Raw genomic sequence first — 144,179 nt, 5'->3', positions numbered from 1 at the left:
GACTGAGTGAGTAAGAAGGGGCATTGTAAAAAACTCAGGCACACGGGCTGAGCTGGGAATGAAGCCCTTGGCAATCACAAGGTAATGCTGAAGCTCAGGAGATCCTAAACTGCAGAGGAATACCTCATGCACTGCCCTTGGAAGAAACATCAAAGCTGACTGCTTTGTGTGGGGATTGCAGCACCACTGGGCTGAGCTGCCTTTGGGTGTCTGAAAAAGCACAGAAGGCAGCTTTGAAAAATACTTCGTTCTCCTCTTGGTGCTTCCCAGAGTAGGAGCTGGAGTGGGAGTAAGAGAACAGCAAAAGGAGAGAAAGGGCTATGCTTAAATCAGTCCTTGCATGCTACCTGAGGCTCAATCTACATGCAAATGCAGAGCAGAAGCTGTGATGTTCCCAGTGGGGATGCAGCACACTGTTCCCATCAGGACAGGAATAAAATCACTATACCTTCTCACAGCTCTTTCCTACCCCTGCTTTTCCTTTCCTTACAATGAAATTATGTTGAAAAGGAGCTCTGATTTAATCCTGTGCTTGCACTGGTTTGCCCAGAGACTCCTGCTGTAGATGACTCTGAGGACACCATGCACCAGGCACAAGTGTTTATCATTGTATTCACCCAGCAGAACATTTGCTGTTAATACAAATCACCCTAACTAAAATATCTATATTCATAAAAAGCCCCAAACCTTCAAGTAGGCAGTTTGATAGCTTATCTGCTTGAAAAGTAGCTCACCTGGGACAGGTATTTTGCAAATGCCATTAGCCCAGCAGGGTTCAGGAGTTTTCTGATTTTGCCAATGTACTTTTTATTTGGTAATGTGGTGTGGAAGAGGAATAAATCCCCTCAGCCTGTCACTCTGTAGATACACATTGCACCAAGTTCAATTGTTCTAGCTTTCTGCCAAGTGGCAGGCTTGCCAGCTAGAGACAACAATGTTTAATTTATGAAGGGCTGAGTTTTAATCAGTTTTTTATTGTTTGTTCCAGCAATAGATCAGTTTAATGGCAGTCTAAAAAATGCACCATAAGCAAATCTCACACACGCCATTCTTCTCCCCGTTAGATATCTCACATCAAAAGTTTGACATCAGTGCATGCTGGGAAATAGGCAACCTGTGAAACTCAGTGTTTAAAATAAGTGACCAAGCTGCAGTTCTTACGGCATTTGTGGGTTGGTGGATACTGCTGCAATAAGGGCAGATTTAGAGATAAATCTCTATTCAGAGCCTTTTCGCACTGAATCATGAGATTCCTTTTTATAATCGAGAAAGCAGACACTATTACTGTGCACCTCCCTCAAGCTTGGTCACAGAGCTGGTAGTGGAACCTTGTCTTCTAGCATCAACTCAGCCAAGCTTTACTGAACAGGACCTTTGCTGACATCCCTGGCCAGTCCTTGTCTTTTTTTCATACATGGGACTCCAGCTACAAGAAACACATCAATCTCTCTCCAAACACACCAAATTCCCACCAGAAACCTGGCACAGCCACCCCATGTCATGAGCCATCATGGTGATAAAGTTCTGTTGCTTGGGCAGAATTGTAGAAAGAGTGATGAGCCCTGGCTAAGGTCATTTATTTTACAGTCAAAGGAAGATACATGAAACGCATTTACTGCTCCATTTGTCAGGCCTATTTTCAGCCGATTAAAGATGTAAAAGGTTTGGACCTGGATCCAGCCTGAAAGTGGAGGGTTTGATCTAGCCTACATCTGTTTTTTGAGAGGCACTCTCTGCAAATGAGGAATTAGTTGAATCAAATCTTGTGTGACACCAAAGCAAATCTGGAAAGAGTGATTATTACCACTGCCACGCACAGGCAACGGGAACTGAAAGTCCTCATTACTTTGCAGAGCTGTATGAGTTGCCTTGGTTACTTTTCTTCTCTTCCATGGTTATAGATGTATTCATGTCTATCCTTGGCTTTCAGGGTGATGCTAGAATAATCGTTTCATGGTAGGAAAATGGTGGTCAGCTGCCCAACCAGTGCCAAGATAAATGCAGCAATGACTATGAAGAGATTCTGCAAATAAAAGAAGATTAAATATATTTTACAGTGGAGCAAACATTTCCCAATAGTTTTCTTTTGTGGAGAATAAACAGCCTTCTTAGACAGTTGGGTTATGCTGGTTGTAGCTCTGATGAAAGTCAACACCTTTCACCACAGCAGGGTTTGACCCCATGTCAGGGAGCTGGGTAACAGGCTGGACTCATCCAAATCATGATCGTACTGGAGACTGCACGCAAGGGGATGGCATGATGAGACTGAAGTGCCTAGAGCGGCAAATGTGTAGGGACAGTGCAGCCGCTAAAGAGGTGCAGGATTTCTTAGTCTGCGAGTCCCTATTTGCTTAAAGTTTAATTACTGCCTTACTCTTACCTAAAATGGCATCAGAGGTTTAGCTGCTCAGAGAGGAGGCTGGTGAAAACAAGGCAGAGCTCTAAAGTACCTAGGTACTTCAGGGCCATCCGTCTTGTTTTCAGAAGGGACTTAATATCCAGTTCTTAAAGGTACTAAGATCTCAAGAGTTGCAGCTGGTGCATGAACACTTTTGAAAAAGATGCACCTACCTGCATGAAAGACCCAAAACAGGGCTGGAACACGTCTGAAGAGATCACCTTTTCCACCTCCCTGACCTGAGGAAAGCTCTGTGGCCTTCAGGAAAGATGTCTGTAGAGATGATCCTGTTCCTAGAAGCCTCCAGCAATGGAAACTCCACAACAAACCCAGGAAAAATGTATAGCAGTGTTTAACTATCCTTACATTAGAAAGACTTTTCTTAATAACTAATCTGAATTTCCCTAACTGTGATTTAATTACCCCATCTCCTAAGCAGAATGAACATGCAGAACAAATTATTCTCCTCCTCTTCACAGAAATCTTTTATGTAACTGCAGACTATTATGTTTCCCCTAAGTCTTCTCTTGACTAAATACCTCCAATTATTTCAGCCTTTCTTTGTGGGTTACCTCTAATAATTCTCATTCTCGCTGCTCAACTTTTTCATTCATCCTTCTTGAACTGCAACACTCCATACCAGATCCCGTATGCCCCCTGAGGCTTTCCTGGTAACATACCCAGAACAGTATTCACCTCTTTTTGCATTAGCATGCTCAGCTCGTGACACCCAAGTCCTTTTCCTCAGTACCGTGTGTAGCCAGTCATTCCTTATTCTGTCTTGGTGCAGTTGTACATCTAAATGCAGACTCCTCATTCGCCTTTCTTGAATTGCATGCTGTATTTTCCAGATCATCTCTCTGATTTCTCAAGATCCTCCAGAATTCCAGCCCTGGCCTCCAAAATGCTGTTGGTCCTTCCTCACATGACACACGAGCAGAGCTTATACACCCTAAAGTGTGTTGGCAGTCTCTGGCAGTACGCCAGTCCACTGCAAGACAGCCAAGGAGAAACTGTCTCACAATGAGGACAGACAAGCATGGGAGCTGGTTGCCCAGAGAGGCTGTGCAGTCTCCATCCTTGGAGGTTTTCAAGACCAGGCTGGATAAAGCTCTGAGAAACCTGGTCTGACCTCAGAGCTGATCTTGCTTTGAGCAGGTGGATGAAGTAGATGACTTCCAGTGACTCCCTTCTAACCTGAATTATCCTGTGAGCCTTCATCTTCCCTTTATTCCACTCCCTCCCCGCCAAAATTAAAAAAATCCTTGGTTAGAAAGATGCTCATGCTACATGCACCTGTACCCAGACGGAGGCCATGAGACAGAGGCTGATTAGCGGAGAAATCCCAGAGTGTCCTGGATCACCCTGCCTTGGTCGCTGTGATCATTTCCAGTACTTGGAACCACATGGGAGCAAGGTCTCTGCTACCAGGAGCATACCTGCTAACAGGAAGAAAACTTGCAAATCCTGGAGTAGTTTGGAAAGTGAGAAGTGAGGAGATTGGGTAGGACCAACAGACCCTACTCCTGTGGGAAGACACACTAGACCAAAATAGTCTCCAGAACCAGCCATGGGAAGTCCTCAGCTCCATGCAGAACAGCAGTGGGATTGTCCTGTGGTAGAGATATCATACTGTAGGGTCTGCAGACACTGGGCAGGCTCACTACTTAGATGCAAAGGGGCTGAGGTTTCCATAGTTCCAAGTTTCGCAAGGCACTTGCAAGGCAGATTATCCCAGAATTAGGGACCCAGGAAACACTTGCACTTAGTCAATAAAACAGACTCTGGTGGAATTTCATGATACACAACTCAGGATCCTGGAGCACAGCAATCTCATGGAGCAGGTGACCTGAAAACCTCAGGCTATGAGCTCTCACTGGCATGCAGCTTTTTGTTGCACAGCTGGAATCTGTGCTTTGAGAATCCCTGCTACTGAGGCAGGTTTCAGAAACTTGCAGACTGGGGTGGGCTCCTGGGATTCCCAGTGCTGAGACACCGACCTGCTGGGGCTACCACAAATCTGGAGAAGCATTGCTGTGCTTAGCAAGAAAGATACATGTACTGAGCCGGAACTGAGGGTATATCTTATTTTGGAAGGGATTTTTTCTTTTAATCTTTGTAAAATGTTTTCACAATACTTCTGACTCATGGGAACTTAAAAACAAACAAACAAACAAACAAACAAACAAACAATGTTGCTTAAGTCCACTTTGGAAAGAGAAATATTAAGCAAACATTTCTGGCAAATCGGAAACCCTGTTTGCCAAAGATTGCAGGGGTAAGTATGTTTTTTCAGAAGTCATATAAACTGCTCAAAACACCTCAAATTTTTGCTGCAATAATGAATTCCAAGAACAGAATAATTGGGACAGAAACCCAAGTATTCTTCAGTTTTTGACATTTTAGGAAAGAGCTGAAGAAGACTTTTTTATATTCACCACATCCTTTGTCGTGATGGAAAGAGAAGCTTTAATTCCAGAATAGCAGCAGGAAAGGGCAGGGAAAGGGAAGATCTTGGGGATCTCATTTCTAAATGCAGCAATGGTTTAGTGATGACAAAAAAGGATTCTGACTTACTAATTAGTTTTGCATAATGATGACTAAACTTGATTACAGCATGAACCAGTCAAATGTCTTTGTAGCTCATAGGCTTACTGTGTGCTCCAATTAAAAGGGTTAGGTTTGTATATGGCTCACAAGGTGTTTCCTGGAGACTAAATAACGTACAAAAGGGTGCTCCGAGCTTTGTTGTTTCAATTGGCTGCCGCAGCAAATTAACTTCTGAGGAGGAATTTGATAGCATCTATTTTATCATACATCCAAAAGCACGTCACCGATTCTCTACAAGCTCTTGCTCATTTTTTTTCCTCCTAAACAGCTAAACAAATGGAGAATAAAGCCTTCATTATCTGTTCATCAGTTGCCATCTCTGCCAGCAACTGCAGAAGCTCTCTACCCGCTATTTTTCTCTATTAAGAAGAGCTGAGAGAAAATCTGGCCATAAAACATCCCTGACTCTGTGCGTGTGTGTATGTGTGTGTGTAGGGGGGAACACTTGGAGTGAGTGACACATCGAACACTTTCCTGAAACGCCACTCGCTGTCCCCTCAAGTGAAGGACACGGGGGTTCTTGCAGTGTCTCACCATCCCTGTGGTCCCTCTGGATTCCCATGGACAGAAATCCCAGTCCCCGTGGCCCCATGCCAAACTTGCACCCATGCAGAGCCCCAGTCAGTCCGCCAGACTGGGATGCAGCCTGGATGCCAGCAGAGCTCCAGCAGCGAGTGCTGGGGTTGCTGTGCCCCACTTTAACTTAAGCACACAGATACAGAGGGCACCAAGACCCCCACAAACACAGTCAAATCCAGATTTGGACCACCCCATGATTGCTGGAGGTCCGTGTGTCGTCTTGTAACTCTTGGTGTTGGCAGGGCTGTGGCTGGCCCTGGGAACCAGTGCGGGGTTGGGAACCGGTGGGGTGAGATCCAATGATTCACCCAAGCCTGAGTCCTTCTTGAGGGCTGTGCCAACTCCACATTTCTTCCTGTAACTTGAAAACAACACAGAGGAAGAGAGAAAACTTTCCTTCCCTGCGTAATTCCCTTCAATGAGAGACTCGCTGAATACAGATAAGCTCCCCTCCAGTGGCTGGTGAACTCTATTACAGGGCTTGCCCCTGCCGCTGACTGACAGCATCTCTGCCTGTCTGCAGGAGTGGAATATTTTTCAGGGACGCCTCACCTTTAGCAGCGCAGCATATTGTCTTGCTGCCAGAGCAAGTGGCTTGACAAAGTCAGCGAGGCAAGCGCCAGCTTATCAGACCTCCTTCGCTGTGCTGCAGCTGAGATCCTGCCGGGTGGTCCCTGCGGTCCAGCGCCCAAGCAGGGAGGTTCAGCTGGGGTGGCATTTCGGTTATGAAACGGCTGGCGGGCGGTGGGGATTGAATTAAAGCTGGGAAGCAACAGTTCGTTTAGCACAAAGTCAGCCGAGCTATCGATCCTGATAGCAGATGCTGTTTGCTTCACACCGCCCTCCCGTTTCCAAAATGCCGGAGATTTCAGCATTGCCGACGCAGTTTCAACCTGCAACGTGAATGGGAAAGGCCAGTAGACTGGGAGGCTTTACAGCTACTTTAGCTTTTCCTCAGCCTCCCAGGGGCTTCCAGTCTAGCACAGCACTCCTGTGGGGTCCTGGGCCATCTCTCCAGTAGCGGTGGAAAAGTCCCTGACCCCCAGTTCTCCCTATTGCCAAATGTGGGGTCGTGCAACAAAATGGGCTCAGGCTACAAAAGTGTGTTACAACAATTCTGGCTTTCGTACATCATGAAACAGAAGTGGACGGTATACAGGGGAGTTTCCCATAACCTACAGGTCTCATCAGAGAGATGTGGCAAGAGGAAGAGCTGGGGAATTACAGACCAGTCAGCTTGACTTTTATATTCTAAAAAATGCTGGAGCAAATTATTTAACAATCACTTTATAAGCACTTAGAGGATAAAAGGCAGTAAGAAACAGCCAACATGGACTTGTCAAGAACAAATCATGTCAAACTAATCTAATCTCTTTCTTTAATGGGGTCATTGGCCTATGGACAGAAGAAAGTGATAGATATGATATACCTTGACTTTCATAAGGCTTTTGACACAATCTGACATGAGAGTCTCCTAAAAATAGGGAAATAGGATTGAAAGAAAATCATACAGCATGGGGACAATTTAAAAAACACTAGACTTTGAATTTAATATCAGGAATCTGTTCTGAGGCAGGGAAAGTGATTTAAGTCTCTCAGGCATCTGTCCTGGGCCCAGTTCATTGACAAATTTTTGAACTTATAATTCAAGCAGACCAACAAAGTCAGATCAATACCCACACTGAGAACATACAAGAATTTTGTGGAATTGATGTTAATACTGTTTTACAAATAGAAAATATGCAAAAACCCATATAAAGAAAGAATCATGTGTTCTCTGTCTCGTTCAAATATATATATATACATGATACAATTTTAGTTTTAATGAATAATAAAATTACTCATTGATATTGCAAGAATGGGGACACAAGTTTATTATCCAGTAAATGTCTGTTGTCATTGTCGGTGAAGAACAGATTTCCTGATACTACTCAATCTTTTACTTCTTTTCTAGCTATCTGACCTCACAGAGAATTATTCCAGCTGTACAATTTACCACATTTTATAGTGCCACATTTTCACAGGGATTGAAAAGACAGCTATTTGTTTCAATCTTTTTATTAACAGCTTAGGTGATGGAACTGATCAGACACAGCTAAATGCCTAAATCTGGACATCTGTTCAATTTTAGATACCCCGGAATATCCCATCTGGCCTGCAGCTGCCAGTTTGGCAGGGTGCTGCTCTCCTGTGAGCCCCACATCATGATTGTCAGATTCACCAGGTTCTCTTGAGTACCCAACACATCTGAAGTAGCACCACACAACTGCGTTGAAGCAACTGAATAAATCTCCTATATCAGCTTTGTGGATAACCTTGGGGGTGAGGGGCGATGATGCCAACACGAGATTCAGTTAGAAAGGTCTTGCAAAATCAACAAGATGAAATGCAATAAAGGCAAGTGAGAAGTCAACACAAGGAGAAATCAAATGCACAAACGGAAGTATGGTTAAACAAGTGGCAGAGACTGATTTGGGCATTTGAGTGGGTCCTACAATGTGGATGGGCAAGCTTTGCCACTGACCCCACTTAGCAGCAGGAGCTGTGGATCCTCAGGGCTTGTCAAGGAGATGATCCCCACTTGGGGCACTGCACTGTAAGAATGATAGAGACAAAATAGAGCTGAAATGAAAAGAGGAGAATGAACAGAGGCTGGAAATAGGTTACATGAGAAAAGATTGAAGAAATTCAGCCAGTCTGTTTTCCCTAGAGAAGAGTAAAGCTGCCTGAATAAGGATGTGAGAATGGTGTGAAATATGTGCTAGGTTGTTCTGAAGCAAGGGGTGAATAATTGCTCTCCATCTCCTCTTAGGGTAATTGACGTGCTTTGCAGCAGAGGAGATTTAGGTTAGAAATTAGAAAAGTACCCAGCTACCAGGATAATTTTGCACAGGAATAGGCTACCCAAGGAGGCAGGGGAATCCCTTTTTCCATGATCTCAAGGAGCAGATCAGTGACTCTGTGGCCTCTTCTTGTTTTGCCAGGACCTGGATCCAGCACTTTGGCCTTTTGAGTCTCCTGCTTTAAGACTGCGGAGTGAAAGGAAACATCTGTGCAGCTGGCTGCCCATGAATTCACCTCATGCCTGAATATGGCCGGTTGTTCATAGTTACAGCCATTGCAGCCTTACACTTGGGCTATTAATTCCTAAACAGGAGGATCTCTACAAACAACAGAAGGGGTACACTGGACAACAGCACAACAATGGTAGGGAGAGGCATCTGTATGACAGGAGATTAAACAGACCTGGATCTTTGGGTTGGAGAAGTGGTTGGTGAGGTATATAAGAGCCTGAATTGCCTTAAGAAGATGCATAGGGAAGGATTGTTCAGTCTCATTTCATATGATAGCGTGTATGCTCACTATGTTCTTATGTCCTGTTCACGGCAGTGGTGCAAAGGCTGTCTCAAAGGGGTTTCTTGCTCTCTGTAGGTGGCAGGACAAATAGACCGAGGCAATGGAGGTGTTGGTGGAGAATGAACTGCAGTTCCGTGGAGCAAGAACTGCCTTTCCATGCATCTACCTGAGACAGGCTAGAAAGATAAGGTGGTCCTCATCTTCTGGAGCAAATGGCAACAGGTGAGCCATCTTCTGCGGTAGGTGAGCATGATGGAGGACATCCAGTTTCACTGAGGACAGTACAAGAGGTGTGTAATACTGGTGATGCCTGGTCAAGAATGACCTCTGGGGAACTGAGGGCACCTGCCTGCGGACACTGGGTCTGTGCAGGATAAGCCTCACAAGGATACCCTCTTCAAGACTGTTGCATGAATCTGGTCCTTGGAAAAAAGCTTCCAGGTCTTGAAGTGCTCTGTTGGATCAGGGAGAGCTTGGAAGAGACTCTTCTGCGGGATGTAATAATATCAGTTATGGAGAGTTATGTGGAAACAGAGGAGAGAATGGAGAAAGGCAAGTGCCAGTGTGCTCTATACTGGATTACCAGTACTTCATAGCCTGTAGATGGAAAGTGAAATGGAAATGTAAAGGAAGATAAAGCCCTGCCTCTCTTGCTGCAGGAGGCACAGGACACATGCAGAGACCCAATGCAACCTCAGCCAGAAACCTTCCCTCTGAAATATGGCCAAAGTCCCTGGAGAATGACCACATGTCAAGAGATCATCCCAGGGTATGCTGGACCTGAGGACCATCCCCTGACGGGAAAGTCACTGAAGCAGTCCTGCCAACATCTGCAACTGCTTGAATAGGACAGCTTCTGGTTTGGACTGTGGGTGGCAGGGAGACTGTGGCTGGGGTATGGAGCCAGTGGACAGTTAGAGCATGCCCTAGGGCAGTGGTTGGCATATGCTGCACTGAAGTGGTGAGAGGGACAGCTGTGGCCCATGCTGTCCTTTGCTCCTCTGCATTCTCATGGGTGGAAAGTGCAGTGATTGGTTGTGTTTGCTGCTGCTCTGGTGAAGAAGATGTTGACCATAATAAAGGGGGAAGTGATTTGGGAAGTGGTGGCAGCAACAACCCCACTGTTGTCGATCTCCTCCATATAGAAACAGCTCCAGCAGTCAGTCCAGCCCTCTGCTCCTGTCCACAAAGCAAAAGACAAGCCTGGTCCTTCACTTTTTACTGATCACCATCACAGGCCTGGCTTGGGGGAGGATGCACCCACCTCTGCTGTAAAGTAGCTTCATATTCTCCATTGGGAAGAAGGCAAGCAGCAGTGAGTCATGAAGCTTTGAAGATGACAGGATCAGCACTATGAGCAGCAGTAGGTGGAGCTGGCTGAAAATCTTCCAACAAAAAGCTAAATTTTATTATTATGAGAAATGTGGCTTTATTGAGATTAAAAAATATTGTGGAAGAAAGTATTGATCCAGAGAAAATATTTCAATCTGAGGAAATGGCAGTTTAAATTAGTCCAAATGTTAATTTTTGAACTCTTATCTCAGTGCAATTCCTAATGCTGGCAGTGCTGAGATCCCCCATGCATTGAGAACCCACCCCAAAACTCCTGTTTCTATAAATGCTCTTTTTTGGCATTTTATGGAGTGATGACTTGCAATTTTGAGCAGTGTCTAATAAATTGCTCATCAGGACTTGAACTGAAAATTAATGGCTTCTTCCCCATCTCACTTGATTTGGGCAAAGAAACTCTGCAAGGACATGGCAAACTTTCTACCTTTGCCATGGGCATGGGCTGTGCAGTCTGGAGTCCTAAGAAAGAAGAAGTCATCTTCTGTCATATTCCTCTTCCCCAGTCCAGACAGGCAGGACCCCTGTGACCCACCGCCTCCTCAACACTTTGCATGCTATGTCTTCCCTTGATGCGACCCATCATCTCCCACACTCTTTTGCAGCCCAGACTTCATTGCATTGACTTCTTCCTCGGTTTTTGATTTTAGACTAATGTGGACAAATTATCATTCCCCTTGCAGAGACGCTGACAGTCAGCTGGGTAATTACTGTCATTTGTACTGATAAACTGGGATGCTAAGACACCCTCATTGTTACTGGTAGATATTTCTCTGAAACAGCCCCAGCCATTTCTTAATGGCAGGAAGGAACTACAAGAGCTTGCAGTCAACATTGAGGATGGCAGAGGCTCATAGTTTAGCACATACTGTAATTAATTATGTCATAGTAATAACAGTACTTAAATAAGGTCCTACACGGTTCCAGGCGGAGTCAGTGTGAATGCTTACAGGAGTTGATGTGAACCTGGTGTGGCCTGCATGTTTACAACACACTCTTATCATGCACATTTTGTATTAAGTGGTCTTCACATATGAAAAAAAACCCCCAGAAATAAATGCAAGAACAGAGACTAAACCACAGGCATGCCCCTCCTGGTTGAGCTCCTGCACAGCAAGCTACAATGCCCATCTCTTCCTGCCTGCTTTCCTCTTGGCTTCATGAATCTTTCATACATACATGGCTCTAGAGGTATAGGATCTGCAGTATGCATAACGTGTAGAGAGAAGGGTTAAATTCCCTCCTGTGGTGATCCCACAGTGATTAGGGATGCTATATTGGGTGTAGATTTCTGTGCCCTTCAACTGAATGCATTAAAAGTTGGCCTTCAGGTACTGAGTCATTAATTCTCCCATCTGCTGGGACCCTCGATGAGACACCACCATTAGGTCCCTGGGCTGGTCCCCAGCACCTGGAGGTTGTCTTGTCATATAGCAGGGTCTGCTGCTCTGCAGATACTCCAGGGCTCCAGTGCCCTTCTGGAGCACTGGCTCCACAGCTGATAGCACAGGGAGACCTTTGCTATCTCCAGAGCTTGACCGACTGGGGTCACCTCAGCAAAGGGCTGGGCTTGAGCAACCAGCCCTGTAGAGAAGGTCCAGAGGCGTGCTTAGGGACCAAGTAAGTATCTCTCAAGCACTGACTCACAGATTCACCACCTCAGCCTTGGCAGTACCCCATGAGCAGCATCTCCTGCTAAGTCGCTTCACTCAAATTGACTCTTCAGTTAAAGGTGGGCACCTGAATGTCCTGAAGGACCTCGGCTTTGGCCCTGCAGTGCTCAGTAGAGGAAAGTTTCTAGAACTTACGCAGGCGTGACTGCCTCCAGGAGGTGGAGACCAAATTGAAAATACTACCCAGCCCCTGCACATTAAATGCTGCTGATTTTTTTTTACACTTCCTCTTTAAAAAACTGGCTCTGTAAGGCATATAAACTGCCACCCACTTCAAGCATATTGAATCCTGCCTCTGATGTTCCTAGGACTACCCATTCAGCTTAAAACTAATTGATGCTTGCTCAAAAGGCTTGGTGCTTTGCATCCTCAAACGCCATTTCTTATGCTTGCTAAGAAAAGTTTGCTGGTGATAGACAGGCTCCTGTCTCTGGGAGAGTTTGAGAGCTCTTCACACAGTTATGCATACGAGCAAACCATTCAATATTTAATTGCTCTTTCTTGACTGTATGGACATTTTCTTAATGTATTAGTTCAGCAGAGTAATAGGAATCTCCCAGCTTGGCGCCTGCATCCCAGCTGTTTGCACAGCGTTACTCACTAAGCACTGTGTGCTCAGCTCCTCTCCTGCAGCAGTGCGGGGGCCCACGTGCAGCCTCTCTCTGCTGCAGAGCACCACGACATGATGTCCACACAGACACTGGGGACACCTAACCTGGAGCACCAGTGACCACAGGATGGCCTTCTCCATAGCATATGACTGTGACTGAGGGCAGCAAGCTTCTGAACTTGGACGTTTAGAGGCCTTTTGGAGTTTGGACAGGACTTTATCTGCACTGTAATCCTCTTTGCTCCAGATGCATCCTTCCCACTGTACCTCAGTTCTCTTCTCGCCTCTCCCACCTCTTCTTTGAATGCCTGTCCTTTGAAGAAAAAGCCTTCCCATGCTTCAGAAAAAGCAGTCTTTCTCAGGGAACATTTTGATTTGCAATAAAAACTCTACAAAACATGTAGAATTTTTTTTCCCCTTTGTAACAGAAAAAAAGTTTGGTTTTTTTTTGCCAGTGCCAGGGTTGCCAGTCATGGTGCTTGCTCTCCTTTTGCTTTTTGAACAGAAGAATGCTCTGGCAACATTCAGTCAACTTTGTTATGCCTTCTTACCACCTGCAAACACTTCCTAAGAGCTGCTTTCTGCATGAGTTGAACACCCAGTATTACCTGCCTACATCCAGGTCCTGGTGGTGGTTTTCATGGGTGTCCCAGCCTCTTGAATGCCTCTAAAGTACTCAGAGCTCCTGAAGCAGGTTTGTCATGGCCTGGGAGATGGGGTGATTACTATCTGTCAAAAAATTTGAAACCACTCTTCATATCAGAGACTATTAAGGAAATAGATAGTTGATTCCAGTACAACGTGCAGCCAGGAAGCAAATTTCTAGATTTGGAGAGAGGTATAAGGCAATAAGCACAATAATACACCTCAGTCACTACTTGACAAAGATATTCTATTTTAATTCATGTATTTTCTGTTTCATCCAGGAGCACGGTTAATTTTCACAGCTTGAGAGATGTTGGGGCCTGACTCTTCAGACAAACCATTTTCCCTGGGAATTGTCTCCCCCATTAGGCACTTTTACCTGGGGCAAAGCTCAGCATGCTATAGCTGTACTCTCAGGTATCCCACAGAGTATATATATATATCCCTTGAGATTTCTCACAAATTTCCATCTCAGTAGTTAATGAAGATGATCTAGCAGCCTTAGTAAAGAAGCCTTGGTTTCCAAAGATGCTCTAGAAATATAGTCTCCTGCTGGACAGACCCAGATAGGTTAGCACCTTCTTTATCAGCTGAGGAGCCCTTCACTACAGTGCAAGTGTCACTTTCCGTGAAGAATAGGCTTTCAAGGGAGATTTTAAGCACCTCTCAGCTTATAAATATTTCATCTTTCTTTAACAGGTACCTCCGGAAACATTCATTGTACAAATATGTTAATAGCTGGAGAGATTATGTCTAACTGCTACTTCTACATATGCAACAAGAGAAACTGGAGGACATGACACCCCACCCCAGGAGGAAGGCTCAGAGATGGCAAAACCAGTGGTTATTTTCAACGTTTGCAGGAGCTGAGGTGGAAGCCTCTGCCTTTAAATGAATCCAGACAGGCACAGTCACTCTGAGATTTGAACGTGTACCTACGCAAATTTGCAGCTACCATGTGGGTAGTGGTGCCCAGTGGCCAAGACCAGCTAGAAGCAGTGATGGGAAGCCAGAATTGGGCCTCCTGGGACAGGGGATTTTAATGAACAAGACAGCCCTCAGCAGGCTTCAGAAAGTAGGCAGAACAATACCCCAAGGCCCAGCATTGAGTCCAAAACCCAATCAATCAACGTTGATCTAACAGGCAAGTCTAGGGTCCACCAAAGACAATAGTATCAGGGAGCCCCATCAACAGGGCCAGGTCAAAGAGCAGGATGCGAGAAGTGTGGGTCAGGACCTCGAAAGCCAAATTAATGATTGCACAGCAGGAGGAAGTGTTAGAAACCTTTTAAATGCTTGCTGGTGGGTCACTGCACTGGTCAGGCTCCCAGAAAGACTTCTGGAAGACGGATGGTGGGCAGGAGGCTGCTGCAAGTAGCTTGCCTGGGTGGGGATGAACAGAGTGTAGACAGGGATTGTTCTGGTTGATCTGGACAGAGTCTGATGTAATCATGTACCATGACATAGTCCTGTACTAGAGTAATGTGGGCGCCTGAAGAGCAGGCAGGGCAGTGGGCAGCTCCTCGGAGTTGCAAGGGAAGAAGAGAGGCAGAATCATCAGCGGAGCACTTTTCCAGGCTTTGCAGTCACTATGTTGGGGGTGAGCTGCAGGAGTGTCACAGCTTTTGGAGGCCACAGCATCCAACGGGGCAGCGGCTCCCTTCTCTGTCCTGGAAGGGACTGAGTTTTCATCCTACCTGGATCCAGGCAGCCTGGGCTGGGAGACAGAGTAGAAAGGCTTAATACCCATCTGACATCCCTGTGCTGAACCCCATGCCTCTACTGTAAGTCTGCAGTCATTTGTGCATGTCATGTTTACCTTGGTGTGAATGAAACCATAATCTGGCCACTTGCAGTGAACCAGGTCAGCAGTTCATCTTCAGTGCCTGCACCTCTTGGCCCTACTTCCATCCCTCAGATGCCTGAACCAAGCTTTCAGCATGAAAGTATGTTTGTTAGCTACCCGCATCTTTGCAATAAGGGAATAACACTCCAAGATGAAGCACAGCAAGTGAAGGACTGATAAAAGTAAGGAGAAGAGAGAGGTTAACTTGAGAGAAGGAGTAGTTAATCTGTGCTTCTCCATGAATATTCAGAACCAGTTCCTCAACTTGCATTATGGAGTATTGCCAGAGGAAAAATAGGAACTTTTAGGGGGCTTACTTATTGATTTCTATTAAATAGCCTTGCCTAGATCTCACAAATGCTCATAACCTGTGTGATATTGTGTTTGCAGCTGGAGTTCTGTGGTCCTCCACAGATGAGCTCTTTCTGAAAACAATGAAATCTGCCTGCTGATCTAAACATAGAGCATCCCCCACCCTGGTCCCCAGTGCAGGAAAAAACTATTCTAGAAATAGAATAAAATATATAAATATAATTCTAGCAATAGAAAACTTGAAGAAGGACTTTAATCTAGAAAACCTGAAAGGAAAACTGATCATAGGCTGTAAGTCCCTACAGAGGGAAAAGATTTCTGATAGCTGAGGGCTTTCAGTCTAGCTAACAAAGACAGTGTAAGATTCAGTCATTAAATGTTGGAAGCAGACAAAATCAGACCAGAAATAAGGTGCTACCTGGGAACTCTGAGGGAGATGAGGTTATGAAGTTAGAAATCATTCCTTGCTTGCTTGGAGCCTTTGAAGGAAGATTCAGAGTCTTTGTGAAAATTGTGCGCTCTACCCTAACCACACGCTGGGTGAAATTCTGGAGCCGTGGGGTGGATTTGGTGACTGAACCAAATTCACCCTCCATGATCACCATGGTCCCTTAAAACTTCTGCATCCAGGACGTCTCCTGCAGGTTGTTCATGGATTTCTCTGGGAATCACTGGGCAGGGGGAGCTCATCTCTGCCTTGAAATCTCAGAAAGTATTCCTTTCCTGCTCATTCCCCAGATGTGTCAGTCTTTGCATAGGCCCTGGTGACTAATAAACCAGTTTAACCTGAGCCTCCCCAGAGCACTGTTTTGGAAGCTGGATCATCCAGATCAGGTAGTGCAGATATGTGTACACTGGACTGCTCTAGTTTGTCCCCAGGGAACAGCCCAGCCTGGATTTAATATTTATCACCTCTTTTCCCTGCATTTTCTTCCTTGCAAATCTGGTGACTGAGAATGGTGGCAGAGCTCCAGAAATGTTTCCTGCTGCTATACAACTAGTGCTGGTCTGCTGCAGACTGGTGGGAGAGCTCTCTGCCTCGAAGAGCTCGTAGACCTAGCCTGAGCTTGAATTATAGCCACCTATGAACTCTTAAATTTCCCTTCTAAATAACAGAATGTGTTGGGATTGGCTAGATGAAGATAAATAACTCCAGACTGATAGATTTCCTCCTGAACAATTGGACATGGAAGAAGGAGGAGCACTTGTGCTGGAAACAGGCCAGCTGATGCCTTATCAGCGATGGAAGGGGCTCTGCCTGCAGGCTGTCACCCTGTGCTAGGCACCGGGCAAGCTCTGCCTGCTCTGTGGAGCTCTGCTAGGCACCTGAGGTGGTTTCTGCCCTGGCTGCATGGAGACGTGCCCATCCAGGCAGCTCTGGTCAGTGTGTGCAGACTGTTTTTGCAAACCCCTGTGCACACAGGTGGGCTGAAGAGCTCAGAGCAGCAAATACGAGTGGATCCTCCCCAGTCCATCACCCTGGGGCTTGGCCCCTGGCAAAGCTAATAGGAAACAGGGTGATTTGGTAGTTTCTTCCTCTGCTCTCCCGAGGTGCCAGCAGCCATGCAGGCTGTGCAAAACGGGGACATATTAGGAAACAAAGTCTCTGCAACTGCTGCACAACTGAGTTGAAATTTACATTCCGGTCATCTTTATTCATTCCCTGTAGTTTGAGGCAGTTTTAAAGGTTCAGGTGAAGGCTGAGCCTGCAAGTTCTGGAAAAACACGTTGCTATTACTCAGAAATAATACCTATCACAACAGACCAAACAAATGTGACCTTCGTTGTCTCCAGCCCTCAGCTAAGCCAGCTGCCCTATCTCGTCTTTGCCCTATCTTCTCCCTCTCAGCTGAATCATTTAACATCATTGTGCAGAACTCATCCATCCTGCTGCATCAGTCCGTATTCTCTTGGCAAATGCAAGGTCTCAGTCAGCCAGCCAGTGACCAACACCACATGTTGTAGGCAATAGCAGGGTTCCCTGAATGGTCCCCAAAGATGGGGACAACTTGTAGGAAAAAATTACATGCCAAAGGTTACAAATGGTGCAGTGGTTGATGGGGAGGTCAGAGCCATGACTTCTTCCCCTTCATCCTGGTGTTGTTCTGCCCTTTGACCTTGGAGAAATCATCTACTTTTTTGGTGTTTGTTTTTTTGGTTGGAATAATAATCATGTGCAGCATGGGACAAGGAGGGAGGAGGGAGGGAGATGCTCTGAACTTCCCACTGGTTCTGGGAACATTAATTCTGGGGCTGTGCCACTGTGTGTGACCTGAATGTGGGTTTGGGCTCAGATCTCAGTCTCAGACAGTCTCAGAAATTTGGGGCACTGAAGGCTAGAGGAAGAAAAGGAGATCTATGGTCAGGAAGGCTCTCAAAGGAGAATAGAGTGTTCAGGAGGGAGCTTCACTTGACCATCTTAAAGAAGAAAAAAGTGAGTTCCCTCACTGAGTTCCTCAGGGAACATGCAAGGACACACAATACCTGGGGATAGTCCTGTGACCTAACAGGGGTTGTTAGACCGAGAAGACATAACAGAGGAAGGGTGATGCTCTTGCCGATTTTATATGGTGACTTTTCCAGGGTTGAGCTTCCCTCTGAGTCTTTCTTACTGACTTTTTTCTCCCCATTAATCTGGAAGAAGTTAGGGAGCTTTAGAATCCCTCTTATCTTTATATCATGGAATAAAACCTTCCCTTCATTACACTTAGACACATACAACCCCTTGAACCTCAATTCCCCCTCTCTCTGCTGGTCCAGCAGTGTCCCAGTTTCTCCTCAGAGATCTGTGCATGAGATTTAAACTTTGTTAGCCAGCCCCCGCTCCTGTTCCACATGGCTTGTTTTTCCAGCAGTATAATTCACAGTTTCAGACACATTAAGTACCAGCTGGGCAGCTCATCTTGTTAGTAGGATTATAGCTGTAATAACACTAGAACCCATAGTTATGATAAATTTACTATCTAAATTAATAACAGAAAATTAGCACTTGTCATGAACCTGATTTTTCCAGGGCTAGTTCCTGAACTGAGAGGTTTGACCCTGCATTTTGTCACTGGGATGAATTCTTCTCGGAGACAGATGTGAAGAGCTGAGGTAAGCATCTCCTGGTGAAGGGGACAAAGTCCAGCTTGCCAAAGTCCTAGTGTGGTCAGCAGTGGATGCTCAGGATTTGCACAGGGGAGCCCTGATCTACCCTTCCAGCTTCGTGCAAGCAGAATTGGCAAAAAGTACCAGTGGCATTTCAGAGGAGAACAAGGCAGCACTAGCTTTTGGGCAGCCACTGGAATACAGTGAGGATGAAAGATACATGACCCGGAGGAGGAGGAGGAGGATAAAATGGGTTCCTTCAGGTCCAAATTCAGCTGAAAGCCTACCTCTGTGAACAGAACAGAGCTGTTCTGCACAGACAGCTCCTGTTGCTTGGAGCCTGAGCTTGTGCTTTACTGTGGCAGAGATGGATGGAAGCATCAGGACCAGCTGTGCCGTGCAGTGTATGGGGCAGCTCTTCCTCCTGAACTCAGTAGTCCACATGAGATTTCGGAGATATCCGTGCAAAGATGCCCCTTTGGACGGTGCTTCTGAAGGTGAGGATGAGGATAACTGACAGGGTAACTCATATGTACAAACTAGCCTGGATAAAATCCTCTGCTCTAGTATTTTTATACAAACCCTTGCTTCAGCTTGTAATAGCCAAACCTTTCCTGAGGTTCAGGAATTCGATGCAAACCCCTCTCCTGTCAGTAGTCTCCCTTCCAAGCTGCCTGATGCGCTCATGGCATGGATCACATACTTTAGTGGGCAATTACCAGCTGCAGCGTACGGGATCACATGCCTTGCACAGAAATTACCATGTGACACATCCTGGGCTTGATTAGGAACAAATCAATATTCATTGGGCTAGCTGGGTTGTTATTTTTCCACTGCTCCACTAATATAACAATCTGACTGGCCTGTGTGTCTCTCTTTCTGATGCAGGCAGGCACCACAGTCAGTTAAAATATGCATATTGGAGAAGTATCCTTCACCTTACGTCTTGCAAGATTACTAGAATGAATTTAGCCAGAGTGCCCCCATCTGCACAATCCTGTCTATGCAGGGAGGGATGGCGATGGAGTCTGCTTTTCAAAATCCCTGCATCTCTGCAAGAGCAGCAAGAATCGATCCATCATCTCACCTAAATCCCATTTCTTATTTAATATTTGCTTAAGTTGAGCAGAAGCTAAAGGGAATATAGAAATTGCTAACTCATACCCATGAAAAATACCTTTAGGAGAGTGAAACACCAGCTGAGAACGGAGGTAATATCTATGTCTCCTTTTCCTTTTAGCCAAGGCACTTCTTTGCTGACATTAGTGTTGATTTACACGAATGGAGGGCAAATGGCTTTTCCTGTCCTTCAAGAAAGGGTCTGTTGCAATGTAGCTGGAAGCAAGGCCATCTCACACTTCACTTTTGAAGCTGCCCAGTGTTGGCCCTGGGTTGCTGATGAGAGACAGAGACCTTCTGCAGAACTGCTGACGCACAGGTCTCCAAAACATATTAATTGTGACTCCGGATGGTAGGAAATTCTACGTGACACAAGTTGAGCCAGCACATAATTGTGCCTGCTCACTTCTTACACCCAGGAGAAAGGAATAAGCAAGCTGTTGCTGAGATTTTCAGAAACAAGGTGGCTGATACCTGTGGAAGCGGAATAAAGCTATGTTTGCTTTCACTGTTGGCATTATCATAAGTAATGTTCTGAGCCTGAATCCATTACTGAGTTGGAGAGGGACTCCTAGACCTTCAGAGGCAATCAGGATCAGCTGCAAAGGACAATGTGTTCTTTTTTTGACATGTACCTGTACAGGATTGTTACTGTGTCTGGAAAGAGATGCTTGGGAACTGCTTCTTCTTTCCATGAAAACTTCTGATAGAAACAACAAAAGCTTTTAGATTTACTAAATATTTTTCCAAAGCCTCTGGGACTGTCTTGAAAAAAAAAATTAAATCCCTAAAACCCCCAAACGGAACATCCTGGGATTTAAAAAGAAATCGTGAGAAAAAGGTCACTGAAATTGGAGGCTTTGGTGGGAGAAATTTCTCTTTCTGTGAAAATCTTAGTTGAATATCTGTCTTGAAAGAAAATTTCTGTCTAAGCTGCTAAGTTTGTTCTCAGGGGGTGGATCTGCAGGAGCTTCCATCAGATCAGAGACCACAGAGATTTCCATTTCAGAAGGAGCTGGTTGCTCCTGCTGCTGCTGACCCTGAGCCCTCCCTGCAAGTGTTGTGTCCTCCATAAAGTCAGTTGGCCTTGCAGGAGGACCTGGAGGGCTTTCGTGCTGGTGGGAAGGACTGGCAAAAGCAGTTGGCGTGAAACTCCAATTTTTCATAGTTTTCTCAGACACTCTATCTCATATTTGTTGTTCTCTGCTGTTATAACCAAGATACATCATGGTGCATAAGCACCAGCTTGGACTGCTTGTTGATCTCACTGTTCAGCTCATTTAGGATGCTCCCAGTTGACTCTACCTGTTGGTCTCCAGGAGCTGCTGCCTGCGCCCTCTGCCTACACCAGGAAGGCTGCAGGGGGGATTTTTTTCACACCTTTGTGCAATCTTGCCTGCAGCTTAGCCCCCCAGACCAGAGCTAATTATGTAAAAATGGTAATTGGGACAGAGCTACAGCTGCTTTCTTAAGCTCTCAGAGAAGGAGATTTACTCAATTTGAGCTTTTTTCACTAACTACTGCTTCTCCCCTGATTATAGAAATGGAGTGGGCGGCAAGAGACACCATCCACAGGCAGGAGAGTTGAGAAATCTGAGGAAAGATGGAAAAATAATAATCCAACAACTAGCCTGACAAGCTCCAAACATGGCATCTGCCTGTCCCCCTGTAAGCACACTGCGGATGCAGGGCCAGAGCCAGGCTTGTCCACACATAACAAGAGAGAGATGGGGGAGAAATCGGTAGCCTCACTGCAGTACAAAGGGACTTGAACATGAAATTCGGTGGGATTAGAATTGTAACCAGAGTCTAAAAGATGTCTCAGCAGTATACCGTGCAGTGCTGCTGAATTAACATATGGCATACTCACTAGGCATGTCTTCACTGCAAAGGTCAGGTCTCATCAGGAGAAATGTGGTAGATTTTGCTGATGGAGCTTTTTGAGGAAAGAGTCTCTGGTTTCACAGCTGGGGACGAGAAGTGAGAATAATTCACAAACACTATTTTGGGGAGATAACTCCTGGTTTTGATCACTTTTATTTGATATTGTTGTTTACGGTTTTGCTGCAGTATTCAAGCACGGTTCCACAGGGGGAAATTCCCATGGACATCTGCAGGTTTTGACCTGACAATGTTTAATGTCTTTATTGATGTCCAGGAAGAAAATAGTGAATTACTGCAGGTGAAGCTTGCATAAGGCACAGAAGCTCCAAGGAGCAGTAAGTAGCAGAGAGGATGTAGAAATGCTGCACATCCCATTGAATTGCTAGGAAGGCTAGTCATAACCTACTACAACTAAATGCAAGCTGTTAAGTTTCTGCATAGACTGAAGTTCACTAAAATGTAGGGAGAGTAAAGACATGGGAGGAATAAACACAATGTAATGGGAGCCTTTTATTATGTCCACGTGGAGATGTTAGACGTTACAATGAGATGAGGTATAGAAACTAATTTTTAGACACTCCAAATGAGAACTTCTTGGAGCAAATGCTCAGAGATCCCATCCGAAAAGAAGAAATTCTTTATTTAATCCTGAGTATTAAAACAATATAGTTCCAGATGCAGTCATCAAAGAGTGACTCTGTAATGATGATCGTTATATACTTGTACTTGTACAGCTTTGTGGGAGCGAGAAAGCCACAGGTGAAAATCCCCTCTAATAAAGTCTTACTTTAAAAGAACATGAGGAAGTAATGACATAAAAATGAGAAATCTTGCTAAGAGAAAGTAAAAGGAGCAGCAGAAAGGGTAAAGTATTTTTGGGTGACATAAACCTATTTAGAGATATAGTATCAGAAGTATGTAGTAAGCGCATATCATCCGCTGAAAAAGACATAAACAGTCCTAAAATAGGGAGTACCAGTTAAACAACTAGCTAAAGGGAACTATTAGAGTTAAATAGGAATTATTTTAAAAGCGTAAGGCATTTCAAAAAAGATGAAAATAGAGAAGAGCTCTTGTGACTTAAATATGAAACCACAATTGTAAGTCAAACAAGCTTCTGAGAAACTACCTGCGAAGAACTAAAGCTTGAAATAAAATATTTTTTTCAAATACATTATAAGGAGGCGTACCAGAAAATTGCTAAATGATGGAGGCTTAAAAGGAGATATCCAGGAAGATAAGGGTCCCAGAAGAGAGGAAAGGTTATTTCTTTGCTTAGGTGCTTGCTATGGAGAGCTTAGGGAAGTCTTTTTTTACAGGGGGTGAGTCTGACCAATCGTCAGAACTTAAGGAGGAGGCTTTTAAAGAAATGATAAAGTGAATGGTAGGAAATGAGCAGGAACAGATGGCATTCACCCAAGAGGTTTAAAGGAATTCAGATATGAAATTGCTGGACTACTTGTGTTGTGCAAAGTATCACTTAAATCAATCCCAATATTATAGCAATGAAAGACAACAAATGAGGAACCAGCTTTTAAAGGAAACTCGGAAGCATCTGGAGAAATATAGACTTGATCACAGACTGGTAAAACTGGTCAAAAACAATATTTAAATAGAAATAAAGTGAAGTCTTGCTTCAAAAATGTGAGAGATCTTTGAGGGAGTTAATAAGTGCATAGGTGATAAATCCAGCTATTGTATTTCTCCTTCCAAAAATCTTTAGTATGGTCCCTTCACTACCAACTCTTAAGGAAACTAAGTTGTCCTGAGGGAGGTGAGATGCCTCGTGTGAACTAGTGAGTGGCTGAGAGAGATGATGAGCTTCATGAGGAAGGGAAAATGCCAGTAGAGTTTCCCAAGATTCTGACCTCGACACTGTGCCTCTTTACTTTTTCACAAGGGAGTTTTTGACGTTTTCGTAAGGACTGGTTATCAAATTCCCCAAATTTGCTGTGGATCAATGACAACAACTAAGCCTCTAGGACAGTCAAATCTAAAGCTGCTTGTGAAAAGCTGAGGGAAGATCTCACAATTCTGAATGATTAGGTGATAAAATGCCAGAATAAGTTCATGGTCAATAAAGGCTGAGTCATAACTGTAGACGAAAACAGCCCTGACTATACACACATAATCACAGTGTGTGAATGAAATAGATCTGCGTAGTGGGGAAGGTGCCATGAAAACGCCTGCTCAGCGCTCAGTAGTGCCAACGCCAGCAGAGATGCTCTCAGATTTATTAGGAAAGGGACAGCCAACGCAACAGAGAACTGCATAGTGCCACTGTATAACTCCATGGCACGTCCAAAGCAACGTGTTGTGTGGCTGTACTCCCCCTGCCTCAAAGAAGATGCAGCAGAAGTGGGAGAGGCTCAGAGAGGGGCGAGAGGTGTGACACAGCCTCTGCGTGGGAGAGCACAAGCACGGAGCAAGGGCTAGCTTGCATCATCGTCTCTGCTTTTGGGTTGAAAAGGCAGATAGACAAGTTCCTGCTGGAGATTTTTTTGCTGGGAGTTAGCTAGGAAGATGTATATGTAACTTTGGTTCAAGAAATCTCTAGCCTGGGGTTGCCTAGACCAAAGCAGATCAGACAAGATGATCATAACAACCTCTCCTGGTCATCTGTGTACACATTTATGATCCCATGTACTCATGACTTATGAAGCTCTGTCTGTCAACACTGTCACTAAATTGGTATCATTGGAAATAAGAGTGATGTTGATTCTTTTTCCTTTTACATGAGGTCACATTAGTGTTTTTGACCCTTTTAGGCTTTCTGGAAGCAAGGCTCACTGTCATGAAAGCAGGATAACCTGTTGGGACTTATTTACCTTCATTTTCACCCCCAAAAATGTGTTCTGCAGTCAGTCCTTTCTGCACCCCATGTGCTGGAGTCTTATTGAATACTCTTGTGGTTGAAGTTGGTGCTGTTTCTATGGAAGTTTTTCTGCAAGGAAGTCATTTTAGGGCACAGCCAGACATGAAAGAAGTCATCCAAACACCATTTCTTTTATGAAGGAAAATAACTAGAAGCTGGATAAACAATTCATATTGTTCCTCATTAGTTCACACTAATCAGTAGAGTGTCTCAAATAAGCATTTAATTAAGAATTAATGTGGCGGCTGTTATAAAATGAAATATTAATTGGAAAAGGAAAGTTTCAGGTTTGTTTAGGTGAAAGAAATCTGCCCGCCTCACGCTTAACTTGATTACACAAGTGCTTTCCAATTCCTGAATCGTTTAATGTATACAAGTCATAAGGACCTGACATTTAACAAGGGAACACTGGCAAATTAATTCTATTCAGTGCTAAAAATGCATCTTGACATTTGGTAGTTGGTATGTTAACCAGTGCCTCCTCATCAGAATTGCATGTTTTGCTATGTGCTAATTAACTGCCCTGTTATCCCATTTCAAAAGAAGTAAGAAACAATTGGGATTTAATGTATTACTAATAAGTGGACTGATGTCAGCTGCAAGGTGTGGGCTTGGTTCTAAGCAGAGGGCAGGACCGTCTGTCCTCCTCACTGGGCAGAGAGAGCCACTGCTGCCTGGGGACTTGGTGTAAGGTATCTCTGCTGTCAGTGGAGGCACTTACACCTCTGTCTGACTTCTCCCCCTGGTTATGACCCGAAGACTTACAGGCACTTTGGCATAAGGAGCGGAATGGGGTTTACCAAGTAGGAGCAGAGGTAGATGGTTCAGTAGATGGATGTCCCTCTGACGCTCCAGGCACCATGAGCATCGAAGCTGCCGAAGCTGAGCCATGCTCTGTGGTGAACACAATTATCTACAAGCTGGAAGTTTCAGGGACTAAAACTTTTATACATTGATGCCGACTGAGTTTGCCAAATGCTTTCAGCCAAGGAGGTAGTAAAAGAATTTTTTGAACATGTCAAAACACCTCATTTTCACATTTTCTAGAAGGAAATGTTTTGGTTTGGAAATGAGAAAATGCTTCATTTTGATATTCCCCATGTGACAGTGTTCAGACTTCTTTCTTTCTAAATGACAGGTTCTTTGTTGTTTAAAATTGACCAAAATTTTCCCTGTTAGTGAACCCTTTTATTTTAAAGACCCTGAATAGAAAAGACAAAAGATTCTCTTTTTGTTTGAATGAAGGAGTTTGGGTGAGCCCAGAACAATATTTCAGTGTTTTTCCTTTGCCAGTAGCCCCTGAATTCTCCTGTTTTGCATCATCAGAAACAGTTTCCCTCCCCTGCCCCTCCTCTCGATTAGCACTTGCCCAATGTCATCTCAGCATCAGGAGGCAGGGGGAACAATCCTCATGCCCCGAGATCTGCAGGGAAAGTGGTTCCTTAGGACCATTTATAGTAAGTGGTTTTGGAGGAGAGGGGCACCAGGGATATCAGACTCTCCAGCCGTTGAGCTGGTGAGCTAATGGCTCTGTGCAAGAGCAAATTGCAATGCCTTTGCTGTGGGCTATGTATGTTGTACTGAGGAGTAGCTGCAGGCAGCCAGGGGGAGAGAGTGTTAATCACTGGCAAAAAAATAGAGCTGTAAAGCCCTCTAACAGCCTTTCAATTCTTATCCCTTTTCTCCTCAAATGTAAGTCCTCGCCCCTTGCAGTTCCATCTCCCCTGGCTCTATCCTGACCTTCCAGATGTCACTTTCTCTGTTTTTTTCTTGTTTGTCTCTGGGGTTCTTGGTTTTACAGAAGTAATAGTCCAACCTGTCCCTTTTAAGGGTGAATGCACAGGTACACTTTGTTCTGCTCCCAGCCAAGCTGAAAGAACCAGCATTTTCCCTTTGGCTCATCAGCAGGGTTGTCTCAGCCCCTTATGGCACCACCTGACCATTCCTATGCTGGCTTGATCCCGCAATTGAACAGAGCTGGTGTTGGATGCATGAAGGACTAAGACACGCTCTTACAACAGTAGCCTGTGACAGAGAATCACTTAACTCCAGGTAGGCAGTGCTTTGGGTAGTGTTGCATATGCCCTCCAAAACACTTTTCTCCATAGGTTCTCAGCCAAGATCTACAGACCTGCAATGCCTCTACAGACCAGATAAACAACCAAACACCTCAAGAAAAAGGGCCAAATCTCAGAACATTTGGGGCACAATGCAGTAAACCCAGAACTGGAAGCTGTACAGTCGTGTCAGTACCCTGCTGAGCCAAAACTGGAGCATCCCACTCAACTTGTGCTGATATCTCACAGATCGGCTCACTTGGAAGGCTCTTAGTTGGAGCTGGCTTGATCATCTCCATCTGACCAAGACTTCTGGTGCTTATTTCCTCCACTGCCCACATTATTTGTGAGTATGTCACCACCAGATGCCACAAGCTGAAGTATGAGTTCACAGCATGTCAGCACCTACCAACTCTTCCGGCTGGATGTGTAAGCCAAGGGCGTGTTACGTGTCCAAAATTCAGTAGATTGCCACCCAAAGTAGAAGAATGGTAGGTGAGTGCTAAAAATGGTAGTTTATCACCCAAAGGGAAGAGTTGGCAGGAAGACTCCAACTACTGTATCCACCCACACAAACTTAGCTTGTCAAAAATGTATTGCTTTCATTGAAAGAGCATCACATTATCCATGGGTTTTTGCAGGGCAGCTTTGCACATTGGGGTTGAAACCACAGTGCTGCTAAAGCTTTGCAAGTTCATAACCTACCTCACCTAAACTAAATTGCCCTTGTGCTCATATTCTCAGATTTACCGTGTTTTAGCTCCTGGTTTTGTATCTTTTCCAGCTCTCCTGCCCAACCATCACTTTTTCCTCAAGATTTGACTGACATGCAAGTCCTAAGCTGTCCCTGTGCTTATGCATGAATCCAACTCAGCTGTGAATGCCTTTTATACTTCAGCCAGAATACCTGCTCTCCCATTCTTCCTGATATACCAGAGCTGTCCCCACTGCTCACTGCTTCCTGGCTATGACATGGCTGAATGAAAGGGAAAAGTTTCTAATGTCCTCCAGTCAATTGCTTTTAAGAGCTGAAAGTTGGTGGAAGTGCTGCCTGTGAAGTTGTGAACTCAGTGGTTATGTGCTGCACATCCCAGCTTGCACGCGCTCAGGGAATTATGGCACGCTCTCTCCATTCATCAGAAAGCACAAGGAGGTCCGTGGGCCAAAGATTAAGTGCATTCCACTGCTCATAATTTGATTTCTTCTTGGCTTTCTCCTTCAGTGAGACAGCACCTTGCTTCTGTACAGAGTCCAGCTGCAGTCTAATGTGGCTTGGCTGACTGGGGAGGCTTTGCAGGGCTGAGCAGCCAGGTGACTGTTACCCAGGGACAACCTCCCGCTGTGGTGCTCTCCACCCTATGCTCTAATATCATAGCCCCCTGCACATACCCTGCCTGAAAGTCCCTGTGCTTCTGCTGAGGCTGGAGGTAGGGCTCAGCCGCTGGTTTCCAGCTGAATTTGGCAGCTGATGTCTCTGCCTCCTGTGGGAAGGGCTCTTCATCCAGCCCGTGCAGCTCCAGGCACAGCGGCATCTCACCGAGGTGGTGCGTATGGGAGCAGAGCAGGAGGTCTGCACACAACCTGGCTCACAAAGCCATGACGTTCAACATTAAGGCTGCAGGACAGCGTGCCCTCTAGCCTTTCATGGGGGACAGCCCCAAGTGACCTGCTCAGCATGCAATAGGGCTTGGGACCGCTCTTGGGACCCAATACCACTTGGACCACTTGGGACCCAAGCAGCCTCAAGCAACAGCAAACAAGGAAGGGCTTGAGGAAGAGGGTTGGAAGGGAGTGAGTGGGGTGATGCCACTCACCCATCACCTCTCTCAGCTCAGTGCACATGGAAGAAGCCTGGTGCAGTAGCTCCAACAGAGCTGGAGAGCAGTGGTACAGCAAGAACTGGAACTGCACCCAAAGCGAGGTGCTGGGAACCTGCTAGCTTAGGTCAGTCCCTGTGACATTTTGTGTGACATTGCTGTGCCAAAAGATTACATAGGAAAATGTCCTAGAACGATGTCTCTTGGAGAGGGCTGGTCCACAGGAAAGATGTCAGACAACAAGAAATGGCCCAAGTCTTCCTGTTTCCCACTCAGGAGGAAGCTCAAAGCGTAAGGGAGCCACACCACCTCCTCCACGTGTCCCCTGGCATGGCAGGGGGCTGCAGTGCCTGCCTTCGGCACCCTGGCAGAGCACAGGGAGCAGCTTCCAAAAGAGACCCCAGGAAAGTACAGGTGCTGAAAAAGCTGTCTTTCCTAGAGGAGAGGTAATCCAAGTGGGACCTCACCTCCAGTGGGAGTTAATTTTGAAACAGAGGTATTCACTCAAATGACTGGTAAAAATCCACGTGCTGTGGTATAACCACAGCAAAAAAACCCCTTTTCTCTCTCTCACTTGCCTCCACGATGGACCTGGAACTTCAAGAACAAATTGCTCATCCTCTCTTTTTGCCTCAGCCTGCCAACAGCACGAGGGAAGTCAGGCAATCACCTTGTCACCTCCCACATCCCCAGTCAATCTTTTGTATGAGAGAAGAGCCAATCACTAGCTCCCATCTTCAATTTTGTGATGCTCCCTGTAAGCATAGATCCTGGCTTGATGGATTTTTTTATCTCATGTTCATGAAAACACCTTCTCCAGAGAAAAGGCTGTACCTGTAAGTAAAGACTCTTCAGGGGCAAAAGTTCTGCCTACAATCTCATTTGCAACAGGAAGAAATGCACAAAATATTAGCCACTGTCACACAAGTCCTTGTGAGGGACATGTCGGCATAGTCAGCCATGACAAACATGCACAGTTGCAGTCAAGAATGTGTAAGAAAATACTCTTTCAAATAAAGAAAAAGTTAGAGAAGTTGCAATCACCTTTCAGTCTTTGTAACTTTTAACATGGCTGTACCAGTTAGCATCATGGTCATGCTGAAGCCATCCCTGTACGTCATAGAACATTACTTATAAACGCCATTAACAATTCTCACCAAAATACTTATAAAACTTCAGTGGCAAACATTAAGAAGCAGATGATTACCCTCATAATCTCTTATTTCAGATATAAAAGTGGTTACATTGAGTCTTAACAAGGCAAAGAATATTCAAGCTCCTGTGCAAATAAGTGTACCACTTCTCTACAGCTTTTTCATAGTTACTAATTGGAGTTGGCCAAATTATTTGTCGGGAATAACCTGTTGGCTTCGTTCAGCCCTTCCCCCTGTTTGTGAATAACTTTCAAGCAGACAGCAGGGAAGTCTGGGGTTTTTACAGCAATCTTCACCCACCTGAGAAAGCATGTCTGTACTTGTCTGAAGACGAAACCAGAGGATATTGAAGGCTGGCAGAGTGGAGATGGGAGTACTGTAATTGCATGTTGGCTATGCCATGCTTGGAGTCGTGGGAAACACGGCGAGAGCGAGACACTATCATAGACAGGGCAGATGAAGACTGGGAGAAAGCAGCATCCATGAGCGGTTTGGTTTCCCTATTTGCTATTTTTTTACCATAGCATGCAGTGGATTCCCAGATCATTTGGTATCATTCTTGCTCCGGGTGACTTTCACCCAGAACAAATTGCTGCTTGACATGACAGTCATTTAACAAAAGAGGTTTCCTTTCATTCACAGTGATAGAGCTAAATAATTGTTCAGCGTTAAAGTGACTCATTTCTTCTCACTCATGTCTTGCTCCTGCTCACCGAAGGGGCTCACACTGCCCATCTTCTGTCCGTGCTTATTCTCTTTCAATCTCATTGATATCCCTGTTGGAGTTGATATCCCTGCTGTTTTCCCAGCAAGGCACCAACTTCTTACTCTCCACCAAGGATGTTATTACTTTCTCTGATGCTTCCTCTTATGTCTATTAGACCCCTTTTGACCAAAAAACATTTGTATGGAAAAGTTACATCTTAAATTGCAGTGCTGGTAATCAAAGGAGTATCAAATCTCAGCCTACCAGTGTTGTGCAGGGCAATCTGAAAATAGCCCAAGAAGCTTCCCTGAGCCCTAGAGGACCTGTGATTTCTAATGGTGTACATTAAATAACCTTTTCAATGCCAGAGGCTTCAGAAGTTACAATTTCTACATAACAGCCAGCTTAGAGCACAGTATTTTCCCTGAAATTTGTGGAAATAACTTTGTGTTGTATTTGACTGCAGCTATTATTTACACATAGCTTTATGATAAGATGGGAGGCATTCAAGGAGCTAGAGAAGTACCCTGGAAACCGCTTCACCTCCTGGGAGCTTTCCCCCAAGCATCTCACCTTGTTATTTGCGTTGTCTTACTGATATTTCTGCACCGTCTTAAAATAGCTCATACCATGTCTCCTCCCAAGTGAGTATGAGCAGATGACCAGGGTCAAAGATTCCTTTCTCATAAAATTATGTCCAGTTGGGAAGTTTAGCAGCAGCATATAGAGGTAATAATGGTTCTGCTCCTAACCCACACATATGCACACAGCTCCGCGTGCGAACATCCAAGCCCATTTGTTTGCAGTAAGTCTCAGAGAAACATTATTGTTCCTAAAGTGGTTCAACTCACCCCTTTCTGAAAAAGCACTTTTGAAAACGACATTTCATACTTGCAATCCTGATCCGTTTACACACTTAATAGATTATAGTGTATTTTCTGAGCCAAGGGTTATCAGCATCTGTGCTTGTAGCTGGTGATGAGTGCAAAATGATAAAGCTTAGGTAAAGCTCTTAAACTCAGGGCTAAACTAAGCTGAGTAGCCGCACACATGTTGTGGACTCGAAGTGCATGTGCCAATGGTTCCTCTGGTTCAGCTGATACGGGGTAAATTCCATGAAGCTGTGCAGCCAGTTAGGTGACTTGGACATTTTTGCTCTGAAGATCCTATTAGACCATGGGAAGATTTCCTTAGGAAATATCCCTAGGAACTGCAGGCAAGACAGGTTGAGTGGATCCTTGCTCCATGTCATGTTGCATCCCCTGTCAGTGCAATGATTTGTGGTGGGAACAAAACCCTTTCCAGATTGCTTGATGTGGAAACTCGTTCCTGTGTGAGGGGCTGGCACAAATCCCCGTGGCCACCTTGGGGTAATTTAAAGCCCCTGCCCTTCTGCTGATCCTCTCCCTGGGACGAGAGTCACCTCTACTGATTCAGGTCAGTATAGCCAATTTCCACACTCTGGACACTGGGATCAAGTGAGCCGTTAAGGAGAGTAGCCCTTCAGCAGATGCCCTTCCTGGTGGAAGGACTCCATCTCTGTGTTCTAATGACTGAACTTGGCTTGGGACTAACAACCTGTCTGGACCAGAATGTTTTGTCTGGAGAAACGAGCCACCACTTTTAATGGTTCCTCTCCTGGCTGTGGATCTATTTGAAGCACTTTGTCTATCACACGTGAGGATGCCATTACCTAGTGCATCTCCCACCTCTGCTGACCTGACTGTCCACACAGGCTCTTCCACTTGTGCCCATCACCCTCCTCCCAGAGCATCCACTGCCGAGACTTCAGTCCCTGCTCCTGAGCTCTGACGTGCCACCCTCGACCCTGGCACCTAGACTTTGCGGCTTTCCAGGAGATTTTCCCCATTCTGCATCCCCTGCCATAACAGTCTGCCAGGTGGCAATAGCAGGGGACAGGGAAGGTGGAGGTCTCACCCTTCCAGGCAGAAGCTGCTTTTCACGAACTGGCAGTTTCTTCAGTGCTGAAAGCTGCGTGGCAGAGGATGTGCCTTGGCTAAACTTCTGGGAAATCAGGTTCTGAAATATTTGCAGGAAAATGGATACATTAATAAATTTTATTTGAGCTTTCCATTTCCTGAGAAGGAAAGCTATGATTTTGATCATGAATATTAATAAACTGAGGGCAGGGGATTAAGAGAAAGTCTGAGGCTGCCTGCAGGGGCCCAAAGTCTGTATCCTGGTGCAGGCAGGGAGAACAATGCCGGTGCAGCAGTCTTGGATTTCCCCATCCTCTACCCCATTGCCAGCAAAGAGGGGCAGAGTTTGATCCTGGGTGCCTACGCAGCTCCTTCAAGCTGTGCAATCTAAAATAGCATGAGTTAATGTTGCTGTCAGCTGAACTAGGGGGGTCTTATTTTATTACTTCGTTACTGGTGAGCATGTAAAAACAGTCCCATTATTTTGCTTGCAACCAGGGCCATGTCATCCCCCATCCTCCCCAAGCCATCCTATCCAGCTTTCACCAATACTGCTGGAGAAGTCCATCTCCTGGAGCATCCCCAGTATGCCAAGAGTTCATTAAAATTAACATCAGCTCATTAAAATTAACATCAGCTGTGTGAAGGCTGCCTTAGTCAGGTCTTGTAAGCTCATGGTGCAGGTGACCTGGGCCTCCAGGATTAAATGTATTACCTTTATCTGCTGCTGTTTAACATCATCCTTAGCTGCCATGGGACAAAGCAGCTCAGACTCTATGCAACGTGGCAGCCTCTTCCATCATCTCTCCAAACACAGCACTCATTTAATACTTTTGCTTGTTTTACTCCATCATTGCTGATTTCATCACTGCTGTCTGCTGAAGGATTTGGTTGATTGCCAGACCTACTTTTGGTCCTGACAATTTTTTGATCTTTCTTGGATTTTTTTGTATAGCCTGGTAGCTATTGCTATCTGATACCCATCTTTAGCCTTCCTTAGCTATAGCCAAACTCTCAATATTTATTCATCATTGTTAACCTCTGCTCCCTTCTTCCTATTTGATAGTAAAGTATTAGTAATAATAGTAATATCATTTATGATTATTAGTGTTACATATTGCTTTTTATCCCCCAGCCTTAGTGAAAGGGTTTTGCAGTGTTCCGGCTAGTATGCAGCGGTTTATCCTGTGACTCACAGTGCAGATTTAAACAAAAGGTAGTGGCTGAAGTGTTCAAATTTTCTGACTTTCAAATGTCAGAGAATATTTTGAAATAACATCAAACCTTACTTCTGCTGTTCTGACTGACTGAGGGCTCCCTGAGGACTTAATTCTGCCTTAACTGATGTTTTACTTGGGAACATCATTTTCCTGTGTTGGTTTTTTGTTTTGTTTTGTTTTGTTTTTTTCCCTAAGAAACCTAAAATTTACAAAATTATTCTTTTCTTTGCTCCTGGTAGCATTTTACAATGTTAAATTTCTTGGAGAAGTGCAAACAAACAAACAAAACCTTGTCTAAGTAATGAAGGAAAACCTTATTAACCTACATAGAGAGCAACCAGCCAACTCATGGATAAAACAACTGTCCTAGTTTAGGTGTAAACATTGGGGAAAAAAAATTAAACCTGCTAGAAACCAAACAGGTTTTTACATATGCATAGGCGGTGGTAAGCAGGACAGAGGCAGAGCTAGGGCATAAAACAAGGGCCAGTTCATGGGTGGACGCTGGGGGCAAAGAGTGCTTCAGCCCCTGGATCTGGGGCTGCGATGCTTGGGGAGAGCCGTTGTCCCCAGCTTGCCCTGGTGCTGCATGCCCCATCGAGCCCATTCCTCTTGCCCGTGCAGGACCACATACCTCAAGGAGCCAGAGGCAGCTGGCCTGGGTAAGTGCTGGGGCACAGATTTGGGAAGAATTTGCCATTTTCTTGGAAACGGATCAGCTTTACCAAATTTCTGTGTGTTTACTCTGAAAGGCGTTATTACCAGCGGGATCCTCAGTGAAGTGCAGAGGACACACAATATTTCCCAGCTACCTGGGCCAATGCAACTATCATGATGATCTCAGAAATTAACACATCAGTCTTCTGAAAACCCTTCAGAGAGCCCAAATCTCAGTGAAGATGGCCTTAGAAAGGAAGTCCCAGCCCTATTATCCATATGCAGAACACTTTTCAGGGTCTGGGCCAGAGCTTGTGGTTTCCATAGCCAGATTAGTTGAATCACAGCATTCTCAGGGAAGGATGAAATTGCTACAAACAGCAGCTGCATGCCCCCAAATGTCACACGTACTGTGCCTGTTTACCATCAAACTTCTCTGAGAAGGATATCACACGATCCCTCTCAAATGGATATACTCAGCCGAGGAAGCTAAAGTACATGCTCATAATCATTTTTCTGGCATTTTTTTTCCTTCCCGTGGCTAGTTTGTCAAACAACCTCACAAACACAATTTTATGACGGAACTCTACCATGAAGACTCTTTGATACATATTCATAGCAGATTCTTGGCTTATCTCTGAGCAACATTCACACATGCTGCTTACTCGAGCTGTTGTTTTTTTTAAATGCTTAACATATAAAAGTTTAATCACAAAGTTGCTTAATGTTTGTTTCTTATGAAAAGCATTATTATTGCTCAAGAAAATTCTCTAGAGGTTTTTCAAATATACGTTGCTGCTTGAGATGTGTTGAATTTAGATCAAGTGTACTGAGATGCAGCACTGCTAGGGTCCCATTCACCAGTGCTTCCCAAGGTCAAATATAAGGTGAAAAGCTATTGATGGGACAACAACATGGCATGAGCCAGAGGAACTGTGTGCATCTTCTGGCAGCATATTGGGAGATATTTCCTTCTTAACAATAATGACTAGGATGTGGGGCTAAATAAAGCTTTTCTGTAGCCAGAGTAAGCATTAAGTCCTCTTCTGGAGCTCAAAGAACAGATCAACCAAGAAATAAGCCCTTGAGTAGCTGGGAAGGGGTAGATAACGGCAGAAGAAGTCTGTCTGCTGGGAGGCAATTTCTGCTTAGGTTCTGCCTAGAGTCGGTGCAGGCTCAGGCAGCGAAGCACTGCTCAGCGCACTGGGCAGAGGGGAATATTTGCCTTCACAAATAATCACTGGCGCCCTGCCTCCGAGAAACCAAGCAGGCTGTTACATATGCAGACCTTTTCTTGTATTTCCAGGGAAATACAGCAGCCTGGTGGCTGCTGCTAGAACTGCTGTGGTGGCCTGAGGGCAGGTGTAAGCAGCAGGAGGAGGCTGCGAGGAGCAGGCGGAGAGGGGTGCCTGTAGCACCAGGGAAGTCACAGCAAGGGATGCTGCAGCCACTGGGATCTGAGAAACACAGGAAAGACACATATCCTGGGCATGTTTAATGTGGATAGGGGATTTATCGCTACAATACAGGAAAGCCAGATTATAGAGGGTGTCTAGCAACCCTCTGAAGGGCTCCCAGTGCTGCTGGGTGCAGCTAGCTCTATGTGGCTGCCTCCTCTGTAGATGCCTAAAATAACCTTGCACCTTCAGAGGGAGGGATGGTTGCTGCGAATTGCTGACATGAGCAACCAGGCTTTCACCTTGTCTTAGCCAGCAGGGATGTGATTAGATGGAGGAAAAACTCAGCCAGGCCTATCGTGATACTCCACAGAGGAAACAAAGGTAGGAGAGGATTACTCATGCTGCAGTGGTTGGGATGCTGTGTGCTCCAGGATGAAAGCACCCAATTGTGGGTCAAAGAAAAAGAGAGTCCAGAGAAGGGAAAAACTGTTGCAACAGCACTAACACGTCCCCATGCCTCTGCCTGAAGCAATGCTGAGATAGAGAGACATCGAAGTACTCTGGGGCTTGCTACAAAGAGCTCCATTAGTGTTTCATAGGTGGTTATAGTGCCCTTGGAGGGGTCTAGCTAAACTTTTCAATTTACCTATAGAAGTGCTGCCCCCATAGACAGGGAGAAGGACATATGACCTATGAGGAGAGACTGAGGTAGCTGAGATGGTTTGGTCTGGCAAAAAGCAGGAGGCTAAGCGGGAGGTCGGACAGCAACCTTTGCTTGAAAAGGAGTTATAAAGATGATGCAGCCAATTTCTTTGATGACAGAGCAAGGGATAGTGGCCACATATTGAAACTTAGGAGGTTCAGGTCGGACATTAGGAAAAAATTGTTCCCTCTTGGAGTCCTGGGTGGTGAAGTCCTGGGACAGGTCACCAGAGAGGTGGGGGAACTGTCCTTTGACAGCTGAATTGTCCTAAGCTTAACTAGATGCAGAAGCAGTGACCAGATCCAGTGTTGGTCATAGACCTGCTATGACCTCCAGGGGTCCCTTCCAGCACAGACTTCCAGGGCAAAGTGATCCCAGCGTCATTCCTAAGGGAACCTGAGGAAGGTTGGTGATGGCACAGGGAAGTGTTCTTAGCAGCACTTCCTTTGCATGATATCCTGGAAGAGAATAAGGACAACCAACCTGCAGAGCAATCTCTTTTTTGGTGCTCCGCCAACCCAATATGCTCCCACATGCCTAAACACAGTCCACAGGGTGCCCTGCTATGCCAGAAACATGGTCTGATGGGTGCTCACATTCTGGTTTCTTCTCCCACTTTCTTCCCACTGTGCACACACTGCAAGTGTCTCTCATTTCTACCAGGGTCTGGGCAGTTGCCACTCTCCAGGGGCCCCATCTATCCCATGCTTGCAGCAGCCAGCCCATGGCACCCAGCCTCTTCTTGCTGGTCACCCAGCCACTGCCTTCAAAAGGAACATGACATGCAGACATAAAAAAAGGCTGAGTAAAACTGTCATCTTGCAAACATGCTCTGAGACCTTAAGAAAGAGGGTGGAAGACCAAGTTTTAATAATAAAGCAAAAGATATAAATAATTAAGCAGCAATCTAGCTGTTTCTTGACATCTTGTTGGGTGGTGCTTCATTGCTGTCTGCTGCAGAAGTCCGGAGTGGGACTTTACAGTGTGTTCAGCTGCCTGATCCCAGCATCTCAGCCACAGAACAGCTCTAATGAAAATGCCCTTTCAAAGTGAATGTGCAAATTGAACCAAGTTTCTGAGAGGAGCCGGGTCAAAGGCACTGCTCCACAGCATGAGATGCGTTGCATAATTCCTGTCAAGTCATTGCCCTCCTCCTCCCCATCTGCTTCCCCACTTCCTCTGCCTCTGTCCTCTGCACACCCTGTCCTCTCACAGCAGCAGAGTCCCCAGCACACCCCAGCCTTCCTCCCCCAGGGCTCCTATATGCAATGCTCATTTGATTACTATGTATGTGACCTCTCATGTCCTTAAGCTATTCATGTGCTTTGGCTGAAGGGTAGGCTCAGGAGGGAGTTTCTGCCAGGCATCTGTGACCTTTCTTGTGGCCAGAGCTTTAAGACATTAAAAAGCAAAGCGTCCTTTGCTAATGAGCTGGTCCTGGGCTGGAAGGACAAGTCATCTCTACTCCTCTTGCCTCCCCCTCCCTCAGCCCCCAAGCAACAGCAGCTGGAGCTGTGCTGAGTTGCTGGGCGTTAGCATGGTGCCACAAGCAAGGGCTGCTGCAGATCCCAGACCAGGTTGCCCTGCAGAGCCATGATACAGGGCACAGGGTTGGTAAAGGGCTAGAAGCCTCATCAGCAGACCACTCGGAAAGTCTTTTTTTTTTCTTTCTGATGATAGCTAATGACTCTCAGCCCTTCCAAAACAGAATGGCTGGGATGTCAAGGCACCTCCATGTTACTGTGAGGCTCAGGAGGCAAGAGAACGGGGCTGGCCACAGAGGTTCACCGTGTGGAAGAACTCAAATGCCTCATCTTCCTTGTGACTCTTCTTGAGGATTTTACCCTGATGTAAACAACCTCAGCCCTTCCAGAAGTGAAGACAAGCAATAGGGACCTTTGAGGATGCTGAAAGTCATTTATGAAGCAGGATGGGTCGCTTTGTGTTTTGTGGCTTCCCAAACTTATTGTATTGTAGCGCCATATGTCCAAGTAAATCTCCCAGCCCGGCACTGTGGGCATATTTGCTGATGTCCTTTTCAGAGCTGAAGTAAACAATAGCCATCCAGCCACCAAATCCCAAAAGTCTTCCCAAATTGAGAAATCAAGATACTCACTCCCAAAATGTAGCAACTGTCAGGCAAGAGCCCTGTAATGACTGCACCATGATGCTCCCTCAGTGTCAAGGAGAGCAAGAACTACACAAACTGTGATGGCGAAGGGATCTGAATGTAATGCACAACATGGGTCTTCATTGACACACACAGCTCCACCATATATCCCTGTTTGCTAGGACGTTGTTTTTCAGCCTCCTTTAAAAATGTGTGGCATCTCCAGAGGCCAGGGTGTGGTATGGACCAGAAGGGCAATCGTTCTTGTGTGACCCACATAACCTGTCCAGTCCAAGGAGTTAGGAGGAACAGATGGGACCCATGCCCCATCTGTAGTGAGAGTGGTCTCAAGAGGAGAGGACACTGTGTCATCAGTCCCCAGAAGGAGCAGCTACATCCCAGAGAGGTGTGAGCCTCTGTGGCCCTTCTGGAAACTGCACCTCAGCCCATCACCCTGAGAAACACTCTGGCTGCTCATGGTAGACCCCCTACACTCTTCATGCAGATCCTAAGCAAAGCTGTGACCAGAATACTCAGTGAAAGGGAACCTGCAGCACTTCTCCTTGCAGAGGCGGAAGGAGACCATATTCAGATATCTTTTCCAGATGCTGGGAGCCAAGTATACCTCCTTCCTCCTCCTTGCTGTCAACACCTAGGAAATGCCTTGATTTCAGGCATTACTAGAATGCCTTTTTTATCTTTGACTTGTTCTTCCAAGTTGATCCCTCTTAAATGATTGAGTTTTCTTGGGTTCTCCAGTCTTGAAGACAAAACTCGGCTCCTGGAAACTAGTGGACACTGTTGACCAAGCTGCCATGAGGGTTCCTCTATGGTACAAGGGTTCCACAGTGCACTGGTAGATGGGACATTCTTCCTGCAAAGGCAGAGACGTTCAGAAAATAGCACATACTGTGGTACTGCTGAGTCCCCAACTACGGTGATCTGTGCTGGTGAATGTGTCGTTAAGGTGCCTGATCCTCTGCCCCAGCTGTAGTATCTGGTATCTTTGCTTCTTCAGCCATGCTCTAGTTTTTCTGTAGGAGACATCTGCCCACATGATGGAGAACTTTCATAGATGGCTGCAAACTTGCTCCCCAGAGATCATCTGCTAAGTGAACGGAGCTCTGGGGACTTGATCTTGAAGATCTGAGGAAGGCTGAATCTAAATTCTTCGTGTCAAGCCCTTCTCAGCACTCAATACACATCTGCAACATAAGCTCTTTGCTCCTGTGCAAGAAACCAACAATCTGGCCTTGAAATTCTTGTTGCTGAACAATCCTGAGCCAAGACCTTGGAGGCAGCGTAGGAAAAAGCCTTCGGTTGCCTGCAAATACCCCTTCTGCCTCCTCCCAGCCTTTTTTTGCACTTTGGTTTGCTTCTGCTGCTGGGTGAATCCATTTTATTAACAGCTCTTCATAAAGCCTGGCAGCATTTGAAAGACTGCAATGTTTGCCTCTGAATATCAATAAGCAGCCGCCTTTCCAGCATAGGGAAGATTTGAAGGAAGAAAGAGTGAAGCTCTGAGGATCAGTGATCAATGCCAGCCCCACAGGGAGCCCGAGTTTAGGAGATTTGTTATTGAAATATTAACTGAATTCCCGTCCAGTGTGGGCTGAGCAGGAGCTCTGAGCTGCTACACGAAGCCGCCCGGCAGCTGGGAGGATTGCAAAGTGCCAGGTCTCCAGTCACGACGTGCACTTCAGCGCCGGCAGCATCCCTGGGGCATCTCCTCCCACCCACCCCCTGATGCCAGCACCCACGGCCGTGGCCAGCTGGGCATGCAATGCATAGAAACAAGTGTCTTCTTCTCACTCAGCATTTTTTTCCAGGTGAAATGTTGGCAGAATTAGAGGTGAAATGGCCCTTCCTTCTGCAATGGAAAGGAAGAGAGGATCAGGGGCATGAATCTAGGCAATGGCCAGCTTGGTTTCAGGCTCCTGTTGCTTGGGCTTAGCTCCAAGAGCCTAGCAGGACTCAGGAGGGCAATGGAGGCATGGCAGAAGTGGGGTGGACAGGAGTTGTGTACTGAATGGTTTTGAATGGTTTTTTGATGCAGTGTGTGTTCGTTTTGTAGAAAAGACCATTTCAGCTTCCCCGCCCCCAGGAACACACTGGTTTCAATGAAATATTCATGGGAAAACAGTTTCTCTGGTCCAGGAGCAAACTTTCAATGAGTGAGTGACAGAACCACAACAACGTGTTGCCCGGTGCTTGGGCATTGAGATAGGACTCGAGAGACCTAAATTCTGATTCTCCAGAAGGGACTAGAGCACAGAGCTCTCACTACATGGCAAATCCCCTGCACAAGGTACTTGCTTTTTAGTTTGGCTCCCCAGTACATTGTTTTTGACCTGAGATCCCATCCCAGACCTTGGCAGTCTTCCCAGTTCAGGTTTAATGGAGACTTTCCAGCAAGACATTTCAGTTTTGACAAAAATGAACAAACAAACAAGGCTGGCAAAAAAATATTTTATTTATCAAATTCCCTGATCAGCCTGTTGGCTGCTTCTATCCCATCCAAAATCTGCTTCTGTTCCTGCAAATAAAGCCTGCAGGCACCCTCCTTTGGCTGGTTACAGAGCTGCTTGTGCCCGTACTTCCAAATGGATAGAGCTGTAGCAATTAGGCATCTGGTTCTTCTGAGTTGCTGGTACCCCTGCCCTTCTGGGTGTAGGGATGCCCTGCTAAGCTTCTCTGCAGAGGAATGATTTGAGCTTAGTCCTGAACTGCAGAGTCTGCTTGGCCAAGAAGGAACAACAGCCTGGAGATGATGGAGAAGGTCCCCTCAGGAGCAACCCCTTGCCTGGGGGACATCCCAGGGAGCAGCAAACAGACTGTCCTTGCTCACCTCTCTCTGAACACTTGCTGACTTGCAGGTGCTGCTCTCCTGGTTTGAAGGGCTCTGGCAAGAGAGGAAGGAGGCACTGATGACACAAGCAGCACTGCTACAGTAGGATGAGTCCTTAGGGAGCCAGAGACTACGAGCTACAGGTACCAGGCTATCCCTAGTGTCACAAACGCATCTGCAGGGCTGCTTCAGGTCATGTCAGCTCAAACCAGTACCTGCTCCCCCCTGTGCCAGGGAGGGAGACTCATAGAGCAAGTGCTTGTGCCAGCTGTCTTTGTGTCACCTGGAATGATCCCAGTGTCCCACTTAGAGCAGCTCCAAGGCCACATGTCTCTGCTGGAACAGGACATCGGTATGGCACCACAGGGATGTGGTGCTTCTTGCTTTGCCTGTGTTACTAACACCACACTGCAGAAGTGCTATGAAAGCCTGATGCCTCCTCCTTTCCAGCTATTTACCATCTTTTTGCATTTTCCTCATGTCAGACAATGAAAATCAATGCAGTCAGGTTTGTTCTTGCTGGGAGCTGCTTCCTCTTTCAGTCCCTTCAAGCTCCAGATTGTGGTTTCATATGCAGCTGGAAAGATTTACTCCTTTATGGGCAGCTCCCTACACTGGAATTTTACCTGAACGTTGTGGAGCCCTTTCCTGACATCCAAGGAGGAGAAATAAAGATAGCAAGAGCGATTCAGTGACACCTAAATGCGCTGAGTTGGAAAGGGTGAAGTGCCAAAGCACTGTAATTTAAAATTGCAAAAGGCCTCAGGGAGGATCAAGAAATGGAGGAGAAGGTAGACATGGAAGTACCTAGAGAGCTACATGGAGAACATAGAATAGAAGAGCAAGTAGTAAATACAGAGAGAAGAATACCTCAAACACTGTTATCAGGGGCTGGAACATGAGCAGGACTGTGGCCACACTTGGTTTTGCAATGCTCAGTGATGGGCATAACCCCTGTGTGCTTCCTGCTGCCCTCAGCACCTGGTGGAAGAGCTTCAACACCTCTTTCTGCCACCTTCTGCTGCTGCTGCTGGGTCACCCAAGGTGACAGTACAGGTGATGGAAACATTTGGAGGGTCACTGTTTTGAGGAACTGGACCAGCCTTTCCTCAAACAGGCTCATGCTAATCTGTCTCCCCACCTTTCAAAAAAAAAAAAAGGAATCTATTTAGACTAACTCTATTTGGATAAGGACAGGCAGTGGCAGTAGCCTGCTTCCTCTTCCCTCTCCAGGTCGGTCCTGCTCCTCATCCAGAGCATGCACAGCTCCGAAATGCCACCTGCTCCAGCTGAGTCTGCTCCGCCATCAACAAAGGAGCCAGATCAATGCCTCGCACAGTCTGATGAGGTACCTCCCTGCACAACATGATTTCCCCCAGTTTTTGGAATGGCTGAAGCATCCCCGGCTGCCGAGTTGCTGTGCTCTCCCTGTTTCTAAGAACAGCCAGCGTGAAGAAACATCAAAGGGGACTTTCCAGTCTACACTTCCTAAAACACAGCACTAGGCAACAGCAGATGGGAGCTGGCATTATTAAATATGCATAACCTCACGGATCACAAGGTAGCACTTAGCTATCCTCTAATTAAAAGGCAGCTGCTTGTGGAAAAAGCCTGCTAGAAGACACTAGATTTTCCCTGCATGATTGCTGATTGATGAGGAGCCCTGTAGCTCTTTTCTGTCCAGCTCAGAGATGCCAAAGGGACCCTTCAACCTTCTGCAGCCTCCTTCCAGAGCTGCTGAGGGTCTCTGCTCAAGAGACCTTCCAACCATGCAGACAATTGGGATCTCACTTGGTTCGCTAATCCAGTACTGAAAAGGTTAATGCTGAGAATAGGTGGAAGCACTTCTGGACATCCATGCCAGCTACAGAGCTGCTTCCTGCACAGAAGAGCTTGGAATGAACAAAAGAAATATTGTTGTACTGAATCAGTCCCCCTAGCAATGTGCTCTGGCTTCCCACTGGTTATTTTCATGAATTAATTACATTTGCATTCATGGAACATGCAAGTGTCCCAATCATGGTCCAAGATCCCACTATGCTGGGGTCTGAACAAACAAACAAAACAAGACAGCTCCTTCTCCAAAGAGCTTCAAGTGTGGAAAAAAGAAGAGACGAGATGACTGCAGCCAGCGAGCCACAGGGTGCAGTGAGATCGTCTTGGCCTGGATAGGGCTGCGGTCTGAACGTATTTTGGGGCACCACTGTGGCACTGCATGCCAGTGTGATGCCAAAGGCGCCTTTTGCATCATTCCCATGTGCCTGGGACACGGAAAGCCCAAGTGGATCCTCAAAGTGATTTTCCTCTAGAGGACATGTTCTGATCCATGGGCTCAACTGGGAGAGACAGGGCTTGCCCCACAGGCTCTGCACCCCCTTTTTCCTCAATGCAGAAAGTAGGTGGTGAAGAAGGCATTGCACCAGCTTTTAGGACCTTGGCACCTAAGTGCTGACCAGAGCCCAGGGGTGCTACCCAGAGCATCCCGCCTTGCCCCCCACCGATGAGCCTTCCAGAGGACAGAGAAGGTTTGAAACCCTACGGGAGGGGACTGCATAGAGGTTCTCATGCTCAGCACTATCCTCTACGGCATTGTGGGATCAAAGAGACACTGACTCACAGTCAGCAAGATGCAGATTGCATGTTAAGTGGCTGCATACAGCTCCCAAATGAAGCTTCCTCTTAACAAGAACGGAGTCATTAGGGATGAGCCAGTTATTTATGCTACAGAAGAACAGAGACGATGCTGAGATAATATTCAGAGGTGCTTCCCATTCTAGCAATAATGAATCACAGCCTCTCCCCTACCTCCCATTTTTTTTGCCCCAGTTCCCAGCCCCTAGCTGAGAACCTTTCCTGGTGGCCGGCGAAGTTAACATGCCCTCCTGCCCTCCTCCACCAGCCATGAAACAATGCCTAAAAAGCAAGCATGGGAGGAGAGGGATAGGGAGGGGGAAAAAAAAAAAATCAGCCTTGAGTCAGATATATTTTTAATGTGAAAAATTAAAAAGCAAACAAACCCTGGATCTATTTCAAAGCTAATGGGATGAAAAGAATTTGCAGTCTTTTTTCCTGCCTTCCTATTTATACCATTTCAGCTAAATAAAGGGATAAATTCTGCCCAGTATCTCCCACCACCACAGAGCCTTCACAGGTAATCACAGGCACCCGGGAATGTGCGCAGTACTTAAGGTAAAGCACAGCTAAAGGCTTTGCAGGAGCAAGGCCTGAGCTTGTTAGTAGATCTCAGATATGAACACTATATGTGAGTTAGAGAGGGCTACAGTGATTTTTGCATAATCCCTCCCAAGGATGTGAGCTACTAAATCTGCAAATATTTGTCAAAGGTAAACAAAGAGAAAAGGTTTACTTAAAGTGAAATAATGCACAGTGAGGAGCCATCCTGGAATGAACTTGAGAGGGAAAATAGGCTGAAGCACGGATTAGAGCCTGCTGCAGAGATCAACTCCAGGGAGCAAGCCTGGGATCTCATCAACTGCAGCGCTCAGCCCTGATGGGGATCCCATGTGGAATATGCTGTATTTCTCTGGTAGCTCTTGTGATGACCAGGGGAGTCCTCTCCCCTTGCACATGGTGGTGTTGCCCACCTGGGCAGAAGCTGTAAGATGGGAAACCAGGTCTCCTGGCTCCCTGTTCACAGCTCCCCTGTTCAGAGGGGCTGGCCAGACAAGCAAAAAAAAAAAAAAAAAAAAAGGATGAGGCTGCCTAGGTAGACAGCAAGGCACTGGGAGATGAAGCCCTTGGGACATGATGTCATCACTGTAGGACTAGAGGGAGCAGTGCTAAATTCCCAGATCAAAACAACCTTTCTGACTGGTAATAGCTACCTGTGCACATCGCCTTGCTTTGCACGTGTAGGTGAGCTTGCATGTTTCCCTCTCCACCAGCTTCCCTTTACCCTTCCCACCAGGTTAGATTTCAAATACACTCACTGCTCTCCCAGCAGTAATCCAGGGTGCATCATATGTATCTTGACCAGCTTCCCTGCACCCGGAGGCAGGAGGAAAGATGTGGAATTTATGAGTAACCTTTTTGTTTTTCTCATGTGAACTGTTTTCAACATTTAGAAATCATTTGAATATTATGCAAATTGAAGTGACTTGGCTTCTAAATATCATGAAAAATGCCCACTCCAGCAGTCTGTGCCATATGGAAATTACCTCTGCTGAGATGTTGTGAAATAAATCACCATTAAGGGAAGGATGGATTGGCCAAAAGTGAACAGCTGACATGCGAGAAGCGAGGTTTGTGGTTAACTCGTTCAGTCCGCAGGTCGCCGGGACCCCCCAGGACAGATCCTGCTCCAGGGGGAGGACGGGGTGCTCACACCGCAGAAGGGCACTGCTCCACCGTGGGCAGGCAGGTTGCCTCTGTGCTTTTCAGGCTGCCAGTTCAAAGACAGGTCATGGGAAGTTGCTGGTTCACTTCTATTTCAGCAAACTGTGTGACTTGAGCATGAGATGCTCAGGAAATGATTCGGCTGGAACTGCTAAACGAGCTGATGTGCTGGGCATCAAGTCAGTCTCCTCAGGAAACAAAGAGATGGCAATGGTCGAACTGCAGTCTGGCGTCATAAGCACAGATGATGATCGTTGTCAGCCCTGCACCATCCATCCATCCATCCATCCATCCATCCATCCATCCATCCGCAACTACAGAAATAATTAACTCTCTCAGTTCTATAGATCCATTAAGGAGATTTTCCACAAGCTCAGAGAGATTCCAGTTTTTTTAGACAAGGGTAAAAACTGTGTTATTTACATACATGGGGTAGAATCACCAGCTCGGTCTGCACATGGTAAATGAGCTATAAACAAAATGAAAACTGATCACAGGTCACAAGTCCTGGGTTGGTTCTGGCTTTGCTGAAACTGCCGAAAGGACTCTGGGCTTGGGTAAGCTGAATCTGGGAAAATGGCTCAGGAGAAAGAAAAGAAAATGCTTTGGAGGCTAGGGGAACAGCAATAGTGGGTGGCTTAGAAAGAAGGAAAAACCTGTGGTCCAGCTGCAGGTCCTCTGTGGAGCTGTATGCCTCAATGTGTACCGAGGCAGTTGTACACGATGGGAAGGTCTTTGGCCCTGTCCTTCATGCAGGAATGATGAATAAACAATTGATTAGATGGTGCAAAGAGACTTTGGACAGCAGAAGCCAAGTATGGCTTCAGGAAAATATGCCCACAGGGGTGAAATATTCTCAGCAGGCATGGGAAGAGACACCGAATCCAGGTGAGAGGGAGGAGGTTTGGAACTAATGTTTCTTTCAAGGGAACGAGAGGTTTGGATGGACAGCCCCTCTTCAAGGGCTACCTAACCGTCGGAAGAACCCCTGGTAAAAGCATCTCATAGCAGCAGAAATTAGGGAGCTCAGCAGACAAGTGATGGATGGACAGGTTTGCAGGCATTCAGTGCTAAAACTGGAAGCTGTGCAATGCTGTAACCACTGCCTGTGCCCCAACAGTAGTCAGATATATGGAAATAAAGGAGGAGCAGTGAGCAGGGCTCAAGGTCTCCTGAGATGGGCTAGCACCAGTGGGTGAGCCAGGGTGCCCTATAGCTGCAGTCCCTGGCCTCAGTGCTGCCACTGAGGTGCAAATGCAATGGCAAGTGCTCATGGCTCTGGGCAGCACTGTGAGGCTTTTCTCTGGGGCTGGCAAAGCTGTTTGAAGTTAGGAAGTGCTCAATAAGTGCTGAGGATTATCAGGCAGGTATTTCTGTGCTCATTTGGTAATGAAAAGCTTTGCATTCCCCTGAAACTGGAAGCCCCTTTGATGCAGAGGACAACACCGATTCTCTGCTTCATTAAATCCCATTATAAACATCCCCCTGCTCTGCTTAGCAGCTGACTCCAATTGAAATTCAGTCTACCCAAACCATCAGTGGAGCTGAACTCCCTCCACCACCCTCCCCTGCCTCCAAGTCGTGAGCTCTATTTTCTGCAGTACCGTTTTACCGGGAAAGGCAGGGAAGAAGCCTCCCTGGAGAGCACACCTAGCCAGATGCCTTTTTCCCCCACCCCTAACAAGCAGCAGGACGCTAAGTTGACTGCAGGCAGTGAATCAGAAATTGTAATTCTGTTGCTCTTCATCCCATGGGAATTCTCCTCCCTCCTGACACAGGCTGAGTGAAAATAGCCCTTCCCAACTCCACCACGACCCAGGGATTAGAGCAAGATAAAGAGCTAGAGAGACGCAAGAGGAGAGGGGCTCTGGAGTCTATTTTCTCTCCCTTTTCTGCCCCCACAACATCCAGCAGGCAATATTGCCTTATAAGGCAGAATTTCTGACGCACTGGGAAGGGGAAAGGTTTATTTTGAGGTTTCCAGCAATGGTGTGAAATTCAAATCTCATTCAATAGCAGCTGACTCGCTCAAGTATTAATTGATTTTGCTGCAAGGCTCCCTTGTGCCCCCTCGCTGCCTTTCCCCCCTCCTTTGCATGATGTGTGCGCCCACTGTATTTTGCCATCATTTCTGAGCAGACAAACTCTGTCCCAGGACCCCAGAACCTCCCCTGCTTTCCTTCTCCCTGCTCCTTTCACCAGCTGGTTCCTCTCTTCTCCTTTATGTCTCACTTGTGCCTCCACTGCTGTATCTTCTCTGTCCTTTTCTGTTGCCCACCTGAGGTGGCATCTCTGCCTTGCATCTCCCATTTTGTCTGGAGAGCCTTGGCCTTTTCTCTTCCATGTTTGTTGACTTTCCACCCTGCTCCCAGCATATCAGGCAGGTCCTTCAAACCATCTTTGCTACACTGCCCACCAGAACAGAGTCTGACCATATTGGCAGGTCAAAGAGCAAGTAATCCAGAAAAGGCAATAAAATGAGTTGTTGTCTGGTAACTCATAAAGCCGTGATGAAGCTTACTCTGCAGCTGTATCGTCTTCACACGCCTCATTCGCTTCCTCCCCTCGCTCATTGACTTGCGCATTAAACGAGTTCCTCAGGGATGGAGCTCCAGAGCTGCTGGAGCACTGAGTGAGACCCTACAGTTGTCCACAGGCTGCTGAGCATCTGCCAGACACGTAGTACACTCACACAGCCCTTCCCTGATGCTGGAGCATGGTGCAGCTTCTGCTGTGTGGCTTCAGCCTTGCCATGTGCAGCCTTTGCCTCCTGCGCTCATGACAAGAAGCTATGGGAGACCCACCACTGTGTGTGAGTCCATCAGGACTTGCCTGGCACAAAGGGTCTCTGGGGCTTTTGGGTGTTTAGGTGGTACCAACTTTATAGAAAAATACAGCCTAAAGAGGCATAAGCAGCTAGGGAAATCTTGCTGGTTGAGTGATGGGTTTCCTCTGAATGAAAACATTGATGGAAAGTAATTTTAATGTTTCCCTAAGCATTTTCTATTCTTCATTAAAAAATTAAAAATGGGGGTTTATCTGAAACGTTTTTGTTAATAGTTCAACAGTTTGCACAAGGAGAAACTTTGAAAAAAAAAAAGAAAGAAGTAGTTTAGTAAAAAATATTCAATTCTCCATCAAAATATAGCTTAACTGGGGAAATATTAACCAGCTGTAACAATATTGGATCAGGAGGGAAATAGCTGCAGATAGAATCTTATTTCTTGGAGCTGACTTTTCATCAAAACTCTCAAGTTTTTTCTGCCTAAAAATTTCAATTGAAAATGTGATTTTGTATCCCCACAGGAATCGGGTACTTTCTGAAATCAATTTGGTTTAGTCAAGAACCCAACTTTCTATCCAGAAACAGTTTGGGCATAAAATGCTTGCCGTTCCACATTTCAAGTGACACCCTCTTCCCCTCCCCCCAGGTCCCTGTCCCACACATCACCGAAATTGCTGTTGAATTTGTTCTGAATTACTTGTAGTCCCTGAAGAGGTCATTAAGTAGTTCTTGGTCTTTATCCCCTCCTAGCTGTTTTGTTTTTTTTTTTTTCCTTTTGTTTTTGTTTCTTTTCTGAGCATGATGAAAGGCTTACCTGGGTGGACTGCAGTTAGGCACATGGACTTCCCATATTTACTGGGACTTGGAGCTATAATGAGTATAATAGTCTCCCTCAAATATTGATCGTTATCAAATTAGTTGCATATTAATGGAACAGGCCTGAAGGAACTGTTTTTGCTATAAATCTGTGGGCACTGTTCTGTGTACAGAGTAATTAATGGCATGTTATAAATGTTTGATTGGCATGACTTTGTGATGGTGCATTACAACGCATGAGCTGTGCTAGGTATTCCAAGTGAATGCCTGTTAAACACCAGACCACTTTACACTATGGACACCATCAAAAGAGCTATATAAACAGGTTTTAGGCTTTTCAGAGGTTTCCCTGATCCCTGCATCTGAGTCTATCCCTATTCTAGTAATACCCAGGCTGAGTTCCCAGGACACCAAGGCAATGGACAAAGATGCCCTTAGCAGTCCCTAGGAAGAATCCAGATGGATTCTCCACATGCAACATTTCAGGTTTCCTTAACATCAAAGGGACTGTTTGCTCATTTCTTAATTTGACTTTTTCCGAGAGCAAAATCATCCCCACTTTGTGATGAAAAGGGAGGTAGGTAATGCTGAGGAAAATGCTGACACTTCCATGCTGCCACCAAAGGCTTTACAAAGAAGCCCTGCCAAAGGCAAAGATCTGGTCAGCTGGGAATCCCTCGCCCTGTGCAGAGGGTTTTGGCCTCAGGCTTCGTGTATGGGGGCTCCAATACAAATTTCTAATTGGAGAATTAGGTGCCGCATGAGCAAAAAGCAATTAGCAAATGCCTATTTCACAAGGTCTTAAAAGCACTGGAGAGGTGGATTCATATAAAAGATAATGAACCATGGTATATTTGTTACAAAGCTAAGCAGCTAATCTGACATCCCCACGAAGCGACTGCTGTGTTTGCTACTGCTGCTGACAGGGTAATGTGCTGTGTTTGCTAATGAGCTTCTGTATCAGGGTGTTTACCAGGAATCCCATTCAGCACAAGTTCAATTTGAATGACTGTCAGTCCCTGCAAGACCCTGACTACTATCATGAGTAGAAGTAGTAGCAATAGTACTGTGTGGGGACATGTGCCCCAGCCATGCACCAGGACTATGGTGCTACATGGCATACAAAGATAACGGCAGAGGAAACACCACAATTTGAACATCTCAGCACCTTAGTGCTGGGGTTTGCCCATGCCCTCTGGCTTTGATTGTACTGACTGCCACAGCTGCCTTGGGGCTTGGAAAGAAAAATCTCTTGTATTTGGAAAGTTGTTCCCTTGAGCTGAGGGATTGGCAATGGCCTTTGGGAAACTACCACTTCCGTGTGACCATAACCTCCCACCTGATACACTGGGACCATAAGATGGATATGCCTGTTGGTGATGGAGCCAAAGTGAGAACATGCCTAGCGCCAGAAAAACTGGAATTTTCTTGCTTTGCCTTCAAGCAACACGGCCATATCCATGCAGCTGAATCACAGAAAGGATCCTCCCAGACTGCATGGACTCCAGGGCTGCTACATGGCTGCATCCTATTTAGCTGATCCTGCTTGAAGGAAGAACTGGTGACTCATGTCTCAAGCCTATGTGTTTCCCTTGGCTATGAAGAGTGGTCCTGGATGACCCAGATACATGTATCTTTAGTGGAGCCATCTCCAGGTAGTGAGCTGGATCCCATCTTCAGTGCTTTTATCTCCATGGAAGTTTGGATTTGCCATACTTTCAAGCATGACAACTCCCAGCACCTCTGCTAAAAAAAAAAAAAACAAACAACAAAACAAACAAACAAACAAAAGAAAACATTGAGATTACCATATGCAGTTATATGCAGTTTGGACTAACCCTGCCCCAAGAACTGCTGGTGGCAATGAATGTTCCCCATTCAGCTTCATCCCCGCTCTACACACAGCCATCAAATCCCTTCTTTGTGAAGCTGGAGTATTCTCTGCCCATGTGAGAGCGGATTTGTATCTCTGTTCATCCTCGCTGCCCTTTTCTAAACCTTTTTTTAAATTCTACTATAGTCTTCTTGAAATGAGACAACCAGAAAGGCACATGGCCTTCAGGGTGCCAATGCTCCCTGGGTGTTTCACTTCATGCTGCTCTGGTCCTTATTCCTTACACTCACCAAGTGCCCTTTGCTTCCTGCTGATCAGAGTGCACTAATGCCTTCACAGCTATGTCAAGCTCTTCTTGGCCAGCAAGAGCTAGTTTAGAGCTCACCATTGTACTAGTGTGGAAAGGATTGATTTCCCCATGTGCTTTCTTTTGCCTTTGTCAACGCTAGTATGTGCCTTGTAACTCCTAGCCCTTCTATATTGTTGAATACTGCTCCATTTCTTCATAGCCAGTTTCAGATTTGACTGTTCTCAGTAACAGCACATCATATGCAAATGCTGTCTCCTTTCGATTTGCTCACTTTTCAGGTAGTTTGAAATGATACATTATACAACTCAAATCTCAGCACAGACCTTTGGGGAACTTTACTGGCAACCAGTTTCATTTATTCCTGCTCTTTATTCCTCTCCTTTAACCTATGATATGTTCCCATTTATGCCAAGGCAGCCAGTTCTTGAGGAGCTCCTAATGAAAGAGCATGCAGGATGCATTTGGGAAATCCATGTGTGGTATATCAAGCTGGATCACCCTTCTCTACATGCTTGTCAGTTCCTTCAAAAAGCTCAGACAAATGTCTGAAGCATTTCTTCGTACTGTACATCCATGACTACTAATTTATTCTGCACTACAGCTTTTTCCAATTTTCCCAGTGCAAAAGTCAGACTTACTGCTCTGTGCTTCCCCAGGTTCCCCGGGAGTTCGCTTTAAAAATTGGTATCTCATTTGCCACCTCCTATTCCTTTGGCACTGAGGCCAATTTAAGCAATAGGTTACAAGCCACAGTGAGCAGCTCAGCAATTTCATATCTGAGCTCCTTTACAATGCTTGTGTGAATACCAGCTGGTCCTGACGATTTGTCATTATTCACTTTACCAATTCAGTCTAAAATCCTCCTTACTGACACTTCAGTCTGAGGTTGTTCCTCTGACTTGTCTCTCACACCACCCAAAGGCCCCAGTGAAGGACTGTCTCCATATTCCAGTGCAAAGAACTAACATTTTCTGCTGTCACTTTACCTTAACGAGCACTTCTCCACACTTGGGTCACCTGTTGGCTCCTCCAGGTCTTCAGCAGGTTTCCTGATGGCCTTTCCTTATCAGGACTATTAGCTGCTGAAGGACTGAGCAGAACTGAGGATTAGAGAAGGCTTTGCCTTTTTCTGCCTTTTTTCCACGTAAGCCCTAATTCCCAGCCAAGTGATAGGATGTCCCAGTGAGGAGCCGTATGAAAATAGTTCCTTCAAGCTGGCCTTTGCAGCCAGCTGGGACAGCCTCAATCAGCCACGCATGAAAGAAGCAGGCTATATCATCTGCCTAGATTTCCTACCAGTCCCTGGTGACCAGGCTTGGAAATGAAGCATATGGCAGACAGGAGCTTTTTAAAGAGTTTAAGGAGTCCTATGTAGTTGTCTTTTAGTTTTGATTAGTTTTACCCATAAAGTCAAAAAGCCTTGGGGGTAAAATGTAATTCTTCCCCTAATGCTACCTGTTCCCCTTGATGTCCCTTGTGTGACCAGTGCCTTCCAGAAGATCCTGGAGTTACCTACAAATCCCCCAAAGACATTTTCCCAGCCTCAAAACAGTGTGTATGTCTCATTCAGATCCAGCTTGGCTGAGGTACACTGAAGAGGGGAGTGAAATGGGAGTACAGATTTTAAGCACTATATATGCAACCCAATCTCCATGATGCCACAGCATGCTTGGCCCTCCTCTCCATCATGATATTTCTAAAAATGGCCAAAGTCCTTCAAAGGCTAGGAAAACCTCTCCCCTCTACCAGACTGCATTTAAAACACAACTCTGAGCTCCTTTTCTACCCAGGACCATGCCTTTCTGGTGCACAAAAGTCTGTAACCCACAAATAAATATTATTAGAGGAGCTTTCTGCACCTGTTTATGAGCACTTAGGAGAAATGACCACTGCTCACTGCTTGCCATGACAGTGATTTCATGCTCTATTCCACGTGAGCCCCTCTGACCCGAGTGCTGAGCACACTACACGAACTCCTGGAATAAAGGGTTTGGACTGGCATGAGCAGGGAGCTGCAAGAGCCGCACCATACTGGCATCACATGGATAGCCATTACTCAGGCTTCTCATTAATTTTTAATGAAGAGAAATGCTTACTGAATTGTAACTGGAAAGAAACCTGGATTATCAAAGACACTGTCCTGAGCCTTCAGCCTGCTCCATTTCCAAGGAGACTGCCAGGGTGAGTGGGTTGCAGCAGCAGAGGTAGACAAGGGGAGAATCTCCCCACCTTGCAATCACACACATGCACACACACTCATACTCACACTCACACACACACCCTTCTGGATATGCTTAATCAGCAAAGCTAGGAGCTTGTGGAAGTCCCTGTGGCACGAAAGCAGCACCATGCAGAAACCCAGCATCACGATGATGTGCGTGTACAAGGATGCTGTCAGTGGAAACCCCAGTCTGAAGGTCCGGCCATGAAAGCTGTATCTAACCCTTTCCCAGGCAGAGCTGCAAAACAAGGACATGTTTTGCAGTGCTCACTCCAAATGGCCACTGATTGATGCTTTGGCCGAAAGCAGCTTTAGCTGTCCACACAGGTCACAGATGCCCTGTAACAGAGCTGAAGCAAAATGTCCTAACACTGGGGAATTGAGCTGTGAAACAGCCTCAGCTGCAGACTTTAGAGTATTTGCCACCCTGTGGGTAAATGCAGCTTTTTGTCTTTCTTGATTTTGGCCCAGAAGGGCGAGAAGAGCCCTTTGGTGGGGGACAAGGGGGACCTTTGCAGAATGGTGATGAGGAACATGTGCCTTGGTGGTCAGTGCCTTCCACCTCCCGGGTTTCCAGAGTTATGGCTTTTGCTACCATATCAATTTATTTGTGGGGATAAACTTCCCTTCCTGAGTTATACACCACCACCGCCTCCCCCCACAGCATTTATTCCTTTGGACAAATTTGCCATCCCTGGCTTAATAAAAGAAACAGACAGAGCGTTAAATGCAGCCCCAGCAGCGTGAGAACCTCCACACAAATTCCAAAATGTCACTTTGGAAGTTAGCACTTCATCTTTTTTAGCTGCGAAGGGTAAAGATCCTCCTCAATGCAAATTAGCACTGCAGCAAAGATGCCAAACTTTCTTTTCCTCCTCCAGTCATGGTAAGATTCAAGATTGCCGCATGATTAAGCCCTGGCAGCTTTCCCGCCCCTCCTATTTCTAAAACAAACATTAAATTATGAAAATAAATGTAAAAAATCCCTTATGCTACTGAAATCTGGATGTTATAGATCAAATGGACCGAAGTTAGAATATAGAAAATCAAAAGGTTACAGAGAAATATCAGCTCTTCATCCTTCATTTCACAGACTTTAAATCAGTACTAAATGATTGCATTAAGAAGACAGAATATTAGAGAGGGAATTGGCTGAGATTTTGTAGGAATAGTTTTAGTCAGTGAAAATGCAAATTGTTAACAACAAAATGTTTTGCAAATCCGTATTTGTTTTGCTGCTTATGCATTTATTAAAGACACTTGGGCAATGTCATATTCTTTGGTTTCCAATCATTGTGCTTTTTATAGTTTGAGGTTAATTAAAAAAAAAAAAAAGGATGTTCCAAATTTAAATTGAAATGTTTGTGGTTTGTCAAACAAATTTTCACTTTACCCGAAAAATATTTTTCTTTGAGTTTCTGGTTTTCCAAAAATTTCAGTTTCAGTTTTGCTTTAGCTTGGAATTAAATTCTCTGATTCTATGAAAAAATCTGGGTCTGTACATTAGCTAGGACAGAGTTAAAGTTTTCACCAGAACCTCTCCTTTTGTATTTTCTAGCTCTTCAATTTGTATCCTAACTTTGGGGAGCTTTTGACTTCTATTGCTACAATCTATTTTAGTAAATATTTAGTCAGCAAATTAGTCAGAATCTCTTCTTCTTCCTTTCTTCTTCCTTTCAAGTGCGAAGTCCTTTCGTGATGAAATCTGCAGTAGTCAGTGCTGGGAACTAAAGGACACATGTAGGGGCATTCTCCATACTCAGCTACTTAGTCCTGTTAAAAGCCTTTGCCACACTGGAAAATTGTCATGTTTAATATTTTGTCATATGCTACCGATGGGCCACGTGTGGCTTGCACCTCTACATGGCTCTTACTAAGTTCCCAGTATGTTAGTGCTTTCTTCATGGCCATGTTGCTGTCCTCCCTCCCCAAATGTACTCACCATCTCCATGTGCTTGGGATTGGACCAGCGCTCCAATGGGATGTCCTTGATGAAGCCCTTCTTCTGAGATTCATGGGTGTGAAGGGAAATCCCAGTGGAAAATGGGAGAAAACAGATGTCTTTAAGGATGAAGCCAAATACTTTTAGTGCTGAAGGATATGGAAGGGAATGGACACACTGTGAGCCAAAAATACATGGAAGCACTATGCTGTGTGCTATACACTGATGGAGACCACTGCAACCAGTGTGCAATCCATGGGAGAAGGCCAATGGACATCACCACTGGCACTGCTCGCTGCATCCCTCACTTCTCTCTCATGGGCTGCTGAGCATCTTGGGTAGGAAGGAGAGATCCCAGACTGTGGAAGACAGTCCCCAAGCAGATGCCTTCACAGTACAATACAAATCACATCTCTTCTTATAAGATTTCCATCACACAGGAAGGCAGAAGAGTGTTTCCATTTCCTGGGCAGATGACAGTGGGGAAAAAAAAAAAAGAAGGGAGAGAGTAATGCCCGATTGGGTAAGCAAAGCTTCTGGAGCCAGTCCTACATTTATTGTGGGAAGAGGTTAAAAGAAATATTTCTCTTTCCCAGGAGCAGACAACCTTATTCATGCTCCCAATCCTCCTGACAAACCGGAGCTTCCAGGCAGAAAACCTAACAGTCACAGCTGGGATTCAGTGAATCAGCCACCAAGTGGCAGAGCAAGAAGAGGAGCTTCCAAACCGTGCTAACAAGTGGGATGTGTTTTGGGACTACAGCTGTCCGGTGCCTTTGCTCTGAGCGCCGCACTCCTCTGTTGGCCTCAACTTCACTTTGCACAGCAGAGACCAAAGCACAGCCTGCGGGAAGGTGAATTTCTGACCTGTACAGATGGCCACTACGGGCATCTGCCTTGCTAAAAAAGCTTTCCTTTCTAGTGGTCTCCAGCTATGCTCACTTCTTCTTTCTTGTCTCCTTTTCCAAACTCAGTGCTTTTCCAAACTCAGTACAGCGGTTCCCAAAATGCCAGAGCATTTGTTGAGGAGGGCGCAATCCCAGTGCTGTGACTGACCATGATGGCCACGTCTCAGGGCTGGGGAAGCATCATAAAGCATAATTGAAATTCATGAATTGTACTAGCTGAGAAAAAATCTGTAGCTTTTTCCAAATGAAGATGCTGGAGTCCTGAGGAGAAGCAGGTAAAAAACTGGAGTGAGCATACATTGACACTGAAGCTGGAAAAGGTGCTGTCTGTGCTCAGCAGTGCAGCACCCAGCTATGCGTGTGGGTGAACCGTACCCCTCACACCTCAACCCAGGGGCAGGGCATTCACCAGTGCTCTTCCAGTCCTGCACCCAGTGTTTCAGAAGTAAAGCTGGAAACCAGGGGAGGAGCAAGGAAAAGAGAAATTTATCAGCCCAAATTTATAGTTCTACAGTCTAGGCGCGTGCAGCCAAGCTAGAGAAAAAATACAGGTTTCAGCATGCAAGTCACTGCTTTTGCCTATTTAGATATCTCCCTGATAGCAAGATTGATGGCTTTCTGGCAAAGATGATTTCTCACTGTTGACCATAATGGGACTCCAGATGATTACTCAGATGAAGACATCTCTACTCTGCATCAATGTTCAGGCAGACAAATTCTGCCAGGATCCCAGTCACTCTGACACATGCCCGTACACCAGGAGGGAGCACTCTGCCTCACATGATTAATGGCTCAGCATATTGGATGAGTTCAGGAGGATAAGGTCCTGTCCTTCTTGCCCCATAGCCCAGTGTAGGTTGCGTCCATCCAGCCTATAGCTCTCTCTCAAGTCACAGGAGTGCTGGCTTCCCATCCCAGCTCCAACACAAGCCAGGTGAGCAACTATGGAGTAAAACTCCCCCCTCCTGTAAATCAGATTAAAAACAACTCCCCCAAGATAAAACAATTCACTTCTTGTCAGAGGAAGTGTTTCATTTGGCATTTTAACCCAACATGAACTGTTTCACTTTACCAAAAACTCTGTAAAGTTGTGGGTTTGGGTCAACCTCAAACAATTATTTTTTTCTGGATCACTGGCCAAATCAAGAAAACAATTACTTGCGTATCTCTGCTCGTGCCAATCAGACAAGGCAGTCTTGCCCTCCATTTGCAAAAACAGCAGAAGGAGGTGAAAGATCTGAGCCGTCACTAACATACACGCAATGTTGCCAGCTCCTGCCTTCCAGGGCCCAGAAAAACAAGCGATTTTACAGGAAGCAGTAAAGTTAATTATTTCTTGAGCTCCTTTCCCTGGAGCAGTGAGGGAGGGATGGGGCTGTGATTCAGAGAACACACGTGGCTTGGAGATTCACAGAAAAGCGTGCTTTGGTGCAGAGGTTAGCAAAGAAAAATTAAATGCAAGCAAAACCACACATCACAGCTGTCATTGATGTTTCTAGGAAAGTGAGTAGGCATGAGCTGAATGAGAGTCCAGCACCTCTATCAAGGGCAGTTTCCAATTAGACTTATTACAGAGGTGATCTAATAATGGCTGATTCTGGCCCAAAGCTGTGGATGACTAAATATTTGCAATTTCTTAGAGATGTCCTAGTGATTTTTTTTTAGTATATGCACTGGAGGAAAGCCTTACTCTTGTTGCTGCCATTTCTTTTAGTAAATGAGTGCACATAAATCAGAGAAATTCAGAGAACAGGAAATTCAGAAAACAGGAAGCAAATGCATTGCAAGTTCAGCGTAGTAAGGAAAAATGCTTTCCAAGGCTGTTAGCTGCAGGTTCACATCCTCTTCGTTCTAGCAAACCTTACAGCCCTCCTTCATGCAAGGGGATTCATAGTTGCAGACAGCACAGAGGATGCACTGTGTCTGTTCAAGCCACCTATCACTTGCAAAGTGATGATCGGGGATGTAGATGCCAGGCAGGACGCATGGGAAATGTTTTCTTGTTCACTGGTCATTCTTGGGTTGATTTCCATTGTGGTTTCCACTATGTCCCATGTTGTCTTTGGTGCAATTTCCTTCGCCATGGAAAGGGACAATCTGTAGAAGCAAATTACCTCTTGGAAGGACAGCACTGTCACCGGCAATCTTGATCTTCATTTGCCCTTGACTTTTATATCTAGGATCAGGAACTAATTTCTCATGGTTTGTGAAATGATGTACAGCAGGCTGCAGTCAGTGAGCAGGGAATATTTGGGATTCAGAGTAAGAGAAGTTCACCCGTACGGGCCAGCCTGACATCCCACACAGCTTGACCTTGCTATTTCTGCCTGAAATGTGAACTTATGGCTCAGCATTTCCTCCTTCTTTGAGCAAACTGAAGGATTAGGGTCCACCAAGGCAACACCCAAGAAAATGTGGGTGTCGGACATGCCTCTGGGTGTAATACAGGAGCACAAATCCTAAATTTCAGTCCTAAAATGCCACCTCAGGCTGCTGCCTGAAAGATCTGCTGCTTTGGACTTTGTGCAGCCACAGGGCTCTGGATTGCTATGCAAGATCTAGCCCTTCCAACCTGGACCACACAGCGCACAGCTTCAGTGTGTCTAATTTTTTAGTGGTTCTAGCAAAAGGTCCAGCACTTCTTAAATAGCTAACATTATCATAAGTTGCAGTCTGTGCGTCATTTTCAGATGCAGTGTTCCATGCCTGCAATTTCCTACCACTGGATCTTGATCTGTCCTTATCTGCAAAATTAGACACTGTTTTGCTATCAGTAATCTGCACCCTATGGGTGGATTTTTATGCTGTGACTATTATTCACAAACTTCACTTTAATAAACTGAAAGATGGAGCTCCTTCTGTTTGTCACAGGCAGGTTTTCCAAACCTTGACTCATCCTTGCGAGTCTTTGTCTACCTTTTCCAGCTTGACAACATATTTTAGCAATGTGGATATCAGATGTAGATCCAGTAGTTTATCTTGCTCTCCCTAATATTGTATGCAGAAATCACACCACCTCTTTCCATCTAGTTAGCATTTCCCTATGAATGAATTTTTGGCTCGTGTTCACCATCCCAGTTTCCTTATCTTAGAGTGAGCTTCCATTAAGTGGTTATCTCAAATGATCTCCAAGTCATTTGTGGGGTCATGGCTTTACCATTTCTCATATCACAAGTATGATCTGTGCTGTCCGTGCCTTGATTTAAGTCCTTGTGTCCGACGGGTTAAGATACATATCATTCACTTGAGCCCACCTTACAGGACTGGCACTTTATAGCTGACCTGCCATCTCTCCGGTTTTTTAAGACTGCTGTACTTCAGCTGTGAAGAAGTTGAGTGGTTTGGGGCTGAAGACAGACCCCACCAGAGCAGCTAGGAGAGGGTGGTGGGCTGCTCACTCTGCTGGGCTGTGCAGCCTGGGTGGTGGTTTGCTACCTGGCACAAAGATTTGCCATGTGGGATGACACCACTCCGCAGGGGAAGCAAGTGACTTCCTTACCAGCTTCCTCATCAAGATGAGAGGAAGATTTTAAGTGATTCCTGTGTGCTTTGAGAAAGAAGCTGCTAGTTACTGCATAATACAGTTTTTTCCTCTGCTGCCCTTACGTTTTCCATCATCAGTGAAGCGTGGCTTTTGCCAGGGTACTCAATTCTTCCCTTGTCAGTGGAGAAGAGCAAGTCACAGAGCACCTGGCCAGTTTACTCATAGAATCATAGAATGATAGAATCATTTAGGTTGGAAAAAAGGACCTTTAAGATCATTGCTGCTTCCCAGGCTCTGGAGGAGGACTGAGCCACTTGACAGCTAAAAATTCACACCCAGCCCCTGGTGCTGCAATCTGGTGCCTGCGGTGCTCACGGAGAGCTACTCTCTTCCTATAATAAAGCTATCAGAGCCTCAGTGTGGGCTCTCTCTGCTCTTCACCCAAACCAGGGTGGACAGGGCTGTTGTGTTTACCACACCACTGTGCAGGTGCGAGATTTGGACACTGTACAGAAAATGCGTCCAGCAGCTGGAGAAAGATGCACCAGAGGAATTTCTAGCTTTGCTCCGAATGGGATAGCAAGACAGGCTGTGCAGCAAAAACATTTTGCAGCTTGCTGAGTGCATCACCACTGGAGTATGATTAATGAAGGCCCAGCTAAAATGGGACAGACACATGGCTCAGATGGACACAAAAACACCCCAGCGGTTCCAAGAACTCTCCAAAAAACTGCACGTCAGCCAGGTCTTTTGAATTACCACTTGCAAAAAGGCAGCAATACAGCAGCTACTTGGGGGAAGGCTTGTGCAGAAACAACAGCCTTGGGAAAGAAAAAGCACCCAGGGTGAACCCAGGGTGCAGGAGCAGGGCAGCACCATTCCTTCCAGCTGCATAAGATCCATCACAGCAGCACCACTGCCAAATCCATCTCTCAGATCAGAACCAAACTTGAATAGTATTTTAATCAAAATTCAATCACATTAGGAAAGAAATATTCTTTTAAGACAAATACCGACTGCAGAGGGAAATAGAAGCTAATTGGATTGCAAAAGACCCCATCGCCAAGGCCAAAAACCCAACATGTGCCCCTGATGGGTGGACTATGGGTCAAGCAGCTGCTATAGGCACAATCCCAGCGGTTTGTTACTCATCTTACGGGCTGCTTCTGCCTGGCATTTGCCTGTGGAGACCGGTGAATGAAGTGGTTGTACTTCCCTGTTACAAATTCATAACCAGAGGGGACTGTTATGCTGATCTTTTCCGATCTCCTGCTGATCACAGAGCAATAACCATCCAGCCCCTTTTTTATGGCTAAAGAAGAACAGATGCTCCAGCAAGACGATAAATCTTCACCTAAATGCTATATCTGCACAGAATCCTCCACGTTTAAAGGCTGTGGGATAAACTTTGTACTTTGCTAGGCAAAAGCTACTCCCCTACTACCCTTCGCTACTTTGAGGGCCTTTGCTGTGCCCCCGTGGAGCCCCATGGAGCTCCACCACTGCTGGCGCAGGAGGCTTTGCACTGTGCTCTACCGTGTGTGGTAAAGATGCCCAACACCCTCGTGGTTTATGTGGCCAGGAGTATTTTGTGGTGTGCAGGGTATGCAGTGTGATGCCATTCACACTGGGATTTTCTCATGTCCCATGATTTCCAAGCACCCTTTCTCAAAAAAAAAAAAAAAAAGTAGTATTATGGTGGCTTTCTGCTACCCATCCCTCCAAACACAAATAATGTGAGTATCATAAGCATGTCTAATTGACATGAATAATTTATGCAAAGTAATAAGTTCCTGATACCAATAAACAGAATAAATACAACTCCCAGAGACCACATTACAAACTAGAATTCATTTTTACACAGATATAAAACTGTTATGATCAAGTAAGGGGAGAAATAATCTCCATCAATAACACTTCCTTATTTCTTCATTGTTTTATTTGCACAGTGCTACATCTCTGTATAGTGTACAATCCATCCAGCTGTCCTGGGGATGCCTATGAAGCTATTCCAGCAGGTATTATATTAATCATTTCTCATCACCAGACAGACATTGTTGGAGGCTTTTCTTGTTTCACTTGCAACATTAGATCACTTTTAGCAACAAGCAGAGTAGGATCTAAACATATTTTCCCCTGCAGATGCTGAGACACAGCCTTATTTGTAAAATACATATTTTCACGGTTAATTTCATACTGGCATTCACTGCACAAGACATAAAATGCCATTATTGGACACCAGTAGCATGTCTGAATTCAGGAGCTAAAAGTCAGTGCAAATACTCCATGTCAGTGGTTGTTTGTTTTGATTTTTGCAGATATTTTTTTCCATTCAGGTCCAGATCATCTTTTCCCATTATTTCCCATTTTCTACCATTTTATCAGTCACTCAAGGATTTGAGAGCTCAACAGAAACATTTTGATGCACCATCTACTTAGCAGTGTTACTTCTATGGCCGTATTCTGTGGACAAGCCTAATATCCTGCCTTTCACGTAGCAACCCTTTCCTTAAAATGCATGGGGGAAAAACATCCTTTACTGGGTAACTACTGTTTTTCCTCATTGTTTACCTGATTTTCTAAACTGCTTAGCAGCTCTGAAGAGCACAGACTGTGCAACAATCACCTAAAATTCATGTACTTTCATTTTTGACAGGAATTTGGGATTGTCAGTAAATAGATAAAAAAACCTGATTTAACATTTTGCAACTTTTTAGACTTAGCTAGCCAGATTATAGCAAGGACAATATTCAGCTGCATTTACTAAGCAGCACAAATTAGCTCCCTCAGTGGGAATCTCTCTCATGCTCAGCATGGAAAACATCAGGTCCCTTCAGAGGGGAAACACCTACCTCTGCAAATCTTAATTGCAACTGTTAATTGTCGGGCTGGAAGTGCTGGCTGGCTACAAATGGGAGCTGTAGATGATAAAGGGAAGATGAAAAGAGAACGAAGGCAGCAGCCAAGTGCAAAGCCTGTGTGCTTTGGGGGGGCAAAGCCGTGGGGACAGGCAGCCTGGGGACACAGCAGTTCCCTGGCAGAAGGGCCAGTCCGAGCAGAATTTGGAAAAGCAGCAGGTTACGTGTGGAAGAGCTAAGTTTGGAAACTCAGGAGGGTAGAGTCAGCTGGGGGATGAGCCCAAAGCATCCGCGGGGCTGCGCTCCTTGGACTCCCTGGAGCATCTGTGCTTTCTTCTCTTCTCACACCTTCAGGCTGCAAGCCAAGTCTGGGATCAGCTACACAAAAGGGTGTCGCGGGAAGGTGAGGGAGGAGAAGTTTGTGAACTAGCCCAGCTGGCTCAAATGCCGAAGGAACGGTGCAGGGCGCGCACGGAGATGCAGGCTTAGTTCTGGCAGAACTGCCTGTGCTGCCCAGCCATGGATGCAGGCAGGGTCTGCTGCACGGGTTACACTCAGGCCGCTTTTCCAAGAGTTTAAGCATACTGGGGGAGATAAATGTGTTTTAATGATGAAAGGTGCGGTGCCAGGGCAGGCTTTTACTGAAAAGAAAGGATGCCATAGCAATTATCTTGGACGCCTGTCAGGGAACCTACAGCTCTTTGCCACATTGTACAGGTGTTGGGAACAAATTTAACTTGGTTTGTCTCCATCACTAGTCTGAGAAAAATATTCCAAAATGGCTCAGGGAAACAATAACACTAAAACTGCTAAGGAAACTAAGGAGGTCTCTGATTGTTTTTTTTAATTACTGTATTTTCAGGAAGAAAAGAAATCTCTTTGCAATTACTTTCACATGAAGATTTCATTTTCCCACACAGAGTTTGTGATTTTCCCTCTCATTTGATCTTTGTCCAGTTCAAAAACATGGGCAAGCGGGGGAGACCTTCTCATTTTTTAAAGGCAAAGCTTTGTTTTTAATTATTCATTATTTTATAGAGAAAGCTACTCTTGGAAAAGGTTTGTTTTTATCAGGTGACATGAGCTGGGAAGCCAATATCCACATGGGATAAGTTGAGTTTTCTCCATTCTCACAGGTTTTTCAGTAGCCAAAGAGAAGAAAAATCTACACACTCAACTAAATGTACTTTCAAAGTCTTGTGAAGAAGTTTTGTTTCTCAACCATTTTGCTTAAAAACAGAAGCAGGGAATGAAAAAAGTAATTGAAAATTAGTGTCACTCCTTCAAAAGCAATTTCCTTCAGAGAAACACTGGTTCCTGAATAAAAAAAGATACTTATTTTTGGAAGTTTTTCATGCTACTCCAATTAACACCATCTAGACAAATACTCTTGTTTCTGAGTATAGGACAAATTTAGCCAAATCCACACATACTGGTTTTATCACATTCCTATGGCATTGGATATGGATCTTTTCTGTCCTCTAGCAGATCTAAGGTCACTATTTAAAAATCCCAATGGCAATTTTCCTGGGTGAAGCATATTTATGACCCACCTCAACACAGAAGATAAGATATATTCTTCTTAGACATTTGCTGATACTACTACTTTTCTTGCCATGCTTAGCAGAAATAGGTTTAACAGCTCCTGCCATGAATCTGTGCCCCCCTTTTTATTTCCTTCCCACGCCACACTGAGGACCTTATCTGGACAGTAGTTTTACCATGCAGCCCCGAAGCACAGCTGGAGGAAGCCTTGGTCCTTACAACACCAGACGGTATTTGCAGTTTGACGTTGGGTTCCTCCATACTAACTTTGGCATCTGGATATTTTTATCTTAAAATAGGTACTAAGATGGTTCGTATGGGTTGTCCTCTGGAAGTCCCTGGTGCTCTGGGTTCCTCTGCAAGGAGCAGCTCAGATTTGGGTAGCTACCTTTAATTTCTCAGTTCGTCAGCAGCACTGTGAGGATATCAGTGCTCTGTTGCCCATGCATATCTATTTTAAGTACGGGATAAGAGAGGACAGTCACTGTCTCTGGACAGTCCCACCATCTGAACAGGGGCCTCCACACCAGTGTGAACATCATGCACACAGTCCCTCCTGGGATTTGGTTTGTGCCAGAATTCAAAGGAGCTTTTCTTGCTCCACGATAGCATGATCAAAGCCTCCCTCCCTTGGGCTGATTCCAGCAATATTCCTCATCAAAAAGCAAGGGAAAAAAAAACATATTTGCCTATGGTTGTCTTCTAAATAAATCCCCCTATCTCAGGAGGCTTGGGGCTGCTGTCTCACCCCCAATCAGCTTCGGTGCTGCTGGTAAGATTCTTCTTTTCTCTTCATCACCTTAGGAAAAAATCCCCCTATTGTAGGAATTTGAGATGTTTACATCTGCTTATCTTCCTTCTGATCTCAGGATCTGTATAACATTTCAGCTCTCTCTTTAGCTGTATCATTAGTTCTGCACAGATCACTAGAGAAAAGCCTTCTTGCAGAGCTTTGCCTCTGAAGCCAGCCCAGCATCGGTGCCGCAGCGAGAGCATTTCCACCTTCCTCTCCTCTGGCCTCAGCTCCCTTTGTATTTACCTTGATAGCTTGCAAAAGATCTCATACACTTGTTTTATTAAGCAACCTGCATGGCAGTGGCTGTAGCCAGACCCCATTCCTCCTGCACCTCTGTACGTAAGGCAGGTTACATCATTGCCTCTAAGGTCTGCATGGACAGTTCCTGTAAAACATGATGTTTCTGCTAAAGTTTCTGTTTCAGAGGCACTTGCACCGTTTCCTTTCTAGGCAGCCACCTGGCACCTGCCTGTGTTGAAGACCTGCATCCATGACAGTAAATGGCAGTTTCTTTCCATCCATGTGCTGATCAGGCAGAGCGGAGATCCAGCTTTAACCTCAAAGCTAAGCAAGTTGTATCTGATGGCACATAGACTCCCTCACGGGACATTTATAACCTCCCCCAGAGCAGAAGCAGGTTTAAAACACATCTGCAAAACTGCAGGGGAGCCGGGTGCCCTGGCACACAGCTTCAGCCAGGGATGTTCTTGCTCAAGTGTAAAATTGGAATTGTCTAAATGCAAGAGAGCCGAGACAAAATAGACTGTCCAAAAGCCTCCAAGGCTACTTCTCTAACTGCCACGATGGGTGCAGCCAAGCTGAGACTGAAGCTCTGACTCCAGTGGGTGTTGTGGTCCTTGACCCCACTCCAAATGAAGCAACCGAGAGCTCGGTTGTGTTGGCTGCTGACCTGCTCCCATGGGGCTGGATCAGTGTCTCGTCATTCCCCACCCCAGAAAAAAAACGGTTGTCTTAGGGGTTTGCATACAAAGCCATACCTTTATTGTCTCAGGGAAGCTCCCCATGACATGGTTGTTCCCTTAGGTACCTGTAAGACCACACTATGTGGCCTGATTTTTATGTTCACTCAACCTGTTTAGCATTGTGTTAGGCAAGTAAGGTGGGAGAGCACTTCAGGGGCAGGAACTGACATTTCAATTCACCATAAAGCTTCATGATACACTGAGGGACGTTTCTAGAGTCGTCTGCATCTACACCATCATGCTGGAGCATTCCCGACTCCTGCTTGTCCTCATTGACCCCATACTGATGTCCACTTGAGTGCTACCCTGATACACACTCCCTTGGGAAGAAAACTCAAATGCAGCTGAAAAGCTTGTGTGTGTTTGACTTGTATCTCTTCACCCCATGAGGTCCTGGCACACCAGATCTGGGTCCTACATCAGGGTCTGTGTGTCAAACCTAGAGCCAGGACCAGTGCCCATGGCAGCCTGAGGTTGAATGTGGTGTCTGGGAGAGCCTGTCCTGGTGCGACCAAGACTGATGGAAGCATCCCCCATGGTCCCACGCGAGGCATGTCTGTGTGGGGTACCCTGGGCACTGCCCTCTGCCTTGTCCCAGAGCATGCGCTGTCATACAGCCCATCGCCAAACACCCCCTCCACGGCCATCTGGCAAGGATTTGGGGATTGAAGTCACCCTATGACGCCTGCCTAAGGAGGGCTGCATAACCCAAACAGCAAGGCAAACACAATGTTGTCCAAAGCAGAGAGGTGCCAGTGAGGCTGCAATGCCCCAGCTTGGCGAGTGTTCAGCATGGCTTACAGCACATGGCCATTGCCTGCCCACCAGTAACACCAGTTATGATGCTCGGGGAGGTAGCAGTAATCCCACAGTATCAATATTCCTTGCGACTCGCTAAGCAGAGAGTATCAAAGTGTCCTGGTTTCGGCTAGGACAGAGTTAATTTTCTTCCTAGTAGCTGGTATAGTGCTGTGTTTTGGATTTAGTAGGACAATAACGTTGATAACACACTGATGTTTTTAATTGTTGCTAAGTAGTGTTTATACTAAGTCAAGGATTTTTCAGCTTCTCATGCCCAGCCAGCAAGAAGGCTGGAGGGGCACAAGAAGCTGGGAGGGGACACAGCCAGGACAGCTGACCCAAACTGGCCAAAGAGCTATTCCATACCATATGACATCATGCCCAGTATATAAACTAGGGGAGCTGGCTGGGAGGGGGGATCGCGGCTCGGGAACTGACTGGGCATTGGTCAACGAGTGGTGAGCAATTGCATTGTGCACCACTTGCTTTGTATAGTTTAATTCTTTTAGTATTACTATTGTCATATTATTATTATCATTGTTTTTCATTCCTTTCTGTCCTATTAAACTGTCTTTATCTCAACTCACGAGGTTTTTTTCCTGATTCTCTCCCCCATCCCAGGGGTGGGGGGGCAGTGAGCAAGCGGCTGCGTGGTGCTTAGCTGCCGGCTGGGGTTAAACCACGACACAAAGGAAGACCATCTTTCTGCCAGTCCCATTAGTGTCTTATATAAAAGTTAAAATTACCTTCTCTACCCTGTCCTTGATCCTTTTAAATCCTACCCCAGTTTGCTGGCCTGGGAGTGACGGCCAGCACGCTCGCCTTCTGTAGATCCCTGTTGGAGCTGGTGCCTTCAACAGCTCGCGTCTGCCCTGCACCAAAACAGCTAACACTTATCTGCCTGTGCGAAAACACGTTTTAACTGAGCAGCCCTGCTCACCCAGGAATTTAGCTAAGTCTGTAAAGCTGCTTGCTTTTATCTGTATATGTCATTCTGCCAGTCTTGATGTTATCTGCAAATTTTAGATTTATTTTTAGATAATTGATAGAAATGTTGAAAAGTACAAAGGCTTCACTGTTTCCATGAGATCCCAACAGAAATGTCCCCATCCAGTGACAGTTTTGTGTTGATTACTAGTGTTTTGTAGTCTGTTGTCACTTCCCAACCCATTTAACATGAATTAGGTAATGCTCAATACTAATGTTTAAAAACAGAATATGATGTCAGATCCCTTGCAAAAGCCTTTTATGGGTTATATCTGTCAGCTCCATGCTGAGGGAGACTTCAGTGCCATGAAGCGCAGCTATTTTGTCAGTGTGTCCTGCTTTATTCACAATGGTCCTTGAACCTCATGACCAAACAGCACAGAAGCAAAATTCAGACTTCGAGGTCCGGGAACCTCAGTCCAAACAGGAATTCACTCTGCCCTGAGGACTGGCCCTGCTGAAGCAGAGCTCCTGTATTCCCAGTCACTGCTCCTCTTGAAGGAAGTCTCGTGGTACTCCAGCAGTAGCACAACCTTTCTGCAAGATTTTGACCTGCTCCTGCTGCATTTTTCAGCACGCCCCTATGATGCTATCAGCACAGTGAATGGGTTACCCATAGGGAGAGGAGAAAGAGCTCTGCAGGGACCGTGCTCAGCAGGTCAGCTGTTGCCCTGCTCCCCAAAGTCATCCTGGCTCTGACCCCGAGAGCGTTGCAGCATCAAATGATGCCTGATGCATCCCTGCATCCCTCCGGCCCTGTAGTGCCCTGCCTGGTCCCCTCCCGCTGCACAGCTCCGCTCTCGCTGTCCTGCCCACCCACCAGGGTGGAGGGATGAAGGCAGCTCTGATGATCTCCCTCTGGCAGCCTTGTCTGGGCTCATAGCAATTAATTCTCCCTCCTGTCCACTGACTCTTTAAAGGTGTAAACACCGGGCTGTATGAGTGCTTGGCAGCAGTCCAGGAGGAGCTCGATGTGTCAGGATGCAATAGGCACTTGCAGTGGGGATTTTTTTTTTTAAATCATCAAGCTCAGCTACAAACAAACCTTTAATTAATTCCTCCACAAAGTTCTGCTGAGCTTGTGGCCTCCAATTCTTCTGGGAGGCTAATTAACCTGATCCTCTCCCTCCATGCTCCTTTCTCAAGACTGTCAGTTTTCACTTGTTGAATCTTAATGTCTTTCACTGATGTAACAATCTGCTCTTGTTCACCAGACGCCTCTCGCCCCCAGTGCACAGGCTACATTTCTTTTTTGCCTACATGAGCTCATGCTACAGCTGCTTGAAAAACAGCACAGCTCACACTTCTTTGCAGGAAAAATTGACTTTTTGCAAAATTTCCCCTTAGCATTGGAAAAGGAAACCGCGCAGGAATTTCAGTTTTCCACTAAAGTTTTCAGTTTTCATAAATTTTTTTCTGTGAAAGCTAAAGTGCTGTGGAACATGTTCCTGTTTCAATGTTTTCAGCAAAAACTTGAGGAAAAAGAAACCAAACTGATATCTGCACAAATACAGATGTATGCAGGCATTTTGGGCAAAAGCCCATTTTTGGGGGGGGAGACTATTTCACTCGGCTCCATCTTGATCAAAAGCCCATTGATTTCAGGCATGAGGCACTCAGGCTGTTTTCGACATGCATCTCCAGCCTTGAAAAACATTCCCTGAAGCTGAAAAAGAGACGCTCATAAAAGTAAAATTGAGATGTTTTGGAGACCATGCTTTCAGTCTTCTCGTGACTCAGTTCCCTGAGACTGATGTAGGAGCACTGAGCTTTCCAACCTGCCCTGGGGAGTGACACTGGGAGCAAAAATGCTTGCAAAGCTTCAAGACACTGATGCGCACCATGAGCCAGTGGCCATGGAAATGCTGAAGGCAGAGGTGTGGGGTCCAAGTGGAGGGGAATGAAGTGGCACCCCAGAACCAAGGAGTCAAGTGTGGGACATGCCATCACTGTGAGATACGGGCGCGAGACCCATGTTTGCACCTTGTGGGAAAGCCACAGCCACTTGGTTCTGTATAAAAGCGAGGTTAGGACAAGGTGCTGCAGCACTCCCCAAGTACAGGTGGGCTTTTTGAGTGACAACTCACAGAGATCGCCCTCATACCAGCATTTTCCATGGGGGAAAAACCTTGCATGATGCTGTAGCCTAGGGGCAATGACCCCATCTAGGAGGGATTTCAGGGATTTCACAACAAACCCAACATGCAGCATGAGAAGGAGCTGGGGGGGATGCCCTGGGACCTTTCTTCGCCTCCAGCATCCCTCTCCCCTGGCTGGCCACTGGTGAGATCGCTCTCCTGAGGGACAGAAGCAGTGGAGGGACCAGATCTGTGTTCCTCGTCCTCAGCAGAGCTCCCAGGACTGGGCTGGGGCAAGAGGCGATGGCATCCGCCTGACTCTCTCAGGGACCGGTGCCTAAGTGCAGGCTGCTATTTCCAAGCTTTTGCTTCCACTGGAGAAATCTGAAATAGAATCAGTTTAACAGAGTTTTTTGTTGAACACACAGTTTTCCTCTTTTCAGTCCTCTTGAGGAAAAAAAAAAAAAAAGAAAAAAGTGGAAAACCACTGACCTTTCTGTTGGGTCCAAACTCTTTTGGCCACTTAATGCCTCAAAGATTATGTGCATGTGGGTATCATTTATACCACTCTCATTAGAGGTGGCTGGGAAGTGCTTCCTGTTAGCTAGATGTTTGGGGAGGAAAAAAAAAGAAATATCACAATTTTGGGCTTTTTTTTGTTTTTTCTTGGGTTTTGGTTGTTTGTTTGTTTTTTTTTAACCTATGTGGCATCCTCAAAGCAGTCAAATCATAGAAATTTTGTTTGCTAAAAGGGAGGAGGTTGGGAGCAACCTTCTGGAAGTTTGCTACTCTGACAAGCCAAATCCCCTCTGTGTTTTGAGCGGATTAGATGGCAACCGCACCGAATTCTGCTCTCCAAATGCCCTGCTCTCCAAGCACCTGGAAAGGGCTGCCTGCAACGGTGTTAAAATAATCTCCCTATTTTACAATGGTCTTGAAAACGTTCAGGACTGGCTGGGAAGCACTCAGATACCATAGCAATAAGCACCAGGCCATTTATGGTGCTACATTCAGAGCAGGGTGAAACAGGCCGCACATTAAGTGGTGCCTGTGGAAAGGAGAACAGAGCAGTCGTTCCACTCCGAGTGCTCTCCAGGTTGAGCGAGGTGAGGCCGTGTGGGAAAACTATGAGATCATTTAGCATCATCTGAACGCATGCTTGCAAGGAGTCTGCAGCAAGACTGCATGAGGAGGCAGCCCTGGTCTTCCCACTTCTATAGCATTTGATTGAGCACCACCCTTCCACAAGGTCGCTCTTCAAGCCAGGCTTTCCAACTACAGCTGTCTATCTGGTGTGAGGGAAATGAGCGTCTCCAAAATTGACTCAGACCTGCTAAATTCCACTGTTAGTGAAATATGAGACTAAATGCAAAGTAGAAACAATATATAAGTGAATATCAGTTTTCAGCCTTATTCGGGAAAGATGCCGATTGTTGCTCAGTTAAGGATTTAAATTCTCTGCATATTATTTGATGAGCCCTGGATGAAAATGCAGCAGTTTTTGTGTCCAAATCCCACTTCTGCTATCAATCACTCTTTAAGGCCACCTGGGGCATTTTACCCACTCAGAGCCTCCATTTCTCCCATGAGTAATGACAATATAGGGCTGAGCCCTTCCTAGAGAAACTAAGGTCTGGAAGAGAAGTCCTGCACAGGAGCTCTGCCTCTCGTCATAACTCTTGTGACACAGGGGGCTAATGACTCTGTTGTTAACCTCTCTGCTTTGGCTAGGTTTTGCTGTTGCAGGTTGTGGCAAAGGATGGAAAAAGCCCCAGGAGTCCTAACGTAACAGTCTGCCAGCCCAGCAGCATGATCCTGGGTCTCAGGGTACAAACACCCTTCCAGGGACTGGTCCCCGTTCCCTGGTGAACCTCCTACGGCCAGCACAGCACCTGGACTTTGTTCCCCCAGGTAGCCTGCAGCCCCCCCCCCCCCAAAACAGGAGACAGCACCTCTGAGTGCAGGTGCCCAGATCTCAAGTGGGCTAACACAAGGCGAAACAGACCTGGAGGAGGGAAGAGGGGGAGGACAGACTTAAAATAAGATTGTTGGGGAAAGCAGAAAAAGAAAAAAAACCCACCACACACCCTCTCAAACTCGCATGCTTTGAAAATGTGTGAGTTTCTCTGAGGCTGCAGAGATGACAAAGAAGGAGCCCCAGGGAATGGGTCTAGGGAGGGGGCCTCCATGGAAATGAGAAAGCCCCATATAACAGCACCGCTTTGCAAAGGCCCTGCAGGGTGGCGAGGGATGCCAGTTATCCCATCACAGCATATTAGTGCACTTTGTTTCTGTATTATTATCCTCCTGTTGCTAGAGCCATTAAAAACTGTCTCTAAATAGCTCGGCATGGTGATTTACTAATTGAGTTAACTTGGCTGCAGTGGCTCTGGTGCTGAAGGATGTGGTTTGTGATTAGATAAGACCATTGCCCCTTTCAAAATGAACAACACATTAAGAGGTTTTTCTAGGTCATGCTAGACTGCTCAGCACAGCACTCTGCCAAGCACTGCACAGCCCAGGGCCCGTGGCCCCAACCCAAGACAGACAGTCATTACAGCTAATGAAGGTCTGTGCTTTCCTTCCCCTGGAGGAGGCATGCAGCCTGAGAAAAACCCAGGATCATCTTCAAGCTGGAAGCAGTCTCTTCTGCCTCAAAGTCCAGGGAAGGCCAGCTCAGGCTGCTTGGACTTTCCAGGTCCTGTTGCACAGGCAGTGAGTGAGGGATCCCCATGCTCCCAGGGGAGGCATGTACTCCGATCTCCCCACCAGATGAAACCCTGTTTGTAGACCTCAGTTCAGAGCACAACAACACTGTGGCATGATGGTCTTTCAGGGCAAAAACCACTGGTCCCTCCCCTGCATTTTTCTTGCTGTTTTTCCCCCAGATCTGCCAGCACCATGCTGACCCTGGCCAAACCACTTGTTCCAGGAGCAGCAAATGCTGAGTCAGACTCTTCCTCACTAGGACACATCTCAGATGCATCTCCCAAGTTGTTGAGAGCCAGCACAGACCCACACCAGGGAGGACCTGGCAGCTCCAGACTGTCTCAGTTGTGCAGCAGTTGGTGCACAGAGCTCCTGGGCTGCCCACAGGAGAGCTGACAGAGTTGATGGATCTCATTGCTCTTCCATGCACATGCCTATAGTGTTAGGTGAGCTAGTTCTTGAGTTCACATGGGGGCCAGCCTCCTTGGTTGTTCACACCAGCCAGTACTGGTGAGCATTTAGCTCAGCTTTGTTGAGTTTTCCCTTGGCAGGAAGACACAAGGCTGCATAGGGCTCAATCGCAGCAACCAGTAGCACAACCTAGAAGCAAGTTGTGTGATGCTGAGGTCCCACCAAACCTCAAGAGCTACACCACTCCACAGAAAGAGTCAGCCCAAAAGGAAAATAAGATGGCAGCATGCAGGTATGTTCATTTAGGTCTGCCCCAGTGTTTCTCAGACCCTTGTGTCCTCCAGCTCAGACTGACAAAGAGTTTCAGGCAAACCCTACATTTCTGCTCATTGCAGGGGGGTTGGGCTAGATGACCTTTAAAGGTCCCTTCCAACCCAAACCATTCTATGGTTCTATGATTCTATGATTCTAACATCGCAGAACTCAATACAAAGGGAGTCTTCTTCCCTCAGTAGTGCTGAGGCTTACATGTTTGCCTGCACCACTATCCCAGAGGAGCGGCCAAGGGAACTGCAGGGGACAGGCATGGGGGAAAGCACAGCTGGAAAAGGGCTGCGGACAAACCATGAGGAAAGACCACTGCAGCCAGGGTGCTGGAGCCACCGTTCCGCCAAAGCGCTTTCAGCTGCGGTGATGCATTCGAGAAGATCTCCCACTGGTGAGCAGCTCCTGTGTCACACCTGCCTATGCCTGCATCGCTCCACAGTGGCGACGGCGGCTGAATCTGCCCAGCTCAAAGCATGGAGGGGAGCTGCAACACATCAGAGGAGACAAAGCTGCTCTCCTTGCAGCTCAAGCACTGGCCAAGCAGGTGTACTGGAACATGAAACAAAACCCCATTTAACAAGAAGCCTGAAATTTTTAAAAAAGTGAAATCATCTTGGATGGAGCCTGGTTCCCCCCTGTCAGCTGAGAGCTTCAATTGGCAGCCAGACAAGCACCTGTCAGGGCTGGGCTGGAGTCATTAGCAAGATCAGAGTCCTGGCAGAACAGCGGGAGGCTGGACTAGATGACCTAATTTGCGTCCCTTCTAGCTCAAAAAAGTCTGTGATGTATTTTTAATGAAGCACACACAATAAACTGCTAACATAATATTAGAGGCTCACTTCAAAGCTCAAATAGGCAGGGAAATCAAGGTGAAAGTTTCTGAATTCATCATTATTATGTGTCACTCATCTTCACTATGACAACCCCTGGGCACACCAGATGCTTCCTTTCCATTTTTTGGTACATGGTTTGGAGCCTACCCTCCTCCTTATTTTTTTCAAGCAAAGCAGTAAGAACCTGAAAAGTGTAAAGCTTGACTAGACACCTCTTATACATATATGCATTGTTCCAGCCCCACAAAAGGTTTTGCAAGCAGCAAAATTTAGTGTCTCTGGAGAAGGATGGAACTAGGTGATTGGAACTAGGTGATCTTTAAGGTCCCTTCCAATGCAAACCATTCTATAAGGCTGGGGTCATACCTTAGACAAGCTTCAGGCCACCTGGGTTGCCTTTTGTTCTACTGGCCCCTTCTCATCATACAGCTGGTGTCTATAAGGTTTATGATTTCATGAGATGTGTGAGAGAGCAGCAAGAGCAGGGCTGCTCCCTCAGGGAAGGGAAGCCAGGAGCTGAGCAAGATCCCACGGCTGAAGGGGCCCCACCAAGCACAGCCTGTTCCACAGGACCTGAGTGAGGAAACAAGACCAAGAGATGGTGGCCAGGTCCAGCCAAGAGTCTACCTCATAAGGCAATTTCACAGCAATGAGGCAGGTCCAAGGTGAAGCCAGGAAGTCAATCCACAGGTCAGGACCAGGTCCAGTGATCACCAAGCAGATCCATAGTGAGGTGACAGGTCCAAGGTCAAGCCATGAAATCAGCCCACAGCTCGGGTTCAGAGCAGCGGGGCTCTGTAGCCAGGCAGGGACATGACTATGGCCAAGCTGTAGACCAGCGCTCCTCCAGCATGGCTCCAACAGGGACTGAAGGCACCAGGATGAACATAAATAGAGCTCCTGGGCCCATGGTTTAGGTGGAGACCCCAAACAAGTCTGCTCAGGACCATTAGGACCTATTAGTTAACTCAGGGCCCTGGCAAGATGTATGAGCTGCACCAGTGATACAGAAACACACAATGGAAAATGGGATGTCTGTGTGTCACAGTTTTCTCCTTCCCAGAACTATTAGGCCACTCTGGCAGGAGAAGACAGACTTTTTCCCCACAAACACCCATTCCTTCTGGGATGGCCCCTGTTTGACCCAGTGGTTGGAAATAATCTCTTAGGCTGTTTAAAGACCACAACTCTGGTGGAAATAAGTAATATATTCCAATGGTGGAAACAAATCAGAAGCCGAATCCTCCTCTGACTGTACCTAAATATTCCTGACCTCTCGAGGTTACAAAAGTCGGCCAAGAAAATCTGGTCAAAGACCAAAGCACCTCTCAGGTCCAACCAAACCAACAACACCGCAAGAACTTACCCACATGGAGTCCGGAGGACCTCGATATTGAACCCCTCTGGTGAGCTGCCACTGCTGGAAACACTCCTAAAAGTGACACACAGCCTCAAAACATATATAGTAAAGTTAAACATCCCAGTGTACTTTCCACACCCCCCCCCCCAACTCATAGAAATTAGGTGTGCATATGAATGCATTCCCAGACCTCCTTGTTTGGGAGACTTCAAGTTGCTTTCCCTTCAACACCCTTCATCCCCACCAGCCTCGTCCCCACAGATCCAGCAAGGTCAGTCTGGCAGCAAGGGAGGGGCAGTGAGGAGCAAAAAAAAAGCATTTAGCAAAATACAGAATTTAATAGTCTTGCTTGGAAACCTTGTTAAAATTTCAACTTTTACTGCCCAAAGCAAATGGGAACATTTAGTTCTCGCATCTTGAAGTCAACTTGAAATTCGCGTGAATGTCTGACATCGCTGGGCGAGAAGCGTGCCTGTTATCCAGTCTTGCTGCATCTTGTTTCAGCTCAGTTCTCTAATTGTCATGCAGAAAGGGACTGAGCCTTCCAGGTAACCTGGTGTTAATTTCAGTGCGGGGCAGAGGGGAGGATGGAGACAGCTAATGAATGAGCAAAAGTGATTGATTCCTGTCTCAGTGTCAGGACACTGAACGGCTGTTTGTCAAGAAACAAGAAAATGTCACTGGGATTTGTAAGCACTTGTAACTATTACATAAAGCACTTTGACTAAGAATCGCATAAGATAACTTTCCAAAACTGCTGCTCTGAGAGTGTCTTAATACAACCACTGGCTCTTCTTGACATTTCTGCAAACAACTTATAAATATTCTGTGGGAGTGGCTGCTCCTGCTGCCGCTGTTGTTGCGGTTTGAATGGAAATACCGGGGGACAAAAGAGCAGCTCTGCCCTTATTTAGCAAGCGTGCAGCTAAATAAGAGTCCTCAGTCAGCCCACTCCAGGGCTTTGCTCCAGTGAAAACAAAAGCAGTCGAGCATCCTGCCCTTCTGCTGAAGGAGGACCTTGGATGTGTGTGAAGACCTAGCACAGTCTCCTACCACCAGCCCCTCCGCACCCAGATGGGTGCTGGGAAAGAGGTTAAATGACTCATCCGAGGTCTCCTATAGTGCATGTGACACTGCTGGCAATTGCAGCTCAGCCAGAGCTGTCTCTGTTGCTTTACCCCAAGGCTCAGAGGCTAAATGTTCCTTAAGCAGGGCAAGGCAGCGATGGGGACGCTGATGTCTGAGGATCTGGGGGGGGCAGTTCCATGTGTATTTGGGGACTGTCCATGGTGGGTGCTGTAAAAGAAAGATGCCGTGCCACTCCTCCCAGACACGGACATGCTAGTGCATAACGTGCCCTTCTGCTCACGGGCAGCAGGGAGGATCCCCGGCCCCTTGGGGCGATGAGGGGGATCACACAGCAGATCTGCTGAGAGATGCTGCTGTGCTCCTGGGCCACGTCAGCTGCCCATGCCATGAAGCTCTTGGTCCTTCTCTAGAGGTGCCAGATCAAACTGCACTAGGGACACTTGTGCAGAAAGCAGAGCGGGATCTTATAGCTCAGGCAGCAGCAGACACACATGCAGTGAATTGCAGGAGTGCTGGTTTAAATCGCACTGACCACAACTAGCTGCAACAATAGGTGCAGCTTCACTGTTTTAAAATGTTAGCTACCCACTCACAAGGAAAAGTCCAGCACTCCCTCCTCATACCAGATTTTGCAGTCGTTCCCTTTCTGCTTTAAATCCAAGCGATAATACTCAAAAACCAGCCACAGAACAACAAATGCAAGTAGGAGCCAGCCACAACCGCACCACCACAAAGGAGCTGAGCCATGAGCAAACCACTACGAACAGACCTGACCCACAAATAAACCACTGCAGATGGACCCTGACACAAGTAAACCACTGCAGATGGAGCCACCCACAACCAAAACGCTGCAAAGAAGCCCAGCCCATGACTCATCCCAGCTAGCACGCCTGTGTTGGTGCCATGTGGAGTGCGGCAGCCTATCAAAAGCTATGATTTCATCCCAAAAGACGTTACTGGTTTTATGCTTGATGACAGCTGGGTCTTTTTGGTACCTGCTGACCTAGAACAAGTCTCTCAAACTGTACTGAAGGTGGGTCATTTCAAGATTTAAAGTGCCTCATAGTTTAGTGAGTGGGCAGTGTATACCTTTATTTTCATCGTGCCTCTCTTTGCCAAGTCTCCATTATCCCTATTTATAGATGCCCTGGGAAGCAATTCCATTAAGTCTCACCTGCCTCAGCGTTTCCCCATGCGGTGCCTGAGCTATGGCACAAATCAAGGGGTCTCTAATTAGTGTTTCTGTCCCTAGCCAGATTCAAAAGTTTGGGCTTGGCTTTATAGGGAAGGTCTCTGCAAAATTTCACAGATTCCTTGCCCTCACCACGGTTATACCCAGAGTTCATGCTGCCTCTGGAGCTTCCCATCAGCAATCGTGACACGGTGGTCCAATATCATCCCTAAGAAACCTTTGCCTCTCTTGCCTGTTCTCTGTTCTCCTGCCCACCCCCATCTCTCAATGACTGGGTTTTTTCATCCTTTTCTGTTTTTGAGAAGGAGGCAGAACGGCAATAGCTCTTCTGCCTCACTGTCTAATGATAGGGAACTAATCCAGAAACACAGCTTCAAATTAGAAAACCTTCCAGCCTTTATTATTTCTATGCGTCACGTTTGTTTGTAGCAAAACTCAGCAGCTCAGATAATCTTTTCTGTGTCAGAGCAGAGAGATGTGGAAACACCACTTGCTCACAAGGTTTAGGAGGTCCTGTTTGGGAGCAGACATCTCAGCCCTCTGGAGTCACAGGCAGCTGGGCATTTGCCCCATGACCTTCTATAAGGTATTGGGGAAGGATGGGGCAGAGATGCCATCTGCCTGCAGCCCAGGGCCAGGGTTACAAGCAGGTACTTGTCCTCACAGACAGGTAACTGCAGGCACTACTACCAGAAGCAGGTTCCAGTCCCTGACACAGCATTGCCAGCTCTCAGCACTATCCTGAGTCTTGTGAGATTTGGTGTTTCTCTGATGGTTCCCTGACTCAGAGGAGGAGTGGGGAAACTTCAGCCTCAGACGAGAAAAGCTTGGAAACATGGTCTCCAAAACCAGTATGCAGCTAAGCAGAACTCAGATGAGCTTCATTAAGAAGCCCCACGTATTTAAGCTGATTTCAGTTTGGGGACCTGAGCAATTTTTTTTAGCAGTTGGGGAGTCACAATGCTGCTGTCTGGAGGAAATGGGAATCCCTTCTCTCAGGGGAAGGGCAGGAGAGGCAAAGGCAACTTGCATGTCCTCTCACATCCAGTGAAAGAGGGGCGAGAGGGGAGGAAAGCAGCTGCCACAAACACATTTAAGGCAACTGTAGACTCCTAAAGTCTGAAGCCAAGAGAGACCACTAGCTCTGCCTGAGCTTGTCTCCCTCAGGGCACTGCACTTCTCCTAGGTCCCCTGCATGCAGCAAAATGACCATTCCTGAAATACTGTTGGGAACGCAATCTGCTGTGTGCAGCGGGCAGAGAACAAAGATACCAAGGTCCAGTGCCTGGCTATGGTCAGCTTTGGCTGGTCTTGTCCGGCTCCCAGCCTCTCCTGGTCATCTGATGATGTGTTTCCAGCAAGGCTGATTCAGCAGCTATAGCAATGAGGTTTAGACCCAGCTCTGTGAAGGACTTTCAATGCACAGACCCAGACTGTTCATCTTTTGAAAGCTTGGAGGAGCTCTGGACAGGGAAAGTGAGGAATCCTTGGGAGACCACAGCTTACACTAGAACTGCTTGAGCTACATGTGTCAGAGCATCTAAGTCCTTTCCAATCAATGTCTAGGATTTCTTATGAACCAGGCCATTAGTGGGGTTTCTTTCACACTGCATTACCCCTCTCTAAATCCCTGGCTTTGATCGAAAAGGTCTTGCTGATGGAAATGGCGTCAAAGCCACAGCATCCCTGTATAAAGTTTTGATCTCAGTGAATCACAGTTATCCATTAAAAAAGAAAAAGAAAGCTTTGAAAACCAGTTTGATGAAATTACTTTTACATAAAATGTGTCCATGTGAGATGCTGCAGCTTGGCAGTGTGGTAGAGAGAGATGGGGACCTCTGGAGTGAGGCCCACCATACCTGTGTCAGGCACCTCATTTAGGATGGGACAAATCACCACCTGGGGACACACACTTTTGGACTCCACTTCCCCATCCATAGGCAGAGGTACAGTCCCATCTCCCTGCCCTCTGCAGGAGGGTGGGAAGATGGAGGGAGGGGGCAGAGGATAAATACACTTCACATGTTACCATGACAAGGAGTGGCATAATCGTCTCCTTGGGTAGCTTGGAGCCTGGCAGTACTTACAGGTGGACCTGAAAACCTGGAAAAAGCGTTTCTCTTTTGGTACTGTTCCTGCTTGTTGCAAGACAAGTGTGGAGCTGGCAGCAAAGGATAAGTGTGGATCTGCAGAGGCAAATGCTGTCAGAGAAGGAAGCAAAAACACAGTGTCTTTCCACCACTGCTGGAAGGCCTGTGTTTTTACGGCATCTTCAATAGTGGGCACTGCATTATCAAGGGTCTGCATGGTGACAATGCGTAGGGGACACTACGTGCTGAGTTGTGCAGCTCTGCACTCTGTGATGGGAAGTTCCATTCTTCCCAGGACAGTCTGGACTCATCCATCCAGAGCCATTCTGGCTCCTCGCTGTTGACTTTGTTAATTTGATTTCACTCTTGGCATCAAGGACGTGAGCAGAAAATTGACTGTGACTTGCACAGAAAGAAAGGGAGAGAGAAAAAGTATCATGAGATGGGGAACAGTCAACAAGGTCCTGAGCCCCGCTGGGTAAATCCCATTTAACTCAGTGACATCTGAGTGTAAAATAGGTCTAGGAATATCTGGAAGGCTTGTGCCAACCCCAGCAAAGCACAAAGCAGAAGCGGAACTGCCTTCCTTTGAAGTCCTCAAAACCTCCCTACCCTCACCAATACCAGAGCTCACCCTTTGCCTCTTCCAAGCTCCTACAGGTGTTCCTGCTGTCCACTGCATCCCCTCCTTCGATAATTTGTCATTCAAATGGCCTTCTAATGCCTGTAAACACAGAAATTGGCATCTGGACAGCAGGAAATCTAGGAAATTAGCACAAGGGACTCTTCCGGGCTTGTGGCCAATATATAGTCCTAGGAGCCACTGAAAGCACAGCAGAGTCAAGCTCTAGAAAGCAGGAAGAGCGTCACCGGGTTGGCATAAAGCGAGTCCCAGTCCATTCAGGATAAGTGACAGTAATGCGCTAGTGTGCTTTGTGTTAACCACAGGGAGCATCAAAAACAAACTCCCTGTGATACTGATTTGGGCATGGACAAGCCCAGATCTCAGCTCTGTTCAGGGCCCATTTAGTTGCTGTGGGGAAATGCCACAACACGCAGCTGTTCTCTTTTTTCTTTTTTTTTTTTTTTTTTCAGGTTCATCCTGGGTTTTGCCACCTTGTCTGATTTCCTCATGCCCATAGAGCTGTGGGCACTGGTCCAAGCGTTTTGACCACAAGACTCACTAACTACTGTACAAGGGAGACGTGGTGTGCCCTGAGACTATGACCAAAACGGGAGTTTCCACAGCAGCCCGTCACAGCATCCAGCAATTCTCCTTCTGGCTTTTCTATGGGCTTTGGAGTGGTGCTGACCCCGTGGCCAAGCCAGGCTGAGCTGCTCTCTGCTACTGTGCTTCAGCTTCAGGTGTAGGTTTGAATCCCTCAAGAGTCTGAATGATGCTTTTGGATGAGTAGGAGAGGACAGGGCCTGCTTTGGGCATGCAGGACCTCAGAAAATCCTTCAGCACTGGCATGAAGGGGACAAATCCTAGCAAGTATGGCAGAAAGCAGCTGGTAATGTACTGATCACTCACCTGTGTGTGTGGATAAGTATGCACACAAACTGGACATACATGCAGGCATCAGGATTGTAAAGGCTGTCTAGCTTACCAAGGCACTTAGGAATCCCAGTACAGGGCACTGACTTCTTGCTTCATCCTTTGGGCAGGACAATGTGTTCGCACTGAAACGTGCCTGGCTCCTCTGCAGAGGCTGATGCTGGTCATGGAACTGGGACAGCAGCAGTCAGATCTGCTGGAATCCCAGGGCCATGCTGCACGGCATCTCCTGCCCAGCAATACAGCTGGTACTGACAGAGCAGTCCCCATCTCAGTGCCAGGAGTGAGCCGTTCACTAGTACGGGTCTATGCCACATGGTTTTGGCAGCCCCAGTGATGGATTTGGAGGAGACAGATCACAAATGCAACTGTTTGGGCATTGCCCTCCCTGTCATTCACACAGGTGGAAACTGGCTGTGGCAGAGGTAGGCAGTACCCAGCAACACCCCATGAAGTTGTTGCAGGTGGGCCTCAGATACTGCCACACTGGCTGCCCAACTTGCAGCATCACAGTCTCTCTGGGATGTGAGCCATCCAAGCATCCTTCCCTACTTCTTCCCATGGTTGCTGTTCCCTCCTCATGAACCATCAAGCCTAGAGCAAGGCCGGCACTAAGTCATGGCCCTGCTGATGTCCTTCACTCCTGGCTTGCGATGGTCCCTCCCTCCTCCACGTGGGGTTGTTCTGTGAAGCTGAGCACCATTCCCAGTGCTGTGAGCCTCAACAGTGGCCGGTGTAGCCTGAAGACCCTCAGCCTGACTTGCACACATAGTCCTCTAGTGCATGTTCCCAGACCTTGTACACCCATGACACTGCTCTTGCTCTACTCTGGCCCACACTACATCCCACCTGCATGTGACAGGCTGGTCTTGCATGCATAGACCTCTATACCTCAACAGTCTTCCTGAAGAGAGGAACACAGAAGAAAACCTATAGTTTGACAAGGAAAAGCAACCTCCTGGCAAACTCTCTGCACAACCCTGCCATAACCTGGAGTACATGCAGAGTGCACAGGGGGGCTGTCTGCAGTACAAGGAGTACACAGCTAGATCTAGGCAGGTGCTTTATGGCCCACTGCGTGGTATGGGGGCACCCAGACATCAATGGTTTTATTTTCATAGCATCCCAAGGTCAAAGATGGGGGTCATACAGAAGATGAAGTCACTCGCACAGTGACTCCATGAAGCCCTGGTGGCACAGCCAGGAATGGACACCAGCTCTCCAGCACAGACAGCTTGAGCTGCAAGGCCAGGAACTGCGTGTCTGGGGAGATACACTCTATTTCATAAATCCGAGCCTGAGTGCTGCTCCACTCTGGAACTACCTTCTGGTTCATTAATCACAGAGCTGAGTCTAGTTATCTGTGCATATCAGAAGAAAAATGGCCCCGCGCGACTTCTTGGGATTGCTTACTAACATTCCTCTACCTGCAACCTGGAGTCCTCAGCTCCAAGGGCCTGGGCTAATATTTCCTGCTATTCTGAGCATCCTGAAATATGAATGATGTTGGGCGAATGCGTGGGACAGTTCGAAGGGAAACAGGAGTATTAGCAGAGCATGTTTCATGCAAGGAAACCCTTTGTTGGCACCACTTAAAGATTGCATAACCATGCCAAGTATGTCTTATTTATTACTGTCGTGTTAAATGCCCAACCTGCCTTCAGATCACGGATTACCCAGCATCCTTTATATTTTTCAGCTTTTTTTAGCTGGTTAGCATACTTCACCCCTTGCAGATGACAACCATTTAGCAAAAGAAATCTTTATTTTATTTTTTTTTTGTATACTTGTACACAAGTAAAATAAAATGCATATCTATATATACTGCAATCTTGTGAAGGAAAAGGTAGCATTCTTTAACAAATGCTGCCCGTAAACATGGTGTAATGGAATGAATACGGAAAAACTGCAATATTCATAAACATAGGATTAAAACAGCATCAAATTCATTACCTCTGCAAATGGGAACCTGCAATATTGTTCAGTGTGATGTCAAGTTACAAACAGATTTTAGACATTCTTTTCGGAGCATTTCTTACACTTTTTTTTTTTTTTCCCTGTAAATAAACCATATTTCTTTACCATCTGCTGTAGCAAAAGCTGCTTTGTGGGCAAGTGCAGTTCCGAAGACCAAAGGTATAATTCACAGGTTTCAGGACAAATAAATTATGTACATCTTGGTGTTTGTCTTTTTTGTTTTTTGTTTTTTATAAAGGCATCCAGTTAACTTTTGTGTAACAAAGCTTTCTCAGGGTGGATGGTAGTTTTGCTTTTGTTTGCAACATTTATGGAGGTCAGCAAAAGTCTAGTATTAAAGTGTCATCAACCCAGGAAAAGAGTTAATTTTAGCAGAATAACAGTAAGCTCCACACCAAGGGGGGGATCAAAAGGCTTAGGCTGAGCTGTAACGTGGAGCTGTTTCCTTGCTGGGTGAGGCGGCACTGGGCCTTTGATTTGTTCTTTTTAGAGCAGCCCTGCCTCTTTTTGGTTGGGACTGTGGAAGGTTCAATAGGCTCTAGAAATTCTGGTTTCAACTTGGTCAATGGAGGGTCTACAATGCTGGGGAAGGTACCAAAGGGGGAATCGTTTATCTGCTTGTTGCTGCCATTTTTGGAAGGGTCCGTCTCAACGTACTTGGTTTTGGACATATTCTCCTTATCCTTGAGAGGGTTGTTGGAGGATGGCCGGCTGCTGTGGGAAGAAGGACCCGCCTTGCCTTTAGCTTCATAAATAAAAGACTTATCCGTTTCTGGCTGGCAGCACTTCGGGGAGCCATTGTGGGAACCGAGAGGGGGGACCCCAGTTGGCAGTTTACCAGATCTGGTCTTAGTGCTAAAAACGCTTGTTCGTATCTGGTTGAAGGAGTCGACGCATCCTTCCAAGTCGGCACTCTGCAGCCTTTTGAGGTCTCTCCCTGCCAAGCGGGGGGGAAGGTGGCACTCTAGCTCTGAAGACGATCCTTTAAACTGCTTAAACCAATTCCAGAGAGACCGAGCCTGGCAGTCACAGATCCACTGGTTGCCATTCAAGCGCAGGTACTGGAGGGACACCAGGGGAGCCATGGTTTCCCCTGTGAGCACGGTCAGGTTGTTGTTAAACAGATACAAGGTCATCACTTTCCCAAGGTCGTGAAAAGACCGGCGGTGAACCACGCTGACTCTGTTCTGGTGCAGAAGCAGCCGGTCGAGGTTGATTAGCCCGCGAAAGACGTTCTCTGACAAGCTCTTGATTTTGTTACCATGCAAAAACAGGTAGGTGAGGTTTGCGAGATCTATGAAGGTGTCATCCAGCAGGTTCTGTAGATTATTATCCTGAAGGTAGAGATATTGCAAGGAGAACAACCCTCGAAAAAGCCCTGTGGAGAGCTCCAGGAGCCCACAGCGATCCAGGTGTAAGGTGTGGAGGTGAACAAGACCCCGGAAAGTGACAGGGTTGATAGATTTCAGGTTCGTGTTGTCGCTGAGATCTAACTCCTCCAGTTTGTTGAGCCCATAGAAGGCTCCAGGCTCAATGAGGCTGATGTTGTTGGAGTGGATCCAAAGAATCGTCATGTTGCGGCAGGAGGTGAAGCTGGTGGACCTCACAAGGGTTATCTTGTTGTTGTGCAAGAAGATGCGCTGGCTCTGGATGGGTATCTCACTGGGGATTGCTGTCAGTCCTTGCTGCTGACAACTTATTGTAATCTTCGGTTCACTGTAGCATACACACGCCCCGGGGCAAGACTCCACTTCTGACTGGATGTTCAAGCAAAGCACCAAAATCAGCAGTTTGCTTCCTAAAGGATGACAAAAATAGTATGCAAATTAGCCAGGGTCATGGGAGAGCGCTTTTCTTTGCAACTAATAGATAAGCCTGAAAATCACCCTTCTAAGTGTGTTGCCGCTAACCACAAACATATGCCAGGGGAGCCAAACAATTAAAATGCAGAATTAAAAATGCTCTACCACTCAACACAATAGCTAAAATCAATATACACTTGTAGTGACAAAGGTTGAGCACCTCCTCAGCCCTTCACATTTGGGAGGCCTCTGACTTTGGTGGCGAAAGAGAGTGATCATCATTATGTATTTGCATCGTGGGTCCTGAATGCATATCTAACATAAGCCCTGTTCCAACGAGCTTACCTCTGAGCAAAGGGGCTGTCTTCTGGGGGGCCATTTGTCTCTGCCACAGGCACATTTAGCACAGTTCAGCCTATGGGAAAGCATCTGCCTGGCTATGGCTGATGCCTGCAGCCATGGGGTTGTACTAGGCAACTCTGCATCCCATGCCACCAGCTCCTTGCTTTTCGGGATCATTGTACAACTCTCCAAAACAAGCAGGTGTCCCCAGATGGCACTCAAAATGTAAAAGACGGAGATGTGGCTTTTGTGACTTTCCATGAACAATTTCGGACTGATCTGGTCTTCCTGTAAGAAATAACTGTGAGGGATTCCCAGAATAACTTACAGGTCAGACCTGCCTGTAGAGGTCTCAGGGCCAAGAGCATCCTTTCCTTCTGTCGGTCAAACCTTTACGCCACATATTCTTGCTTCCCTTCCTCTCTCTCCTTTTTCCCTTTGAATCTGTGCAGCCACCAAGGAAGAGGAGAAAACAGCACATTTTTCCACAGAGGACAGTGCTGTTGTTGGAGGAAACCATGTGCAATGCTTGACTCAGGGATTCCTCAAAGTTTGCAAGGCAGAAGTAGGTTTCGTGTGGCCCAAGCGTGCAGGCAGCCCACCAGGGCTGAAGAGCCCCTGAAAGGAACGCTTTTTCATGGCGATGACCACCTGCTTCCCCAGGAGCTGGGCTGCACAGGAATCACAAGGAAGCATTTTGATTCATCAAATTCACCAGCCCCAGCTGGGCTGCTGGGAAAGGGCCTGGAGGATGGGCAGGGATGGGCAGAGGCTCTGCAGCCAGCATCATCTTCTGAAAGGGGACCGGGGAGGGAGGGTCAGTGTGAACATCCAGCTGAGAGACCTGCAGAGGGACCTGCTGTTTCCTACCCATGGTGGAGAAGGCGGGGAAGAGAGGCAGTTTCAGCAGTCCTTTACCAGCAATTAGCAGCAAGTAATTAGATTGCTTCTTCTAAACTGCGTACGGGAGCTACAATGAATGGGCAGCAACTGTAGCAGTGGGAGGCTCCGTTTGCGAAATACCACGTGCGAGCAGGGACACGTGTGTCTCCTTCCCCGCTCATCACAGCACCTCTGGCAAAAAGGTATGTTCCTCCCCATCACTGGGGATCTCCAGCCCAGGGACAACAGCAGCTTTCCCTCTTCGCTGTTGTGGGAGGTTTTTTCTTCCTTGAAAGACTGAAAATCTTGTTCAGGCATGTTGATGCCTCATTACACCTTAAGGTAAAATAGCAGAGTTCAAAAAGTCAGGCAGAAAAGGACAATGGTGCAGAATGGGATAAACTGGGGAGACTGGAGAGAGCCCGGTTGCATCCAGCCACGTGTGCACGGTGCAGCACGCTGGCTCCCGTGGGGCCAAATCCTGGAGACAGCGGCTGCGTCTCAGAGAAAAGCCTGAAAGGCGATCGCATTGCTAATGAAATCACATCATCTCTGCATCGAAGTAGCAACTTCAAACCCCAACAATAAAGGATTAAATCATACGGAAATCTCACCAAACTGTTTACTGAAGCAATAATAAAGGTATTGGAGAATCAAGGCGGGAAAGTCGCTTTTCTGCAATAATAGGCTGGCATCCCAGGCCTGAGTTTCAGTCTAGTCAAAATAATTCACCATGTGCAGCTAATAAATCTGTGGTGATCCAACAGTCCAATATAGGCGGGAGACTCCTATATATCATAGTCCACATGGGAGAAAAAATAATAGCTCAGCATGCAGAGATAATTTGAGCCTGATATTATTAGCTGCTGAGCATCCCTGGAAGGCAGTGTGTTGAGTGCAGTATTATGACACATTCTGGCTGGCTTGTCATGTTTTGACATATCACGTCCCATTGTATGGAGCAAAGTAACACGAGACAACTGAAATCCCCTGCTGGAGACATGTCACACCAAGAGGAGCCTCCTGGGAAATTAAAACAATGCTGGCAACTCTCTGACCAGCACAATTCCTCTCCAGCTGATAATGAAAACCTGTAGCCAGAGAAACAGGACTTTCTGGAGCCTCTTTCTTCCGTTTCGTGATTCAGATGATGGGGGCCGGGGTGGCACTGGAGCAATGGGATTCACCTCGCTATGCAACACCACCAGCTCCAGCAAAACAGCGCTCGGACTGCAGACACTGCTGCAGGCTCCACGGCTCTTCCCAGCTGCTCCTCCTTGCCTTGGCAATACCGTAGCGGCTACAGCCTACTCGGGGAAAATCCAACCGCAACCCAGATGCATCCCACATGCCTTATAAATATGTGACACGCTCACAGCGGAATGAATGCAAAGAACCATTCCTGTGGGAGAGGAATCACAATGACAACACTCCTGTTTCAGCTCCAGTCAGGGGAGGCAAGTGCATAACAAATATATGTATACACGGGGAGAGAAAGAGAGAACATGAAGCAGCCGGCAGAGAACAAGCCATGCATATGAATACCACCCTGCCCTGTGCCACCCCCTCCTGACAGCCATGCTCCTGCACCCTCTGGATCGCCTGATTGCTTGTGGCCTGAGCTTGCACCACCAGCCCTTTCCTATGGACAGAGCTGCCTGGGCTGGGCAGCAAGGTCCTGTCCCAGCTTCTGGGTGTGTGCAGAGCTGGAGGCACGCTACGGCTTCTCGCCAGCACAGAGGAGCAGAAGGGAAGGGGCAAATCCTGCTCCACTCTGAACCACAGCTTTTCTTCTCCTGCTGCCGATGCCTCTGAGGCTGCCGGGAGCTGTGAGTCAGTGGCATTGATAGTCGGCTGCCAGTGGAGCAGCATAGGGAAATTAATTACAGGCAGGGCTAGCCTGTGTGCTTTAATTAGGGACCTGGTGTTCATGAGCTGCTCGGATTAGCTCCTTCCACCGGAGACAGTTACTGTCAATCATCCCCCAAAGCTTTTTTCCAGTTAGTTTCCCACCGTGCAGCTCAACCATGTCCTGACTGATCCACGACAAAGCTCAGCATCCAGCAATCATCAGAGGGTCCCCGGCCAGCGCAAGGCCTGAAGCAAGTGCGGGGGGGGTGCAGCCCACAGACAGCCTTGGGAAGTCAAGGTGACCCTTTCTTCCCAAGCCAGACTGGGGTGTGCTGTGGCAAAGACCAGAGGGACCATGCCTTGGCCTTCCCTTGCTCCTCCAAGGAGCTTCTCCATCTCTGGTGTTCAACCCGTAACTGTGCCTTGTGCTCAGTGTGTCCCAGACCACAGTGGCCACCAAGTGCCATAAGCCATCCAGACCTTGCACCAGGATCGTTTCATCCGTCCAATTCCAGGCAAATATTACCTTGCTTTTTCTGACCAGGTGCCAAGTGATCACTTTAGGACAGGCATGAGCACAAGGTAGGGTCCTGGGACAGGAAGGTTGCTAAGACCTGGCATCAAGCCATGTTAACACAGCCGCACAGTTTTAGGATGGTTTGAAACACAGCAGAGCTTGTTCCTGTCTGCCTGGAATATAGCCCCATATTTTCAGGTAATCTCTTACTCTGCAAGATCGAGACAGGCCAATGGTATCACTGCCCTGTGCCCCCAGGGCTGGTGCCCATCAGTTGGAAACAGGCACCTGTTTTGGGGCCCAATGTCATGACGCAAAGCACAGATCCAAGCCCCTTTATGCTGAGCTGAGCACTGCAGCATGGTGTGGAGCATCATGTCACTGAGCCTCGTGCTCTAGCACGGAGCTGGGGCCATAACGCAGGGGAAGGAGCTGGAGCACTGACCCGGGGACTATATTGCAGAGGTGTGTACAGGAACCAGGCACACCAACACCCATCAGCCAGGCACCCTGGCACAAAACCAGGCACTCCACCTTCTTCTGTTGTCCTCTCCACCTCCCCTTGTTCCTCCCCCTTTTTGATGACCTCCTCCTTTCCATCCTCCTCCTCTCCTTCACAACCACCATGTCCCAGGGCTTGTCCAGCTGAGGCAGCACCCAGGCAAACCGCTCCGTCCCCAGAGAGGCTGGGACACATCCTGGCAGTGCCCAGAGCCTGTACACTGTCCTGTACACCACGCTGCAGCTTGTTTCCCTTGGCACAAAGCAGAGGGGAAGAATGAAGACCTTCAGAGGGTGGCCAGGCAAAGATCACACAGACACAGCTTAAAACTTGCCAGGAATAGTGTGTGTCGTGGGCTTCTGCTCCTCTTGGGAGGCACCAAGTATCCATGATGCGGAGGGGTCCCAGTGGGTGCTGCCCTGAGCAGAAAGGTCAAAGCTCTGGTTGAGGGCAGATGACAAGAAACCAGAGGACCTGGGCAGAAAGAGCCCAGCTACTCCACAGCCTGGCTGGCACAGGCAAATGCCATCATTTGTTTTCCTGGAGCGCTGGGTTCAACTCTGTCTGTGGGCTCCTTCCTTTTCCAGGAAAAACACACCCTGCCCTTAGGCCAGAAGTACAGGAGATATTCACTGGTGTCACAGGGAGGAGGGAGGTCAGAAGGTCCACTGTGTGCCCGTTCCCAGAAATATGTGCCAAGCCCAGCTCCCAGTGGGGAACTACAGCGTCCTTCCCTCGACCTGCCAGATGAATCCATCCGGAGCTCTGCATAGCAGTGTGCTCCCATCACCACTGCCGACGGGCTGATGCCGGACCCTCCACCACCTGCTGGACTTTTCCACCTGCAGGACTCAACCTTAGTGCCCATCCCTGAGAAAAAGGGTCTTGGCCTGACGTCCATTCCCTCATCTCTTAGACAAGAAGCCATTCCTACCCCTTCCAGAACATGATTAAAACTTAACTGGATAGTTCCAGTCAAAAGCAAAAGATGAAAGAAAATCCAGTACCTGGAACCTTCAATCCCTCCAAGACTTCGGCTTTGAGTTTAGCATTTGTTCCTCCAGAGCTTTCTTAAAAGCCAGAAACCTCCTTCAGTCAAACTGCCGCACTTCCCCTTTGCCATCTCAGAAGTGTTATGACTCATGGAACTGGGAAGCAATTAAAGTGGGTCCATTATCTGTCTTTCCGCTAGTCCCCTGTGCGATCGCATTGTCAAACATGGCAATTAGAAAGAAAAGGCTCCGGGGGCCTCTAATAGATGCTTTGCAAACTTTTTAAGAGGCCAAAGCAAAATGCAATTTTCTGCAGTTTGCAGAGCCGTGGCCTTTCTCTGCCGCTCTGCACTTGTCTCTATTGATTTGGAGATATTATAATGCGGCTTTCCTACAGTGGAGGGTCAATAATCATTTGAATTCTCTCCTGGTTGGACATAAAGGGAGTACTTTACAATACAAAGCCTTTTGCTGATGCACACAGCATTTTGCCTTTGTTTATAATATGGAGACACTATAGCTGCTTAATTCCCTGTTCTGAACGGATATTGTTTGAAATTCAGCACATGGCTTTGAAAGACACTCTGCAAAGCAGCTTCAGTGTCTCCTGCTTTGTCCTGTGGCCAAAGGTGGGTCTGTGTGTGTGACAGTGTGTGTGCTAAAAGGAAGAGGGCAGCACTTTTATGCATTTCAAGTCGAAGGCGAATTGAGAGGTGAATGAGGAAGGAGAATTGGTTTGGACTAGTCTCACCCCAGGCTGCAGTTTCCCTCCCTTCTGCTGCCTCCTCCCTCCCTCTGCTGCAGAGAGGTAGGCTGGTTCATGATGGTGCAGCTGGATTGGCTTTAGGGTGAGAAGGAGAGGAGAGGAGAGGAGTGATGCTTTGCCACCACACAAGGACCTGGGAGAAGCAACCAGTGTTACAGCTCTGGGGAACTGAGGACCCGGAGCAGGTACGAACAGACCAGCTCTCAGCACACAGGTGCCCACAGCCGTGAAAGCATCCTCAGGCAGCCGCCTGGCAGGCAGCTGCAGCAGAAAATTTTGGGGCTGCTGCTCGTCCTGTGGCATATCTGCAGCTCTGTGGGGATGTTGGGGTGTCAGGCACCCCTCTCAAGGTGACCAGTCAGTGGGGTCACTGAAGCGAGCGAGCTGACAGCAGCTCCACGTCTGCTCCAGGGTGCTGAATTGCTCTCCAGGCTTGGCTGACTGGGTCAGCTCCATCTCCATGAGCCATTGCTGGAGCTCAGAGTCCCAGCTCACACCAAAACACCTACACATTGTTCCAGTGCCGAATCCCAGCTGCCCAAAAATAGGCAGCTAATTCCCTTTTAGACACCCTTGAGGGTCTGAGACGCCAACATGAGTGCTGGCAGATTTGACACAGCTCCTCTAGGAGCTGTGCTCTTCCAGCAACTGGAGCTGAGTGTGATATAAATGGCAGCAGGCAGCAACATTTAGGCACCTGAACCCCACCCCTAACTTCTATAAGTCCAGTCTCTGATCCCACACGCTCTGGGACTGCGTCCAGATCCATTAACTTTGGGACTGTGGTGCTCTTCATTCCCTTTGGCAGCACAGCCTTAGTCCTGCTCTTTGGTATATCCAGCCTCTACCCTGAACGAGACAGGATTTCAGCTGAAAAAAAATCTTATGCGGTCAGAAATGAAAGGTCATTTCCATAATGCATCCAGGCAGGGGATGGATGCAATAGATGTGCCATTTCCTAACTTCTAGGTGTTCATCTTTTCCACCTAAATCATACTCCCTTAATGTGATTTTTGGACTTAATATTGCAGGGATATTTTTAAGGGAAGAAGGTAAGAGCGAGTTATATCATGTGCAATTCTTAGAATCCATCCTCACAAATCTCCAGAGGGGTTTGAATGCTGATTCTTCAGCACCGCTTAGGGCTGAGCTACATGACTCATTACGTGAGCTGAGTGCAGCACAAACGTTAACCAGGGCAGCTCCATCCGTTCACGGGCGTGTGCCAAAGCAGCTCTCGGCCGGCGGTGCTCCCCATCCCTGCCAGGGGCTCTCCAGCACTCCCAGCATTTTGGCAGCAGCATCGGTTTAGCCTAACAACATTTGGGCAGGGTTATACTTTTGGTGGTTTGCCAGCATTTCCCTCAGCAACATCAGGGAGAGAAAGGAAAAGGTGATAGTTAACAGTTTATATTTCAGCCAATTTGAATATGAATTTGATGAGGAGGAAAAAAAAAAAAAAAAGGTCTCTTCTCTAGCCAGAGGGTTTTCCTCCTGCTGAATTTCAAAGGCTTGCTGCAAGCCACAGAGGTGTGAAAGAGTCTCAAAGAAAAGGTCATGAGAAACCTTCATAGGGGAAAATATCAAGGGATTTAAATACAGGAGTCATTAGGTCCCTGTATAACAATAACACTAATATAAATTATTATAGCCTAGTAATGCCCTGTGAGGCCAGGAAATGAGAAAGAGAAAATCCCTCGTTATAATACAAGAATGTGAGAAGAGCTGCACGGAGTCAGACAAGGGCCCATTTGGGCTGGTCTGACACAGTGGTCAGGAGCAGATGCGGATGGAAAGGCAATACTAAATGGTGTGAGCATTGACCTGGCATTTTCTCCAAGCCCCAGGCAAACAGTGGCCCAGGGCCTGCCTGAGGCAGAATTTCCCTGTCTCCTTAACAGACTATGAAACCTTCTTTCCACTCTCTCAGGTTTTCTCCAAGCCCTAGGTCATTGTATGAATGCTGCTCCAGACATTTTTGCTGTACTTCTCTTCATCTTTTCCAGGTCCTCTTCACTGCAGGGGTGGGAGGACGATACTTGGGATGCAACTGCAGCATGGATTTATGCAGAGGTTTAGATGTCCTGCTCTGTCCCTTACAGCTCCTGCACTCTGCCTGCCATCACTCAGCATCAAGCTGAGCTTTTCAGAGAGCCCTCCACAAAGTCCCCAAGATCACTTTGCTGAGTGGCAATAGCTCATTTAGAGCCCATCATTGTGTTTGTTTAGGTAAGGGTCTGGGCTGTTTGCCAGTGTACATTACTTTGTATTTATAAATGCTGAATTGCATCTGCCATCTAGTCTGTGGTTATGAATTTTACTGTGAAACCCCTTGCTGCAACAAATCATGTGCCCAAATATCCACTTTCCTTCAAGCAGAAATATTATCATAGTTCACAGTTGTGCCCAGATCTTAAAATGTAAGCTGGCTGTAAGCAGTGACATCTTCCTGATCCAGCAGCCAAGCTGCAGCAGTAGTTCACAGGAATAAGGACTTGGTAATCCCTACCTGTCAACACAGGTTAAAGATGCTCCTTAAAATAGTTTACATAAAAAGAGGAATAAACTTTGCTCACATCTTTGATATGAAGTTATTCTCTTAGGCATTAAAAAGCTGACCTATCACTGTTTCCTATGGATAGGCATAGGAAAATCCTATGGATATCCTAGGCCATGCTTCAATGAGTGGTCTTGCCAGCTCTGTGCTCTGCCACCTCACCTGGTGGGACTCAGTCTCTGCCAATTCTATCAGCACAGGCAGAATTTTCAGCTGTTCTCCTGTAAGATGTAATAAATCTGCGTGTTTTCCATCTGTCCTGTTTCCAACTATCTATTGCATCTCTGGAAGGGAAAAGCTTATGACCTTTTAAAGGGAAAAGCTTATGACCTTAAAGTAAAAACATGGAGAATTCCTGTAGAAAAGGCCTCTTACGTGGGTTTATACCATCCAGTCCTGAGCCTGATACTGTTCAACCCTTGTCGTTTCCATGCGGATAGTGTAGGTCACAGATGCTGCTGGCCCACCCAACCTGTCCCAGTATTCCCTTTTTCTTCCTCAGAGGTGAGCTGTTTTCCCCACTGTATGCAGAAGTGTGTCCTCCTTTCAGGATGTGATCATGTATGGTTGCTTAACACTGGAATAACCATGGCCATGCTCAGCTCTCCTAAAGACATAATGCAAAGTCTTGGCATTGCCTTGCTCCTGGCCCTCTCTAGTGTCCCCTCCACCAGCGTGACACTGCAAAGGTCCCTTGCACCACAGCTTCCCCCAGGCCAATCTCAGCATCAGCCTCTGTTCTCAGTAGAGCACAGGGGATTTGTAGGGATCTGGCTCTGAGCAGGTGAGTTTGACATGATACCGTGCCAGTTACCAAATACAATGGCAATAGCTGGAGGAGAGGCAAAAATCTCATGCAGGTATCCCATGCAGGAGACAGTCTGTGACAAAGGCAGAAGTCCAAGGCAAATATCTGATGTGGAAGTCAGATGAGACGCAAGAGGTCTGGGCAGAAAATGCCCAGTGCCCAAAGGGAAGGTGAAAGCACATGGCCTGGAACAAGCATTTGGAGTACCTGTGGCACCCCTGGGAAAAATGAGCACGAAGGAGGGAAAAGGACGAGGATGGGCAGGAAGGCTGTAGGCTTGCTGCAGGAGAGCCAGCAGATAGAGCCAGCCAAGGGTAGACAGAGATCCATGAAAGCCTGCAGGTACAAGCTGAACTCTCCAAATCTACCTGCCATGAATTCATCTTGGATGACCGCTCTGAATAACTGTTGTGATCCTAATCCGCTACACAGAGCTGCAATGGTGCACTTATTGCAAGGCTGAGCTTGGCCAGACTGAGCACAGTGAGACGAAGAGGAAGTGGGCTCCTTCCTCACAACCTGGGAGAAATGTCACAACTGCATTTTTTCAAAGTCACAGCCACCAATGGCCATGGCATTACCATAGCTATCCCTGCCACACTGCCTTTTGCAAAGTGTCATATGACTAAAGTCCATGCCCAGCCCAGTAAATCCTAGCAGATTCCAGGCTGCCTAATAAAGCAGACCAAAGAAGCTGTGACTGGTCCCCAGCACAATGGGTGAGGGCATCATAAGTGGTCACGATCCTCATTTCCATCCTATCCAGATGGGATGCATTCAGCACATTGCATGAACAGGACCATCTATGATATTGCCACCATTCAATCCTCAGGCTGTGAAGAATGAAGTGAGAAAATATGCATTGTGAATCACAACTAGCTCCGACAGAAGTTAGTATTATCTGTGCCATATTTGTGAAAAATCAGGGACAAACAGGTGTCCAAAGGAAGTAAACTCTGGTTCCTGAGATGACTTAGATCTCCTGTGGAGCCCAAAGCTTCTCAGGAATGCTTCAAAACGTTATTACTAAGAAGCAGAGTTTCCTGCGTATCCAAACCTGGCACTGGTGAAAGCACTGTGTGCGAGTGACTCACCGAAAGGAGAGGTAAAGCTCCAGACGGCATTTACACCTGCTCTCCCCCAGGCATCTGGGACTGCACCCCACCTGGCAGCTGCAAATCCCACCCCCACATCTTCAGCACTGGAAGTGCCCCATTGCACTAGGCAATGTTTTTCTTGGTTTTCCTCTAAAACGACACTTATCTCAGCTTTCGCTTACAGACCCAGCATCTGCAGATAATGTGGAGTGGAGGAATGAAGTCTAGGAAAGAGCCTGGAAGGAAAAGTTGCTCCAAAAATTTCCCATGACCTCAGTTTGGTTGTCTGCATGGACGCAGACAACCCTTGCAGCTGAAGAAACAGCTTGGGAGCTAATGTCCCAGGCAACACAAGTAGGATGGGGAGAGGGAGAGCATTTTAATTTCAACTTTAGACACAACCACTTTTTCAAAGAACAGCTAGAAATGAAAATATGAGAGCAGACACGGGTGACTGAAGATCGTATTTCTCTACCCTGCTCACAACTTGATGCTCTCCTTTCTGAGCCTGGATGACCAGAGCTCTCCACACCACCCCATGAGTTGTCACCTTGAACAGTGGAGTAGCAGAGCCATGCAATGCAATGTAAGGTCTCTACCGTGAAGCTGCCTTACAGCAAGCTCTGTGGTGCAGACACAGGGCATTTCTCAGCACTCCCCTGGACACCCAGCCCCTCCATCCACGTGGTGGGACAGCAGCCCAGTCTAGCCATGATCCCCTCTGCCTCCTTTCCCCTGTCTGTCTTGCCATCCCTGCCAGCTCCCTGGCACACATCCCTGCTACATTCACATGGCTCATTCTTTCATTCCTAGATAAAAGCTGGGACTGATTTTTAATAAGTGTGCAAATTCAACTGCCGCTGTCTTTATCGGGTGCTGGCTTTGTCTCCTTTGCAGTTTCAGCATTAGACATGCTTGCCTGCCCTTCTGCAGCTCTCTCATCCACTCTCGCCAGATAAGAAACACGACACCCCCAACTCTATAAACATATTTCTCTGAGATGTGCAGACTCTGTGAAGCCAAGCTAAACAAGAATACAACAGGACGCTAATTATACACCTTCCTGTTTGCGTGGAAATCGGGAAGCGAGCAATGGGGAAAGGATCCCAGCCTGCAGCCGAGGCAAGGCTTGAGCCTCACTGAAGGCAGCAGCCCCTGGTGCCTGGCTGAGCTACCCACATCTCTTACAACAGATATCCACCCTGAGTTCAGAGACCCCATAGGATACCACCAGGACTTTGCACCAGATTTCCATGCCCTCGGTTCAACTTCCAGCCTTTGGGTCTCATTACAGCTACAGTAGATTGCAGCAGCTTCCTGCTTTTTAATCAAGGTGGATAAAAACTCCCTATTCAGACTTCAGCTTCCCCTCTTTATTCAGAGATCATGTTCATCCATTTCACCACTACAGGGCATTAAATGTTCATAATCACCTGTTATCCAATATGGCCCTTAAATCAATTTTAGAGTCGCTGCCCTCGAGCAGGCAGTCTCCCAGCCTGACGGAGTGGCCTACATTCTGCGCTCGGAGATGGATGACCGAGCATTTAGCTGTATTAAAATTCATGTTGTTTCACTGTTGCCAGTCTACCAAGCAATTGCAATTGCTCTGCATTAGAGACTTGCCTTCATCATTATTTATCATAGCAAAATTTGAGTCAGCTGCAAACTTTACAGGCAACTAATTTATATATATTTTCCAGATCATTCATGAAAATAGTGAAATACACCGGGGTGAAAGCTGAATCCTGCAAAGCTACCGTGCAAGCAGCTTGTTCGGCAATGATCCTCCAACAACAATCACATTTTGAGAGCTTTTAGCTGCCTGTTTCTTAATCCATTTAATAACTGCCCATTGATTCAATAGAGAGTATATTTTCAACCAAGTAAATCAAGTGCCTGACATAAGTCTAAATATATTATGAAAATCCAGATACATGAGCAGAGACTGGTTTTTTTCTTGTCCACATCTAATACACCAGGACATTAGTCCATGCCTGGGGCTTTTTGGCATTGTGGCAATATGATTAATAAATAATAGTGACAGCAATAACTTTAAAAACAATATCTGAAAAAATTGAGAACTCGACTGGGTTTAAGAATACTTTCTGGGAAATCTACCAGTTGAAATTAATGGTATTTCTATGCCTTTGATCTTTAGCTATGTTAACATTTCCTCTTTCTCCTGCAGCACTGAGATCGAACCGACCAGCCTCTCCTTACCTCCTGGGCTTTCCCACTTGCTGCTTTAAACCAGTGGCAGTCACTGGCCTTCCCTGCCTCTGGGACTCCCCTGGTTTTCTGACATTTATAAGGAACTAGAACTGGGACCTTGTCAGATAATTTTGACAGCGCTCCCATGCACGCTCCTTAGGAAGAGGCTTGCACATCCATCCACGGCTGGATTACTGTCACTCTCCATAAACCACTCCTGATGGATGGTGTCTCACCCTAGCTGGGCATCCCTCTCCGGAGATGCTACTTCACAGCCTCCACAGGCAAGTTGCTTAAGCACTCAGGATCATTTCAGAGAAAATAAAAGATTTCCTTAGCACTGACTCCATGAGACTTGTTTTTCTCCAGGACGGGTATTCATGTCACTCTACCACTGCCCTGTCAAACCAAGAACCTTTCCTTTCTCTTCCACAGTGAGCAAGGTAGGCATTGCTGTCCCACTGCTGGCCTTGTCCGAGAAAGGGATGTAGCAACACATTTTGCTTCAGCCCCTGAAGCATATCACTTAATTAAAAGAACCAAGCCATGAAGCTTATTGAAGACAATCTTCATCCGATAGCCAGGACCTGCAAATCTCCACGGGGACACAGACTTCACACCCTGCAGTTCAGTCACCCCATGCAGAGCAATTTTACTGCAGCAGGACTAATTTCCCCTAATACTAAGTGGCTATTAATATTTCATGATACTAAGTGAACTTTTTTCCATTTCATTTGCCATCTTTATTTGTTTAATTCACCTCCTTCAGCACTGGGAGGGAGACCAAGGACCAACTGCTGATTTGGGGGAAATATGAATCATGTCATCAAAGGAATTAACTGAAGTGAAAAAAAGGAAGAAATTGGTCAAATTATGAATAGAAATTACATCAGAATCACAAAAATGCATCTGGGAAGCTCAATCCTGCAGGATACCCCTGAGGTTAAGAGCAATAACATCAGGCACCAAAATGGCACCTGATAGGAAATACATACATTTACAAGCAGAATATCCCATCTCTTACAGCCTGGAAAAAGCTCATCGCAGCATATTCACTGTTACTTTCTCCAGTATTTCTCACACTGGATGCAGGCCAAGGAAAGAGAAGAGTAAATCTTGTGGATTTGAAGACAGAAAAAAATGACTCCTTGTTTTCCCCTGCTCTCTTTTCCCTGCCAAAGTGGAAGCAAACTCTCCTTTCCCTGGGGAAATAGCTTATGCAACTTCTGACAGGAGCAAGGACAAGGAAAGCAAACCCTGCCGGTTCCAGCGGGCACTATCCAGACAACACATTTCAAAAAAGTGTGCTTTGTGCCAGCCTTGGCATACAAACCTCTTCAGTACTCTCACCTGCCAAAACCAAAACTCCACAAAACCCGCCCAGCAAACCAGCCCAGCCCGGCAAACCCCCTCCAGCCTTGTGTGGGGAATCAGGCCATGGATCTCACACAGGGAAACCACGAATACTTCAGAGTAAAGCTAGGAATTTCGGATTGTCCTTTTTGTCTGGTGCCTCTGTCTCTGCCATCCCTCCCTGACGGATTTTTTCAGAGATGTAGCATTAAGCAAACTCAGACAATCTCACCTTGATTACAGAGAGTCAGAAAGGCTCTTGCATTACTACTTACATCCTCACAAAAACCTACTTCCACCCAGGATTTAGATGCTGCCATTTCTGCTTCACCACCCTTGGCCTCTGCCTTGCTCTTCTCCTTCTAAGATGTTATTTGGGATGACATTCCCTTCACTCCCACCTTTTGCCGAGAAAACAGTCTAAAACAGCTTCCCTGGTTGGACAGCTTGGTCAAACCAGCACCATGCAGTAGCATCGTGTAACAAGCAGCAGCAGCCTGACACACAAAGCAACCGGGGAAAGCACACAGAGCAAGTCAGGTTGACAACAAAGGAAATTGTGGACAAATTCTGCACTGACTAATAAAATGTCACCTCAAGGAAAGGGTGTCTTCCCAGTGGTTCAAGGACCAAGCCTGTGCTGTTTCCAAAGGAGGGCAATCTCTTCTTGACTTTGCACCACTTTTATCCTGATCTCTGCTGATGTGTATACGTAGCATCTCCTGCCTGCATCCCTCTCCTAGTCATCACCACAGAGTAGCCTTTCTTCTTCACGCTGCCACAAACATAAGTCTTCCTCTGCCCTAAGCAAAGCCTTGCGCTTCCCTTCACTCACTGTTTTGTACTTCTGCAGGGTCCGGCTGCCAGGGAGGTCTGTGACCTGCCCCGGAGCCATCCACGCTCCCTGTGTCTCCAGCTGTGTGCGCTGCTGGGTTCAGCTGGTGGCTTCAGCAGGTGGCTTCACATAGGTCTTGCATTGATAAAACACCTTCTGGATCTTTATTCTTCCCAGGTGATAGCATCCTTTGCTGGAGCCACCATATGTCCCTCATCCTTAACGCTTTCGGAATCCCTAAATCCCCTTTATTATCAAAATATTCCAGCTCTTTTCCCGGCAGTCTAGAGGTCACCTTACGTTTTTTCCAATCCCAAATGTATGGTTTGACATTTGCTAATGTTAAAATCCAGCAGCTATTTCTTTCTCCTCTCCTCTTACGTGTTTAAATCCTGCTGAAGGTGACGCATGCCTCTTAGACCTCGTGTTAGTTGCTGGTGCCCAGAGGCTATTATCAGCGAACTGGCTAATCCTAGATTTGGAAGGTCCCTCTGGGGTTTCCTGTGACGGGGTAGGGGGTGGCAGGGTCTGATGGCTGGGTTTGTTCAAAATTGCTGATTTGAAATCAAGTAAAAGTTCAATGTCCTCCTGTTCACCTTCCCTGGGACTCTGGCCGGTTCCCACAGTGCAGCATCCCCTCATCTCTGGCTGGCCGGAGAGCAGCAAGGTGAGTGAAACAGCAGCAGTGGCCAGTCGCTAGGACAAGGGTAGCTCTTGCAGTGGCAAACCTCCCCGAGAGCTGTCAGCACCTAAAATGCAACTGCCACAGCAGTTCTCAAACTCATCTCAGCTGCCTGTGAAGCCGATGGCACAAAAATTTTCTTGCCAGCTACCAGCGTGAGGGTGCACGCTTCCATCTCCAGGTGTTGATGGACCTCAGCATGCAGGGGTTTGCTTGGCCAACTGAGTATGGAAAGGCTCGCAGGGGTGCCCATTGGTATATAACCATTTCACCCATAAGCCCAATGTGGTGAGAGACCTGGTTGTCATATCCCCCCAACGCCTGACTTGAGGCAGAGACCTGCACCTTCACCTCCAGTTGGCTGGGCAAGGCAGGCAGATGGACGACACACGCTGCACCATCAACCAACTCACTCCTGACACGTTACATGAAACAGCAATTCGTACTGGATTGGAGGAATGACTACTACTGGCTGAAAGATCCCCACTGAAGCTTAATGTTAACTGGTTGATATATCGAGACGAGGACATGTGCTGTGATAGGCCATTGGGAGCACTATTAGACCCAGACTCATTAGGCACTCTCATTAATGATCTAGATGAGAATGGGAGAAAATAGCAGGTTAATTAAATTTGCCCCTACTGAGCTGGAGAAGCTTTCAGCATTAGCGGGGACAGATGAATGACAGGGAGAGTGGTGGAAAAAAAATGGCAGATAGATTGATACAGGCTAGAAAAACACAGCTACTTCTGGGGAAAATGATCAGCCTTCCAACTAATCAGTGTGAAGGGGAAAGACTACAGATAAAAGAGGCATATCTGAAGAGCTGCCAGAGAGCTGCAAGATGATGGCTGATAATGAGTGAAGGGAAGGTGGTTTACTTAGGAGTGAATTTTTGCTCTGTGCTTGCATTGCCAAATGTTAGTTCTTGCCTGGGGCTCCTAGAGACTATCAGAAAGAATACAATTGTTATTATTGATCACCTTTACAACAGCTCTTAGGTTCTGATGTTCTTGCTTAACCAAAACACCAAGAAACTTATGGAATTGGAGAGAGAAAGAGCATTATCCACAGGTGAACTTGGAGGATCAGCTCTGTGTACAGGTTGAAATGTCTTAATTGTGTGTCCTAAGGGCTGCAGAATCCTGTAAAAATACAGGACGGAGCAGTGTAGCACAGTAAATTAACTGAGCTGAAGGAGGAGCAACTGCCCTACCAGGCACTATAGCAAGGCTCATCAACAAGGAGATATGGAAAGACTGCAGGGGAAAACATGTTGTCTGTCCTCTCTGTTTCAAATTTGAACCTCAGAAATGAGCTGTGCAATGGCAGGCTACCCCATGTAGTCAAGTTGTTACCCACATGAAGGCAGAGCTGCAGAGAGCCAGTGAACCAAACACACACCAGGTCAACCCTAGGCAGGTTGTTTGCAAAGAGCTGGAAAAAAATAAAACCAGAAAGTTTCAGATGAAATAGTCCCAGCTCAATTTCTGCATTAGATTGGAACAGAGCATCTGGATGTAAAACCATTACTCAGAGCAGCACAGCACCACAGGTCAATGTTATTGGGCCTGCTTTTTGTCATCCTTATGCAAGGGAAGGGAAAGGACATTTGGTGATCCACAAAAAAAATTTTTCAGGAGAAAATGTTTGGAGAAAAAGGGACATAAAAATATCACCTTTTAGAGGTATAAACATTCCCAGGCCATGACAGATGGTAATAAAAGTCCCCTCCTAGCTCTGCTCCACACGAGTCGGAACTTCACCGAAATCTGCCAACTTAAACCAGCTGCAGTTCGAGTGGTCTGTGAAATAACAGCAATGAAAGTCAGGTCCTGTGACACACAAGAAATTTCTTTCCAGAGGGGAAGCAAATGTGAGACAAAACTCTTTGAGAAAGAGGGAGACTAAGTGTACTTAAAACCATTTCTAAAGGGAGTAACTTCAAAAAAGAGGGAGAAGATATTCAAGGCAAATGTGGAAGTCTGACTACTACTACTGAACAGCTACTGAAGAACAGCGACAAGACAACATGGCAATCTCTGAAAAAAAATGTTAAGGCTTGATAGTAGCATTAATGCACAAAACCAAAGCAATTTCTCTAATGCTGGCAAAATAACTTCTGCATGTCGGGAGGTGCAGACCCACAGCTTCCAGAACCACGGGAGCCCTCACGCCTGGAGGGGAGTTCAGCCATTCCTGACAATCACAACAGTACGAGGGAAGCCCATGGCTGAAAGACATTTACAAGAGACTGAGAAGAAAATCTAAATGAGAAAGAGAGAGAGAGAATTGAAAAGCACTTGCAACGAGGGACACATAAGGTTTCTGCTAAGATGCTTGTAAGCTTTGGTACATCTGAGACTTGCACAGCCTTGCAGAAATTAATAAATGGGTGATGTAGGGTACTGATTTAAAAAAATAAACATATATATAAATAAATGGTTGTCAGCTACAGACCACTCATTTGAATATAGATTGTGTAACCACTGATCAGATCACATCCAGACACAAGCAATTCAGCAGACGAGACAAAGGAAATACAAAAGGCATGAAATCAGCATTTTTAACTTATGAGTGAGCTAGTTATAAACTACCTAATCTGAGAGAAGAAACCCTCAGGATAATAGGGATAGACCAAAAGGCTTCAATTGAGTTCTGTGTTGGTGGATACGGAAGATACTGAGAATGTGTGGTACTTTAAAGAACATACTGAATTGGCTTTGATGGAGTGGAAGATCCCACCCAGCCTTCCACACCAGTGACCTATACTCTAAAGGGGCACATCATCACCTCTGGCTCTTCTGCATTTGCTTCACCCACCCTTCTTGTAATAGATCAGCTGGACCTCAGTGTAAATTTACCATCAATCACCCTGTCTCTGTGGACTATCTGAAATAACATGCAAAGTTGAGGAAAGGTATCATAGCTTTGTCTAAGATCATTAAGAAATTTCAAATCAAATTTGAACTAATGAATGCACCGATGTGACATCAAGAAGGACCAACCTTTAAGAGAAATGATCTGAGCTGAACTTCAGATGAAGTCACTGACCCGTTATCCCCAAAAGAAAGTACAAATAGTCTGACATTTTAGAGCATGGCCTCTCCAGTGACTCTGACATTAGAAAGAGAAAACAATTTTAGACTACAAGAAGAGTTTACATCAGCTCCAGAAATCCAGGCTGGCTGGAAACAACCAGGTCCAGTGCCATCCCAGTCACATTCACAGCACTGGTATGCCAGTGTGGACTCTGGAAGAACTGAGTTAGAGAGGGTGGCCAAACACAACACTTCCCAAGCAAAAGCAGATGCTGATGGCCTGCCTACCTAAGCAAAAATGAAGAAGTAAATTGAGGTATTCTTGCATATAAAGAGTACTATATATTTTTAGACACCTTTAACAACAGCGAGTGAGTGGACAGAGCGTGAGAGAGATCCTAGGAAAACGGAAAGACTATTTAAAAGGGTGGAAAGCAAACCCCCTGTGTATAAATCGTGGTCTTCTAACAACCAAGAACATCCCTCTTAAGATGATCAGCTGAAGCTCTCGTTACAGAGCTTCAAGATGATTACAAGATGATACCTTTCACACAGCCTGTCCAGACTGGCCAGGCTCTGAAAACTGGTGAGCTCCCGCAGCAAAGTGGTGGCCCTGCACATCTGCCCAGAGAGAAGAGCCATTCCTCAGCAACTACTCAGGGCTGGTCCAAGGCACGTATATCCTGGGAGCAGAGCTGTCAGATCCCACGTGCAGGTTAAAAATCATCAGTTTCTAGCAAAAGACACCAGTGGCATCAACTCATAATGATGACATAGGAGCATCACAGCACAAGGAGAGGCTCCTTCATAGACCTGGTGCCCTATGTAACTTGAACGTGTCTACCTGCACCTCACTGGCAAATTCACAAGCTTAAAGCTATACTTGTGCATCACTAAGCAGCATCTCAGTGGTTGGTGGGAGACTGCAGAGAAAGGGGGACAACTTCAGGCATCTGAACTCTCCAGATCATAACCACATCCAAGTGGATTCAAGAGGAACCGATAAGCATGCTGAAGGGCTGGATCAGTAACCTTAGCAGGACGGGCTGAAAAATGAAATGTGTTGAGCATGGGTCTGCCACGACAAATACAACAAAAGCTTGCAAAGAATGAGGCAGGAGATGAACCTGAGACTGGGACAGAGAGCAGAAGGGAGAAGGTCTATTTCAGTCCCTGCTCAGAGGACTGCTTTTGTATTTGACGTGACACATCTGGGAACTAAAAATCAGAAATGCTCCACTGAGGAGGGATGAGGAAAAAGGGCTCCCTCCCCTGCTGTGTGCTCAGGCAATAAGCTCATGCTGTCCTCTGCTTGCTCCCTCAGGATCCTTGCGCTGCTGGCTCCATCTGGGCTAAGAAGCAGAAACTGCAGAGCACCACCCTCCCCCCCCCCCACTATAGTACATCACTTGGGGGTGGCCATTGAAAGCCAGGAAAGCAGGCAGCATGGACCACGGGGCTTTCTCACTCAGTCTTGGCTCCTAAATCTCTCACTCCTGATGGCAGAAGCATCAGCAGGCTTCACCCTCAAGGTACCATGAATTATTTGGAGTTCATTCCTTGCTGGCCTGATTTTCAGAGGTATCTCAACCCACAGCTGCAGGTGGGTGCCAGTGGGATTGACAGAGGTGATGAAGCTCGTTTATGTCTGCGCTTGCAGTCAGAGCTGTAGGGGAGAGGAGCATCCTGCATGAGAATGCCTCGAATACCCAACAGCAGCCTGGGTGCTGCAGCCCTGCATGTCACTGTGCCATCGGAACATTCCCTCCCTCACTCAAGACTGAAGAACGTTACGAGACTCTCAGGACTTTTCATGTTCACTAAATACCTAAAAAGCGCTAAGACTGCAGCACGTGGATGCCACATCCCCTAAACAGGGGGGAATAGCTGCTCTGCCTTATTATACAGCGGGGTCATATGGCTCAGCACACTGCAGGTGGTGGAGTTGGTGTTGGTAGAGTGACCAGGGCCAGAGAAGTATCTTCAAGGTTAGGCACCAAATATGGCAGGCTTCGTGTTGAGAAATAATTAATAAATGCCTGAGTGAAAAGATGTCAGGCCCCGGAGAGAGGGAGGTCATCAAGGGTTTGTCATCCTTTTCTCCTAAGTCATTGTTTTCCAAACAGCTGCCACACAACTGTGCACTACGACTGCTACTGCAGCCTGTCCCCCATGCTGAACTCCAGTCCTTGCTCTACTTTTTGCGCCCAAAAATGCCCCAGCCTCACTCAGAAACCGAAACAGCTCTCATCTGCAGGTAAAATATTTTGGGGGAGGGATGACATTTTATCGTGACTCCCTTGACACTAACATTACAGACAAAACAAGAGGGAACTCTGAAATGCTTTTAAACTAGGAGAATTCAAAGAAGGAAGTCAGAACATTACCTGTGGTTTCCTTGACAGAATATGACCCACACGATGACTTCCCCGAGTGAGATTATAGAGCTGTCACTCACTGCCACCACACAACATGGAAATTAGCGGATCAGGCTGATGATGAATGCCTTGTCTTCACATTAAACGTAGGCTGCTCTGATCCCATTGCCCCCCTCATTTGTACAGCTTAGGAAAGGCAAGGGGAGGGGGGGCTAGGGGCAGGAGTCCCACCTGAGCCTCAGCCCGGCCATCAAAGGCAGGGAGATGTGTGGGCACTCAGGTGCTGCAGGTCTTGCTAACTCTCAGGATTTTATCACTGATCTTAAGATGTTTAGCAAATTTTTTGAAGTCCCAGCTTCTGGAATCAGGAGTTCATCACAGCTTTCTTTCTAATGCTAATTTTTTTTTTTTCCTGGCAAAGAAGATGAAAATGCTAACTCATCTATCTCCCCAAACCTCAGAAGGAAGGAGGTGAATGAAATGTCCCAAAATTTGTGTTCTCTGAGAATTTCCTTCCCTATTCAAAGCTGACGTTTGTAGCTGCTGTTTGCAAATGTGGTGGATGAGCAAAGGCTCAATGACAGGCTCACAAATCACAGCACCCCCCTGCAGAGAGTGACACCCCTTTCCTGAGCAACAGGGTACCATTTTCCATGGTCTTCCGATTTTAGCCGGCCTCCCTGTGGCTCCAAGCAGGGTAGTGTGGAAAGAGCTCAAGAAGGTCTCAAAACCAGCCGAAGCCTGAGTACACACTGTCCTCAGACTGAAAAACAGTTAGCAAAAGCAAGTTTGGAAAGAGGGAGCAGAACGCACAGGGATCATATTGAAGAGGATGGTTTGAAAGGACAGCGGGGAGGGAGGAAGACGCTGACAACCCATGGGCGCAGACTCTGCTCAAGGAAGCGCGGCAGAAGCATTGCTTCGTCCGACCTGTGGGTTTTGATTTAAAGGGCTGTGCCTTCTGGAGTCCAGATGACCAGTAAGTGCTCGTCGCTTTTAAAAAAGCCCTTGTGCCTTGCAATAATTCACCACTGATTGCCTACATTTCCTTAAAAGAGCTCATTTAGAGTTGATTTAAGTACTCCTGGGGAGGGCAGGCAGGCAGGAGGGGGTGCGGTGATTTATGGACCTGGTGTCAGCTGCAGAAGCAGCAGAAGCTCTCCTGCTTGCAGCAGCGATGCTGGGGACTGGCTGGAGGGTTACTGTGGAGAATGTGAGGGCCAGGGACCCCCCAAAAAGGGTCCTGGAGATGATCCATGGCAGCCATAAATCTTATGAAATCCTGTTTCCTCCTCCTTAAGGGCCAGCTCCGATGCAAGCATGGATTTGCTGTGTACCACAGATCCCAGAGATTAGATGATGTTTGCAGTTGTATTTCACTATTCTAATTTGGGGGAGGGGATCCATTCAGTCTGGGCTACAGACTCTGGGACACAATTCAGCTGAGAAAGTGCAGGTGTTTAGAAAGAAACTTCATGCTCTGGACTCCATTGACTGTAAAGAGTGCAAAGATGATTTGACATGATGTAGACATTCAGGTTTGGTCAAATAAATATCACTGGACGACCAGATCAGATGTACCTATCCATATTGGGCTGATTCGTCTTTTTTTGAAGTGACACCTGCTGCAAGGGCCTTCAGTGAGAACTTGTGTGGGCCCTGACTGTAGTAGGTTTTGCCCTGCTAGATGCCTTGCTGCTTTACAGACCCTCCTCTCTGATGTCTCCTGGCTCTGCAGATAGCTGTTCGGCTATGGACAGCCTTGAAAGCAGAGGCAGGGGCTCAGTAACGTGTGTAGGCAAACCCCTGATGGCTTCCTCCGTTCCTGATCATTGCACGGCATCTCTGCTCAGCATCACGCCTGTGACAGAGATGTCTGAGAATGAGGCAGTTGCCCTCCAGGACTGTCCTGCTCTTTGTTCTCACCCACAGCCTGCTGTGGAGCACAGTCATCCCCAGGAGCCAGCTGGCAGGTCCCTGCAAAGCTCTGTCTCCTGAGAAGAAGTAGAAAAGCAGGAATAATCCAGCAGAGTGCAAACTTTTAACCACATATATCCTTGTTTTGTAAGTGTGCTGCCTCTTTAAAACACTGTGGCTTATGTTTCTATATGTTCCTATCTGGAAGGACAGGAAAAGAAGAAGGACAGAGAATAGGAATAGCAAGTAAGAAAAGGATCAGTTTAGAAATGAGCAGAATGGGGAGCTCTGTGCTGTGCTTCCCTCCCTGTGTCGAGTCCCCCTCTCTATTACTGCTCTCCCAAATTGAGAGCAAGGCCAGCCAAGCAGGGAGTTACTCCACGCTTGCCCCAGCGAGGTGCAGAAGAGGATCAGTGCCTCTCTCGTGTTCATTGTTTCCAACCCAGGAGCCTTGTCTCTGATTCCTCCCTGGATGAGGACTGGAGAGCTGTCATAACAGGGCCTGGTTTCCATAGCAAACCCAGCATTTTCAGATGGAGAGGCTCAGCCCTGCATTCACTAGAGCTGAAAAGAGAAGCATTTATTCCCCCATAAGCATGAAGGACAGGAAGAAGTCTAATGCCACGTGTGGTTTATATTTCATGAGCTTCTTCAAAGCAGAAATAGCCTGCTAGTGAGTGCCTGCTGGCAGCTTTTCTCTCTCTAACTCAATACATGAGTTGAAGCCTTTGCCATTCAGAGCTGAGTCCCTATTTATCCGTTTGTTGGTTTCACGCAGTATCTGAGGGTCAGCGGTGGGCCACGCTGTGCACAGGAGGATATCCTGCTCTTGGCCCACGTGCATTGCTGAGAAGCAGAGATAGAAACCAGCACAAGTGCAAAACTGAATTGAAGGCACTGTAACCTCAACAGCAGGCACGGGAGGATGAGACAGAGGGGCAGCCTGTGGACATGAGATGGAGATGACCAAGAGTGTTGCATCCAGTGGCAGGCAGGAAAATGGAAACCAAGGGCCAGGGACACATGGGATTAAGAGCCAGATTCTGGAAGCACCGGGGAGGGGTTGGGCATTGCCAAGGCCAAAAAAGACGAGAGCCCATGGATTAGGAAGGGTGGGGCACACTCATCATCAGAGCTATTCTCAGCTCTGCTCTGCATCATCCTGCCTGATGGCGGTCATGCTCCATGCTCCCAGGGATGCTAAGACTGGACTGTCAATACTCTACCATCCTACAGCAATCATGAAAGTAGCACAGGGGCCACACTCACCCGCCAGTATCTCTGCTTCTCATGCGAAGCTGCTTGCACAGGGACAAGCCCGTGTTTTGGCCTCTGGCTGCACAGCTGCATGGAAAACGGTATAAGGACACTTTCCACATCCAGCTCCCCATGCACAAATCCATGCAATACACAAGCACTAAACCAGCATACAGCATTTCTTACAGCTAATCAGTGTTGTGGATCCGTTGATTTGTGGTTCTGCTGTGTGAATCCAAATGGGCAAGTTATTTCATCTTTTTCCACAGCCATCATGACTATAAACCACTTTAAAAATTAAACCCATGCTCCCAGAAGCTAGGGTTTTCAACAAAGGGATGGTGTTACAGAAGGCTGGAAGGGAAAACTTGTTTAGCAGACAAAGGAGAGATGTACATTGCCAAGGCCATAAAGGGTTACCGAAAGCAAGAGAAATTATTTCTCTCCTCCTCCGTGACTAGGGATCCACAGCTCACCTCACACAGGCTGTGTGCAAGTCAGTCACTGTGGTGTCATCTGCAAGGCTTTGGGGACTGGGAAGATCTGGAGGGTGGTGGGGGCATCTTTGCCTGCACAGGGGCCAGACCCATGCTCCCAGGGGCACAGAGGAATCAATCCTTTTCTGGACTGGTCCTTGGCATGCAGTACTGAAGAGCACCCCAGGAGGAGGGATCACCCATCCAGCCCTGACCCAGAGCAGTGAGGGTGTTTGCCCGTAGTGGCCGTTCTGTCCCCAGAGCCCTTTGGCAGGACTCGTGCAAATGCTGCACAGAGTGATGTGTCCCTGTCCTCCAGAATGAGTTATCACGTCTATGCAGAGCAGACAGTGCAGGTGTTTATTCCTCCTCCAGATGGAGAGATCTGCATTTGCAGTGGACATTAAATTCGTAGCAAAGAAAAAAAGAAAAACCGTGCTGCAGCCATAAACCTCCTTCCCTCAGCCGGAGATCACAGAGTGCTTGTGGGGCAGTAGAAGAGATGTTGTCCAGCCCATAAGAGACAGGAGGGGACAAAAGGGTTGTCCTCTGAGAGGTCTCACCTTTCTCATAGCAACACTAAGGGGAGGACAAGCATTTAGCTCTTCCTGCACCTGACATCCTTGTGCAGAAAATGCACCAAAGCATTTGTAAATGTGCTGGCAACCATCACCTCAACCCCCCCGTTGCTTTTTCCTGGTTACGAAATGAACATCTTCAGTCACAGATCGGGGCTGAGCATTTTGCAGGTAGAAGGGAACACTCTGTTTCCCAGCTTGGTGCCGGCAGCCCGTGGTGCAGCCCCATGCTCAGCTGCATTTTGGGGACAGTCTGCTTCCTCCTTTCCTCTGCCCCATGATATTACCTTTCCTGTGGGAGGTGAGAACAGCACGTCCTGCAGCCCTGCGCCCAAGCCCTCTTCCATGGCCAGGAACAGAACTCCATGCCCTGGTGCAGGAGGAGACTTCCAAACCCATTTATAAATGCCCGTAGGTTAAGGAAAGGTAGTAAAGGAGGGAAGATGTTCTTTTATGTATTAATTACATGTCAGCTCAGTTGCTCTAGAACTACATTGGGAGCACATGAAGAATTACTGCACGAATTAGAGAGTAAATGACCCCTAACTCATAAGAGTGGTCTCCCAGCTTTGGCAGCCATTTGTTAATAGCAACGAAAAGCACCAGATTTCATTACAGAACATAACAACGAGAGACCACAGATTCAGGGCTTCAGTATTCCCCTGCCAGAGCACAGAGAAGTTATTTGTCCCATTGAAATCAGCAAGAGCTGCTGTCTATAACGCTCCTAGCATCTCACGCATTTGATTTTGGGACCAAGATCTTTTTCCTCCAGCTGAAATGTCTGTAGCGTGCCGTCGATGCAGCACATCAGAGCAATGACCAGGGGCAGCTTTCACTCCTCTGTGCCTCTTCCCAAGCCAGAGACCCAGGAGCCTGTGCATTCTTAATTGACAGAATTAGGAAGCTTATTTGAAGAATACTTGAGTCCTCAGAGTCTAATTTCCTGCTGTATAAATAATACATCAGCAACAGCAGTCTCCAGGAAAAAAATAAATAAATAAAAATAAAAACTAAGAAGCCCAGACGAATATTCTAGCTTCCATCACACTGTGAGAATCCTTTGCAGAGGTTTTTCACAATAGCCCCCAACTGCATTGTACCATTTCTCACCTCGTCTGATTTAACGAAGGGGATAGGAGCTGAAAATTACACGGGCCTCGCCGCTGCAGGCGTGATCACACCTTTTGATGAGCACAGCAAGAGCCGGGGCTCTCCGGAATAAATGCTCCAGCCTCCCAGTATGAAGCCTTCAGCTGTATATCCAGTGAAGTCCACCACCAGCATCACCAGGAGCCCCCCCAGCCCTGCTCTGCGGGCAGCAAAAGGGCCCACGAGAGCAAAGCACCACGGATCTCCCGCCTGGCACTGACCCCGGAGCTCCCAGTTCAGCCCCCACCACTGCCTTTCCCTCCCGTGGCAGCCTCGGGGCTGGCACAGCTCCAGGAGATCGAACAGCAAGTGCTTATGTTATTAAAAGCCACATTGCTGTACATACATATTCATGGGTGGGGACAGGATGAGAACTGCACAGGCATCTGTAATTTTGGCAGATCGCAACTTTTTAGGGCTGAGTTTGCAACTGCAGACTCCCTCACCAGGTCCAGGTCTAGGGTGAGATGTCAGTCTGGCATATTAGACTGGAAAGCGCAGCTCTGGTCTTGCTGGACCACTCCTTGCCCCAGCATCATCCCATGCTTGCGTGTTCCATCCTTAGATCATTTTGCACCACTCTTTAGCAAAGCTGTACGCAGCAGCTGACACCTGGAACTTTCTCTGATTTAGTCAGCACTGGGACCCCTACGTTTTGATTTCTTTCTTGCTTCAGCCCCACTCTGCTCTGCAGACATCGCTGAGAGATGCAGGGAAAGCAGCTGCATCTTTGCCCATCTTTGCTGGGCAGTGCTGAGCTCCTGGTGCTGTGGATGCTGCCAGCAGGGAGCCATCGCAGCCACGGGACGAGGAAGGAGCTGCAGCATTCGGGTGTTCAGGGGTTTGCATGCCAGAGCCATGCTGTCTGCAGGGCTCCCACAGACCGAGAAGCAAACAGGCCTCTGAAAGGCTAAAAGGAATTGAGAAGGGGAGCTCCAGGACTTCATCGGAAGTGTTTCCGCAGCACAAATATTTGTATTCCTCTGATGTGGGATTTACAAGCACACACTCGACTCTGGCAGGGAGAGCCTGCAAACATGAGCGAGGTCTCTATGTACTTACCACTTACTCCTGCCTTTCTCTCTCTCTGGCTTTCTCTCTTGTGTTATCTGTTATTTTTTGTGTGCCTGAACCAGGGAAATGTGTTTTTTGGCAAGCGAGCCAGTTAATGGGTGCTCTCACTAGAGGCAAAGCAGCCCGGGAGAAGGGGAGCACACAGGAGAACTCGGGGTGCCCGGCTGCAGTGTAACTGCTCACAGACTGCCCCTTTGCTTCCCCACAGCACACGGGGCTGGAGAGGTGTTGCAGCCTGTCCCACGCAAAGCCTTAGCACCCCGAGCCCCTGCTGACGATGCACCGGAAGCATGAAGCGGTGCAGAGACCGCAGCCCCAGCCGTAGGCTGCAGCTGCCCTGCTACAGGCAGCTCCACAGGAATCTCTGCTGCCTGCACAGTCACTTCCTTCAGCTCGCTCTCGACAGGCGGCCCCATAGTTTCAAGGGAGCTCCCTTGTTCTCACCTGATGGGCAGAGTAAAAGGAAGGGCTATGGCAAATGGAGTTGTTCCTTTCCCCGTGCTCTGCCTCAGAGGACCACAGCATCGTCTCTGCCTTGGAGAGATGAAATCTGGAGCAAACGCAGCAGACAAAGGGGCCCGTTTGAAACAGTGCTGCCAATAAATAATTCATGGGAGAGAAGTGGTGAGTCTCAGGGGAGCCAGTGCAGGGATCTGTGAATCTGCATGAGTTTGCAGTGCTTTAATTATGCAAATTGACAAATGTCTCTACACTGAGAAATTCTGCTAGTCCTGCAAAAGAGCAAGAGCTGGAAAATAGCAAGAATTTCCCAAGGCCGCGTGCCTACCCAGCTGCCAGCCACAGCTGGCAGGGTGATCTTGTCGAGGCCCCTCTGGAGCTAGCTCTGCCCTTTAAAGGGCAGCCAGCAGGATCTCCCATGCAGTAGATAGAGTGCAGTGCCTTGACAGCTTCACCTGATCTATGTAGCCATGGCCTTGGCCCCAGCCCTTCTCTTGCACCAGCACCCTTTGCTCCCACGATGAGCCAGCTCAGGGAGTGGGAATGAATAGCCAGCTCAGGGCTGTTGTGGGATCTCACATTATGAGTTAACATCAGATAACTTCAGCAAGGATAGCTGGGGATCCCCCGAAGACCTTTCCCACGGATTAGCTCAGCTGTGATAAAGGCAAAGGGTTGTGTGGGGAGATGCGGTCTCTGCCCCCCAAAACACATGGGTGGGAATGTGGGACACTTTGTTCTGCATGTCTCAGAAATTGCTGCTTGGTCCTCTGCTGCTGTCTCGTGGCCGCAGCCCAGGCGCTGGGCTCCCCTGTGCCGGACCTGAGCCCTACATCAGTGGATCCAAACACCCAAAGGATGGAGGACCCGCAGTCGCCTGCTGAGGGATGCTCACTTGTGCCCGGGTAGATACAGGGGCTATCCATCATGGCTTGATGAAGCAAAGCCTTTGCCTTTGTAAGAGACTTTTGTCACATGGAGCTTTTGGAAAGCCGAGCCTTCCTCGGCCTGTCAATGGGCCAGGCAGAAATAGGACAGAAGGAAGCCGAATCTAGGGCACCGGGGGCTGGCAATGTCCCCAGCAGCAGCTAGCCCACGTGGGGTGCGTGGAAATCAGCTCCATTACAGAGCGGGCATCCCCTGAGACCCCAGACACTGCCTCCTCGTTCCTGTGCCCAACATGCTGTTTGTCACCGGAGTAGATTAATTTAGTGCCTGATCCAGCCTCATTAGGATCGAAAGGAGGACTGGGCACAGCCTGCTGAGAGCAGGAGGATGGTCGCAGTGAATCCCATCATGAAGAAGGGCATCTTGGGCTTTTGGCCATGAGCAAGAGGAGGGACCCGAGGCCACTGTAGTCCCCACTTCCCCCGTGGGTCTGCACAGTCAGGGCTGTAGAGTCGAGGGGCTGGGTGGGACACAGCACCCTCCTCCTGTGCTGCAGGCTGGCCAGTTACAGACCCCGATTTCTCTCTGCAAACTATTCACCAGATAGTTATAATTTCCCCACTACATTAACAGTTGTTGGTTTCATTTCTGAAAACTGACTTTTCCTCCATTTTGATGAAAAATATTTGATTTTCTCTAAAAATGTGCAGTCCTCTGTTACCCAAACCCAGACAGTTTCACTGAAAAATTAACATGGCTTCTGAATTATTTTTGTGCTTGTCTCTTTGGAAGAGGGTGGGAGAAGAAAGGAAGGGAACTGTATCATTGAAAAAAAATTGGAAAATGTCAACGCAAACAATATTTTATGCAGAAATGCCTGGTTTGATTGAAAATCCATTTTCTCACAAAATAAATTTTTCATGAAAACTGTGTTAGAGCCAAATCCAAACAGGGACAACCTGGAGCGGAGACAAGCCACCTCGTTCCACTGATGCTGATTTATGCCAAGCTGCCTGGAAGCAGGAGCTGGTGGCAGCTGTCTTGACCTGTCAGGTGCAGAAAAAAGTGGTTGAACCTCCCAATCCCAGCGCAAAGCAGGGAACAACGAGGCTCTGGTTTTCGCTCAGGTTCTTCCCAGCACCGTGGCAGCCAGAGCATCACGTTGCTGGCTGCACTGCTGCCTCCCTAAGCAAAGCATCCTCTCCCCTCACGTTTTTGGCAGCCTGATGGTGGGGCAGGATGAGGGCAATGGTTGAGGTGAAATGCAAGGTCTATTCAGGGGTGATCTGCTCTGCTACAACCCAAGCTGACACAGCTCAAAGCAGGAATAGTGAGGCACAGCCCAGCACCACATGGTCCCCAGGAGCCCACTGTTTATCAGGTTCTCCATCCCCAGAAGAGATGGGAAAGGTGGCACCCCAGAAGTATTGTAGTCCACTCTAGGGCTGCAGAGCAACTCGTATGAGGTTTGTCCCTTTCCCAACACACCCATCACTCCGTGGATGGAAAAAGCTGCTCGTGACTGCCAGCCCTCAGGGCTGCATCAGCAGCATGTGACACATCCCAGTCTGCAAATGCCTGCAGAGCTGTTCAGTCCAAGCAGGACAAGCAACTGGCCCTTCAGGGGACTTGGGATATTCTGGCACCAGCTCTGTGCTGGAGGCAGGATGCTGGCAGCTGGACAGGGTACCCAGATCTTCTCCATTTCTCAGACAGTCTTCCCTTAGGGGTTTGCTAACTGAGCTGCTGGTGTGTTAAAGACTCATCACTCACGGCAGGCTCGGTGCTCACATCAGTCACCAGGTCACAAGCTGGTGTCTTGGAGACGCGGGGTCTGCTGGCTGGCTGCCCTGCACATTGCACGGGTGGCTCCATGCCAGGAACAGAGCCGGGTAAGAGCACACACCTCCCAGCACCCCAGGCACAGTCACTGGAGCTGCTGGTCACATGGAGAACAAGGAATGAAGACCAAGAACATGAGAGAAACATGTTCTGGCCACAATCCCCTTCCTGGTGAACAGCTCCCATATACAGTGGGTTATCCCCTGCACCTCCAGGCAAAGGTTTGGATTGCTGCACCAGCAGCCCCAGGATAGCTAGCAGCATGCAGGAGCCTTGGCTGGATTTGGGCAATTCTTGGACGGATTTTGGGGTATGTCTTCAGGTCTCTGTGCTCCCATTCATCTGCCACAGTCATCAGCTCTGGGAACAGGTCAGGTCCAGCCACCCTTCCAGCTGCCCTTGCCATTGCAGTTGTGCTCCAAGATCAGAGCTGAGACCTCCCCTGTGCCAGCAGGACACACATCCCCACATGCAGAGAGCAGCAGAGAGCACAAAGGGGCCAAGAGCTTCTCACAAGGGCACGTCCAGCCCCAGACCTGCCACAAGAGCAGAGGAGCATAGTATGGTCCTACTGCGGAGCCAGCATTTGTCAGACACATCAGCTCCTTTGCCCTGAAACCAGGTAGAGATGCAGGGCTCCTGGCTGGCTTGAGCCATGCTTTTGATGCATTGCAGCACCGGGTCCATGATGGTAGCCACGGTTCTTTGGCACCACCGAACCCTTTGCAGGGTTGCACTGCAAGCTCTGGCTCTTCAGCAGCACAGCCGGCGAGTCCGTTCCCCTCCTCCTCCCTGGGGGAGAGACCGTCACGATCTCTGCCAGATCCTTGGGTGAGCACAGCCTTATTTTGCAGTTCTCTTTTTGGGCAGCTTGGCCAGGTGGAGGGAGAAAGCTGTATCTGACCTTGAGTGGGGATCAGAGGTCAGTCCAAACTCGCTTCATTCGGCACGGCCCAAAGAGGCGAAGGCCCCGTTATTTTCTGCCTCAGCACTGGAGACAGACAGCAGCGTCTTAAAACAGGATTCTCTCATCAATCATTTATTGGATTTATGCAGCTTCACTTAGGAACCTGATTTATATTTCCTCTCAATTTACTGCATTTGAATTGTTTGCAAATAGGCACGTGAATCATCGGTTGGAGCAGAAAAAAAGCTATTTTCAAGCTTCATTTAGGCCGTTTGAAGCATTAATTTTTAGTTGCAAAGGCCATTTTTTGCTAAATTGGTTTTTAGATCTTGTCTTCCTTGTGCTGGGTTATAAATTTAGTGCTGCTGGAGCAAAAATGATCAGAATTGGATTTTTCAGCCTTCTGAGGCAGGTGCAAGGGCCCCATTCTGTGCTAGGTTGCACTGCGGCACCGGAGAAGATAATTTGGCTCTTGCTGTTGAGACAGAAATACCCGCCCTCCCCCCCCAGCACGATTTAGCACAAGCTCTTGAGGACAAACTGAAGCCCTGTGCACACTCTCTTGTCTTTCTTTGGCATCAGGATTGGATTTTTCCTTCAAGCATATTCTGAATCCTTAAGCTACCCTCCAAGGCCATCTTTGGTCTTGGAAAATCACCTTTGAATCTAGCACAGGAAAAGCCTTCAACTCAGCTGTTTTAAAGGTGAACTTGTTTCAGGGCCACAGCATCCCAGCAGCATGTGTGGGTGGTTGGTGGATGATGTTTTATTTAAACACAAAGGCATGAGATTCCAGCTCATTTCAAACAAATCCTTCGGTAAGAAAATATGCACATATTTTTGACACAAATCTGTCTGTGGCTCCATTAATTCTCTGCCAAAGTGCTTTACCTGCTGGAGCAGATGATAATTCAGCAATGTAAACAGAGTCTTTTAATTTCATTTTGGGATCACGAATGGAAACAAACTGATTAACAAAAGCAGGGTAAACAATGGTTCTGCCTCCTCCTGTTAGTATTAATATTCGCCTAGTATTGATGCTGCTCTCCCAGGAGCCTGTGTCAACACAGCGAGCTGGGTGCTGCGATGCCTGCATATTGTGCTGAGCCATTCACATCCAAGGACAAGGTTCAGTGCCCGGAGGATGGCATTTGCAGCATGCACACAGGGAGAGAGCCTTCTCCACAGCAAGATACACCAGCAGAGAGGGGAATGCATCCCCTTGGCTTCTGCTGCCTTCCAGGGAGCTCCCTCTCTCTGCTGCCAGGGGCTGCCCCACCATCCCCGGGCCCACATCCTTGCTAACGCTGCAAGGGAGGGACTCTGAGGTGGGACATGAAGCTACTTGGCAGGTGAGCCTTCAGGCATCCCAAGAGGGTTTTGCTCAAGGGCAAGGGATAAACCTGTGACACCACAGAGTCCCTGAAAGCAGCCCAGGTGGCAACCCCAGCCGACATGCTGACGTGCATGCTTTGTAATGCTCCGGCACCGCAGAAAGCAAGCAGTGTTTGGGAGGTGACATAGCACATATAAATGTGTCCGTAATCTCCTGGAAATGATTTAAGTGCAAGCATGGGGGAGTGAAAAAATGTTATCCCAGCATGAGCAAGGGCAGAGGGAGGTGTTCAGAGCTCTTGTTTGGGACACCTCTACCCACGTTGCAAATGCAGGAGAGACCGTGTACCCATCATCCACAGAAGCACAGGGAAGAGCTGGCTCTCCCCCAGGGTTGGCAGGGCACACAGTGGCACTGCGGACAGGGGAACATTACAGCTCTGCCTTCTCCACACCACCTGATACAACAAATGCATGTTCGAGTAATAAAAAATAGCAAAGACATGGCTCCTGCCTGGACAACAACTCCACCACATCCAGCTAGCTGGAATTTGGTCCATGCTGAGATGCACACAGGGGTGGCAGATGGCTTGTAGTAAACGTGCCACTGGCTCCCGGAGAAGGGGAAGGGCTGCAGGACAATCTGCAGAGATCATGCTCAAGCCACAGGCGGAATTAAATCTTGATGATCTGGTTTGCACGCCATTCCAGCTGCCAGAGGAGAGCAACCTAGAAGGCAGCAAAGTTTTGGTGCCACAAACACAGCTTTTTCTTGCTTTATTTTGTGCTAAACACAACAGCTGCTGTTTTACTCTTTGCTTTGGAGAATGATAGGCTGGACTTCTGCAAGGGACTGGCACATGTAGGTCACTGCAGGGACAGAGTAGGTGAGCATCTTTTAACACACCTCTCAACCCAGTATGAGTCACAAGCATCATGATGGGAGAGCTGGTTTGGGGAATGCAAACATTGGCGTCAGAGGATGCCACCTCCATTGGTAACTGACACCTCAGGAAGCCCTGAAGGAAGCGCTCGTGCCCAACCTGGTGTGTTTGGGGACAAGAAGGAGAACAGAAAGAGAACCCTGTGAGTCTCAGCGAGGTGGTAGCTGCTAACAAGGGACCAGGGAGATGAAAGGAAGAGCCAACATCCATACCAGGCTTTGCTGGACCTGGGGGTTAAGAAGGTGATGTCTAGACCAAGAACTCACTGAGATTACTTATACAGGTATCTATACACATATCCTAAAGCCCATGACACTTTGGATCCAAATAACAGATTTCACTGGCTGTTGTAGACCGGTTACTTAATCCTGGGCCACTCCGAGATGTTGGAAATGTCAAGCTATTTGCTGACCTGGGTCAGAAACCTGGGAGAGATCAGCATGACATCTTCCTGCTCAAACTGGCAAGTCAAGGTCAGGGGGACAACTCCCATTCCTGCTGGAGGGACTAAGGAAATGGGTGGAAGTAAATTCAGGGTGCGTGGTGAAGTACAGAGCTGTTAGGCAACACCAGAGCTTTGCAACAAGGGGACTGCGAAACCATGAAAAATAAGGGTTCCAAGAAGGTAATTTAGAAATTGTGTAATAACAAAGTAACCACCTGTGTGCTAGTTTGTTGCAACTTAATTTGAATTCCGAGGTTGTCATAAATATTAAATAAACGATGATTTCTGAAATACTCTTATTGCAGTTCTTTGTGAAGTAGTGCAAAGTTCCTGTTGCAAGGCATGCCGGTAAGGAGAGGGAAAACAGAGCTCAAACTGCGAGAGGACACCAAGGACCTCCTATAGTGTGTAATCTGCAAACTGTTACAATATGTTCTTACGACTGCAGTTCAATTACCTCTTGCAAGAAGAGGTAAACAGATAGAAAATCAGCACTTGAGGGTCCCTTTTTGTTCATCAAAGAGAGTTCTTCTCAAATCAGCTTAAGAGCATTTTGTTAGTGGGCCTCCGGATGCTCAAAGGCTAACAGCAAGACCCCAATATAAGGAAGCTCCAACAGCAGTAGAATAAAAAGATCCTTGAGATGGTGTCTGTGACGTGGATGGAAATGACTCCAGAGTCTTTGGATCCTGCATTTGAGCTCTGTGGTTCCCCCTGCCAAGGGCACATACGAGCAGTCCGCCAGCCCAAACAGGCACCTGATGTCTCCACGCTCATTTTGCCCAGGAGGACATGCTAGGAGGGGTGGCTGTGGTGGAGCAGAGGCCAGAGGGAGGCATCCAGATTGAGAGCTGGGAGTGGAGCTGGGTTTGCTGGTTGGCTTTACCGATGTGTTACGTTCCATTAACTTTTTGTAGCAGGTATGTAAAGGCTGTCATTAGGAGGATCCCTTTGACTTTGGTGAAATCAGCCAAACTTACTTTTATTCTTTTAACCCCGTCAAGAGGTAGGTGTGATCTCCAGGCCAAGCTGGCACACGCAGGACAGCGGTCCCATGGTGACAGCATCTTGCTAAAGGTGGCTGGTGGTCCAGCCAGAGCGACTCCCGCCCCAGCACACACAATGAGAGTCTGGAAAGCTGGGGCAGGCACTTGTCACCATCCTCCATTTGTGGACCAGTAACATTAGATGTCCTGACTACAGAGAAATGTCCTTGGGAGGAGATAGCCAGGCCCCTCCAGCTCAGAGCTAGCTTGGGGAAGGCGAGTTACTGTTCCCATCACACTCACAGCAAAGGTTCCATCTGATAGATCAGAGCACAACGAACTAGGAAAGCCAATACAACTATTATTTGGGAGCTTTTGTTTAAAAATAATTCATACTGTTTCAGAACATCTGCAATGTTTTACGCTACTTATGTTCGCTGTGTGATTTATATACATTTTACCAAGCAGCTGCACGGTCTGTCTGTCTTTGGAAACTAAGCAGTTAGCACCAACGTACTGTGGATTTTCACGCACACACATGCACACGCACACACACACACACAGAGAATAAACCAACTAGAAAAAAAACATCCGTGGGATGCTTTACTGTAATTTTAGAAAACCGTTAAAAAAAAGACAGATGAGAGAGAGAAAGAAATCTCAAGCTTCTAAAGGTTAAATCCCTGTTTCTGTAACACTTAAGCAGCTCTGAATTTGGGTCTTAGCTGCTCCTGTGAACCCTTTTTTAAATTCTTTTTTTATACAAGAACTGGCATATTGAACCAGAACAAAGATCATCAGGGCTTTCATCCTGTCTCTGACACAGCCAGCAGCCTCCACTTTGGTGAGAGTAGGTGAAACAGGGCAGGAATATGATAGCCCTTCCCCTGACACACTGTCAAAGGTAATAGTCAGCAGTTTGGAGACTTCCAAAATTGGGATTGCACACAAACCATCTGCTTTATGGCCACCAATGGATCCCAGAAAGCCAGTCTGCCTTTCCTCTCTTTAAACTCACTCTCTCTTTTGACTTCCACAGCATCCTGAGGCAAAGATTTCCAGAAGTGATGGATGTGCCGTGAGACTCTGGCCTCACCATTTTACTGAGTGCTACCAGTGTTAAAAATAGCGACTAATTACTCTCTGCTCATCTGCCCTGCTCCACTCATTGCTTTGGAGACTTTTGTGTAAAAGTTCTCCAAAAGTGTAAAAACCTCTACCTGGGTCCTTCCCCATCCAAGACCTATTTTGTACCTCTGATCATCCCGGCTGCCCTTCTCACAAGCTTTTCCTTTACTACAGCATCTTTTCTGAGGCAGGACAACAAGATAGATATGGATTATTCAAAACAGGGACATATCATAGGCTTATTATATACATATTAAAAAATCTTCTCTCTTAGTGGCATAAAATCTTTGCACATTCAAAACAAATTGATTCCTTGTTAAAAAGTGTTCTCAGTTTTCAACGCATGAACAAAGTTGCTGTAAAATTCTTGTGCACACAAGTTGACATTTCCAAATGAAGCAGTATAAAATTAGCCTCACACTCCCAGCTGCAGGGAATTAGGAAGGCTTTTCTAGAGCATTTAACTGCTTGAGGAGCCAAAGTCCCAATAAATTCAACCTGCAAACTCTGATGATGGGATACGGTCAAATCAGAGCCCCTTGGCTCTCTCGCTGGGAGACTCCTCAGTGCATCAGAAAGTGGAGTTTGTTGCTCAGCAAATGTGTCTGTATCATTCCTATAGCAAAGTTTTTCCTTGGGCTTTGGCACTGCTTTTCAGTATGGATGAGCATTTTAAGGACTAACCTTAAGAAATAAACTTCTTCAGAAGAAAAAGTCTCTACAGAAAAGCTGTGAAACTGCTAAGAAACTGATTAAAGAAACAAGCACAAAACAACCACTTCAGCAGCACAAGCCTACAGACGAAAAGAAAATGCAGACCCGCAACATGAAAAGAAATACAACTAATTTAAATTTTAAAAACGTCTTTTTTTTCTCAATTGCTTTGTGCTTACCCTGATTTCTCTGCACATAACAACCCCTGGCCACAGCTCAGCCATCGCCATTTCACACACACATCGGCAGTCCCCTGCAAAGCTGGGTTTGAAGAAGATCTGTGCTTGTTTGGACCACCGGATCCTTCTCCAGCCAGGCAGGAACAGTGTTTGGGGCAACTCACGTGCCTTCATCGAGGATCTTCCTCCTCTTAACCCACACAGTCCACTGCAGTCCTATGCAGGGCAAGGGATGGAGCCCACAAGCCTGGTTGCTGACCTCCAGCAACTGTGTGTGCCATGGGGCGAGCAGGGGGGTCTGGCCACGCAGGAGGCAGCTCAGGGAGCTGAAGGGAGAATAAACCTGCCCCTAAGGCAGCGTCCCTGCCTGGTCCACAGACACTGGCTGGAAAGCCCTAGGAGATAACCGTGTCCTCTGACCTCCTGCATTGCAGAGGCAATAAGACTACCTGGATTTAATTCTGCTTCAAGCTCACAGCTGGTCAAGAAGGAAATGCAAAATCTGTCAGCTGAACCTGCCAGTGACACCAGACTCGCCATCCCCCTCCGCACAGCAGCTAGCTCCTGTTCCTGTTAAACAACATGTGCTTTAGCTCCAGCTCCTGACACCAACCCTTACTTAACCTTTGCCTTGTCTGAAGAGCCCTTTTCACTCAGGTGTCTCCTCCTGCATGGACCTTAGCAGCCGTGAGCCACTCCAACAGACAAACATAGGTATCTGAGCTGGGGTTGGTGCAGCCACGGTGGGCATGGGACCCACAGCTCTGTGCTAGACCCTCTGCAGGCAGACGACCCTGCTGACTGCCCCTCTTGCGTCCCGGGAAGGAAGCCTGCGCCATGCAGGTCCGATCTCCTGCATGGTGCTGTGACCTTCTCTTTCAGTTTGGAGTCCCTCAGGTCTGCTCTTGCACAGATCTAGGGTGCCTTCTGCCTCCTCCAGTTCTCACTGTCTGCATTTCTGGTGCCGCTTTGCTCAGCTGACTGCGGCCAGAGGAACTTACAGACCCAAAACTTAAAACAGCAGCACGCCCCAGCTAGCCCGTCACGCTGTGTGCTCCCAGAGCAGGAGCAGCGCAGGCACGACACACGTAGCAGGAACCACGTGTTGAGGCTGTGGTCTGACAGCCCTCTCAGGGTGCACAGCACTTTTCACCAGCACCATCCATGCAAAGGGTGGCCCAGGTCTCCCGAGCCCCATCACAAGCACCAGTTGCAGATGCCAGGGCAGGTCCCTGGCGAGGCAGCTGCGGCTCTGGTCTCTGCCGAGGAGAACAGGCTGCGTGGGGTCGGCGGCATTTCCAGCCACTTCACAGCCTGAGCCTCACGTTCAGAAATTGCAGCAAGATGGGAAAGGTCGAGCACTAAGAGTCCTTGATGCAATTCTTTGCAAAGCCACTCTGCAACCTAAAAACACTCAGCCTGCTATTTAAAGAGGGGACTTTCCCAGGAGACAAGCTTGGTACACAGAATAGGAGAGGAAGGCGTTATTAGCCTTCCTATACATTGCCTAGTAGGGCTTTGCTGCTAGCGTAGCCCTGGCCTGGCTTTGCCTGAAACCCATAGAAATGCCTGAAATGGGTGTTGCAGAACCTGTGGAGAGGGGAACTCGTGCAGAAAGCATGGTCAAGCATGGAAAAGGAGGAGAACAAGCAGTGCCTGCTGGGAGGTATTGTGCAGACCAGTGTACTCCTGTCTGTCAGCTGGAGTAGGAACAAGCTCCTGGCTAAGGAGATAGGACCTGAGCTCCCTCCAGCTGGGCTCAGGCTCATTCCTGCTTTCTGCACCAGCCATGACATTGTTGGTGCCTCTGCCCACTGCTGCTCTCCCTGCTGATGGGGACAACGGGGAGAGCTCAGCATGAGACCATTCGCGCAGGGACATGGACAACAGGGCAACTGAAGCTGAGAGTCACCATATGCCTTAGGAAGGAGACAGACACCAAGAAGCTCAGCATAGGAGGATGGCAGGACCAGGCTACTGTGGGTGGACCATGGGTGTGTGGGTGCCGTCCCTCCCAGGATGGAGGTTTTGTAGGATCTGAGCCCATTCTGTCTAAAAGCAAACACTGCTGTCCAACTGCCCGAGTTTCGTCTCCGTTCAGACACCTGCAAAGCCATCACCTCTGCACCTTCGTGCCTCTGCTCGCCCTCTGCAGACAGGGAACCGCAGCCCAGCCTGTCTGCTGGGGGCCAGCGAGGACAACGGCAGCAGAGGAAGGGTCAGGTCATAGGCAGGGGTCCTGCCTGTCCTGGGAGCCCAAAGGAAAGCCATCCACCCACTGAAGTCTGCCACGGGCAGTGCTTGCAATCTCAGGAAAGGGTCCTGAGCCAAAGAAGAGGTGCTGACCTCTATTAGCAAGGCTCCTGGTCCACCCCCAGCCCTGCTCATATATTCACCCCCTGCCCCGAGTGCTGTGAAAATGCTGATTTTTCACTTTGCCTGTGTTTTTGCAGTGAAAGGGAGTATTTCTGCGAAACTCATGGAGCTCAGTGTGAACAAAGGAGGAGTCGTCAGCAGAACCAAAGGGATTTCCACTAGACAGATTTGCAGGGCAGGGAAAGAAGTGGGAGAAACTTCTGTGCACATGTACACCTGCCTTTGCTACGTCACAAGTGCCTGTTGTGCACACACACTTGCAGTTCCTACTATGTCCCTGCAATTTAGGCACCATCTATTTTTCCCTCACACTTAAAACTGGCAATTAAAACTGTCTCTGCCCTGAAGGCAGGCCCACTGAAGGACTCTGATGGTTCTAGCTCAGCATCCCAGGATAACCATGTCCAGCAGGCTCCTGGGAATTTCTCCTGGACCTACCACAGCACCCAGTGATGGAACAAAATAGGGGGACCTGCTAACCCACCGATCCGATCCTGGCTGCAATCCACATGGCAGAGAAAGGCGCAGCCATTGTCTGAGAGCGAAACTGAGGAGTGATGTCCGGCTCGGGAGGGAGCAGCAGGTGGCTGAGCGCACACCAGGGCAATCCCTGGTCCCTACAAGTTGGAGACAGGTCCCAGGTCAATTCTGGTCCAAGTCTTGGTGCCGCTTTCCCTTCCCATTGGTGCATTATCCTTGTTATCGTAGCCTCAACTGCCTTTGCTCTGCCAGCAGGAGAAATGAGCTGGGCTGCTGGGCTGCTGAGAGCAGATGCAGCCCAGCAGGACTATCAGGGATGCACAGTGCCAGCGTGCAGGGTCATTGCCCTACCAGCTTGGGCTGCGTAAGTAGTTCCCTGGTTTGGCCATGGTCTCCAGCTCTCTTGGGTGGTCTAGGGCCCCGGCATGTCTTCTTTCTCCAGCTGAGCCTGGATTTCTGACTCCTCCAGGAGAATGACATTTCTCTCCCTTTGCCCAGGAAGCCGTCGGATGCAGGTCCCTCCAGCCCTCACAGACTGGGTACCAGTCGGTCTTTGGGAGACATAGCAAGTTCATGGCTTTTGCATCTCAGAGGGGCTGGGAGTCAGTCCTTGGTGCAGGGAGCTGGGATTGAGCCCAATCCCTGCCTCTGCCACCCTGCATTAGGTGTCCTAGAATGAACCTTGAGCCAAGACTGCACACTCCTGCAGCTTTGGGGCAGTTGTGCAACTGTGCTGGAAGGGAAAGGGCCTGTAGGAGCAAAGACAGTTCACCTCTATTTTGACCATTTTAACTACCTCCATTTAACACCTGGGCCCAGGCATTAGCTACAGCTTGAACTCTCCAGTGAGAGAGTGGAGGCTGCAGGCATTGCCTCCTTCCAGGCTGGGAGAAAACAAAGTCAAATGTCCCCTGCACCCCCTGCACCAAGCACTGGCATTGAACAGCAGATAAATGCAGAGGAAGGAGGGAGAGAGGCTGCTGCTGTCCGAGGAGAGGAGAGGAGAGGAGAGGAGAGGAGAGGAGAGGAGAGGAGAGGAGAGGAGAGGAGAGGAGAGGAGAGGAGAGGAGAGGAGAGGAGAGGAGAGGAGAGGAGAGGAGAGGAGAGGAGAGCTGCTGGCACAAGGCCAGCCAGCTTCACACAGAGAGGAATAAAGTAAAACAAAACTTCATTGTCTCTGTCCAAACACACCAGATCCAACTCTTCCTGCTCCCCAGGTCTGTGAATCTGCCAGGGCATGTCCAAAAACAATAACTGCTCATCAAAACTGCAGCGTCCAGCCAGTGTCATAGCTCAAGTCACAGTGCTGGGACTGAATGCCAGCAATAAACGTGATCACACCTCAGTGGCCTTCAGCAAGTCCAGAAGGGAATTGGCCCATACTGCAACAAAAGGAAGGTAGGATTACACTATCGCTCCAGAGCAAAACCATCCCAAGTGAGGTCAGAGAAAGGCACAAGCCTGAAGAGGAGGACCAGTTGTAAAGAAGAGCCTAAAACAATACCAACAGCCAGGAAAAATGGTGTAAGGTTGAAGACACATGATCTGCCTCTCCTCTAAAGAGAAGCTAAAAGAGGTGACCTGATAACAGCACCTAAGCACTTTCAGGGAAGAAAACTACAGGGTAGTCAAAGGCTCGTTAATCTAGCAGAGGATGGCAAAGCAAGATCCAGTGGCTTAAGGTTACAGCCAGAGAATTCAAATCAGAAATGAGATGAGTCACAGCGATTAAGCACAATCACGAACAGCGGAGGGAAACAGCAGCTCCTCCATCGACTGGTGCCTCCAAAGCCAGACTGTCCAAAATATAAGCTGCATTCCCACACCCAATCTCGCAGGCGTAGCAGGGCCAAAGAGCTGTACCAGCCTGCAGTGCATCTTTCACGTTCTGCTCCCAAGCCTTACCAATGGGAAACACCAGATCTTGCCCTCTTAGATCATGCACATTTGCTGATGCACACAGCCTTGGCACAGAGGCAGGCAAGGCTCTGGACCTGCCTTTGCAAGTATTTCCCGTTCTCCCACGGCATGTCTGGGGCCCTCCACTGCTGGCCCCATGCACCATCTCTCTTTCAACAAAGCCCCACAGGAAAAAGCCTTGACTGACCAATGTGAGGGATGTGGCAGCCAGTCCCTCCAGCATGGCAGGCCCAGGCTGTACTGAACACTTGCAGCTCTTTCATTAAAGGTCCCAGCTCTGGGTCCTCAAGATGATCCTACAGCCCTGTATGTATTACAGCCAGTGCCTGACACCACCAAAACTGGCCCTTTCAAGGTGGGACTTCTACGTTCCTGGTCCCTTCCCCTCCTAAAAGCAGATTATAACATGCATACTCATACAGGGGCAGACAGCAAGCCCCACCAATGCAAACAACACACAGCTACTTCTCCCCAGGGCCCGCTCGCTCTTGCTGCCCTCTCTGCTCCCAGGTTTTCAAGATTTCACTGAAATTCTGAGACTATGTGCGGCCAGAGAGACAAAGTGACACAGATGCACACAGCCTCCCCCCTGCCTGAGGAGGGAAGGAGGGTTTTGCAGCATGTGCATGACGTGGCAAATGAAACCTGCCACGAACCTCCTGAGCACACTCTTGCCTTGGTCTTCATTGCTGTTTCATTGCCAGCTTTGCCCTTGGCCATCTTTGTCCTGGGCCATTTGCTCGTGAGCTGAGCGTCACCCTATTGTGCCTGATTTTCCAGCCTCTGCCAGGCACTCTGCATCGCACACTGAACTGTTGTTTGCAACACCTCCCAGTTTAGCACCATCTGCGCCTTTCATTACCATGCTGCGTGCGCCTGCCTCCAGCTCCCTAATGAAGCTGTTAAATAAGAAACACCAATTGCCGTGTGTGTCCCCTACATCCCACGCACAGCCTCAGCACCCCACTCTGCGCTCTGCCATTACCCATCGTCGCCCTTTGTTTACAACCCCCCAGGCAATCTTTGCTCTTTATGACAGCGCTTACAACCCAGGCTGTTGAAACTCAGTCTGAGACAAAGATTTCATGTGAATCTGCACCAAATGCTTTAGTAAATCTCAGTCTTGCACAGCCTCTTCATTTTGTAATTCCAGTCTAAAGGGTAGAGCCAGCTGAGATGCTTTTGACAGAGCATTTAGAAAATGCAGCACTCCTGAAAGGGACCACAATGAGGAATCACATCTATTTTGACAGAGCTCCCCAAACAAACACCTCAACACAATTTCCTTTAATTCCTTGTTTCCTGAACACTCAAACATCTATTCCAAAATGGATCCTGTAGCTTCATTTTTATTGGTGAAAAGAATATATATTACTCTGCTTGGGAATTACAGAAAACAAGATGCTCCCATGTTTGCAAAGCAGCCGGGATTGTATGTCCATGGGAAAACTTAAGAGTTATTTTTGTTCTTCCTTGGGAAATCTGGGGTGGGGAGAAGAGGAGGCTAACATTGAAATCTCCACAGAATACAAATGCTGTTTTTTCAGTACCTCTCCTGAATAGTAATCCAGTTTTCTTAGCAGGATTAATTCCTTATAATCCCAGGGTACAGTTTGCCTTTGTGTCAGCTCTTTCCTCAGCCCTTGTTCCTGAGCTTAGTCATGTCAGAGTAGCATTGCCATGAGTTGCCCCTGCAGCAGGACTGGGTCCCAGGTTGCCGAGAGGTCTTTTTCTCCAGTGACCCCTTGTCTACCAGAGCTGGCCCCATACCCGTCAGGAGGTGCACACTCAGCACCTGCATGGGTTTGCTGAGGTCCAGTTGCTGTGTGCCCAGTCCCACTAAGCTGTAGACACCGTGCGTCCCTCTTGCACAGAACTCCTGTGCAGGGAGGCTCCAGCTGCAGAGCGGGACCTACCAACCGCTTCCAAAGGAGCGTGCATCCAGTGGGGCAAAGGGACTAAGCAGCCCTGTTTGTATCACCAGGCCAGGCCCCTATTTCAAGGACACAGGTCTCCCCTTCCACACCAGGGAATCATTTAGGGAGTCTGGGTCTCAGCTTCTGCAGTGGCTTCCCCAGAGGGGGCCACAGGAGCTCAAAGCTGCACTGGAGGAAACTGTCCTCTGAGACCTCATGCCACCACCCGATGTTTGTCATGGAGCCGTTCAGCGGCTCAGCAGCAGCTCTGCGCTCGGAACCAGCTGGGACACGGTTGACTTTGGCCCAGGACACCCAATTTCTTCCGCCGATTCCTGCTTCAGTAGGGGTTAAAGTTGGCACCCAGGCATTCACTGCTGCCGTGGGCCATCCTGGCTGCCCGGCCAGATCAGCACCAACTTGTTGCTGCCCCAGCCTAGGGGAGACCTCTCCATCAGAAAAGTGCATTGTCTTCACCTGAAGACAGCAAAGTTACAAGGCAGGGAGAAAACACAGCTGGGGCTGAAGAAACCACCCTGGCTTCCTGCTGGGTGTAAAGCGAAGGGGTGATCCTACAGTCTTCTCCGTGGCCAGGTGAGCATGGGCTTTGCAGCATTACAGATATGAAGGTGGTCCAGGACTGGCCACGGCCAGCTTGGATTCCCAGTGCGGGAGAGCTCCAAGACACGACCAGAGAGGATCCCTTGGTCTGGAGAGGGAAGGGAATTCACAGCTCAGCAGAACACAACAGGCATCCAATTGGCTAGAGCACATCTTCTGTTAGTCAAAATAAAATGTAGATGCTTAATTATTAATCAGCTCATATGCAAAATAGGTATCATAGCAGAATGGGGGAGGGGGGAACGCATTGTTCCTTAAGAATAAATATTTAACATGATACAGAACAGCATCAATTTTTAAAGAGAAGTTTTTGTAACTGCTGAAGCTCTTGAACTGCTAAAGAAGCAGAACATCTAGCAGCAATGCCAGCTTCTAGAGTGGGCAACAGCCATTTCCACACAGGGACTGCAGAGGAGGAGGAGGAAGGACGCGAGAGCCTGCAGGAATAGTAGCTTTGCAACCATCATCCTCCTACGCCCACAGCAAAGCAGCTCTAAAAGTGCAGCTCCAGTTGGTGGGGTCAACTGAATTGCAAAGGGCTCAGCCTGCCCTGCTGTGTCCATGAAGAAAACCCAAGTGATTCCTCCTGAGTCTGCACAGTGAGAGCAAAGGCTCAGGGAGCTGAGATGTTCCAGCCCTTTATCCTTTTTGGGACGTGTGAGGAAGGTTCATGCTCTCTAACCTGCGTGGGGCTGGCGGTGCTGATAGATGCAGCACCCAGTGTCTGGGACCCTGCTTATACCCACCCACGCTCTCATCTGTTCCAGTGCCTCAGCACCCATCAGCTGCTTCGGGCCCTGCCTGCAGCCTCAGGAATGAGTCAGAAAGGGATTTATTCTGCCAGTCCCTCTGCAGGGTGTACAGTCTGCTCCAGCCCAGCTCAGTCCACACAACTCTCCCAGCCCCAGCACTGCCAAGCACTGAACCCAGAGGAGCCTTTCTCACCCCAGTGCTGCTCAGGGCTCATCCAGCAGCTCCTGTTAGGATGCCGCTACTGCAGTCAGCAGCTGCTGTGATCCCCAGCTCCCAGACAAACTTCCAGCTATGAATATCTGCTGCTTGCTAGATGGGGCTGACACCCAGGGCTCTGTGTTCCCACTAGGTAGAGCAAACAGAGCCGGAGTGATCCCCCCCCACCATCAGCTCAGCTCTCTCCTGCCTTGGGCACCTCCGCAGCCAGGGCATCACCTGGGGCAGCTCTGGGTGGGGGCAATGGGGCACTGCACCACGGGACAGAGAGGAGGAAAGGGCTTGTGCAGCAGCGATCAGACCCCACAGCTCTATCCCCACCCTCCTAAGGCCTTGCTGGCTGCTTAGAAGAGCTATGGGGATTGAAACAGGAGCTAATCTGCCCTTTCAGCTTTCTGCGTGTCAGACAAACCAAGGGACGCTGAAGCCTTTTTCACAGGTAGGAGCACCAAGAAATGATGCTGGTTGAAGGGACACCTTGGGGCAGGTCCCCAGTGCCGGGCCAAGGGCCAGAGAGAGCCCAGCAACAGCAGTACCAGCTCTGGGTATGGATGCAGGGAGGGAAAGGAAGGCCAAACATGCCCATGGTGGGGGGCATGAGCATGGAGAAAGGGCGTGCATGGGACAGGGCCTCTGCAGGAAGGTCCCCCAGGCAGGGCAGGGGGTCTGGTGGGAATCGGCGAGATCTCTGGCCCCACACGCTGCATTGGATGAGCTTTGGGAAATCTCTACTTCTTAAGCTTCCCATCCACTGCCAGAAGCCGAGGGGCTTTGAATACCACCTCCCACCTTCCTCCCAGCACAGACTCAACATCTGTTTGCAAGCAGTGCATGGAGCAAGCTGCAACACCACTGTGAGGCAGTGGCAGGATTGCCTCTTCCCTGCTCCTGAAGTGAAAGAGTTAAAGCAGCTACACTGGTGAATGATCCCACAGCTGCCCCTGCTCCCAGAGACTTCAGGCTGGTCCCCCCTCTGCTGATGGGCCACATGAAAGCTATTACACTCTCCCTTGATATATACCTCCCATAAATCCAGGGACTATAAATTAGGGTAACCTTCTGCTTTAAGGGCTGTCTGAGCTCTGCAAAGACATCCCAAAGTCAGGCAGATCCTCACCGAAGACACAGGTACTCTGTCCTCACTTCCCTGGGGAACCATGGCCCTGGGACAAGGAGCAAACACACCCCAGCTCAGGGGCACAGAGCAGCCATGCCGACTGCTGTGCTTGCTTGGGGCTTGGGGAAAACCCCGATTTCTGTCCTCAGAGGGGAGGGGAGACCAAAGCTGGTCTCTGTGCCACTCCCGCTGTCCCTAGGACCTGTGACCCCTCCTTGCGATGCAGCTCCTCTCTGCCACTGTCCCCATGCCTCTGGTTTGGCTGAGCGACTGTCTCGCTGTCGAACAACAAACTGCCGCTGCGCTGAATGCATGGGAATGAGCACCAAGTCCTCACCATCGCCTCTCAGAGGTCAAAGAAGAGGGCCGTAAAAACGATGCAGCACTTCCCTGCTCATCTTTGAAAGCACATTACCCTGTAATGACTCTGCACTGTGCCTTGGCAGAAGTGGAGACAGCTCTGGGCTAGCACAGAGCCTGTTCCTCCCCTCCTCCACCAGACGTAAGTGGGTCACTGTGGCCTTATGCCATGTGTCCGTGCTCAGGATCCAGCCCCAGAGCTGACCTGCACTCCATCAAGACTGCCCGAGCTCACTCTGCCCTATCTCATCCTCCCCTCCGCCCCCGCATCCCAAACAGCATCCCCGCTGCCCTCACAGATGCTCCAGGCTGTGCTGGGAGCCCCAGGGTTGCAGGCAACAGAAATGGAAACAGAGAGGCCAAACTGGGATTTACCTTCCTGGATCCAGCTCCAGGCTGCTGGCAGGAGTAACGCCGCTGACCACAGCCCCACGGGAACAGGATCCGCTGGTCACCCATGGCCCTGGGGCAGCAGAAACCCCTCACAGAGTTACACCCCTTCTACACGAGACTTTCACCTGCTTCCTTCTCACTTTGCTCTTTGCTTCCCCTGGGGCATCTCTCCTGCCTGCCAGGCACTAAGTCAAGCTGTGGGCAGCAGCGCGAGAGCTGGACCCACTTTACAGAGCCCACCTTAGCCTACATGAGCCCAAGTCTGTGGGAACACAGCAAACTGAGCCCTCCAAGCACATGGCACGTCAGGTTGATTTGCCCAACCCTGGGAGGTTGGACTTACCAGGCTGGTGGGAAGCAGAAGGGTGCAGACACATAGTCTGGGGGGCTGCGCTGCAATGGGTCTGAAGTTGCCAGCCCAGTGGAGAGGCAGGTTTCAGCTGCGTGAGGGGTCCCAGGCTGCAGCAAAGCCAACTCGGGCAAGAGCAACAACCCACGCATCTGCAGACAGCTCGAGTCCCAGACCATCTGCAAATGCACAGGTGACAAATACCTGCAGGACTAGGGGGTGGCTGTGGCACATGGCTGTCCTGTGTCTGGCAGGACTGCACTGCCATGCATGGCAGCTGGACCTGCCATGACCTTGTAGCCATGGGGGATGCAGGAGTTGGAAGGTGACAGCCAAGAGCATGAAGACATTGCCATGGGCCTATGCCACATGCGGCAACACTTGCCAGCCGTCATCCAGCTTTCTGCCTTGAGAAGGTCTTGCTTTCACAGCACCAGCAATGTATGTGCATGAGCTTAAAACACACAAGACCACATGCAGGGCATGACATAGCAGATCTCCATCGCCACGCTGCCATGGACTGTCATAAACTCAGAGGGTTCAACGCAAGCCTGCCCAGATCCGCGTGGGATTGACACCTTCTCCTTCCCAAGCTACGGGCAGATGGCACCAGGGGTGAAGAGGACAGGACCCAGATCTAGAACTGGAGCAGCCTGGTGTAAAGCCACTGCATGCTCCTCAATGAGCAGCCTCACCCCTGGCTCTGGTGCTGCCACCCAGCGTGTCTCACAGCCTAATTTGGGCAGAGCATTAACACACATCAAAATTTAAAGTTGAAACTAAGCAGATCAGCTTCCCAACAGAAAACACCCCCAAGAATCCAGCCTGCTCATCTACTTCTGGATGAGAAATCTAATAAAGTCATTGAGGTGAGTTAGGGCTGGGCACCATTATTCTCCCCCAATTTGCGCTGTCAGCCCCTTGTAAAACACAACATATGACTCTGAAAATTCATCTTGGGCACCAAACAGAATTTATTCTGCTGTAAAAAAGAAATGTGCAGAAAGAGACGGTGAACAGTGGCCCAGGGACCTCCACGCCACTGAAAACACACACGCACTGATCTCAGCAAACAATTGATTTTATTCCCCACCGCTGCCATCCGTCTCTGCTCCATCTATTGCCTGATCTGGCTGGCAGGAGAATATGAGTTTTAAAGGTCACCACTTAATGATGTTAAGGAGCCATCCTCTTTCCCAGATAAAATACTGATCAATCTGTAATATTTCTGACTGGACTCTGCTCATGGAGAAGATGCAGGGGGATTCTGTTCCCCTTTATGTTTCAAATATACTTAAAGCCTTTTCTGAAATCAAGCTGATAACTCACGCTGGGGACAGACACAGGCTGGAACTGACACATCATGCATCCAGTTTGCAGGCAGAAAGCCAGCAGAAGGGGTGATGAAGTACAATTTGGATTGCTCCACAACATAAAGTGCTATTATCTCCTTACATAACTTAATGTATAAATGTTCAGCTATTGCCTCTCCTGTCGCCTGTGGAGAATTAGAGCAGTTAGAGCAGCCCTGGACCCAATTTCTCCATGCATTTCACACTCCTGAGCTCCCAGAAGGCCTCACATGCAGCTCAGAGGTGCTGGTGCTGCAGCTCTGCCAGTGTACGGCACCGCTGCTTGATGATCAGCAAACTCATAGAGCTGGAGCATCATCTCCCCGTACAGCTTTGGGAGGCCTGGGACCCTGAGCAGGCACAGGGACAGCGTCACCCCTCTTTCTGAGTGTCGCATCCCGGGGACTTTTTGTCACTGAGACAGTGCTGGGCTGTGAAACGTCCCTCCAGTGAGGTTCCTTGTGGACCACTCTGGCAAGGCCTGCCCAATTCTTTGCTGAGCCATTTCCTGGCTGCTCTCAAAGCACAGCAGCCAAGAAGAGCTTGTTTAACAGGTCTGGCTCCCTACAGCAAAATCCCTGCTCAGAGGAGACCCAGCAGCACCTCTGTGCCCCATCCCTGCCTTGCAAGGGAAGCACAGGGGAGCCCTCCCACAGCCCAAGCATGGGACCTGGGCTCTCCTTGCTTTAAAAAGCAGCGTAATTTAAACATTTGCCTCCTGAGCCCTCTCCAAACATGGGCAGCCTGAGGCAGGAGCAAGCGCTCCCTGCTCAGCACTCAGAGATGCAACTAGCGCAGAGCCGGAGCAGCACACACCATCTCACACCTGCACCTCCCTCCAGCCCGCTCCGCATCCAGGCTCTCAGCCAGAGGTAGCCCCCTCCTGAGTAGCCTGAGAAAAAGATAAATAATTTGAATACACAATCTTCAAAACGAAGCAAACAGCTCCATTTGAAATTACGCCGAAGAGTATTTAATTTGCTTTTGGATGTGCAGCCTGAAACAAGCGCTCTACCAGAGGAAGTGTGTTTATAATTTATTCAGCAGCCAGCGCATTTCAGAGTCTTTCAGAAGTCCTCCCAAAGAATGCCACAGATGGGGGGGCAGGGGTATTTTATTTATTTTTTATTTTTTTAAACAAAGTGAGCAGGGTCAACTCTGAATTTCTAAAGCATCTCAGAGGTACTCAGACTTTTAAAGCTCTCCAGAGATAGCATTCACATCTTTTCTTCCATTCTTGCTCATTTTGCTCTGCAAAGTAGATCCCTCCAACTTTGTTTTGAAAACAAAACAACACAAACCTACCTGCCTTGCTCACAGAGCAACCAGGCTGCAAAACTCCTTGGTTCTTTCAGCAACAACAAAGAGCAAATTAACATCCCAGACCTGTCTTTATTCCCAAACAATTCCACCTGAAAATAATCTTTTACTAATCTAGGCCAGGAGCTTAACGCAGCCAAGGAGCCTGGATTGTGTGCACAGGCAAACAAAAACAGGCCAATTTTTTTTTCCCCCTTTTCCCTCTAGCTGGATTTCAAATGAGCTCCCAGAGGTGGATGCAGTTTCAGCTGAGGCTGAACAAAGCTGCACCGCAGAGGGCTGGAAAGACCCTGAGCCCAGAGAGGCCTCTGGATGCATCACGGAGGGTGGGATGTGTGGCATGGCCTCCTGGACCTGCTGCTCCCCGTATGTCCTTGTTTCCTCAGAGCCTCCAGAAGCACCTCAGGGACAGGGCTGCAGCCAAACCTCCAGGCTGCCACCTTCCTCCTTCCCCAGCAGAGAAGCAAAAAAGAGACAAAGCATTTTGAAGATCCCTTAATTCAGAGCTACCCCACAAGGCTTTTCCCAGAAACGCCTGGCAGGGACATTGCATGATCATTTCAACCTGTGACCTATTTTAGATGATGCTGAGCAGGGTTTCAACTCCCTTAATCATTGACAGGGGCTCCTTGTTTAAATACCATCAGCATTTTACAAGCAGCCAGAGTCCCAGACCAAAGTCAGGCTGCCACCATGTCCAGTGCTCCTACAGACACAATCCCTATCGAAAAGAGCTGGATTAATCCAGGGAAAGGGGTATGGAGGCAGCCCCTGTGGCTGGCAGGAGCTGTACCGCACTGCTATGATGGCAAGACCTCCCAGGGCAGTTGCCATAGCTTGGCAGCAAAGGGGTGAGATTGCCAACTAGTTCAGCTATCAAAGGCACAGGAGAAACAAGGCATGTGGTTTAGCAATAAATATTACCTGTAATCCATGTTTATTTTACCATCTTTTGGCAAACAGTCTTCAATGTTATAACCATGACTTAAGGCCTTTGCTTTGCTAGAATAAAGTCTACTGCTGAACAGAGAGCCCACTGATTTCCTGCAAGCGATGCACAAAACCAGCCACTGTCTCCAACAGATCTGGGCATCTGCAACTCCAAGTGAGATCGCAAGGGTCCGTTTGGAGGCCTGGGGGCGATGCTCTTGTGATGGGTAAAGGGAAAAATCTCCCCTTTTTAACTCCCTGACCCAAAAGGAAAGCAGTGGGGAGAAAACCTGCAACAGCACAAACAAATGCAAGCTGTCCCAAGGATATCAGCCTGCCAGAGCAGTCTCCTCACTAGACATGCAGCCTGCTGAGCCTTCAGAGCAGTAGAATTCATACAGCTGGGCCGTTTACAACTGCTTGCCAACAAGGAATTTGTAACTCAGGGCAGGAAAGGGCCCCCATGAAGGTAAGACAGCCACAGCCACTACCACCACACAGCAGAAAACAGCCAGGTGTTCCCCCCAGTTCTCTCCAGGCTCAGGGGCCTGATCCCACTGGCTGCATCTCAGGCTTTAAATAATCAAGAATAACCAATAGTTCTGGTTCCTGAAGTCAGCTCACACTCAGAGATCTCCACACAGGCATAGAGCATCCTCCCACTCAGGAAGAGCAAGCAGAAATATCGCTGCTGTCCACCTGACCTGGGAAAGCAGCTTAAGGGTAAGCACAGAGATAAGAGTAGCGAGGAAGGGGCCAGCACACCAGAATTAGCTGCCCAACGGAAAGGGGATTACATGCTCCGGCATGGCCTGGGGGCAAGCCAGCAGCCAGGGCTGGCAGGCAAAAGCTAGCTGGGGACGGGAAGAATAAAGAAGTCAGAGCTGGGCTGGCCGGGCAGGAGGCTGGGGATGACGGGGCTCTGCAGCATCATCCCAGCTCGGATGCTGCTGGTAGGTGGCAGCTGCTACACAGGGATCAGTGCAAAGGGGAGGAAGCAGGCCATGCACGGAGCACGGCCCAGCTGGACATTTGCAATCGCCAGGGGAAGCAACCACCATTACTTACAATACCCAGAGGTCAGCAGGGTGTTCAGGGAGCTCAGAAGGGCATGGGAGGGTGTGCAACTTGGCGACACAGTTGCACGCACAGCGATGACATTCAGCCACTGAGCAGCAGGGCAGCAGAGGTGGCAGGATGTGAGCAAACAGGTTTTGCCAGAGGTTTCTGTGATGTGGGTTCTGCAGTGACCTTCCCACCCTCACCTGCTTATCCCTCCTATTGCCCACCCAGCCCATGTCCCCCCACCAGCACACCAGCTCCATGCGTGATGGTGTCATGAGGCTGCACCCCCTCTCCCCAGGAAGGTCTGTGCTGTCTCTGCTGACGGTGCTCCCATCTCCAGGCATCTGTCCCAGCTCTGCTGCAGAACTGCTTCCCAGCAAGGTAGAGGCAAAGTGACAAGCTATGCTGAGAAGCTATGCTCCATTTTCCTCAAAAAAAACATGATAATGAGCACAGGATCTGAAGAGAAGGTGCTCATGCCCATGGCATAGGGGAGGAGCACCCGACAGAACAGCAGCTAGAGGTGAACGTGGAAGAGCTGCATTTACCAGTGATATCCCAACTCTGAAGCAGTCTGGATAGAAAAGAAATAGAGGCAAGAAATGTGACAGATTAATGGTCTAGGGCTGAAATACGAGATTAGAAATTTCAGAATATGCCTGCATATTCCAAGTGCTCTTTAAATTTGTACAATCTAGTTACTCTATTATGTAAAATTTAATTGCCTAAGAAATCCATATAGCTTAATGCTCTCAGCAGCCAGAGTGGGGGTTTCTTATTTTTGCAACCTTTGTTCAGGTTGGTTTTAAAGATTGAAATACGAGCTCTCCTGGTAAAGGGAGTTTACTAAATCAAGTGCCACTGTTGGGCTGGAGCACAGAAGGACATGGCCAAACAGCAGATGCAGGCAGGTTCTGCACGGCCAGGCTGCCTCCCTTTGCTTTGCATGGTGCCCTGCTGCCAGAGGGTCTGTGGGAGGGCTGTGAAGGGTGCAGAGCACGCTGCCCAGACAGCCCTTTTGGTTGGGACAATCCACCCAAAACCAGCTACTGGGATTCAGCATGTCAAGACACACAGGTTCAAGGAAGAGCCAAGCCCTTGCTCAGGCAGAAATTACAAAGTTTGTTAAACTCCGGGCAGCAGAGCCAGGCTGGCACTGCAGCAGCGCACCGGACAAGCAGGAGGGTTCATAACACAGCACCACAAGGGCTTCTGCTGCTCTGCTTTGCCCTGTGCTGAGCAGGCACTTGGGGAACACAGCCATGACCCACAGACCACTGAAGACGGCCAGCACCACCCCATTCCTCCCCTTACCACTCTCCCTGTAAGCAGCCTGCATGGAGGGACGGAGAGAGGGGAAGGCTCAGAGGCAGTGCGATTACAAGAGACTGACTGACACTCACTTTGAGCTCTGGCAGCACTTTCTGAGAAAAGCCCATCTCTTCTGACTGATCTGCAAGGACGAGAGGATCAGGGCTGATCCCGTGCTAGGCAAAGAGCCCATTTGGATGGGAAGGAGCTCCTCAGCAGAGGCCAAATGCGGAAGGCTGTGAGTCATGTCCACGGGCAGCACTCATCCAGGCAGCACGGCATCTCGCTCAGAGCCTCCCTTCTGCCGGGACTCACCTTGTCCGGGTGCTGGTGCCTTCAGGACAAGGTGGGAATCCAGACCTGGACCTGCCAGACCTGGGGGCAAACAAGCAGCCTCTGCAACATACCAGAGACGAAGGAGAGAGAAATGAGGCACCAGCCTGTGGTTTGTGAGCCCAGCCCTTGCAGGCAACCGCAGGATCCCAGCACAGCCTCTGCAGGTGGAGCAGAGCTGCTCTGCCATCTTGCCCCACTCACAGTCCCTGCGAGCATCCGATCGGCTGTGGAATAATCAGCCGCTGAAAGGCAAGCACTGAGCTGCGCTGCTCAGGAAATCTCGCCTGCAAAGCCATTCACGCCCTTCTTAAAGCTATTGGGCAGAGCTGGGCATGCCATGGAGCGATAGCAGTGAGTAATCCCCTCAACAGACACTCAGCCTTGCAGAAGCAAAGCAACCAACAAAGGGATATTTAAGGTTGCTACTGAGCACTTAATATAGTTTATATTTACAGCTTAATGGCTTTTCAGCATCACTAACTTCCATTCCAACAAAAAGACTTCTACTGTATTGCCTCAGCTTAAGTGCTAACTACATCTTCGCATTAATAAATATTTTAAAACAGTGGAACTCTAAACTCCTCTGGCACAGAGCCAGCATCTGCTCAGCTGGAGTTTGCATTTGCACGTGAGAGAAAACGGACAGAAAAACACCTTCCGGATCCCCAGGACCGCAAGGAACCTCTCCAGACCTACGCCAGAGCACCTCTGCCTGGGGAAGAGCTGCCTTTCCTCTCCTCCACCCCCCAAAGCAGTGAAGGCCTTCCCATGGCCCCTGCAAGCCAGCTCCTCCTCTGAGGTCTGTATCTGGATGCCAGGCTCGCACGGAGGGCAAACCAGGCTCTGGTGGCACATCCCTTCCCAGGGATGTTTCACTCCTGGGTTGATGTGGCCAAGCCCTCAGCTCTGTCCCCCAGGTGCTCCTCAAAATTCCGCTTCCCCCCTGTTGCACCCATACATCCCCCACCCTTTCATGCCTGAACCCTGGGTGCTAGTACCTGCAGGGGGAGGCCCTTCTGTGTAGTACCCCTGTAACCCCCAACCCTCACATACACCCCAAAGCCTCCTTCCCCTCGCTACTAAGTCCAGCAGATTCAGGCCACAGAGCAACTGCCTGTGCACAGCAAGGAAATCACAGGCTTTGAGCAGAAGATGGGTAGAATTAGCTCCAGAAAAAAGATTTAGGTCTGTCTTTGCTGAAGCCCGAAGGGGGTCACAAAATGAGCGGGAGACAGAGACACTGTGGGATTTGGTGGAACGGACCTTCATGGAGTTAAGAACCATCTCAGACCTTCCACCTTCTGACCACAGCGCATAGCACATGCCTTAAAACCACCTTCATCAGCATGAATTTGCAGCGTGCAAGAAGCAATCCACTTCACAGAGAGCCATACCCACAGAAACTGCTGTCCATGCAGAGGACAGGGAGATGAGCAGGCTCTAGGAAGATCTGCACATCATCCAGTGGAGAATGGATTGAGCAGAGGACCTGAACCATAGTCTTCAGAGTACCCTTCTCATAAGCCTCTGTCCAGGACTCTCCTATAGGCACTGCTCCACAAGGTCTGGGTTTTCCCACAGAAAGGTCTCAGTGTCCAGAGTTAGCACTGGTTTAGGAGGTGGGCTGCACTGGCAGCATTGGCCCATTCTGGCCCACCACAGGCTGCACTGCAAGGCTTGGCACAGGGGTACGGGCAGGAACATGGTCCCACCTGCCAAACCACAACCCTCAGAGAGGCTCAGCATGTGCTGCCCCACCTGCAAGGCTGACAGATGGGTCATCTGAGGGTGCTGTTCCTCATAAAGCTCCTTCCTGAGAGCATTGAGGCAGTCCAGCTCAGGGAACTAGAAGAAAATACAGAGTGCAGAAAGATGGACCCACTCAGGGCAGGCGCAGGTCCTTTCTGCAGCTCTTAGCCCATGGATCACCTTAGCTGTAATACAGGTCTGTGGCCATAGGGCACTCTCCACCAGTGTCCCTCCAGGCCAGGCTGAGGCTTGGCTTGGTCCTCTGGTGAGCGTGGTTCTCCCATGCAGACAAGTGCTATGACTTCAAAACCCTGAGAGACGCAAGGAGAAATCTGAAAAGCCAGTCATAGTCTAAAGGCCATCCAGGCTCAGGGAACAACTTTTAACAAGCCAGGGGAACATTAGCAATGAGCCACCAATGTTTAGAAAGACTGACAAGCAAGACCTGCTCAGCCATCCCAGCCGCATCAGCCACAGGACCTGAGGGCCTTGGCCGCATCACCAAGAGATGTCCACCAAGCCTTCTGCTGCCAGCCACAACACCCAGCTGCTGGCCTCTAGCCATGGGCTGCCTGCAGCAAGGTCCTAAAACTGTCTCCAAGCTAGCTAAGATACTAATGGAGCCATAGAGAAAGGCATGATGTCCAGCCTGGCTTAACTGAGACCACAGTCAGGAGCTCAGCAATTTCCAGCAGGTCCCTTGAACCACACCGGAGGGTGGCTCTCCCACAGTGACAAAGCTGCCAAGGAACAGCACCAGTGGGACAGGGACTAGGAAGGGCTCCTGGCACAGGCTCTGCTGCTCCACAGACATCCTCCCCCTTGTGAGATCGAGATGCTCTGCTCCTCCAGAGACCTTGCATCACACCAGCAAAGCAACCTCTCTCAGATCAAGGTCCTGTGGACCACGGAGCTGGGCCGTGCTGAGGAGCCCACCCTTTCCTTGCTATAAAACACGAATTCCTGCACAGCCTCCTCAGCCAGGAATGAGGCTGTCCCATGCTAACTACGTTGGCCTTTACAAATTTAAAGCTCTTGCTGCAAACTCGTCCTTTGGCTCACAGTGGGGGATCCCTGCTGGCAAGGGAAGCAGCTAAGAAAGCAGGCAGAGGTACCGCTTTCATGTGCAGCAATAGGATGGGGTTTTGTGTCCCTTCCAAGGGACCTAATTGCACAAGAGTCACAGACACATGCGCGCGCACACACACCCCCACCGACACACCCCCCACACCCCCCCTCTGCGAATCCAGCAAGCAAAGCCATGGCTGAGAATAGCAAACATATATCAAGCACAAGCTGGGTCATCTCTGCTTTTAATTGTCTGGATGGTTTGCTACAGGAGGGAGGAAAAAAAAAAAACCACTTTGCTCTCAAGCATCCAGCTCTGTAAACGGCATTATGCCTCAGCTTGTATAGGAAATTTTACAAAGCTCGGTTGAAGGAAAACCTTGACTTGTACAGTGAGAGATAAAAATCCTTAGCGTTCACAAATGAATGTACCCATCTGCTGTGCACCGTATTATCTCTCTCAAAAAGAAAAAAAAAAAAAAGACAGAAAGGAAAAAAAGAAAAAAGTGAATTGAACTTTGGGTGCTTTTCATTTCCCTACAATGTGCAGCAAACTGTGATTCCTATTCATTAAGAGAGAAGATTGACATTCATTATAGTGTGCATTAAATTCCTCATTCTTCTTCTACCCTCAAAATTAGTCTACAGAGGGTAGTAACTAGTAATTTCTATATTGAATTTCTAGTAACTACAGTGGGTTTTTTCTTCCAAATAAGCAAGGCAATTATAATAAGACATACTTCTTCCTGAAATGGTAAAACAGGCAGTGCCATTTGAAATCTCTGCTGCTTTCCTTTACAGCTGCAGTTAGACATGTGCACAAGCAGCTCACATGTTTGCTCCTGAATGAATTTTGGAAGAAATGCCTATACCCCAGAGCACAGGCAGCTCTGCTGTAGCTGCAGCTCTCACCCAAAATGTCTTCCAGCTCTGGATGCGTGCAACCGCAATATATTGTCAGATATGGGAGACCCGTCAGTCCTGCCGTGCACACATGGGCTGTGGCAGGGAAGTCACAAATGTGCCCATACCCGCACCGCAGGATGCTACGCGTGTGAGAACTTTGCAGCAGAGCTCCCTGCAAAGGTGCCTCTGCACAGACGAGCCAGGAGTTGGCTCCCCCATCATTTCTTCTTCCTCAGGTGAATGCCAGAAGAATTAGTCCATCCGTGAAGCCTTTGCTATTCCTTCACTGCTGGCCAAACACCACCAGCTCACAAGTACAACAGCAGACACAGCACACCACTCTCCTCCCGGGCATGACCCAGCCCCAGGGGCAGGGTGCTTGCAAGGACCCCCCAGACTCACGGTCCAAACCCAGCTCCAGCCACCATCTCCTCGACTGCACATGGGTTACCCCACTCTCCCCCAGGACTGGACTGTCTCATGTGTAGCTTAGCCACCACTGAGGACCCTTGTCTCTGGAGATGCAAGAGAGGTCTGTGGCAATTCAGATGAACAGGATCTTAGCAGTGCCATAAGGATAAGTAATTAGCGTTTGTGGTTTTAACTAAGCAGCCCCATCTCTCCTCAGACAGCAGGGGACCTGCAGTCATTACACACAGATCAGATATCGCACGGCAGACGTGGAGAAGCAGACTATCTCTGGAGCCAAGCAAAGCAGCATCAGGAAGACAGGAACTGGGACAGACGCTCCTTCGTCCCTGCAGCCCGCAGCTTCAGACGCTGGATGCATGTCCAAGAAACCATCTCGGCTTGTACAGGCTGCCCTGGTGGCAAGGCCAACCTCTGAGGGTGCATGGAGGGCCACCCACCTTCTATGCAGACTTTTTAGCCAGCCTGGGAAGAAAAGCACGTGGAATGGAGAGCCTCTGGCCCTGCACAGGGCCTGGCTCCCCTCGCCTTGCTCTGGAGGACGTCCAGCCCTTCCTGCCAGCCCGAGGGACATCCAGGAGGCAAAGCTTTCCAGGCAGAGCCCCATGCTCTCCACTCCAGCCCGTGCATCCTCCTCTGTCCCAGGTTTGACGGCACAGCTCCGCTGCCCCAGCACTCCTCAAACAGCCCCTGGCTTGCAGCTAGAGCAAGAGTTGTTCCCACATGCCTGGCTGGCCATAGCCTGCTGAAGTAATTTCTTAGCAGGGCAGACAGCGTGGGAGCATTACGCAGCGCCGGGGCAGACACACTGGAGTGCTTTAACCTGGTCAGTAACCTGTGAAAAGACCCGTCGGCACGTGCAGCCCCTACGCAAAGCCCTCTGCCACCCCCCATCCAGCCCGTTCATGATGCTGTGGGTGCATCGAGGCCGCAGCGCAGCTTTCAAGCAGAGCGGGTGCCCCAGTCTTGGGTCACTGAAACTGGACCTGTCACCCTCCCTGGAAAGGGTGTTACAGTAGATAAGTAGTGGCTGGAAACTTTTAGCATAGGTACCAGAGGAGGTGCGCTGTGGTCACCCCCTAGGGTCCCCTTGTTGGGGATAAGG

The 144,179-nt window shown here is 47.9% G+C and overlaps 1 protein-coding gene across 1 annotated transcript; it reads right to left on the bottom strand.

The window, feature by feature from the left end:
• Window positions 1-83,075: 83,075 nt before the first annotated feature.
• On the bottom strand, window positions 83,076-85,388 carry RTN4R (reticulon 4 receptor). Its single transcript, XM_050906868.1, has 2 exons — window positions 85,355-85,388; window positions 83,076-85,005 (listed from the first exon to the last, which is right to left on the bottom strand). Exons 1-2 carry the CDS (start codon window positions 85,386-85,388, stop codon window positions 83,576-83,578), a joined length of 1,464 nt encoding a protein of 487 aa, XP_050762825.1. The 3' UTR covers window positions 83,076-83,575.
• Between the last annotated feature and the right edge of the window lie 58,791 nt (window positions 85,389-144,179).

This window comes from Gymnogyps californianus, chromosome 16, assembly GCF_018139145.2.
Source record: "Gymnogyps californianus isolate 813 chromosome 16, ASM1813914v2, whole genome shotgun sequence".
Classification (NCBI taxonomy): domain Eukaryota; kingdom Metazoa; phylum Chordata; class Aves; order Accipitriformes; family Cathartidae; genus Gymnogyps; species Gymnogyps californianus.
The sequence above is the reverse complement of the archived record's forward strand: the minus strand, read 5'-3'. Positions and strand labels throughout refer to the sequence as shown.

Coding starts and splice junctions, on each gene's coding strand:
- RTN4R (XM_050906868.1), bottom strand. CDS start 85,388: ATGGCCCCCCAGAAGACAGCCCCTTTGCTCAGAG. Junction 85,006..85,354: donor GACAGCCCCTTTGCTCAGAG/GTAAGCTCGTTG, acceptor GTCATCCTTTAG/GAAGCAAACTGCTGATTTTG.